Below are 144,179 nucleotides of genomic sequence, written 5' to 3' on the forward strand. Positions count from 1 at the left end.
TGGACATTAATTAAACCACAATCATTAACTTTGCAATTGAATCAAAACAATTAGTAAACTTTGAAAATCAGGAGTACTTTATTCATCCATTTTTAACAAGCAAACTGCATTTTTGAAATTTCTCCAAACAAACTTCATGGATTAATTTGCAAAACACTGAGTGCTGGAGGAACTCAGCAGGACAGGAGCATCTGTGGTGGGAATGGACAGGTGACGTTTCGGATCGGGACCCTGCCTTCAGGCTGAGTGGAGTAGGGTGGAGAATGGCGGGAAATAGAGGTGGGACAAAGCCTGGCAAATGATAGGTGATGGCAGGTGAAAGGTGTGTGTGGGGGGGGTGACTGGCAGGTGGGAGGAGTAAGTGACAACGGCTAGAGGTGAAAAGGAGTGAAAGTGTGTCAGATAAGGAGAGAAAAGGAGGGGAGAATGTAAAGCCCAAAGTAGCGGTACAGGAGGGAGTGGAAGTGGGGGGGGGGGAGTGATGAGTTACTCCAGCACTTTGTGTCTTTTTTCACGGTTCAAATGTCTTTCGAAAGTTATAATTGTATACATTTCTACAGCTTCCTCTGGCAACTCATTCCAGATACGGTCTACCCTCTGGATGAAGAAGTTGCCCCGGAGCCAGTACTAATACAATAGTGATAACAAAGATATCATCTCATCAATGAAATAATGTTCAATCAAATGATTTCTAACATAACTCATTAACATCACCCCTGGGAACCAGCATTAACAAAACATAAGATTTACGAGGGATGTTGCCAGGACTGGAGGGTGTGAGCTATAGGGAGAGGTTGAATAGCAGGGACTCTATTCCCTGGAGCACAGGAGGATGAGGGTGACCTTATAGAGGTGTGTCAAAATCATGAGAGGAATAGATCGGGTAGATGCACAGAGTCACAGAGTAGGTGAATCGAGGACCAGAGGACACATGTTCAAGATGAAGTGGAAAAGATTTAGTAAGAATCTGAGAGATAACATTTTCACACAGAGGGTGGTGGGTGTATGGAACAAGCTGCCAGAGGAGGTAGTTGAGGAAGGGACTATCCCAACGTTTAAGAAACAGTTAGACAAGTACATGGATAGGACAGGTTTGGAGGGATATGGAACAAACGCAGGCAGGTGGGACTAGTGTAGCTGGGACATGTTGGCCAGTGTGGGCAAGTTGGGCCGAAGGGCCTGTTTCCACACTGTATCACTGTGTGACTATCAGCTTGTAAAAAGGGATGAGGTTGAAACAGCTGACTCTGTTTGGATGTAAATTGGGAAACTAAGATCTGTGGAATGGTTTAGTGGGCTGTGAGTGGCCACCACACGTGAATCATTGCTGCAACATTGCATGAAAGTAAATGTTGGAAGTATTTGACAGTTGTGTGATTTCTTGCGGAGATGAAAAGGCTTGAGTTTGTGTTGAGTGTCGTGTCTGAAGAGTTTTGTATAATTAATCTGAAATAACCTTAGAGAGAAGGTTGGCAGAATTTGATTTGAAATGCCTTTTCCTGTTCACAAGATTGAATATTGAGGACTGCTGAAGAATGCACAGCAATGCCTAAATATTTCCACATCAATGAACAAGGATTTGTCAGAGGTTGCTTGCCGTATCACTAATCTTTACATTCAGCAATGGTGTATGCCCGATAGTGGACATTCAGAGACTGGCCTGGCTTACTGTAAATCAATAGATGGACACATGTCCAGAGCACTTGAACAAGAAGACAATCCTTAATTAAATTTAGAGAAAAAGCAGTTGTTTAGAAACATTGAAGTTGTTGAGTCCGTAAAGCTCATAAACTGAGATGAAAGAAACCCTTCTCTTTCATCGGATGAATCACAGTTAAATTGGTTGTCAGTTCAGAAATGAAACTGATGAATGCCAGGAGACTTTTTTCTTATTAAACTCCTTAATTGTTATTCAGCATTTTGAATAAACATGGAGGGAGGCGAAAATAGGGAGTGAATCCTGATGAGAAATATGACAAGGGATTTTCAAGTCAAGTCAACTTTATTTGTCACATACACATACAAGATGTACAGTGAAATGAAAGTGGCAATGCCTGCGGGATTGTGCAAAACAACACAACAGAACAGAAACCAGTATTTTTACATTAAAAAAAAGACACAACAGTAAATTGGTCCCTGATCAAAAGCAGGCGAATGGGACCAGTCCTAATGCCAATGGTCGACATGGACAAAGTGGGCCGAAGGGCCAGTGTCGGTGCTATACTGGCTGTGGAGGGGGGAGTTGTAGAGGTCAAGGAGCATTCCTACATTTTTACATTGGCTATTTGCCCACTTTCAACTCGAGCTCCAATGTCACAACTTGTTAATTTTAAGCACGTGAAAAGATAGATATTCACTTAAATGTGCTAAACTTCTTGGGACTTTGGTTATTGATTTGTATTGATGATTTCCGTGATTGGGAAGATCAGGTGGGAAAGTATGAGAGTCATCATTAAACCTAAACAGCCCGGAAACATGCTCTTCAGCCCATCTTGCCCCATCTTGCCCATGCTCCAGCCCATCTTGCCCATGCTCCAGCCCATCTTGCCCATGCTCCAGCCCATCTTGTCCATGCTCCAGCCCATCTTGTCCATGCTCCAGCCCATCTTGTCCATGCTCCAGCCCATCTTGCCCATGCTCCAGCCCATCTTGCCCATGCTCCAGCCCATCTTGTCCATGCTCCAGCCCATCTTGCCCATGCTCCAGCCCATCTTGCCCATGCTCCAGCCCATCTTGTCCATGCTCCAGCCCATCTTGTCCATGCTCCAGCCCATCTTGTCCATGCTCCAGCCCATCTTGTCCATGCTCCAGCCCATCTTGTCCATGCTCCAGCCCATCTTGTCCATGCTCCAGCCCATCTTGTCCATGCTCCAGCCCATCTTGTCCATGCTCCAGCCCATCTTGACCATGATGACCAGCTTGGTCTACCGAGCTACTCCATTGCCTACAGCATTAAAACCAAATTCACCTTGTTTTACCAGTGTAAATTGAACAATTACACTATTCATTGATTCATATATTTGCATAACACAGTCCGCCCAGCACTCAGTGAAGGCTGAGTTTTTCTAACAAAATAGCAAGTGAATTTTAACACTGAATAAATTAATACTGTTCACCTGCTGAGTTTCTCCAGCTTTTTGTCTACCTTTGATTTTTCCGGCATCTGCAGTTCTTTCTTAAACATTATTATTCACAGACGTCCCGGCATCTTTGTGTTTTCATGCCTAATTAACTTGGTGCGCAATTAAGTCAAATCACGAGATTAGGAAAAAAATTAATTTGTTCAAAATCGTACCACCAGAATTGAATAGGAAATCACTTATTCAGCATCGCTGAAGCTTAAATGTAACAGCACAGGAAGAGACTGTTCAGCTGGGATTAGCTGTTTTGAAGTACTGTCGTGATGTACTCCCCCCCCACCTCCTCCATCTCTGATATTCTCGCTCCTTGAGCTGCCAGTCCTACCTGCCCCTCAGTCATGTTTCTGTAATCATCACACCAGCCAATCCATCCTTGAGTGTGTTTTCTGCATCAATTGTTGTTCTCTTGTCGTCTGTGTCCCTGCATTATATCGTTCACTGCACTTCAGAGTTTGGTATCTGGATCATACGTAACTTAAGGTGAGAGAGGCAAAGTTTAAAGGAGGTGGGCATGGCATGCTCCTTACACAGAGGGTGGTGGGTGCCTGGAACACGCTGCCAGGGGCGGTGGTGGAGCAGATACGATAGTGGTGTTTGTGAGGCTTTTAGACAGGCACATGGATATGCAGGGAATGGAGGGATATGCATCACGTGCAGGCAGAGGAGATTAGTTTAAGTTGGCATCATATTGGTTGTGGGCCGAAGGGCCTGTTCTTGTGCTTCATTGCTCGATGTTCTATGTTCCGTCTATACCCAGGTCCAGATATTAATATGCAACAACAAAATGCCAAGGCCCTTCTACTGAGTTCTGGGGAATATTACTGAATACTTCTCTGCCTTCTCAATGTCAACCGTTCACTGTTGTTCTCCTCTGAGCCAGTGTTCATGTTGTCCCTTTATTCCCAAGCCTTGCAGACAAGTCATCTAAGCTATCTCTTGTAACATCTCAATGCTTGGCCTGGGTCCAAGGTTTATTCAATGCATGGATGTGGAGCAACCCTGGACAGTTTTCTAGGTTAAAATTGCAAGATGACAGCAGGTTATTTCTGAACATGCTGTACCACCCACGGGCTATTGATGGAAACATATTCCGTGTTCTAATGCATGATCAGACTATTTCACAAACCTGTACCCAGTAAGAAAGAATGCAAATAATCTTTCATTTTTTGTCTCCTTAAGCTCTTTTTGGTCTAACTAAAGTAGGATAAGTTCCTGAACACCTCTATGTAACCATAGCTTACAATCATTTCAGTGATTTTTTTTTCTTTACATATCTCTAAAGACCCTGCTTATATATCTGGCACAAAAAGGCATTTAAACCCTGAGAAAAGGGTTGTGAGTGTCTACCCTATCTACGCCTCTCATCATTTTATTTACTTTTATATATTTAAGCGTCTACGACTCTTAAGAGAAAACAATCCAAGTCAGTCCAAACTCTCCTTATAGCAAATACCCTGTAATACAGGCAGCATTTTAGCAAACCTCTTTAATTTTTTTATTTTTTTAATCAAAATGTGCAGGTGTAGGCCATTCAGCCCTTCGAGCCAGCACCACCATTCAATGTGATCATGGATGATCATCCCCTATCAGTACCCCGTTCCTGCTTTCTCCCCATATACCCCGACTCCGCTATCTTTAAGAGCCCTACCTAGCTCTCTCTTGAAAGTATCCACATAACCGGCCTCTACCACCCTCTGAGGTAGAGAATTCCACAGACTCACCACTCTCTGTGAGAAAAAGTGTTTCCTCGTCTCCGTTCTAAGTGGCTTACCCCTTATTCTTAAACTGTGGCCCCTGGTTCTGGACTCCCCCAAAATCGGGAACATGTTTCCTGCCTCTAGCATGTCCAAACCCTTAATAATCTTGTATGTTTCAATAAGATCTCCTCTCATCCTTCTAAACTCCATAGTGTACAAGCCCAGCTGCTCCATTCTCTCAGCATATGACAGTCCCGCCATCCCGGGAATCAACCTTGTAAACCTACGCTGCACTCCCTCAATAGCAAGAATGTCCTTCCTCAAATTAGGGGACCAAAACTGCACACAATACTCCAGGTGTGGTCTCACTAGGGCCCTGTACAACTGCAGAAGGATCTCTTTGTTCCTATACTCAACTCCTCGTGTTATAAAGGGCAACATACCATTCACTTTCTTCACTGCCTGCTGTACCTGCTGCTTACTTTCATTACTCTTCTGCACTCTCTCCAAAGCCCCCATATTTCCTGTAAAAGCATGCTAAAAAATGTATGTTTGGCAGAGTACTAAACTGCTTTTTCTCACACATTATGTTTCACGTTTCTATACAAAGATATTCAGCCGGTTTATAATCAATGGCTACAAGGAAAGTGCCTCTGTTGATTAGTTTATTTTTCTGTACATCTGCAGTTGTTCAGCTGATGAGTTTGGTGATGCAGGAGCTCGTTAATACTGTGCATGACAAACAATTAGTTGTTATTGATCTTGTTTCACTCCACAATACTCACAGCATGTATCTTATTTGCAGCAAATTACCAGAATGCTTGTAAGCTTCACTGTCTGCTTGGTCTAGTAAATATTCCAACTGACTGATGTATTGCTTTGGACCTCTGAGAGTTAGTCAATGTAATAGCATCATACTTGCTTATATAAATAATGTTTATGCAGAGTGAGAATGCCCAGGGGTTTCCCCATGATGGACACTTACCTACAATTATCCATGTTATTGCCAGTATTGGTGATGTCTCAAGAGACCTTCATCTTCAAGGTGATCCATCAGAAGTATTGATGCTCAGCTATGATCTGTGCTTTGAAGTGACCCATAAAATGGCACTAATAGCAGATTAGAGCCCATATAATGAGTTGTGTTGTGGTAGACCTCCTATGAGTTAGATGGAGCTCTCAGGGATAGCGGTGTTAAGGGATATGGAGAGACGGCAGGAACGGGGTACTGATTGTGGATGATCAGACATGATCACATTGAATGGCGGTGCTGACTCAAAGGGCCGAATGGCCTACTCCTGCACCCATTGTCTATCGTGCCATTGCTCACCAGATGCCCAGGCGATGGTGTTTGAAATGTTCTCTCAAACCACGACAGGACATGACATGGCAATGCATTCATTACAGATCACAGACCTTTACTGCAGGTAAATAGGCCCTTCGGCCCACCTCATCCATGCTGAACAAGTTGGCAAGTTTGTCCTATTTGCCTGCATTTGGACCATATCCCTCTAAACCATTCCAATCCATATAGCTGTCTGAATGTCTGATAAAAGTTGTAATTATATGGGGTTCTATATCTTATTTTAGCAGCTTGTACCAGATGTGGACCATACTGTCAGTGGAAAAAGTTGCCCCTGAGTTCCCTCGTCAGCCTCAAGATCAGTCTAACAAGGTTGTAAAAGCTAGAACCCGTTTCACCGCAACAGAGAGGTTGGTGTTGGGAGGGGTACCGAAAATGGCTGACAGTGGGTTTGGAGGAATAGTCTGGCCGTAGGCTCTGCTTATCAAGTCGAAAGCACTCCTCCAAAAGGCTGCTAGCTTAGGGCAAGACCAAAACATATGGCTATGGTTGGCAGGAGATTGATTACATCTGTTGCCGGTGTCCCTAACAGCGGGGTAAATTCTAGATAATCTTGCATTTGTGTAGTGGACTTTGTGAAGGACTTTGCATTGGATTAGGCCATGACGGGCACATATGGAGGAAGAATGGGTCAAGTCCAAGGCAGTCCCATTGCTGGTCTGTTAGTTTCGTATTCAACTCACCGTCCCACGCAGCTTTTAATAAGGTATGAGGTTTCAATATAACCGACCCTAACAAGTTATACAAAACAGAGATGCATTTCTTCCGGTTGGGATCTAGAGCTAAGATGGTATCGGTCATGGTTTCAGGGGGGCGATTTGGGAAATGGGGGAATGTCTTCTTCACAAAATCCCTAATCTGGAAAAAACGAAAAAGCTGGGCGTTCGGGAGGAGACAGCATCTATGGAGCGAAGAAATAGGTGACGTTTCGGGTCGAGACCCTTCTTGAGACTGATGGGAACCCGGCCCCCACCCCCCCACCCCCACATCAGTCTGAAGAAGGGTCTCGACCCGAAACGTCTCCTATTCCTTCGCTCCATAGATGCTGTCTCACCCGCTGAGTTTCTCCAGCATTTTTGTCCACCTTCGATTTTTGCAGCATCTGCAGTTCCTTCTTAAACAGGGTATAACGATATGTCATTGAAGCACTTTGGCCATTGATATTTCTAACAACAATTTGGGACTTTTACCTTTATGTAAATGTTGACATAATGACAAGCTGAAAACAGGAACAAATAAACATCAGGGCCAGTTTTGAATTTAATGAACAATTAAATGTGTTAAATTCTATACATGTTGATGTACGATTGTGGCCGCAGGCATCTCATTTATACTTGAAGACTCTTGGGTTATGTTTTGCTTATTCAAGGACTTTGAATGCTGAAAGCCCTGAGCTTTTCTTATCACACTAAGCAGCTGTCACTTTCCAAATGGTTCAGCCATTAACTGATAAGCACTTAATAAATCTAAATTTGTTTAATATTCCCAGCTATTTAGACAAGGTTTGACTTACAGAAGTGTGTAATTAAAGGATTTAACTTTCAGCCTTAGTGGCCTGGCATCCCCCTGCAACTGGACAACCCGGTAGGCCATCCATATCAGCTCTTGTCCGGACCCTTCTCTTGTTGATGATCACTAGAGCCAGGATTTTACCATAAATGCCATGTGTCTTTTCCTGCCTTTTGTGATGATTTCACCAGGATAATGCCTCTTTCGCGATGGAGTGCCTAAATCAGCCTTTGTTTGCCGTTTTGCTAAAAGGTGGTGCTATTTTCTCTAGTTGTACCGTGATTACAATGACGTTTTCTATGTTAACACGTTCATATTAATGTTATTATTAACGTGTTAACATTGTATAAATTACAAGAACATTTCCACCACCGGGGCGAAACCGTAGCTGCCCGCTGGTTCAGTTTCTCCAAAATCTATTTATCGCTTCTGATTTTGCAAACTTCCCACAAGCCCTTCCCTTCTCACTTCCCTTGAGAAACGTGGCAAAACATTAGTGAATAACTTGCAGTTTTCAACAAAGTAACTGACGATATTTGTAAAGTTCCTGGCGATGTAGGTAAAGATATACAAGGAAAATGTGAGAGAGTGATTTTAGCGAACAAAGATCTTGAAGAAATACAAAACATAGCTAAAGTTCTCAAAGGTAGTTGTAATGCACAAGATATCGACATGAATATAGAGTCTGTAGCTTGTTTCAGGTATGCACCGGTGACCTCAGCTGGGGTAGAAAGATGTTTTTCACAACTGAAGCATATTCTGTCTGACAGACAGCATAGTTTAACACCAGGTAATTTGAAAAAATGCTGGTAGTTATGTGCAACCCCGCAACTTTGGCCATTTAATGTAATATACCTGTGTATTATCATTTGTAACCATGTGTTGGTGGTGGAAATACGTGCCTTTCATGTCTTTTTTTGTCAATTAATGCCTTTTTTGTGCCTTTTTTGTAATTTTACTATGCCTCGTTGCCTGCCTATTTCAGAGTTTTTTGGTGCGTAAACATCCTGGCTCTAATGATCACAGTAAGATTATTTAGTAGGCCTGCAGGTAATGACACTTGGCTACTTGCTAATAGAACAAGCTGATACTGGTGCACCGAGACACAGGGAACTGCAGATGCTGGAATCTTGCGTAGAACACGAAATGCTGGAGTAATGCAGAGCTGAAGCAGCATCTGTGGAGGACATGGATAAGTGATGTTGTGGGTCGGGACCCTTCTTTGTGAATTTGAGACCAGCAGCAAAAGCTGATGTCCACTCCCTTCAGTAATCTCATTGAAGGATCGTGCAATACATAACGTAACGGCAGAGAAAGAGTAACATTTTAATTGTTTAATTCAGTCACTTTATGTGAATGTTAATTAACATAGGCGGGACAGTGGAGCAGCGGGTAGGGCAGCTGCCAGAGACTGTCCTCAGGTGCTGTCTGTGTGGAGTTTGCACATTCTCCCTGTGGCCACATGGCTTTCCTCTGGGTCTCGACCTGATATGTCGCCTGCCCATGGTCTCCAGAGTTGCTGCACGACCCACTGAGTTACTGCAGCGCTTTGTGTCCTTTTGTGTATTAGCCAACAGCCACCGTTCTCTGTTACTCGATCATTTTGCATCAGACAGGAGGCTGATGCTGCAGCAAACATTGGTGAAAGATTGGAGTGGGAAATCATGTAGCTCATAGGGATAATCACCAAGGGAAGCATGTTAAATAAACATATTTTTCATCTTCAAAAAGCTTCATCTTTGCACATAACCGCTGCGCTGCGATCACATGGCAGCTGGAACTTGAGTGTGTTGTTATGGTGATGGGAGGCAAGGGATTTATTCAGCTGCTGCTGGGGGAGGGGATTTGAAGAGGGTTAGAAGCCCCGATGGCTCCTTAAGCACGTGCACCTCAGGTGATGTTACGAGACTATGATGGCTGGGAAATAGTATCAGTTCAAGGCTAATCTCCCTGCTGCATGGCTTCACACGCAGCTCGTGACCTCGAAGCCATTCACCTTCAAATATCTCAATTACAGTTTTTGTTCAAATTCTATTAAAGCTTTGAGATGAGTTGCTACTGTTGACTTCTCAAATCGAGCCACGTCATTTTCCATTCCCCCCCCCACTGCCCAATTCTGTCTTTCACCGTGGCAACATAAAACTGATGTTTTCAACATTTTAAGTCAGGATAAGGCATTAGACTTGCCCACTTCCCCATCAGTGTGAGGATGTTACCATGGTGATGGATTGAGCATGTGATATTATTTGGCAAGTATAGGGCAGCGATTTATCTGCAGAATTTAAAATGAATTAAAAACACAAAGGCAACTTATCATTTTACACCCTGTTTGAGACTGAGGGTGTTCCATTAGAATGTTGATATGTTGCATTAATCATGCTTCAAAATATCACTAGCAAATGTGTGAAACTATTACACCAGGAAACTCAAATTGGAACATGATAAATGAAGAATTTGGCAATAATTTATACAATTATGCCAACATTGTGGGATAAGTGCAGAATTGTGATTAATAGCTAGTCGTATTTTTTTAAGATGTTCGGTTACTCTGATCAAATTTGTTAGAATACACAACAACATTGAAGAAACATTTAGACAGGTACATTGGTAGAATAGGTTTAGACGGATATGGGCCAAATGCAGGCAAGTAGGACTAGTGTAGATGGGACATATATAGGTCAGTGTGGGTTCTATCTAGGGATCAAGGGAATATGGGGAGAAGGCAGTGGCTGTATCAGACACACTCATGCAGCGGCTGTATCAGACACACTCATGCAGCGGCTGTATCAGACACACTCATGCAGCAGTTGTATCAGACACACTCATGCAGCAGCTGTATCAGACACACTCATGCAGCGGCTGTATCAGACACACTCATGCAGCGGCTGTATCGGACACACCCATGCAGCGGCTGTCCAGCAATGCCAACAAATAATTAACCGCATCGCATCCAGAGTTAATATTAACACTTAACCCACTGCTTAACATTAATCTGCAGGTCAGACAAGCAAGCTCGTTAATTTTATTAATACCTAATCTGTATTAAAGAGCTTTGCTGCACAGATGTCCAATGTCTCACAGAGAGATGGGTGAATGCGTGTGGGATGAGGGACAGAACTAAAGGGCTTTCAACAATCCTCACTCTATTTAATGAATAGATCAGATTTAGAGCATTCTTCACTCTGTTGAAGAATAGGACCATCACTGCTCATGTCTGCAATGCCAAGGCAGGCTGGTTAATTGGACCTGTGGCAAGCATCTTCATCTTAAAATTCCACCTGTGAATGATCAATGTTGGCACAAGGAACTGCAAGTGCTGGTTTACCAAAAAAGACACAAAGTGCTGGAGTAACTCAGCGGGTCAGGCAGCATCCCTGGACAACATGGATTGGCAACATTGCGGGTCGGGACCTTTCTTCAGAATGAAAAAAGGTCCTGATTCTGCCAGACTCGCTGAGTTACTCCAGCACTTTGTGTAATCAATGTTTGAATCACATTTAGTTGGCCCCTGTCTGGTTAATGAACCATTCCAACCAGGTGTGCATTCATTTCTATGCTCTGCCTTTGTGTAAAATGTGCATAGTTACATATTTAATACTTGATTTAAAAATATTCTGCCACTACACTTGATACTGCCTTGGGAAAGCAGCCAATATAATCAAGGACCTTTTTCACCCGATCATTCCCTCCTCCCCTTTCACGTAAGAAAACCCACGCAGGTCACGGTGGCGCAGCGGTAGAGTTGCTGCCTTACAGCGCTTGCAGCGCCGGAGACCCGGGTACGATCCCAATTACGGGTGCTGTCTATACGGAGTTTGTACGTTCTCCCCGTGACCTGCGTGGGTTTTCTCTGAGACCTTCGGTTTCCTCCTACATTCCAAAGATGTGCAGGTTTGTGGGTTAAAAGGCTTGGTAAATGTAAACATTGTCCCTAGTGGGTGTAGGATGGTGTTAATGTGCGGGGATTGCTGGTCGGCGCAAACACAGTGGGCCGAAGGGCCTATTTCGCTGCTGTATCTCTTATCTAAAGCCTGAAAGCACATGCCATGAAATTCATGAGCTGCTTCTTGCCCAAGGTTATCAGACCACTGAAAGGTCTTCCTATAAGCTAGTGTGTAGTCCTGATCTTCCGACCTACCTTATTGTGGATTTTGCACTTTTCTCTAACTATAACACTATACGTTGCACTCTGGTCTTTTTCTCATTGTATTACTTGTTGTTCTTGAGTACGGCTTGAATCGACTCGTGTAGCATGATTTGTTTTGGCTAGATAGCACGCAAACAAAAGCTTTTCACTGTATCACATGACAATAATGAACCAATACCAATAAACACTTTCTATTATTTAGTATATCATTAGGATTTGCAAAATCTTCTTCTTTTCGTGTCCATTTTGTTACAAATGTTGACCTCGCTGTCATCGTCCGTCCTGAAAAGGACGCAAGCTTCCGGCGACAACCAGTGGGAGCCATCACTTGTCGCAGTAGATGATGGTGGTAGCAGGATTAGCTCAGGATACTTCCAGTTTCCAGCCCCACGACGTGGACGCTTCTGCTATGGGGCCTGTTGCTAAATTAGATCAACATTATTAACTCCACCACAGAGCTCATTTTGCAGCATCGTGGGCAGTTCGCTGATGGTATTTATTGTGTTTTGTGTCTTGGGGACACTTCCAGTAAGTCGGGCACATTCCATATAGATTTAGCCATTGACTGGACTGCACAGAATTGTATAAAGTATTTAATTATAAGCTGCAATAGGAGTGGTTATCGGTAACTCATGTTCCTGATTATGTTGTGTAAAAGGCAGGGATGGATCTGATTACCATCTAAGAGTGTCAGGACTTGAGTGAAGCTGGCTCACAAAATAAAAGTGAATCCTGCAATCAGAGGAATTATAATGAAAATGGCCATAAAGCTGCAAAAGGCTGATGTAAGAACAGCACCTTTGTCATAATGGCTCAAGCTCAGTGTGGGGACTTTACAGTCTGATCCTGCGTAAAGCTTTTGTTATTTGCTGGGCAAAGCAGGGGCAGCTAGCTGAAGTACAATGCTGTTCACAATGTGGATTACTAGGCAACCAATTGTCCCACACTTTGAGGAGTAAAACACAGATTAATTACAACATGTTTAAGAAGGAAAATGCAGATGCTGGGAAAATCGAAGGTAGACAAAAATGCTGGAGAAACTCAGAGGGTGAGGCAGCATCTATGGAGCGAAGGAATGGGTGACGTTTTGGGTTGAGATGTTTTGGTCTACCTTTAATTACAACATGGTTGCTCTGCCAAGAGCATCAAAGTATAAATTCATAAAGATCATAAGACATGGAAACAGAATTAGGCCATTCAGCCCATCGAGTCTGCTCCACCATTTGATCATGGCTGATCTAATTCTCTCTCAACATTCTTCCGCCTTCTCCCCATAACCTTTGATGACATTACTATTCAACTACGAAACTCGACCGGGTCACATTTAAAAATGTCAATAGTGCTAATTTGGGAGATTTGCGACAATTTCAGAGCTCAAAGCTGAGAACTTTATTCTGCACTCTGTACCTTCCCCTTTGCTCCACATATTGTACATTCGTTTGACTTGATTGCTTTTATGTCCAGTATTATCTGATCTGTTTGTACAGCATGTCAAACAGCTCTTCACTGTACCTTGATACATGTGATAATAATAAACCTGAACCTAAACCAAGGGCAGCTCAGAATGAAGCACAGTCTGAATCTTCGCAAATGCTTATCTGTGCAGGGCCGACAGGTTACTGCAACAATTACTACTGTCCCTGATTTACTTAATTCCAGATCATTAAGTAATTTAATTTAAAGTTCCCATCTGCCATGGTGGGACTTGAATTCCGATCACTGGATCACTCAACCGCACTCCTGTAACGCAAGTGTTGGAAAGAACTGCAGATGCTGGTTTAAATTCAAAATGCAGGAGTAACTCAGCGGGACAGGCAGCATCTCCGAAGAAGGGTCTCGACCTGAAACGTCACCCATTCCTTCTCTCCAGAGATGCTGCCTGTCCCGCTGAGTTACTCCAGCATTTTGTGTCTAGCTTGGATTAAAACCAACATTTGCAGTTCTTTCCTACACGAGATGTTTCTTAATATACATTAACAAATATTTTCCACTTGAGAACTTAACAGATGCTCCTCAGCATAGTGATCAGTGAAAATGTCAAAAGCCATTAATCATATTTGTATGATTCATAATTGATGGCTGAATAGAACTGCAGTCCCGGGCCAGTGGGGAGTTGTGGCATTATAAAGAATAAAACCATTTATTTGTTGAGCTGCTGTAGAGACCGCCAGGACTATTGACACCAGCTATCTACATCAGTTGTATCGCAGGTTCCATCTCGTCTGCAGCTGTTATTCACACATTTTCATTATCTTTACTTTGAATAATAGATTTTTTAATACAATTTTGTGTTTCACCTTTCTAAATATTTCCTTTGGCAATATTAGCAGATGCACACTCAACATGGAACTACGCATGTCTCAAATCTGAAATGAAACACAATGTTTGGAGACATTTGTTGGCCAGGCAACGTCTCATAGAATCACACAACACGGAAACAGGCCCTTTGGCCCAATTTTTCACACAGAGCGTAGTGTGTCTGTGGAATTCTCTGCCTCAGAGGGCGGTAGAGGCTGGTTCTCTGGATAATTTCAAGAGAGCTAGATAGGGCTCTTAAAGATAGCGGAGACAGGGGATATGGGGAGAAGGCAGGAACAGGGGTACTGATTGGGGATGATCAGCCATGATCACATTTAATGACGGTGCTGGCTCGAAGGGCCAAATGGCCTACTCCTGCACCTATTGTCTATAACTCATCCATGCTGACTGAGACGGCCGCTCTAAGCTGGCCCCACTTGCCTGTGTTTGGTCCATATCCTTCCAAGGGTTCCTGACATGAAAGATTGCCTGATGATGTCCTCCAGTCTGCCTGATCCACTACGCTGCCTTCTGCGCAAGACTCCAGCATCTGCTGTTCATTGTGTCTCCCTCAAAAGCTTTCCTATCCTATCTGTGGAAAGGGAAACAATTAAGATTTCAAGTCTGGGACCCTTGGTCGGAACTCCTGATGCACTGATGAGGAGCAGTGAATGTGTTCATTTGGTAGTTTGTGCGACTATTTTGAAGAGTTTTGTCAAAGTGACAGCCTGCCCCCAATTAAAATGTACTGAACATTACTCTGTTGCTTCCTCCAGCTGGTCTTACAGAGTAAGGAGCCTTCAAGTATCCATCCAATTCTCCCAGACCTTTACCACCTTGTAAGTCTCCGCAGCCCCTTGCGTAACTGGTACAGGAGCCTGAAAACTGTAACGTCCAGGTTCAGGAACAGCTTCTTCCTTACAGCCATTTGGCTGTTAAACACGACAACCTCAAATAAGCTCTGAACTACAGACTATTATTTTTATTATTGCACTATCATTGATTTTGTGTGTGTGTGTGTGTATATATATATATATATGTGATCTATATATGTGAGTGTGTGTGTCTATACACACACACTGAACCTTTTTTCTCTCGTTTTTCATATTGTTTACAGTGTATTATGATTACACATTCTGTTGTGCTGCTTCAAGTAAGAATTTCATTGTTCTATCTGGGACACATGACAAAAAACACTTGACTCAGTATCTTCTGCATGGTCGTGAAACCATTACTGCTCGAGATTCTGCCTCCAGGCAAAAAACAAAGTGCAGGTCAAGCAGGGAATGTGGAATGAAAAGGTGATGTTTTGGGTCGGGGACTTCTTCAGATGAAATCAGTGCGGGATTAATGTAAATGGGGATTTAATGGTGGACAAAGGGTCTGTTTCTGCGCTGTGTGACTATGTTCAGTATTCTGGTTTAATGTAGATATTCTCATGAGCCATTGGTTGGAATTACCATATTGCTGTATTTCCTTTAGATAATGCACATTCTTTATGCATAATGGGTTACCATAATATCCAATAAAAACTGCTGCATAAATGTAATTGGGAAAACATGATCCATGAACTAGTTTGATCCGATTTAACGAGTAACCACAATTCTTATAATCATAACTGTGAGCTTCATGACTGTTCTTAAAATGTCCCCATCAGTGCAAAAGGCAAAAAGACTTGCGGGTTTGTAGTTTAAGTGCCCCTCGTGTGTAGGGAGTGGATGAGAAAGTGGGGTCAAGAACTAGTGTGAACAGGTGATCATTGGTTGGCTGAAGGGCCTGTTTCTATGCTGTATCTTTCAAACAATTAATCAATACAGATAAAATGAATCAATTTCAAGAAAGTCAGGGATGTTTAATTTCCATTTGTACCAGCACCAGAACAGTGAGATTCTTACTTGCTGCAGCTTTACTGGGCATTAATGTAACATCACACAAATAAATAGAAACAGCAATACAGTAAATTAATAACTAATACTAGGTAACCATACCAGGTTCACTGAACCAAATTACAAAACTTAGACCCAAGATTGTAGATAATCAACAGTAATTCAGTCTCTGTGTTGAAGAGGCGTTTTTCAAATGCGTGCACTGTGCGTGCTGTGTCTCCTATTTCTTCCCGCCACCTCCCCCCCGTTGCAGTGCAGTTCATTAGCAGGCGGCACTGCGGTGGGATGGCTTCATCTCCAGGGAGCTCAAGTGTGACAAAGCCACGAGTAAACTTTGACACATTCTCCAACACTTTGCTGAACATTGCAAATTTAATTTTGCCAAGCAAATGGATTTTGTTCTCATTTTCTTTTTGCCTAGAGCAGTTTTATTGCAAATGTCAGGTGAGGGAGTGATTTGTTTCAGCAACATTTCTGTGCAAATCTTTTAATGTCTGCGTTAATTTATGGCCGGGGGCGATGGTCACGAAACAGCAACGGCTTTGTGACTCTTGTTTGCGTTGGGACACAAGGAACTGTAGAAAAAAGACACAAAGTGCTGGAGTAACTCAGCAGGGCAGGCAGCATCTCATGGATAGGTGACCTTTTGGATGTGGACTTGCATCTAATTTAGTGGCCAAAGAATCACAGTGGTTTGGACAGTGAGTGGTCAACCTCCATTGGAAAGGGTATTGGTGACCGAGACACTATGGCCACCCATCACATGCAGGGTCAACATTACCACATGTAGTGTAATGACAATAGACAATAGGTGCAGGAGTCAGCACCACCATTCAATGTGATCATGGCTGATCATCCACAATCAGTACCCCGTTCCTGCCTTCTGCCAGGTTTGGTGATGATGGAATGGAGGGACATCGTTCCCAATGGAGCAGGGTTGAGGCCGTGAATAATCTTTTCTTGCTTATGAAACATTGCCACTGGTCTTGGAAAGAATCTTGTGTTGCCAATTTCCAATGCTTAGGCATTTGAAATCTATCCCAAAATAAACTTCAGATTCACAACGCCCTGTTACTGTTCTGTGTCATAAAACCGTCCTGGATACTTGCCCGTCTTTAAATTCTGGTTGGATTATTTGGATGTGGTTGCTGTTACTATGTATGTTTGACTCAGTTATTCAGCTACAGTTGTTCCAGAACTATACTCCATATTCAGGAGTGCAGCTGTGGAATAACCAGACACAGGCACTGAGTCTTTTCACAGAATATCTTGTTCTGTGGTGACTTTGAGTGAAGCAAATCTCAATGCTGTTTTTATAGAGACACAAGTTTAAAATGCAGCTGAGCAAACTGGTCAAACTGTGAGATTTCTATCACGATGCTTTATTAGTGTTCAAACAATCTTGTAATTCCCCTCCAGTCTCCTTCTATCCCTCGCCCACACCACAATCCCGGTTCGCCGATACACACCATTGCTCCCACCACACTTTTCACCCCTACACACTCGTCTTCCATCCTGAATCCCATCTTCTATCCCGCTCCACCCACATCCTTCCTGCTGGCTTTACATTTCACTCCACTCTCTTTTGTCTCCTTTTCACCTCTAACCTTTGTCACCCATCCCCTCCACTGTATCCACTGTCACTTGCCAAGCTTTGTTCCAACCCCATCTCTCTTTTCCAGCTTTCTCTCCCCAACTCCATCAGTCTGAAGAAGGATGCTGACCCTAAATTCCTTCCACAGATGCTGCCTGACCTGCTATGTTCCTCCAGCACTTTGCTTTTTGCTCAGCATCCAGCATCTCGTTAAATATTTCAAACTGAGGTCTTTCACAGCTGATATTCCTTTAAAGACGAAGGATAAAGGTCGACACAAAAAGCTGGAGTAACTCAGGACAGGCAGCATCTCTGGAGCGAAGGAATGGGTGACATTTCGGGTCGAGACCCAACTTCAGACCCGAAACGTCACCCATTCCTTCTCTCCAGAGATACTGCCTGCCCTAAGTTACTCCAGCTTTTAGTGTCTATCTTTGGTTTAAACCAGCACCTGCAGTTCCTTCTTACATGAAGGATAAAGGTCAGTCAAAAAGAGGTATTTTTAAGAAATTGCAAATCTGAGTCTGACAATGGCTTAATTCAGCATTTCATCCCAACTTAAAATGATTCTGTTATTAAGAGGTTAATACATTTTGAATGTGCTTCGTATGATCCCAAAACAACAGGAAGGAAGTGCAGACTGTTTAGAAGAGGCAGTTTGTGGGTTACTGGAGTGACCTCATCTGGATGAGTTCATTTCCTGAGGAGTCAGCTGTAGCTCTGCCTTCGTTTCACTCTCTGTTGAAGGACACTTTGGCCCCTTTACAGAAATGTGCTGAAGCCCTCTCTTTGTTGAGGGAGCTGCATGAAATAATCCCTTTGTTGGGAAAGTCCCACTCCAACGGCAGCAGAGATTTCATCATCCTCAACACACTAGCAAGCTTCATGTTCAAGAATGTGCTTTTATTTGAATTCTGAAAGCTGTCCAGTTGAATGGCTCTCTCCGTTGCAGTTTACCGGATCCATTTACACAGCAACCCGTGACAAATTCTTATTTCATCATTGCAGAATCGACCAGGTTTTATGGTCTCACTCCACATTATTGGATGGATGCAGAGTGGTTGTCTAAAGCTTGACAAAACAAGCAATCAATTTTTATTGAAGAATGTTCACTTTTTATTAACTTACCTGAGAAAATCTCTAACTGGTTGTAAATTACAAGGAAAAGAATCAGAATTAGGGTAATGTGACAGACTGCGTACTTTCCTTTAAGTGCAGGCTTGTTCACACTGATATCAATGTTACATTTTCCGGCTGTACCAACAGGTTGTGTTTGGTAGTGTGAAAGATACCAGCTTGGATATAAAGCCTCCAGCCAAGATAGACCTGACACTGGCTGTAAAATGTTTATATTTTCAGAGGGGAATTACTAGTGTCTTAGTCATTAATGTAACTTTATATTTACCATGTCCAAGACTTAATGGAGTAGTTATCAATAAAGAGATGGCATTACATTTTTGTATTATTGAGATTAGAAATTAAATGAAAAGTGAAACAAGGAATGTTCAAAACTTGTGATCGTCCACCAACTAATCCAAAGAATCATTTAAAAACACGACTTTACAACAGGAATAATTTTATTAAGAAAACACATTACATCAGTATAAGTTTTGCACTGTGAACTCCTTGACTTCTGCATCCTCTTGTGACCAGAGTTTTCCGTGACTACAAAGCAATCATTCTTAATTCTGTTCCAAAATATGTGGGTTAAAAGGTTTCTTTTATTTTTAAAGAATGCTTCTTTGATGTTTTTTTCTCCCGAGACATCAAAATAACATTAAGCACAAATTTCACAGAGAATACAACAACTAATATATAACAATGATTAAGAGTTGTTTAAGAAGGAACTGCAGATGCTGGAAAAATCGAAGGTAGACAACAATGCTGGAGAAACTCAGTGGGTGAGGCAGCATCTCTGGAGTGAAGGGTGAAACATTACCTATTCCTTCGCTCCATAGATGCTGCCTCACCCGCTGAATTTCTCCAGCATTTTTGAATACACAACAATGAAGTGTTATGTCAGAGTTTTTTTTAAATGACACCATTGTTAAATTAGTTTAAACTTGTTTCTGCAAACAAGTCCCTTTCTGTTCAATAATTGACCACAAATGGACAGATTTTGGAAGTCACTTGGTAACAACAGCTCTGGATGATCCACATTGTTTTTTTCAAGGAGATGACAGGGTTTAGGTATTGTGGACATCTCGCAAGCAAACACATGCAGGTGAAATGTTATGCCATCGTACAAAGGCATAAAACACTGGCAAGCCAAAGTGACCTTTGAGTCATCTTTCATGAATTACACCGGAAAGTGAATCAAGATTTGTTCAGTATTACCTTTGACCAATGATTCCTCGGCATCTATAGCCAATGCCACTTGGGATAAATGCTATTACAGCAAAAATGTTCCTACAAACCTTTACTCTTCACTTCAAGATTTACAAAGATATTAAGTTCTTAAAACAGTTTGTTTGCATATTAAAAGTCAGTTTGTACTATACAGTTTCAAAAAATACAGAATTGTATACAGAATGTAAACTCAAAAATGTATAGAAAAGAGCATTTCATATTTCCCAAACAAATGCTACATAAAATAATAATTGGTACAGATCTCAATACGTTTTTCAATGGTGTAAGGTTTGAAGACTCCACCCAAGAATCATTCTGGCTGTGCCAGCATTGTATTCATTTCCTTCCCTGCGTTGAACAATGGATATACAAAGTACAAATACCTAGATATGGTTTCTTTCAAATATTATACACAATTTATTTTCCTATGAACAGTATAAATAATTAAAAGGCATTTTTTACAAACATATGCTGAACTTTTTATATTAAAAGATCACCTAAAAACAAATATTTAAAAATCTAGTCTTACATTACAAAAAATAAAAATTAATGTTAAAAAAACCTTAAATACATCAAGGATTGAAAATGACAATCTGGAGTTTAAATAGCTTTCATATGTACACATGACAAAGATTTAGAAAACAATGAAGCTTATAAAACTGATATACATTAATAACCTTTTATCAAGTAAGTAAAGAATGGTATGAGCAGGTAACAATGTCTTACTGCTTTAAGAGCATCGTATTTGCACTCTTCCTACAATCGCTTAAATCACAGCTCAATAATCCAACAATATTCCTGAAATAATACACTGTATGATGTTACATTTACAACAAATGGGCAGTAAATTTGTAATCACTCAAATTGATTAGTAAATGATGTTGGATTACGAACTCTGATTTATTGAGGTGAAATTGTCTTAAATTGCAGCGGTTGTCAAAATTAACTGCTCTTTTATGTTAAACTTTGAACACATGGCCTTAAGTAATCCAATACTCTAAAACAAAGTCTCACTATCAACACATTCACTGTGTGAGGTGTTGAAGAACAACTTTCAGTTGGATGATTAGCATCTAACCAAAAGAAACAACCTTTCATTAGTGAACATACTTATGAATAATGGTATAAATGTCCATGCTAGTATTATGTACGATATTTTTAATACTTAACTGTATCTAAATTTCACAGTGACAAGTATCATTGTTGAAAATTATAATCTTAAAGTGAGTTAATTATGTAGTGAACCAACAATGTAGCATTTATCACTGGCTAGGTTAATATTAGATTACAATTAAAGGGAAAATTGAAGGGAATAACTTTATGTGGAGATTACTTACATTGACAGCTGGAAGACAGATAGTGGAGATGGCCAGTGGCCATGGGAGAAGAACAGACGCATTTTCAAACATTAAGCGTAAAGGAAACCAAGCGGGGAAAGCGAGGTGGAGAAGGGTAGCAAAGACAGCAAGAGTGTTGATGGGCAAACTAGAGGTGAAAGGAACTGAGAAAGGGAGAGAATCAGAATGATTAACATTAATATTGGGAGGATCAACATTAAGAATGGAGAGAAGAGTGAGAGGGAATTTGGGAAGAAGGAAGGGCTGTTACTATTTTGGACAAGAGACAAGCAGACAGAATTGATGCAAGTGGGGAGATTTTGTGGAAGCAGCAATTAGCGGGACCACAGGAACTTAATACCAAAGGGCAGCAAAAACAAAAAGTCTGACAAACAGCCTAGTTGTGATGAAGAGTGTGGAAACCAGCAGAGGACATGCCATACAGTACTGGTAAGTGACGCTAGATTTGTGAAGGAAAGGCAACTAGAAACAAGATAGACACAAAAGTAATTGCTGGGATCTAGAGCAGAAATCAAAGTGTTTGCGATCCCAGCGGGTCAGGCAGCACCTGTGGAGGGAGTGGACCATAACTATCCACGGAAGCTGCCTGACCTGCTGAGTTCTTCAGCACTTTGATTTCTGCTCTAGAAACTGTAGAGTACTGTAGAGTGGAAGCAGAAGGGAGAGCGAGAAGAGGAAAGGATAATAGTGAGGGTTGAGATTAGGTGAGGAGGAGGAAGGAAGACCAGCAAAGAGAGAGAGTGGAGAGGGAACAACAAAGCAAGCAAGAAATCAGACATAGAAATAAAAGGGAACTAGAATGGAAGCAGTCACGCGCGCGGTTAGCATCGTGACAACTCGAGTGAGGAGACCAAATAAAGTCCATCACAAGAGGAAATCAACCAGTGGGCAATGTGATCAGTCAGCTGCTGACAATACTGGTGGCCGCAATGTTGTAAATACAAAAGTAATAGATGGTTGATGTTTGGGTGTTGGTGGATGGAGGGGTAGTAGTGGAGAAAGATATACATCTTCAAACAGCCAACAATGGGGATGAAATGGGAGAATATTGTGAAGAGTAGCCAAGCTCAGGGAAGCCAAAGTGGAATAATCTGGCACTAAAGAGGTGGTATCACAGGGAAGGGGGTTGCCCAAAATGACAGCAGGTTTTTCATCAGCTGAGCAAGTGAGCTGAAGAATGGCTAAGGGAGCTGAGATAAGTGTGAGGTGTATGTTGTGGGAAGTCAAACCAGGGCTGAACCTTCACAATGGGGCCCATGGGCGCGATGTACAGCAGAGGGATCTAGGAGTTCCCTGAGAGTGGCATCACGGGCTGATAGGGTGGTCAAGAAGCCTTTTGCTACAGTGGCCTTTAGCAGTAAGCATACCGAGTATAGAAGTTGGAACGCTATGTTACAGGTATACAAGACATTGGTGAGGCTGCATTTGGAATACTGCGTTCAGGTTTGGTCACACTGTTATAGGCAAGTGTGTAGAGAAGAATGACGAGGATGTTGCCTGGACTTGAGGGCCTGAGCTATGGGGGGGGGGGGGGGAGAGTTGGAGCACACAAGCTAAAGGGTGATATTATACAAGTGTATAAAATCATGAGGCTGAATCAGTCTTTTATTCAGAGTAGGGGAATGAAGAACCAGAGGACATAGGTTTAAGCTGAGAGGGGAAAGATTTAATACAAACCAGAGGCAACATTTTCACTCAGATGGTTATAGGTATATGGAATGAACAGCCAGAGGTAGATGAGGCAGGAACAGCAACAACATTTAAAAGACTCTCGGATATGTACGTAGAAAGGAAAGGTTCAGAGGGATGACCATATGCGGGCAAATGAGACTAACTTAGATGGGGCATCTTGGCTGGCATGGATGAGTTGGGCGAGGGAAGCACAGAGAGCTCTTCCAGCTTTTGTTCGGATTCCCAGGTTGTATGTTTCCTAGCTCTGGTTCCTCCAACAATCCTCATTCTGCTCCCTCTGGTTAGACAGATTAGCTGCCCTGAGTCTCCAACCTGCTCTCGATGCTGAGACCAGTCTCCATCAAACCACAGACATTCTCTTTGTTCTCTCCATCATTCCCCCTATCTGCATCTTACAAACAGGCATATTTGATCATTTTACCATATTTTGACAGGGTGATGAAAGCAACGCCGTTTACTGGGACAGCGGAGAGGGGATGGAGTGGGCAAAGGCACGGCAGTGGTGGAGACAAGGAAGTGGGAAAGAACAAAGAACATCTGTGAGGCAAATTAAAACCTTTCTGGCCCATCTAAAGACCAAAGAAGAATCTTTGGAGAGAAAAGTACAATGGGTTTACAAACCAGACTCGGAGTCGACAATAAGGAATGATAGATCAGGGAATTAATTGGAAAAGAGGAACTAAAACGAAACACAAAAGGAAGGTTATGTCAATCCAAAGGGGAATTTCATTGGAATGAATATTAAATTTGAACAGCTACACTGAGAAATGTATTTGCATAAAACAGTACAAATGTTGTGATTTATGTAGGTTATTATTATTTCCAATGGTGAGACACTCTTGTGATCCCACTTTGACTGATGCTTTGGGGCTACATGAGATGACGTCTCATACTTCTTGGCTTGGGAACTGCTGGGGAACTTGGACCACGATGACCTGCACATGCTACTCTTTGGGCAAAATGGTCTTACTCCGACAGTAACCTGGTGACAGGTAAACCCTTGCCCAAATGATTGGAACCTGCTGGCCACCCCACCCCACCTCCAAGATAGTCGGAAGGGTCCACACCCACAACATCACCTGTCCATGCTCTCCAGAGATGCTGCCTGACCTCCCCTGAGTTACTCCAGCACTTTGTGTCTTTTCTCTATGATATACAGCTGATCCATTGAGCATTAGCACACCCAACACAATGCATAGCCATTCCCCACCCACCCAATGTAGTGCTAGTCCACACAACAATCCCCATCTACAGCTGGTCCACTGCACCCCCCACCCACAGAAACGTTCAGACACTCTGCTGAAACTATCCCCCACTCTTGCAACAAGGTGCAGTTGGTCCAGTCTTGTCTCCAATGGGAAACCATATCTCCAGAGACCTTTCCAGAAGCCGCCCATACAATTTAAATGTAGGGTTTGGGGTTAGGTTTTGTAATAAAGTCAATAAAGTGTTTTAAAAACTACAGCGAACCACAAGGAACTGCAGATGCTGGAATCTTGCGTAAAACAAAGTGCTGGAGGAATGTAGCGTGTCAGGCAGCTTCTGTGGAGGCAATGAATGGACAGATGACGTTTCGGGAGCTTTCTGCAGACTGACGAGACTAATGTAGTAGGGGGAGGACAAAGATGGCAAGTGATAGGTGGATGCGATGTAAGTGGAGGTGGGAGATGTGGCAGAGGGGTGGACTAAGGCTAAAGATGAAAAGGAGACAAGGAGAGGAGAGAAATGTAAAGCCAGAGGGAGTGATATAGATGGAAGTGGACAGGCAGAGTCGGGAGGGAGAAGAGGGTGGGATAGTGGGAGACATGGGTGCACACAGGGTGGGGGGGGGAGGGGCAGGAAAGGGAGAGGGGGAAGTGGGTTATTACTTAAAATTGGAGAATACAAATGTTTCTACTGTTGGCAAACTTACTGCGGTGGTTACAGTCGGCAGTGGTTTCTGTAAGAGCACAATACACACCTGGTTTTCCATAACAGAGCTGGGCCAATGCTGTTCAGGGTAACCCAGTCATGCAAGGCAGCCCCAAAAAGCATTAGTGAGGACACCTAATTTGAACATGCAAGGAATCTAACCTTTCTTTCCCAAAATGAGTTGTAACTCACGTCTGGCTCCCAGTGAACACATTGCAGGGTTGGAGGCCAAGTTAAATGAGGGGCACCTGCAGGAACAATAATGAATGGTCGTTCCTGCTCGAGTACCAAACACTTCAGTAAAACTAACGTGACGATTGATCCCTTCAACACAAGTGTTCTAGCTGGTTGTGATTCACTGCTTTGTTCCAGAACCAAACAATCTGAAAATGTGAGAGAAAGCTAACTAATAATTGGACCCTGCAATTTACAAGTTCTTTCCATTGTGACCAATGACTGCACTCTGTCTTTAATTAACATTTAAAAGTCGATGATTAATTTATCGAAACACTGTAGGGTAAAATATGTTCAGCACTGGGCCAAATCCAGTGGTATCAAACCAGCTGCTTATTATACATTGACTGCACAATCTTCAGAAGCACGAACTTCAATAAATAGCACATATAACAGTAGGCCCTTGCCCCACTGCGCCTGCTTTGTTTTCTCATCTAATTCATCTTCGTTAGGCCAAAAATAAAACCAAATTGCACTAATGTCCGAGCTGACTTGTGGAGGGAATGGTCAATCTGGAGATGCTTCAGCAACAGTTAATGTCTCCCTGGTCAAGTATATTTGTGGACTGGTGCAACAGTGATTGCTGTTCCAACCACCTCTTGATCCATACACATCAACTGGTCACTAAAGGGAATCATACAACAGCAATACAGATGAAAGAAATGTAGTAAATACTGTTCTCATAACCCGATTAAACCATTGTGGAAATGATTCAACCATCTCAGCAGTGTAACCCAGGTCCCTCAAGAGTTTTGTGATTATAAATCAACAGTTTGCTTCTCCACCAGTTTACATTTTGCAATCTACAGTGAACTCGACAATAAAACCTGAAAATCTCTTCTGAACATCTCAAATTACACTTGGGCTGCCAGGTGAAGCGCAATATGCAAGGATTACTTTAGAAGGCAGAGCCACGTCACCTCCCAGCTACGAGGCACAGTTCAGTACTCAGCCTGATTTTTCATCCGAGGCATTTGGATCTGAAGGCAAAGAGCGTGATTTACACTGGGATAACGAGTGGCGAGCTGATGATCTGGACGGAAAGCACGAGGTGAGGGACTGAGATGTACAGTCACAGGAGGCCTCCTGCACAAGAACAACAATGAGATTCAATGTCAATATTAAACAGTGCAACATTTCACCCAACAAGCATTCAGAATCACGATATTCTACACAATTAGTTTATCTGTGCTTGCTAACGTAGATAACTAACTATTGCATTTGGAGTTAGTTATTGCCCAATAGCGGAAGTGTGTAGAAGAAGATAGACACAAAATGCTGGAGTAACTCAGCGGGATAGGCAGCATCTCTGGGGAGAAGGAATGGGCGATGTTTCAGGTCGAGACCCTTCTTCAGACTCTTTACGTCATCCATTCCTTCTGCCTGTCCCGCTGAGTTACTCAAGCATTTTGTATCTACCTTTGATTTAAACCAGCAGTTCTTTCCTACAGTATGTATAAGCAGTATAGATACTACTTGAGGCTTGGTTTCCTTGGTTTGAGCATTGATCCTGGTGTTATAGCACAAGTATTTTGTGTTTTAATAGTAATTTAAATGTTAATTCAAAATCTAGGCTGAGAAACAATTGCTTTTACCAAGCTAAGGAGATGATTCTAGGAGATTGTTCAGAGGTATCATCCATGTAAAATAAATATACCGCTTCTTCAAATGGAAAAAAAATGGCAGTAGCAAAGTGACAGCAATTTCATTTTCAGGATAACATGCAGTGTTAATAGGCTGGGGAATAGTTTAGCTGTTTGTCGTTACAGTCACAAGTGACATTTGGCACCCACTCCTCACCAACATTCACCACCCTGTATTAAACAATATGCACCTGGTTTATAACTGGAAAATATACTGATTCTACAATAATCTGGCAGTCAGTTTATTGGGGGTGTCAGAATGCCTGATTTTCTGGACTACATAGAACAGTGCAGCCCAGGAACAGGCCATTCGGCCCACAATGTCTGTGCTGAACATGATGCCATTGTATGCTATTTAAAAGATAATCATATCCTAGTTAGGAAATGTTAAATATAAAAGCTCCTGGTGAAATATGTGGCTTTAAGAGATGACATTTTAAATGAGATAGAAGAGCAAATAAGAACTTTACCTCCAGCAGACCAGACGTGCCGGCATCCCGTGCATCGCGTGGTCTTTAGGTCCCTGGCCTGGAGTGGGCGTTGGTGGTTTTTGGTCCTCCTTGTTTGGTTGCTTGGAAAGCCTTTTGTTAACGATACGGGAGACACTCTCGACTTGTGTTTGAGCCACTGGAGTGGTCACATCTGTTTTCCTGACACTTTCATCAGAGATGGGTACTTTTATTGGCTTGTCACCTCCATTCGCTGGACTCTGGGATCTACCACACACGTTCCTGAAGAACTCCTGGACAATCCCATATCTTGATGTGTCCCCTTTTGTTTTTGCTTCATGCTGGCTTGATTTCCAAATGGAGTCAACACTTCCCGAAGCATGCTCGACGACATTAAACAAGCTGGAGAGGCCGTCGTTGATTGAACTCAGCACGGGACTATCCCTGGTAGTCGTGGACCTAGCCCAGGCCGACTCATTCTGCCCCCTCTGGGACATGGCCCAAGGACTTCGCTCCCTTGTGTGATCTATTTTTGATGAGCTTCTCCGCTGCAGTTTGGGCGATCCGTACTTTGGCGAACAGCAGGGACGTTCGAATTTTGTCGGCAGCTTCTCCAAGGACGACGAGAGTTGCTTGCTGCGGGAACTCTGGGTTGGCATCAGCAAGGAGCCTCGTGAAGCCCAGGATCGGTGAAGACTGCTGGAGAGTGACCTGGGACTCTCAGTCTGCAGGCCGACGCTGATACTGCGGGTTGTCTGGGTACCGATGCTGACAACCCCGACCGTCTGGCTGGCTGTATCATTGACCACCCTCTCCAGCGGGTTGGTGCAGATCACATTCCTCACACAGTTGGCCACCTCCTTCATGTCATCGCTCATATTGCCCGATATCTGTAGATCACGCAGGGCAGATGTAAACCCCGAGGCAGCGGCGGTGGGAACGGAAACGGGACGATCTCCGCTTCCACTCTTCAACAGCTCCTGATGCTTGGACAGATTATTGAACCACCTGCTGCACACGTTCTCTGAACGCTCTGAATCGCCCGTTTGTTTGGGTCTCGCCATGGTGAACAGGAAACCGGGTTCAATCACAACCTTGCCGTCATTGCTGTGGACCAAAGAGCCATCCAGCCTGCGCATGACCGGAGGGCTGTAGTAAATGCGGATTCCCGTTCTGTCTGGGGCGGTGTAGCTCCTCTGCATCTGCTTCTTGTTCAGTTGGGGATTAACCAGATTTGCGGTCATGGTGAAGTCCCAGGATGAGATTACAGGCACTTCCGTCGTTGATTGCTTGATCAGCCTGTCCTCTGATTTCTCATACAAGGAATCATCATCGTGAGGTGCGTGTTTCCGATTCTTTATGTTCAGCTCCTCAAGGTTTTTGAAGCTTTTTGATGCCGGTCCAGTTGTGGGTGGTAAATATGGAGATGTATCCAACAAGCTCTCAAACTCTGACATTGAAGAAACCGACTTGGCTCTAGAAATAATGCATTTGAAAATGGATTATTTATTTTACCCTTTGTGCAATAAAAGAATGGACTAAGAAATAAATTATGGTGCCAAGCTGACCTTACATTGGCAAAGTTAGTTACAAGCGGAATTCAGAGCTTTACAACTGAAATGCTAGTTACGTATCACATATCTGTTATCTCCAAGTGCCATGTAAGGGTTGACTTCCCATATCATTAAAGACAGGGTCTAAATGACTGAGAGTGTATGTACATGGAGAATAGCCAGCAAACTCAGGGTGATACTAATCTCATGCGCAGATAGCAAGGATAACCTACATAGAAATCTGTTATGGTTCTGACGATGTTAAACGTTCTATTGTGGCGGCACCCAGCGGTTAGGCCACTTGCTATGCAAACCCTCGGGGGTAGGGTCACATGACTGGGCAATGGTGGGAAGGAGTTGTCACGGGGTATAGGGGTGTGCCCTAGTTTATAACAAACCCCGGGTCAACCTTCTCTCTCTCTTCCCCTTCTCTCTTCGCGTGAGTGACCTGCCACCTCAGCAAGAGCCTGGCTCGAGCCCACGAGGCAACGGCCTCGCAGCAGCAACAATGACTTGTGTCTGTGACTTTAGTCCTCTGACTAAACGTGGATGTATATCTAACCTATAATGCCTGAATAAAGAAACCGTTTATTCACGGCGTTTGGTGTCTCTACACTATCGATAGCTCTGTCATAGTTATACAGTGTGGAAACTGGCCCTTTCGCCCAACTTGTCCACGTGAGCTAGTCAACCTTAACATCACTCCTACATCCATTGCAGTTACTGACTCAGTGTTTAGTTTACACAAAATGGGACTATTATCATTCCTGTAAAATGTTAAACATTGATGCAACTGTTATTATTAAAACAATTAAATAATTCCATTAGGTGGTGGAACAGAAACAAATTCATCTGTTGGAGCAATGTGTAAGAACAATCTTTAAACAAAAAATCACAATTAGGTCAGTGGGCTTTCACCCGAGAGAATGTGTGCAACGCTGTGTCAATTGAAAACTTCAAATCAGAATCTGCCAGGTTCTAAAGGTAAATGCAGCAATGGGAATAAATGAAGCTGACCAGCAGAACCTACAGGAGAGGCTGCATGATCTACTTATGGATCTTTTCCCTCCACTCCTCTGTATCAAACATTTTAAACTTCAGCTCAATGCAAAGCAAATGCAACTAAAAGTTAGCTAATTTGGATGTGGTCAAGTATCAAACTTGTGAATGAAGCCGGCAGTAATTGTCGAACTGTTTCTACACTTGCAATCTAATTGTTGTTTTACAATATTTACCGTTGTAGATTAGTCCCCTTTGCCTCCAATTCATCACAAGTTTCCATTATGTTGTTTCTGTGCTGCAGCATCTGAAAAAAAAATACAAACATGTAATGTGACTTGGAACTAATGAAGTAACTGCCCTCAGGCTCTGGTGAATCTGTTTGAATTTCCTCAGGCTATATCTGGTCAGTTATCATCTGGAAAAGCCACCACATCCCTGGGCCAGCAGGACAATATAATGCTCGAGTGCCACTGCCACTAAACCTCTGCAGCTCTCTGATCTATCTTCACCCAGCAATTTGTCCCGGTCATTCCCCAGGGTTAAGGATACACTTCACTGCAACAACACCACACAGCAGAATGGTGTGGGTGGGGACGATTCCCTTCAGATGCAGTCTAATTTTCAAATGCTGGCTAAACCCATTTGGAAACTGCAGAAGGAATTTTCTACCCTAAAGTTTTTTTAAAGATGCAAGTATTTGACTTTGATTTAAGAGTATCTTGATCTGATTCAGAAAGGAAAAGAGCATGATGTGCTGTCCTTTGAGCTGCAATGTGGTTTGGTAGGGTGCTGGATTACTTCCACTTTAAACAAGCCAAACCTGTTTGTATTTAGTTGAGTTTATTGTCACGTATACTGAGGTACTGTGAAAAGCTTTTGTTGCATGCTAACCAGTCAGCAGAAAGGAAGTACAGGTGCACAACCTTTTATCCGAAATTCCAAATAACGAAAAGCTCCGAATAGCGCCCTTGCCCCCTCCCTCTGCAACTGCAAACAACCCCACTCTCCTGCTCAACTGCAAGGGCGGTACAGTTCCCAGTCTCAGCTCCTGTACAGGGGGGGTGGCCAGAGACGTCAGGACCACCAGAAGCCGCTCACCGATGGGCCGCTACGGCGACAAGTGGCAGTTCGCCCACAGCCCGAGCTGCGCCCCCTCATCGGGACACCGACCCCCAGGCCCACTGCAAGCACGGAGATCCCTGATCAGCAACTCCAGCCCAGCCCGCTCCAACTCCAGAGGAACACGCTCCCCGTAGGGGCAGAAGCTGATGGTGTGCAAGGTACGTCTTGTTCTTGGGGTGGCGCAGCTCGGGCTGTGGGCGAACTGCCACTTGTCGCCGTAGCGGCCCATCGGGGAGCGGATTCCTCTGGAGTTGGAGGGTGAGGGGGGTATTGTGCTGTTTGATCGCCCCCTGCTATCCCAGGGACAGGGAGACACAGCGGCTTTTGAGAATGGTGGGCAATCACTTCCAAAGTTCTGCCCACACAGTCAGTACACCTCTCCTACACTTGTCTCCTGAACTAAGATCATCTCGCAGAGAATGATCCCAGCCTAACCCTCCCTATTCTCTCCTATTCTGCAAGAAAAAACTACATTGAAGACTCAAACTCGCGATCGAGTAACTGCCGGGATCGAGGCGCAAACTCGTGACCTCGCGGATATGAGCCGAGCACTCTACCACTGAGCCAGCCGTTAAAATCTACGCTAAAAATCTTCCATTCCGAAAGCCGAAAAATTCCGAATTACGAAAAGTGTCTGGTCCCAAGGCTTTCGGATAAAAGGTTGTGCACTTGTACATGATTACAATCGAGCCATTAACAGTGTAGACACATGATAAAGGGAATTATGTGGATAACATTTAGTATCTTTAACACTTGATATTTGTAGTGGACTTTGTTTCCTCCTTCAGGTAAGAGATTTTCCTTTCTGTAATTTTATTGCAATACTCAACTCACAGGCGAAGAGGAGACAGGGGCAGCACCAGATTTCTACTGCACTCCACTGGGCTCTCTGTGCTGTGCTAGAGACAGGGCGTGATGTGACAAGGTGCCTGGACAAGGGGCAGGCTCAGCACATCTGTAACTGAAGGCAGGTGGAATCCTGCAGTCTCCCATCCAACTGCTAACGCCGTAGGAGGTAGGATCACTCTCCTGAGGCAACCTCGGTGCGGGAGCAGATTCAAAGTTGAAAAGTAAACTCTGGTTGCTGATGTTGCCTCCCTGATGAACTTTTAAATATTCCAGCCTATGTGAACGTCGATTCCCGGAGCAGTTGGAGGGAATGATTCCACTGGCCAGCAACAACAGGTATATTCCTGATCTCACATCTCCTGCATTCTGTGTGTATTCACATGCATTAGGACACTGAGTGTACAATCACACAGAGTATGCAGGGTTTGCTTACACAGTGGCAACATACATCAGGCCTTAATATTGGCTGACAGAAGTTCATTCTACATGCACACATACTTGGTAGAGGCATTTAAATGGGAAAAAAAGGCAGTTTTTTGTTTTGTTTTTGCACTGATACAGCTCCTATCAACAAGCAATAGTAAAATGACAGTCGCCGTGGCTTTTTTTAGATTGAATAATTATAAATAAGCATGCCGCATGATGTTGCAAGTGGAATGAGATGAGTCCAACCATTTTGTGATGTGTGAATGCAGTCAGCTTAATATAACATGTGATTTGGCTGCAGGATCTTGCAGTTGGCTGCTCATTTAATGGCGTTATGGGCCTGTCCCACAGGCCATTTTTCAGGCGACTGTCAAATCACTTGCCCGTTATGCAGGCGGGGGACAGGGCAAGCTGTCTGAGTGAAATTCACACGGTACAAAGCCACTGTGATACGGATACACACCGCGATGAACATAAAGGTTGCCGCTGTAATTAAGACGGCTAAAGCACAGTGTACGGTAAATCCTTTAAAAGAGGGGGGGAGAGGGGAGGGATGGGGGGCGGAGGAGGAGTGGAGACAACTTTTAAGAAGTCAAGAGTTACACGGCTGTGAAGCTCGGCGGATATTTAACATTACCGGCCGGTTATCTTTGGTTCTGAAAACTACTGCTTACGTTTTTTCCCCACAATGAGCCAATTAAATTCACTGGTCAGCACTGGCTGCAACCCACGAGAACCTTCGACCTCCTGGCGACCCACCTATGGCACGAGAATTCTCGCTACTCTCCATGGCGGCTTCATTCTAGTCACCACTAATGTTTCAATGTGTTGAAAAATTTGCGGCGACCTTAATGAGGCCGCGACTAGTTCCCAGAATGCGGGAACTCCTCACAACCATGAAGGCGACTCCCCGGCAACCACCCGCGAACATGTGGCGACCGCATAGTCTCCTGCAGTCGCCCAAGTGGGACAGGCCCATTAGACTTTCAGAGGTTCTGTTTGCTGAAAATCTGGCATCCAAATCATTGCATCTACTGCCGAGGTGAATCAGTAATCCCTTATGCCTCCAACAGATCCTCCTGAAGACATGGCAAGCAAGCTCCACTTGTGCATTCCAGCACACTCTGCCTTTTCTTAAACCATACGTACACTTGTTGCAACAACATTTGCCCAGGCATTCTGCAGCATCCTAATTCTATTTCAATATTAGTATAACTGTCCCAACATTCATAATTTAGTACTGTTTGTGCCATCAAAACTGCTACCTCCCCAGAGAGCAGAGCTTAGTGATGCAAACAGCGTGGAGGATGGTAAATGAGTTTCTTTATAACCGATGGGTCTTGGACAGCTTCACACAGCAGCAATGCATTCACATTGCAGCAATGCATTCACATTGCAGCAATGCATTCACATTGCAGCAATGCATTCACACTGCAATTGCCTTCCATATTGCCTTTCATTAACTCTAAGAGACGAAACCTTGCAGATCACAATATCTTTTCTGGTTTCTATTCCCTTTGTAAGGTCCTGTCAGAAGCACAAATCTACAAAGTCCATTCATGGCAACTGCAGGAATATATTAAAAAACTAAATTCAAATAGAGTCATCCTGCACAGGATCAGACCCCTTCGGCCAACTTGTTCATGCTATCTAAGCTAGGCCCATTGCCCATATTCGGTCCACATCCCTCTAAACCGTAAGGACATAAAGAGCTGGAATAACAGCTAGTCAGGCAACATCTCAGAGAACATGGACAGGTGATGTTTCAGGTTGGGACCCTTCTAAACCTTTCATATCCCTGTATTGTTGTTAGTGTACCTGCCTCAACTACTACTTCTGGCAGCACATTCCATACACCCACCTCCCTACATGAAGAACATTGGTAGACCTGTGATACAACCTCTGGCCTAACAATTCCAGAAAATCAGTGAATGCTCATTATCTACCGTCTAAAATTGAACTGAGATCATGGTGTCATGCAGAGTGGATTGTGTAAGGAACACATAATCTCTGTGGGAACCAGCCAGTAATGGCCAGCTCATTATTGCAATATCTGATATTTCCTTTGAAGCTCCATCTCTTGGGCAGTAAGCAAGCAGAGCTCCATGATGCAATAGTGAAAGATGAAATGAGTGGGGAGCTTCTATGTTTTGATGTTTCTCTTGTGAATGTAGATAACGTTGAATATATTCAATTTGTGGAATTAACGTAAATCATTGACTCAAGGAGGGAATAACAATGAAAACCTTTGCCAATAAAGTTACCAACTGGACCATGGACCAGACAGGCATTACTTTCAGTGGAAATGGCAATGCTGCTTCCATCAACATCTTAACTCTAGTAATGGGTTGCCACCGTGCCTACTGCTGGGTAATGTTCCCACAATACAGTAAGCACAGGTTTAGACTTAATTCCAATGCCAGGACCATTATTGTTGGCCCATGCTAGGAGGGAATGACAATAAATACAGTTTGAAGCAATACTGGGATATAAGGGCCTAAATATTTGCCTAAAAATATTTTAGTTTTTGTTCAGTCTGTGAATGTGCAGTGGACACCGGCAGGGTATAAGTGAACAATGTGGATCCGAGGGGAGATTCTTCTTTGATCACCAGCACTACATGCGGTAGTCACCTTCACCCGTTCAGATCTATCAAATGGTGGAGTCAGAGAGAAACAGCGCGCAATCTGGACCTTCAGTCCGCTAGGCCCAATGCTGACCATCAACCACCCATTTACAGGTAGCTTTACCCAAGGTGGACAATCCAAGACACTTGGTAAATGATGGGGATTGCGAGTTTCCCAGGAAAGCTGCTGTAAGAGCCAGCAACCTCCAATACCACAGATTTAGAAATACTTTGGAAGCAGTATGGTTCCTAAGACATGAAGAAGCTCTTTTGTACTTACCTGGTTGATCTTGTGTTGCATTTCCTTCAGTCGTTGCTCGCTGAGGCTCCGCTCGTTGTTAAATCGGTCCAGTAACTCTAGCTTCTCTTGACTCCAGTTCTTCTCGCTGATTTGAAGCTGCTGCGTTAGGTCCATGACTGCACCGTAAGACTCTGCCAGGAGCTGCTGATGTTCTTCCCTCTCCCATTTCAAGGCCGTCTTCAGATCTCCGGCAGCTTTGTCACAAGCCAGTTTCCCAGCCCTACCTTCCAGCTGTTTGGGACAGTTAAACATTCAGTTCCTTACTCTGAATCCTCAGCAACTTAGCAATCTTTTTTTTGTCTCCTGATTCCTACCCTTTAATAATAAAACGACATGCAAACAATTTAGTTCATGTAATTTGATGGAAAATGGTCCATCCCAGGTGAATTCCACTGCTTATGTAAAATGTATAACAAAAACCCTTTCATCACATTACATTACAAACACTTTCTGGAATGCAGATCATTCTCACTTGTCTGATTATACATATGTTGCTTCAGAAACTGAGGAGGTAACTCTGACGCCATTAACCGCAGTGAAGTGGAGGGACCGCCGCGACACATTGCTCTGCTCCTTCCACAACCTCAATGTTCTTCACCTTGTGTTTGGCTTTGCTCTGGGTTCTCCGGTTTACTCCCATAACCCAAAAGGTGGTCGGCTCTATGGTCGTTGTAAATTGCCCCACGTGTGTAGGCGAGTGGAGGAATTTAACACAGAGTTGATGGAAGGAGAGAATAAAATAGCATTAGTGTAAATGGGCGCTTGATGGTCAGCATGGTCTCAGTGGGGCTAAGTACCTGTTTCCGTGCTCTATGACTCTATGGTAAATACAGCTTCTCCGATGAATTCCAGAATTGGATCACCCTATTCTAAAGGAGACAATAAAATATTAACCTTTCAGTGCCGAGTCCCTGTTTTCGTAAGTGGGTCCCGTGATGCATGAACTAATTCTATTATCCACTAACAACAAAATATCATCCAACTTCAGAATATTACCTTAAAAGCAAATTATTAGGCTCCGAACAAATAACTTACTAGATTAAATGGATAATATCTGAAATATGCCCTCGAATTTTTCAGAACGAAACTGAGGAGTGTGCTCACAGCTGAGGGATTCTCTACATAACCCCTACCATAGACGAGAGAGGAAGTTCTCAACTGATGCGGCAAGCACAGGGGCCAGAAGGGTTTCTACAACCAATACTGCAAACCTGGATTAACTGAAGAGGAATGCATCTCCCTTTCACGCCTCATTCTGCTTCATCACTTACACTGGGAATTATCAGAGAGGCTGCCCCCAAGATTGCATGCTTTATCCATTGTGAACTATGAGCATGTCTTGGATGACATTTGTTTCCTTCTGACTCAGGAGTTATTACAATAAACAGGGTCATCAGTGAGATGATGCGGTTCTGACTCTTAAAGAGAGGAAGTCAGACAGATTTGTGCAATGCCTTCCATGACTTCAGAACATCCCAAAAATCCTTGACATGCACTGAAATATATTTGATGCGTGGTCATCATGATCATTTTCTTATACAGTCCCTCAGGATGAAAGATTCTACTCTGGTTTTGTATGCTGTGTAAGGCCTGGTTTAGAGTAGTTTCTGAATGCTCCACCGACACAGCGCTTCTTTGTGCTCCTGATACATGGACCTCTGTATCAGCCCAAATATTCCTTCTCCATTTGCACTGATCGTGGGCCACGCATTTCCAAGGGTCAGTGGGCAAGGATTTGAACATATCTTTTTCTCTGCTTTCCTTGTAATCTCATGCAGAACCGAACTTGGGACAGAACATTTGTTTCAAGTCATGACAATCAATTTGCTTATAACAAGCTTTCATGAGCAACTGTGTAATAATGAGTAAATGTAGTAATTTTGCAATATAGATTGAGGGCTAAATTTTGGAGATAGTTCCTTTCTTCTTCTGTACAACAGTGAGATGGGGTCGTTCAAGACCCGAGATATTTGATGGGTCTATCTCATCTGAAAGGTGGCAACTCTAATTGGACTTTGTTAATCCTGCTCGAGAGTTTTTACCTAGATTTGTGACATCGGTACTTGAACCCAGAATTTTTAATACTGAGCCAAGAGCCGATACCTATAACCATGTAGTGCTCATGAAATATCACAATTGATAATTGGTTAATTCAGATTAAAACTTTCATGATGCAAGTGACGTGAACCAAGGAGAAAGTGCAGTCTGTGATGATTTGGAGTATACAGGCTAACATTTGCATCACAATCTGGACCAAGAAAGGCCCATTATGAATGCCATTGTTCTTTTCCCATTACTCCAGCATTTTGTGTCTTTTTTTGTAACCAGCATCTGCAGTTCCTTATTACTACATAAATACCATGGCGCACCGATAGATCAGAGGCTGTGTTTCCTGCGGGGACTGATCCGCACCTATAACAGAAGAAGGGTCTCGACCCAAAACGTCACCTCTTCCTTCACTTCATAGATGCTGCCTCACCCGCTGATGTTTCTCCAGCATTTTTATCTACCTGTGCCTATAACCAAATCACATCGAGTTTGTTTTAAACAATACTCACAGGCTGGAAAAGCAATCCAGTCAGTTGATATAAACATGATATAAATGCCGCCTGTCCCGCTGAGATACTTCAGCTTTTTGTGTCTATCTTCGGTTGAAACCAGCATCTGCAGTTCCTTCCTACACATCTGCTATATCCTTTGACTGAACCCAAACAGATTGGTGGCAGTGGCGATACAGTACACAATCCAACACCTCACGCACATGCAGTGACAACGTTATAACAAGGAGTTTGTGTGATGCAAACATCATATCAATGCTCTAAAATTATCCCAACACAGTACCATTGAAGCTCACTCCAATGCAAAACAACAAAAGGAATTAATTGTTAACACATTAATGCAATTCTACATCACTTGGTTGTCCTGGTAGCTGAGAATAAAATTACATATCATTCGGCCTCTGATAATTGCATTTTACTGCAGTGCCATTAAATGACTGCGTGGATAATGAGGACAGGTTTTGGTGTCAGGTGACAGAGACTAGTGGGACTCATTCATTTGCGTCAAATGGTAGGAGAGCCACAAATGTGGGTAGATCTAGATTAGTGGAGATTGTGAAAAGCTGATGCCCCGATCTCCCACGGTACTGCTTGCCTCTTGAGATACAACGCGTGATCAGAACGTGCTGTGTTTGTGTGCTGTAGAATCCTATGCTCTACCTACTGTACTGGAGTTTGAATTGATTGTATATCTGATTGAATAGCATGCAAGGCAATGTTTTTCACTGTACAATAATAAACCTAAGCAATCCCATGCAGTAAGATGTCTGTCTTATATGTCTGTCTCCTTTTAACTTTCATTTGGTGATTATTTTACTTCATTATGTTCCCACTATCACAATTAACTCGGGTCTTAATTATCGCAAGTTTAGAAATGTCATTTGTATCTATTATCTTTCAATGGACGATTTCTTTCCCTCTCCAATTTTTTTCTTCAAGATATGAAACTGTTCTACTTTACATTTCCTTCTGAACTCACATGCAGTTAATTTTACAACTCCTCATCTCAACAATAGACAATAGGTGCAGGAGCAGGCCCTTCGAGCCAGCACCGTCATTCAATGTGATCATGGCTGATCATCCCCAATCAGTACTCCGTTCCTGCCTTCTCCCCATATCCACTGACTCCGCTATTTTTAAGAGCCCTATCTAGCTCTCTCTTGAAAGCATCCAGAGAACCGGCCTCAAAGTGTTGTAGAAATACAGAGTGCAGCAAGGAAATTCAGATGCTGGTTTATACCCAAGATGCTGGAGTAACTCAGCGGGACAGGCAGCATGTCTGGAGAAAAGGAATAGGTGACGTTTTGGGTGGGAACCCCTCTTCAGATTCTGCCTGTCAGACTGCAGTCTGACTCGATGAGCTACTGCATCATGTTGTGTCTGTGAGGGACTATGTTCACCTGGTGCCAGGTGCAGTGCTTTCTTAGCTGCATACACAAAGTTGCCACAGCGTTACATCCAGCTAACCTGTAAGTGCCATTCCATGCGCTACAGCTCCACAGACAGACATCATGTGGACTAGATTAGTGTTTCTAGCGCATCTGCTTGCTGGAGGTTCTTTGCTAATGGAAAGAGAAGCAATGACAAGTTCTGATGATGTACGACTTTATTCCGTTTTTTAATATTTCCACCAAATTTTTGGCTGAAAATTCCCAAATGGATTGTATTTCTGCAACAAAAAAAAAACTGTCTCCAGGGATAGATTTCTCACAAGGCTTGCCAGACAATATTCGGCGTATAAATTTCCATCTGAATCGCAGCATTTCCACCCCCAGAGCTTTACATGCAGCTGTGTCTTTACAACAGACTAATGAAGGAAGCTGTGGTCTACCGAAATAAACTCTGGTAATATCATGGTTTAGTTATGTCAGCCAACACACATACGTCATCTTGAAAATCAGCGCAGCTAGTCAGAGGAAAATGAATGAGGGAGATGATTCCAGGAGCAAGATGCCAGAAAAGCCCACCATTTCACTTCAAGACAGTAGTTTGAATAGACACAGAAGTTCTTTGTCATTTTTAATTTAAACTTGCCTCAAAATCACAACACGCCATAAATAAGATATGATTTGTTCAGGGGGTCCCTGGGTTATGAATGACTTAACTTATGGAAATCCCAGTGAGTGTGAACGACCCTGTACGTTTTTAAATGTTTCATGGTATTCATTAATCACTGAATTCTGGATTTATTTTAATTACGGGAAGTGTTAGGGTGACTATTCTATGAAATGAAATTATAGCAGGTGTTTGTAGAGCAATTGGATACAGAGATATTGGCTTATGGACACTTCTCAGGAATAGAACCCTTACATAACTGGGGAACTGCCTGTGTTGTGATACGGTCATTACTCAAGGTAAGTACAAGTTAAGTTTAAGCAAAATTATGACAAACTGAAAAAAAAGTGGAGCAAGAATTTTTTGTCACCTAGGGAGGTGACATTAAGTTGGCAAAATAGTAAAGCATCTGCCTGGTGAAACATTGCCAGGCACACTACTACCCTAGATGTGCCGTGCTGCCTTTAACAAAACCGGCATATCATCTTACTGCCTCATAAATACTTCAACAATGTACAGTTGACACAATTGACCAGTAAACATAAACTAAACTCCCTCCTCATGATGTGAATAAGTATTAATTACTCTCAATTAGAGTCATAGAGTGATACAGTGTGGAGACAGGTCCTTCGGCCCAACTCGCCCACACTGGCCACCAATATCACAGCTACCCTAGTCCCAATTAATCTACCTTGCACTGGAAACTACTTATTACTTGTCCAGATAGTAATTTGGTGAAGTAAAAATGACAAATAGAAACCTCTTCTTTTACTCTCTCAGAATCTATTCTTTCCTCTCGTTTCTCGTCCAACACTTGATTTGTCATTGAAGTTAACCATTTGCAACCAGAACGCCATAGGAGATCCTTTCTCCCTGTGGCTATCATACTGTACAACTCCTTCCCCTTCGGTTGTGGGGTAGACTGACTCCCCCCTCCTTCTCCCCCCCCCCCCCCCCTCCCCCCCCCAATTTTTGCACATCCCCAATCCTGGACTTTCCACTCGTCACTTTAATTTCATGTACCATCTTGCGTTTGATGACTGTTGGCCGACCAATTTCCCTCCTGGGATAAATGAAGTTCTACCGTAATCGGCACTACAAGTGCAGCCTTCACAATCCTTCAATCCGATCGCGTAAGGACGTGACGATAGCTAGTTTGAAGAAGGGTCCCGACTCAAAAAGTCACCTGTTCATTCCTTCCACAGATGCTGCCTGACCCGCTAAGTTCCTCCAACCCTTTTACAAAACACATTTACTGATGCCCCTGCTGAATTTGATCATTAACAAAGCAGAGACTGGACAAGTGCCATAAATCTTTGGACCATAAACTGATATCATAAATAACAATCTCAGCACAATATTGTGGACAGGCTATTTTAACAAGCACAATCTAAGCAGCTCTTCAAGAGGTTAAAGAGCTGGAAACCTCCTTGCCTTGAGGAACTCGAGGAATGGCCTAGAAATTTGACTGACGTACTGGAATCATACAGCTTTGTTCACTCAGTTACGCCAGTAAAAACCTGTCACACAGTTGTCATTTTAATACACACTGCTATGTGAAACACATTCTTCATGTATGAAAGACTCGGTTACAGTTCACGCAAAACACTTCAGATTTACGGAACACCGCTAGTTCACTTCTTGCACCACTAAAGACTTTTGTTTTCTTTTCTAATCATATTTTTGCACTAAAGTCTTGGTTTTCTTTTTCAGAGTCTTTCTTTCAGAATGTTTTGTACACTATGTATAATTTGTGTCTGTCTGAGTTTATGTGCCTGTGAGATTTTTCATTGCACCTTTACCTCACCATGTTTCTGCACACAAATTCTTTGCTGAATAGATCAGTATGAACAATGGCTTGGCTCACCTCCAAAATGCATTCTGGTTATTCATATGTGTGGGGCTATCATGCACAAGGGCTGCTTTTTAAGATGATCTCAAACCTCTTTTTACTATCCCAACTCCTACTTACAAGCCACTTTTAAATAAATTATGGGACCTGTCAATTACCCAAATTCTTGATATTTAGAATATGTGAATTCTTGCTCAATCAAGATATTTTACTTCTCTTTCGCACCACGCTAATTTCCCATTTGCATAATAAGTGAAGTAGAAAATGGATGGGTTTAAATCAAACAAAAGCAAGGACAGATGATCCTTAATTTGCATAATAGGAAAATAGAGCGCAGTCACCTTAGGACTGTTGGTTTTAAGTACGTCTGATTGTGGCTTGCTCACATCACAGGACAAGTAGCTGAAGGCATGTCCCCAGCTTTGCTTACCTGTGCAACACAACTTTTAAGTTCCACCTTTTCAATTTCCCAGGCTGATTTGGCGTTTGCAAATTGTAGCTGAAGCTCGTTTGTTCTCCTTCTTTCCTCTTTTAATTCTGTGCACAGGTCCTTTAAAATCATCTTGATGTCTCCCACAACTCGACTGAATTCGTTTGACTGGAAAATATGAAATCAGTCCAAAGTGAACACGCACAGCCTTACTACAATGTACGCCATCATTACAATCGACAATGGTCAGCCTTATAACCATTCTGTTTGTCAGGTTAACAAATGTTAATATTACTATCAGGAATAGTGGCTGCCTTTACCATGCTTAATAACAATATAAGCATATTCTATGTTAGGAAAAATAGCTTCAGAAGCCCGAAATTGTGGAGGGATGTTGTCATTTTTTAATCAAAACCTTACCGGCAAAATACTGACATTTCCCATTCTTTTGGGCTTTCTGAAAACTTTCATTTTATGCATCAAAAGGAGTTGCAATAAGACAAGATACCAAAAGGCAGGGAGAAAATATCTGCACTTACTGACTGTTACAACAGAAGCTAAATAAAAACCAGAAACTGACCAAATCCAAACTTAACAAAAGCCACTTATTTCGGCTTACTTCTGAAACATAGCATGGGTGAATGGACACTCACAGGAATGTCCCTTGCTCTTCATAAACCTTGCAAATTCATAAGCTTGATTCTTAAGCTTATATTATCGCCTCCAATGCATTCAGAACTCTGCAGCCCGGATCATCACCCGCACCAGATCATCGCACCACATCACACCCATCCTCACTCAGCTCCACTGGCTCCCTGTGCACCACCGGATTAACTACAAGATTTTACTGCTGACCTTCAAAGCCCTACACCACCTTGCTCCCCAATACCTCTCTGACCTGCTGCTACCATACACTCCTTCCCGGTCACTTCGTTCCTCCTCAGCTGCAATTTTAACTGTCCCCACATTTAGACTCAGCACCATGGGTGCCAGAGCCTTCAGTTGCTCTGCCCCACGTCTCTGGAACACTCTCCCACCTCCCATCCGTCACCTGGACACTATCGATCAATTCAAATCACAACTCAAAACACACCTGTTTAGATTAGCATACCCAACATAACTTCCACCATGTTCACCCTGACTTTAATGACTTAAAATGGTTTGTGTATTTTTTTTTGTGTTTGTTTTTTGTTTTTGATCAACTTGATTTTAATATTGATAAATGTATTGTGATTTTATGTCCTGTAAAGTGTCCTTGGGTGTCCAAAAAGGCACCAGCAAATAAAATGCATTATTATTATTATTATTATTGTAAACTTAATAATACACATCAATACATAGTGTATTAATATTAACAATTAATATCAATACATTAATAGTTATGTAATTAATAATAATATAATAGTAATGTATCATAAAGGGGCTGTCCCACTGGGGCGACCTAATCCGCGAGTTCAGAAGCGTTTGCCCTCGACTTACACTCGCAGCATGGTCGACACGAGGTCCTAGGTGGTCTTTGTAACTCTCCTTCATGCTCGAGAGTAGTCCCTGCGTTCAAAATGCTTTAAAGCAATTCACTATGAATGGAGACACAAGGAATTACAGATGCTGTTTTTATTTTAAAATATACAAAGTGCTGGAGTAACTCAGCAGGTCAGGCAACATCTCTGGAGAACATGGATAGGTCATATTTTAGTGATATTTCTTCAGACAAAAACCATTCTCCATGAATGTTTTTTATTACATTCTCACATGGTAACAACCTACAATTGCAACACCAGTCAAACAACAACTGCAGGTCAAACCCATTTTGATTTATATTGAGACGTCCAGTATTTCACAGAAAGGAGAGCATTAATTTTGATTGGAGTGCTCTAGACCAACTATTGCTTTGCACCATCGCTGACTGACTGTTGCTGGCGTACCTGCTTTGGACGTGATGCAAGGAAGGGTTTCTCTGCAGGAAGTGTCAGGGCTTCCTCCAGGGTTTTCTGAGACTGCTCTTCTGCCGTCACCATCCTGTTGTCCACTAGGCGAGGGCTCAGCTCCTCTTCTTCAATCAGCAAGTATAAATCTTTCACACTGTTCACCTGCCAAACACATTGAAGCACAACCATTGTTCGACAGAACTGCAGTGAAGGACATGAAGGCACTGCAACACATTGACAATTGCAGTTCATCTTTTGCCATGATATACAACTAACAATTAATTTTTAAATGAATGGAGCACACAACTTAAAGAGGGCAACTTCTGACTTGCTGCTCTTCAGTGGTAAGATTCACTTGCCAAAAGTAATCCAGAGCTTTAACGTGCAAAATTATTTACTCATTTTGATCAGAAATCAGATCATTGTGCACACAAGACTTTACACATACAGTCTCCCCGAGTAAGATTCTTAATGGGAGCAATCCATTTAGCTATTGTTCTTTATTCGATTTGCTACGATGCTGTCTGTACAATGAATATTTGTGTTATTCTTATAATACACTGGGATATATTTTTATACCCATTTATTTTGCTGATAACTAGATTCATTGAAGTAACTGTATATGGATGTGATGTTATATTTGTATTAATTGCATGTGTTTTATAGGATTGATGCTGCTTTGAGATTTTGAAACAGATTATTGGTTTTTTAGACGTCTCAGGCAAATGGGCCGAGCTTAGATGGGGCATGTTGGAGGGCAGGGACGAGTTGGACTAAAGGACCCGTTTCTGTGCTGTATGACTTCACGATTCTCTAACTATTTCAAGTAATGCACCTCTAGTAAATCATCCCCGTCGTTATCCATCTTCTTGCCACATTTCCAGTGTTTCAGGAACCACTTCAGCTTCATGTAAAGCAGGAAGAGGTTTTGCTTGAACTGATCAGCTTCCTTCACAAACAAGTTTTTCTCCTGGTTCCAGAATTTCTGCTCAAGCTTGGTTTGTAGATTCAGGCTCTGCAGCTCAAAGTCCCGGCGCACAAGTGCCTTCTGCTGCTCCTCCTTAAGCTGCGGAAAGAACAGAAGAGCTTTAGTCAGATTAGTAGTGCAAGAGACATCTAGGTGTTTACTCTCAGCAACTCGCACTGTTCCCCAATGGTCCACCGCACTCCTGTGTGGCAATTTGAGCAGGCTCAATGCTGACACAAAGAAATACAGATGCTGAAATCCTGGGCAAAACACAAAGTGCTGGAGGACCTCAGGAGCTCAGGTGGCATATGTGGAGGGAATGGCAAATAACATTTCAAGTTGGGACGCTTCTTTACACTGATTGGAGTAGGGGAAGAAAGCTGGAAAAGAGAGGTGGGAGAGGGACAAAGCCTGCCAAATGATTGGTGAATCCAAGTGTCCCCTAACACCCATATCTACAGTGCATTCAGAAAGTATTCAGACCCCTTCACTTTTTCCACATCTTGTTACGTTACTCGGACTTCAACCTGTTCGAACATCTCTGGAGGGACCTGAAAATAGCTGTGCATCGACGCTCCCCATCCAACCGGACAGAGCCTGAGAGGATCTGCATAGAAGAACGGGAGAAATTACCCAAATTCAGGTGTGCCAAGCTTGTGGCATCATACCCAAAGGAAAGTTGTGGCTGTAATCGCTGCCAAAGGTGCCTCAACAAAGTACTGAGTAAAGGGTCTGAATACTTATGTAAATGTGATACTTCAATTATTTCTTTTTAATTACTATGCAAAACATTTCTAAACACCTGTTTTCGCTTTTTTATTATGGGGTATTGTGTGTAGATTGGTGATTAAAAAAATGAATGTCATCCATTTTAGAAAAAGGCTGTAACGTAACAAAATGTTGAAAAAGTGAATGGGTCTGAATTCTTTCTGAATGCTCTGTATCCCTCTCTCCAGCTTTACATTTCACTCCTTCCCTCTCTCCTTATCAGGACAACCTTCCATCTCTTTTTCACCTTTCAAGCCTTTGTCACTTACTCCACCCATCCTCCATTCCTCCCCCCCCCCCGTATCCACCTATCACTTGCCAGGCTTTGGCCCACTGCACCTCTCTTTTCCAGCTTTATGCCCCCCGTTCCATCAGCCTGAAGAAATGCCCCGACTCAAAATGTCGTCTGGCCATTCCCTCCAGAGCTTTAAATGCTGACATGCTCCATTAGTCATTCCTAAATTAAGTTCAAAAATAAAACAAAATTATAAATATGTCTTTCCTGCCCCACATTTTGGATCTCTATATGACAGCAATCAGTCCAAACCTCTTTCATGGACAGAATGAACATGGACTGAATGGTTCTAGGCAAAAATGCTGGAGAAACTCAGCGGGTGCAGCAGCATCTATGGAGCGAAGGAAATAGGCAACGTTTCGGGTTGGATACTGAGTGGAACTAAAGCTAAATGAGGTATTAAGACATGACAACAGGGCAAAAGAATATAGATACAAACTGATAGACAACTAAACTGCATTGGAAGCATTTGATTATACAAAACCACCTTATATTTGGAACAGACACAGGGCCATGTCAAAGGAAACAAGTCAACATATACATGTGCAACTGGAAATGATGGTCAGAAATATTTTTAAGTAATGCAAGCCAGATTTATGAGTTTTACATTACTGTAGCATTGAACATCACATATTAACTCTTTTCCAGACCACAAGCAGAATAAAGGTAGAGTTTTCCTATGCTTTCTAGACAAAATGCTGAATATAAACAGATCTGATTTGACGCAGAGATCTCCTGACTGCTCAATGCTCAAGGTTACTCCACATTACCTCACTGGCCATCTGTGCCTCAGGCTCCATTTGGTGGAAAGTATTACTGACATCAAGGCTCTGTAACAGTCCTTACCTCACCACATATCACAAGAAACCAAAACTTGAAACTGTGACTTTGTCTTAATCAAACTTTAAGCACTGCTTTTAAAGCCACAAGGTTCGAGCAGCACCACGGTGTGTATCATAAATGAAACCATTTCTGGTGAACACAGCCGTATTTCTACCAACCATCAGGAGGTAGAAAGAATGAAACAGGCAGAGAGAGAGTACAGTGACAAAGAGTAGGAAGGTCCATGAGTTCGGTCCCAAATAGAAAATGGGAGACAATAGGACATTATCTGCATTCAGATGTAGGACACATCATGCATGGATTTTGCACAGAGCTGGCTGACTGGTCGACATTTTGGGTAAAGTGGTCGCCATAATTTTTTTTTCACCTTGAATTATACAGCTAGACTCCCGACTAAATGTGTTTGGAATAGGGAATGAAAACAAAAACAGGAAATGATTCCATTATTTCCTCTCGTGACTTCTTGTGAGATCGGCATTGCATTGAGAAGTTTCAATAATTTTCAACTATTATGACAATTTCCTTGAACAAGTTGTGATACCAGTTTGTTTCCATGAAAGGTAATTTGTTAAAATGAATTACTAAAGACTTCTAGAACTTAAAATGCTGTAATAAATGGCAACAAGATCTTCAATCTTTTATGCATTGCACCTCCTTACATTGAGCAATTGAGAGTGCTTCTTAAACCAACCTGTGACATTTTCTGCTGGAATCTCTCTGAGTCCTCACTCCGCAGCTCCCTTTCCTGAGCAAGCTGCTCCTGAAGTCCTCGAATTGTTTCCTTTGCTTCAGATAAATCAAGTTGCAGTTCCTTGACCTAGTTAAGGATGAAAGCAAGGATTGTGAGCGAGTGTGAAGCTGTGAGGAAATTATTTTAGAATAGTCCTCCTTCATCTCTGCAAATTTTCTCACACTTTACCACTCTTAGCAGAGTAGACTGGCTAATGTTCGCTGCAATAATTGCAGCTGTCACTGCTTTGGGGTTCTTAGAGATTATTAGAGGACATTCTTTTAGGAAGGAGATGAGGAGGAATTTCCTTAGTCAGAGGGTGGTGAATCTGTGGAATTCTTTGCCACAGATGGCTGTGGAGGCAAAGTCAGTGGATATATTTAAGGCAGAGATAGAAAGATTCTTGATTAGTATGGGTGTCAGGTTATGGGAGAAGGCAGGACAATGGGGTTAGGAGGGAGAGGCAGATCAGTCATGATTGAATGGCTGAGTATACTTGATGAGCCAAATGGCTTAATTTTACCAATGGAGAATAATTATATCTGAACAATTCCATGTGAGAGATCATAGAAATCACACTTGGGTTATTTTGATTGACACAAGGGTGAACAGCATGCTCAGAGACTGAAACCAGCTGTGTCACCAAGGCGACAATAGATGAGAATTCAATAAGCAGTGCTTTTTTATAAACTGCTGGATGTTATTGAAAAAAACCTCTTCATTCTTTTCTCAGGTAGACAAAAATGCTGGAGAAACTCAGCGGGTGAGGTAGCATCTATGGAGCGAAGGAATATGTGAAGTTTTGGGTCGAGCATTCTTTTCTCGTTTGCCGTAGTGGGCAAAACTGACCATTAAAATCAGCAATTCTATTGAAACAGAGAGCAGTCATTGGAAGTGCTTTAAATGAATGTACAAATTATGGAACACCACCAGATATTATGCCATTTACCAAAGTCAATCTTCTGGTATTCTCACTAAAATTCAAAATAATGAGAATATGCATCAACATGCAAGTAGAAAAATGAAAATGGAACTATAGATCAAAAACGTGGTGATTTCCAGGTCAGCATCATTGTTGATACCCGTTTGGAACACACGAGTGGAGGCTGCAAAGTGGTTCATATTGTGGCACGTACTCCATACTGATTGATTCACATGACAGTGCAACAATGCCCTGGTACAAAGTAAATAAGATAGGAATTTATAATTCTCTTAAATTATTACAATGTATACAAACTGCTTTAAGGTGTAATGTTTGTAAAAGTCAGTGTGTAATGCGACACGTGCTTTGGATTAAACATCTTACTTCTTAAGAAACGTTCGTGTATCTCGTGCTGCAAGTCACTGTAATATTTTCTTGACATGAAAACCTATTTTCATTCTGCTCTAGGAAAGAATACAAAAGGAGCTACTCTTTTACTTTGACCCATTTCTTTGAGGTCCAGTCCTGAGATCATAATTCATATCTCTCGGTTTCCTTCCTGACAGTATCTGTTAGTGGAGTGAGCTGAGGATTTATGGACAGACCAGGGCAGGTGAATACAATACTGCCCACCTTCCTGGAGTCCAGTGTAACACAGCTAGAAGCTCACAAAAAGATGGAGTACCTCAGCGGGCAGGCAGCATCTCTGGACAAGAACGGTCTCGATCCGAAATATCACCCATTCCTTCTCTCCAGAGATGCTGCCTGTCCACTGAGTTACTCCTGCTTTTTGTGTCTATCTTCGGCTGAAACCAGCATCTGCAGTTCCTTCTTACGCAGATAGAAGCTCGACAGGATCTGAAATGGTGACCCTTGCCTCCTGTAGAAAATTGGTTCCACAGCCTTAGCCTGCAGGCAGATAATGCTGTTCAGATACAGAGGTTTAACATGACTAATCGTGAGTGCTGAGTACTGATGCTATCTGCAATGCCAAGCATCCCGTTCATGGCTTTTCCCCATTCACAGGAGAGCAGCACCAAGGCACAGCTGTGTGGTGTGGAGGTTGCATATTCTCTGTGGCAGTGGGTATTTCCCAAAGGTGCATTGTAAATTGCCCCTAGTGTGTAGATGTGGGGTAAAATCTGGCAGAGTTGATGAGAATAAAAAGTGGCATTGGTGTAACTGGGTGTGTCAGGGTCTTGGTGAGCTAAGGGCTTGTTTCCGTGCTGTACATCTCTACAGCAAACAACTAATATGCATGGTATGGCTACCACTTGCCGGAAGCTTGCTTCAGGACCAGCGTTCTATAAATACAAGATTAATTATGCTCCAGTTTTCACAATGGCATTTGCAAAATTTGCCTCCTGTGCATACAAGAAATAACTGGGATTATTGCAATGTTTTGCATGCAGCCTTGGTCAAACAGTGACATGCCGACAAGTTCGTTGTTTCATGCACAATGCTCATGTGGCATCCACACTTCTCCCTAATGCTGTCCAACATCAATCTCACTTGCTCCGTTTATGTGGATGTTTAGACATATTCTCCTCTCTTTGCAAAAAAATATCCAAAAAAATGATCCAGTGCTTCTCTCTCTTTTTCACAGTGAAATTGCACAAAATGCCAAGATTTGCTGTAACTGACTTTGTAGCTGCCAAGATTAAAATAATATACCCTTTAAATGGCAACAACAACCTTTAAAAACACCTGGCAGGCAGGAAGACCTGCCAAGTCCAGGCTTATATCTAGTGGGAACTATGTGTGCTTAATTTTAAAAAGCCTCTGCAAGGTGTAAAATCAGCTGTTTTTACCAGCAGGCAAGCTCAAACATAAAGCGGGTTCCAACAGGCCAAAGGCACAGAATTAAAAATCTGTCCTCATAGATAGCGTGTGCAACCATCATGTGTCACAGCTTCTTAAAGGTAGATGGGGAGTGTTCAATGGTCACTGACCTTCATTCAACAATGAGTAGAGCCCCGCTGGGAGAGACTGCATGTTAATAAGCAAGTGAGAGCTTTATATGTTTCTCCTGGGGCAGTTGGCTAGTCATAAACTTCCTTGGACAGTAGATGCAACAAGATACAAGTCTGAACAGCACAGACACTAACAATCCCAAGAGCTGAAGAGCATTCCGTACATTCTCATTATAACCAAAGTATAATCGCCTAATATAGGAGGAAGAACGTTGATGCTACAGTATTTACGAGTGATTCAAAATCGTGCAATTGTTACTCCCCCCCCCCCCCCCCCCCCCCCCCCCCCCCCCCCCCCCCCTGGAGTCATTTGCTTAACTAATATCCATCAGACGATGGACTACATTGCTGTTTTACGAGCCGGAATGCTTTTATGGATGTAGAGGTATAAGCCATGAAGTAAGGACTTTTCCTACCCCGGCTTGTCTGTGTGCATTTATCCATGACATCTTCACCGCTCACACCTTATGAAACACTATACACAGGAAAATACAGTCTAACGTGGGTAAATTTATTGTAGTAAAACCGAGACACGAGGAATTGCAGATGCTGATATCTTGAGCAAGAAAAAACAAAACAATTTGCTGGAAGAACTCAGCGGGTCAGGCAGCATCTGTGGAGGGAACAGACAGACGGTGTTTCTGGTCGGAACCAAAACGTTGTCTGTCTGTTCCCTCCACAGATGCTGGCTGACCTACTGAGATTCTCCAGCACTTTGTTTTTTGCTCAAATTTACTGCAGTACTGTTTGGAGTCACTTCTGAACCTTTCACCCTCCAACCTCCGCCACCTGTCCTCACTGAGGTTCATGAGCAACATTTAACCTGGGAGGAACCAGATTAGAATAAATTAAAATCATAAATTAGTTATTCGCATTCTGTTTTCACAAAGTACACCAGGAATTATTGTCCATTGAACTAAACAATACTGGAAAGTGAACACCTGAAGATTTTTAAGAATTTGGGGTAAAAATGAGGTTTTTGGGCAGTGTAGGTTAATTGGCCTGTAAATTGTCTCTATGTGTAGGACAGCACTAGTGGAAGAGTGATTGTTAGTCAACGTGGACCTAGCGAATTAGATCTTTTAAACCTCAAAGCACATATACATACATGGATTTTGAGGAGAACATCGTGCAATATGCAATAATATTCCTTATATGAATATTTAATCTTCTCACCTGGGGATATGAGCATTTTTATGTTTGCAATAAGGATAGTAGATACTTATTGTCCCATGCTTTGCATTATTAACCAGTACCTTTTATTACACTCATACACAATGCTGTAAGTTTACCTCTGTAGCATAGCAGTCACTTTCTTCACGGCTGTAGATGCTGTAATCCTTGGCGCTCTCCCGGTATTCCTTGGCGTTGGTACCACAGATGTCAGGGCTCTGACTCCCATCTTGTTGCCAGTCCCCTTGATTCCTAAATTCAGGTTGCTGCATGCATGGGCAAGTTAATGAAAACAAAACAAAGGATAGGGAGGGAACAAAGAAACAAAAACTGGGTATAGTAAACATTGAAAAAACTACAAGACAAAGAAAAGTATGAAAAGGAAAAACATCTTTATTACAGTGGCATATGAGAGTGTTTTAAACAAAATCAAAAAGACACTGAGTAAAATTATGGTCTGATTTGTTTGAGAAAACAGAGAAAAGAGAAGAAAAAGTGTGCAAACACCGGTTATGGTGCTCATGCAGTGAGTGATGCAGGGATTAAACCAGCAACATGCAAGCAATAGAGCTCTGATTCAAATCAGGAGTGTGCATGCACTTCTAAGCAACATTCTCCCAATCAATAAAATACTGCAAACCCAAGTCAGGAGTAACCTACAAAAGCAGCTGATTGATTAGCAAGGAAGGCCACAATCCCGTTTACCTTCACGCTACTTGTCAGATTATAAGAGAATAAATCTAGTTACTAGTGCTTTCCCCTGTAACCATATTTTGCTCCTATCTAAATAGTAAGGAAAATACTGGAATATATTAAGGAAATATTAAAGGACACATGGAAAATAACAAGATTGAGCAAAGTTAATTTGGATTTATAAACAAATTTATTAATTTAACAAATCAGTTTGAAATTTCTTGTGGAAAAAAGACAAAGTGCTGGAGTAACAGCGGGTCAGTCACAGGGAAGATGGAGAGGGGGGGGAGGAAGGAAGGAAGGGAGGAAGGGTTATATGTAGGTAGTCACCTATAATTGGAGAATTCGGTGTTCTTACCGTTAGGTTGTAATCTACACATGTGCAATATGAGGGTGAGGGACCCATCTATGGCAGCAGGGAAAACCTTGTGTACTAAAGAAAGGGGACATCTCGGATATCCTAGTATGAAAAGCCTAATTGTTGGAGGAGATGTGGTGGAGACAGGTAAATTGGAGTAAGGGGTAGCGTCTTTGCAAGAGGCAGGGTGAGAAGAGGTGTAGTTCCAATAACTGGGAGTCGCTAAGTTTGTAATAGACGGCAGTTGATAAGTCCGCCCCCATGACAGAGACAGGGAGATTGAGAAAGGGAAGAGAGGTGTCAGAGGTGCCTGGAATTTCTTGGGCTTGTAGCTAGAGGGCAGGTCTGGGTCAGCCTATTTATTACGTGCTATATTTGGACTTACAGAAGACCCTCAAAAAGGTCTGTACAAGAGATTATTAAACACATTAAGAGCACAGTGTTGAGAAAATATCCTGATGAGCGGGAATAAATGGGTAATTTTTAAATTTCAGTTGGCCAATGGGATGTAATATGGATCAGTGCTGGGGACCTTATTGTTTATAATCTATATCAATGATCTGGATGATGCCCTTCAAAGTAGTACGTTAATAATACTGAGAAAGTGAGGTGAGTACAGAGATAATTCAAGGGATGATGTATGTTCAGGCTAAATGAACGGGCAAAGATTGGGTAAATGAGGTAGAATGTAGGAAAATGGGAAATTATCCACTCGGCAAACGAAAATGGGATAACTTTTTTAAGTCAAGAAAGGTGGAAATGCATTGGTGGTTAGAGAGGTTTGGGTGTTCTTTTACACAAATCGTTGCAGTGAGCATGTATCAGCAAGTGGTGAAGAAAGGAAACAGTACATTGGTTTTTATTGCAAGATAATTTGATTAGTGTCATGAAGAATAACCCTGATAAGACCGCATTTGGAACATTGTGTACAGGTCTGGTATCCCCGAGGGAAGATATATTTGCATGGGAGGGGGTGCAGCATACGTACGTTCACCAGATCGGTTCCTGGGATGGCGTGTTTGGTATTAGTGTTGTCAAGTGTACCGAGATACAGTGGGCAACTAAGCTACATCCTTAGCTTATAAGAGGTCCGTTCAAGAGTCAGCTGCAGCGGAGTTCGGTGTAGGAGGAGAAATTAGGTAGATTGGGCTGAAGCTCTACAATCTTGGAGAAGGATATTTGACAGGGTAAATGCTGTTTTCCCTGGCTCGGGTTCCTTGAATCAGGGATCAGTCTCAAAACTAAAAAAAGGATTGGCCATTTAGGTCACAGTTGTAATCTTTATGTCTTTAACAAGCTAATGGTTTTTTGGAATGCTCTAGCCAAGAGGGCAGCACCTGTTCACTTGCTGAGTATATTCAGGCAGAGATTGGAAGACATTCTTTGGCATATGGAGGGAATTAAGGGAAACCAAGTCAGCTCTGGAAAGTCACTCAGAGGTTAGCATTATTGCTCGCTTCCGCAGGCACTGAATGACCCACTCCAGCAGCTCATATGTGTTTAAAGCTCCAATGAAATAGATTGTATAAATATGTCAACCATTCAAAAATTTGAATTCAATGACAAAAATAACATGATGGTATTAAAATTAATACTAGGAATTTTTTTAAATCAGATTTGAATCATTACTTGAGAAGGTAAACTACAAATCTTTTTTCCCCCCATGAGCATTAAAAGGAATGTCAGTATTTTCACCCAAAATCTAAAATAGCCATGAAGGAAATGTAACGATAAAGACAGCTTTGTCCTTGGGAATGTTTTGGATGCCAGAATCACCCAGTGAATGCAGGCAGTGACCAGTTCCACTCATTTCTTTCCAAGGTTGTTTCAGTAAAAACAAAAATATTATTTAAAATGCTTTTTATCTCTACCAATTTTCCTCACTGCTCACCTGAAAGTGTCGACTTGAAACAACTCCAATAGTGATGTTTATACTGAACTACCTTCTCCACGTGTCTGACATTCAAACACAGTTCTTGACAATGTTTGGATTACATGAACAAAGAGACGACTATAGACGAGGCCAAGTCCCTCATCATCCAGTAGCCATGAGCACACTATTGACGCAGACCATCTGATTGTGATCAAAGGCATGAATTGGATTGATCATTGATCAAATGTAATTCCTGAAAAATTTGGTTAGCCCATGCAGACCAGGGACTAAAAGCGGAACTATTTATTGTACTCTCAATCGGGAGATGAAGCAGAAACGCTAAGTTTTACTAAAGGGAAATGAGATATTTTACTGAACAAAAAGTGGATATCAAATGTTCAACACGTGCATGGGCAATATTTGTCATGCCGTTAACATGCAGTTAAGGTCCAGTACCATGGGTCTTCACAACGAGGAAGGTCCCTGGTCTGTGCATCTCAATCATGGAGACATCATACGTCACTGAAGCTGGACATTGCCCTTTGAGTGTCGTGGCAGAAGTCCATCCTAACTAGCTTTTGTTCACAAATCATTTCATATCCATGGATTACAACTTAAAAAATGCTCAGTTTCCCTTGATGTTCTAGTTGGTTAATTATGAAAAACTTTCCATTCCGCTATGTATTAAATCTTTGCTTCAACAGAAGCAGTTTATATTATATTAATTGTAACTATAATGTAATAGTGGCTGAACCACAATAACCTGAAGAAAGACAAAAAAACTACATTTGTTTTCAATAATCATAAAAATGTTGATTCATTGAACAAAGATACTTTAAAAAAACAAAACGGTTAATGTTGGAAGCCAATCTTGAACCAATAGGTCTAGCCAATAGGTTTTGAGAAATACAAATAGTTGAATTTGAATGTTTGTGCTTTAATCATGCACTATCTGAAACACTAATGTTAATCCTATGTCACACATCATGCAATGCCTCTTTTCAAAGTCTTATTTTCTAGGCTGATGGAAAAGCTTCAGAGGCCTATTTTAAAAAGCACAAACTTCAATGCAGAATGCAATAGGCATGGAACAAACAGAGTGCACATCAAGGGAAGTCATGCTCTGATGTACAAACAGGGGGTCATTTTGCAATTCTGAGGTCTACTCATAACACGTTGCCTGCTGAGAGCATTGATTGGGAGTTTGGTCACAGGGGCTAATGTGCCCAAATGCCAAGCCTGCAGAAGTCCCCAGCATGAGCACACATTTGTAAAATGACACAAGCACCTTCTACAATCCAGAAACTTACACTGACGTTTACAGCCACGGGTTTCAGGGCACTGACATCAATCCATTTGTAATCAAACTGCTGGTAACTAGAAGAAATGACTGTCTAAAACAAAAGTTCGAATCCACAAAGAATACTTAAATTTTGCAACAGTAGCAACGCACCTCAAATATTATTTTTGCATTCATAGTTACTAAAACTGAAATGGATCATACTGACAATTCCTGGCACTGGAAATATCTATATTCACCATTCATCACCTTCTTGAACCATGCACACCTCATTGGTACAAAGCTCTATGCTCACACAAGGTGTTTGTTACATGCAATGGGTTGTTAGCTTTTTCTGTTAATGTCACCAAAATTGAAAGTAAGAACTAGTGTTAGAAAACTTTTATTATTTGCTCACTACGGCATGTAATATGACAAACCAGGATGCTGATACAGGGGTAAAGAGCAAAGGAAATTTAACATTACCTTTAAATCAGTCGAGTATTCTTTTCCTACAGAGTCCATGGGCAGGTCTTGAGACATTGAAGTCAAAGTGGATAGGAAACTTGCTGATTCTGTCAGATGGGGTAAAGGGGAGTTTTCATCTCTGATGTTTTCACTAAGCTGATCAATTTTCTCAGTAACTGATGTCAATTCGTTTTTTAAGCCAAGGAGCCTTGAGTTAATGCTGCTCATTAAATTAGCGTCACTGACGTTTGCAGCTTCCTCACTGCTTTCACTGAATGACTGTGTTGATAAATCAATGGATGAACAAACCTTGCCGTCAGAAACAAAGCCACTTGTGTCTGAGATTAATAGATCAATGACTTCGCTAACAAGTTCAGCTTGATCTTTAATACCAAACAAAATGTCAAGGTCTTTAGTTCCCAACAAGCGACCAGTGAAGTCATCGTGGTCGGTCACCCTGCTGCTCCCACTGCCAGATGTTCTCTCCTGAGTTTCCTTCAAGTCATTTTCTCCTCCCACTGGTACTTCTCTTCTCGGCTGGGATGAAGAGAGATCTAGAGAGTCGCTAATCTCCGTGTCAAACTCTTTGCAACACTTTTGGCACTGGTAGGATGCTAAGTCGTAGCGCTGAAGGTTTGAAACCAGCACCCGGTTCTCGTATTCCAGTTTCTTGACTTTCCCGTTGAGGTCACTGATTTGGATTCTTGCTGCCATGAGCTCTTCCTGCGACGGCTCGTTCAACGACGGACAACTATCCGACCACGTTGACTCCTGATTACACTCACTCTTGTATCGATTTAGTTCATTCATCAGGTGCTTATTTTGGTCTTCCAACTCAATCAAGGATCGCCTTAAGAGCTCGGCCTCCTCTTCCACAAACTGAAGCTGACGCCTAAGCTCTCCAATATTCTCCCCAAACTCGCTGTAGCTTGTGCTGGTCATTCCCAGTCTCACATCCTGGCCCAACGACTCTTTCTCACAGTGACCTTTCAGCTCGTCCATTTCAGCTTTGAGACCGCGGTTTTCCACCTCCAGTTCGACTGTCCTTCGGCTCAAAATGTTGGCTTCCTCCTCCACCAACTTTAGATGCAGTTTCAGCTCTGCTTCTCTCACGTGAGGAGACTCTCCAAAGGCCCCAACAGACACGACGTTGTCCAGGTCACCGTAGAGAGAGCTGTATTTCACCAGATCCTCTTTCATGCTTTCATTCTCCTTCACTAACTTGGTCAGTTTTTTGCACATCACGGCCGCTTCCTCTTTCGCAAAATGGAGCTGGCACTTCAGGTCGGCGCTATCCTCCTATTTCAAATTATAAAGAGTAAATGCATATATTCGCAAGGACCAGTAAGTAATGCCTAGTAGTTCAGAACATATTGTCATTCCCGATAGCTTTTAAACCATCAAACCATTAGCCTGCTACATCTTCTTCTTGCGTATGGCGTGCACAGCCTAAAGTTATAGGACAACTTGTTCTATTTGATCTTATTTGATTGTGCACGCCGGGTTGATTGCATTCATCGAAACAGGGCGGACCACGTGAAGGTTGCAATCTCCCAGCCAAGCCTGCTACATGAAAGCTGCCATTGAGCAGGAAAAGGTGCAGGAAAGATTTACGAGGATGCTGCTATGAGTCGAGGGCCTGAACTATAGAGAGAGGTTGCACAGACTAGGACCTTATTCCTTGGATGCGTAGTAGGCTGCAGAGTGACCATATAAAGCTTTATAAAATAATGGGGGAATAGAGAGGGTGAACGCACACAATCTTGCCCAGGGTAGGGGAATCAAGAACTAGAGGGCACAGATCGAAGGCGAAAGGGTAGGGGAGTCAAGAACTAGAGGGCATAGATCGAAGGTGAGAGGGGAAACATTTATTAGAAATCTTGAGGGGCAGATAGTGGTGGCTATGGGGGACGTGCTGCCAGAGGGAGCATTTGAGGGAGATAAAATAAAATATTTTAAAAGGACAGGTACATGTAATGAAACGGTTTTAGGAAGATAGGTAATAATAATCTTATTTAATAGCACATTTTCAGTAGCATACCCCAAAGTGCTTCATATAATTACATTACATTACACACAGGGGTGAAGTGTCTTGCCCCAAGGACACAACGACAGTATGCACTCCAAGCATTCGAACCGGCTACCTTCCGGTCGCCAGCCGAACACTTAGCCCATTGTGCCATCTGTCGTCCCAGATATGGAGCAAATGTGGGCAAATGGGTCTAGCTTAGATGGGCATGATGGAGGAGTTGGGCCGAAGGAACTGTTTCCGTGCTGTATATCTCTAAGTTGACGGTACATAAGGGTAAGAACATGTCACAAACTTTGTATCACTGCCTCATTTTAAGTTTGCTATCATGGAGAAACAGATGCAGGCTAACTACTTTCTGACTGACAGCTGGCGAGAGGGGAATAACTCAGAGAATGGATCATTCCTCAGAAACCATTACACATCTGCCTTCAAACTGACTTTGGTTAAATATCTCGAAGAAATGGAACAGGGAAAAAAACATGACAATCCCCAGTCATCCTCAGATCCAAAACATGAAAGGCATGTAACGCAAAGCCTTAACTGTAGCATTGTTGACAAGAATTGAAATACAAAATCAGCATTTTATATGCAAACTACAGAAGACTAAGAGTTTTAGTTTAGTTTAGAGATACAGCGCAGAAACAGGCCCTTTGGCTCACTGAGGCCGGACCCACCAGCGATCCCCGTACACTAGCACTATCCTACACATTAGGGACAATTTACAATTCTTACCAAAGCCAATTGCCCATCAAACTTGTACGTGTTTGAAGTGTCAGAGGAAAACAGTGTTTAGTTTTGGTTTAGTTTAGAGATACAGCACAGAAACAGGCCCTTTGGCTGACCGGGTCCGCACTGACCAGCGATCTCCACACATTAACATCACCCTACAACCACTAAGGACAATTTTTACATTTACCAAGCCAATTAACCTACCAACTTGTACGTCTTTGGAGTGCGGGAGGAAACCGAAGATCTCGGAGAAAACCCACGCAGGTCACGGGGAGAACGTACAAACTCCATACAGACAGCATCTATAGTCATAATCAAACCCAGATCTCTGGGGCTGTAAGGCAGCCACTCTACCGCTGTGCCACCCCAGACCATTGTCTTAACCCGCTAACTCTAACAAAGGAGGATACAAGTACTGCTAGTGAGTGACAGACAGCCCATCTCCAATAACACTAATTTCTAATGTGAGGAATGACTCCTTTGGAAAATTGGAAGCCATGATCCTTTCAGTGAAAGCTCCCAGGAATTGTATGGGCTCCTAACACCAACCATCAATTCTCATCGTTCAGATGAATAGAATTCTCATGGAACTACCAAAGCTGTCCTGTTTTGGAGAATCTTATCAAACAGCAGAACTGTTGTTAAAGGCACACGGTTGTATTTTAAGGAAGATTTTAAGCAGCTTGTTCAGATCCTCTGAGCCATCTGACCAGCGACCGTCAATTCTGAACTCAGGCAGCAGCTGTAGAACTGGCAGGGAAAACCTTTGTAATGTGGTATGTGCAAGAATATTTCCATATCTGGACACGAGTGTCACACTTCATCACATCTGTCCATTTCAGTTTGAAAACAGTCAAACAGCTAGGTTAACGTGGCAGAGATCTGCACAAAACCTTACACTGTAGCTAAAGACAATCCCTCGGTTAACCCTTCTAATTCTCCGTCTGTTAAGTTATTTTTATCTTAGTTTGCTCTGCTAATATACTTGTATAATACATAATATATTAACAAATAAATTCAACAGCTATGCTAACCAGCTTGTACACATACAGTCATTGTTGCTGTCTGGTCTACTAAGTGGGTGAAGATTCTCACGTTAGAATAGAGAACAGTACAGCACAGGAACAGGCCCTTCGGCCTGCAATGTCTGTGCTGAACACGATGCCAAGATAAACTAATCTCATCTGCCTGTACATGATTCATATCTCTCCCTTCTCTGCACTTCCGTGCATCTATCCACAAGCATCTTAAATGCCACTATCGAATCTGCCTCCACCACCATCCCAGGCAGTGTGTTCTAGGCAATCACCACCCTCTGTGTAAAAATAAAATAAAAAATTCCCCCCACATCTCGTTTAAACTATGCCCTTCTCACCTTAAAGTTATGCCCTCTAGTATTTGACATTTCCATCCTGGGAAATAGACTCTGACTATCCACCCTTATCTATGCCTTTCATCATTTTATATACTTCTCTCAGGCCTCCCCTCAACCTCCGATGTTCCAGAGAAAACAATCCAAGTTCATACACCGAGTCCATTCAATCAGGCACAATGTGCAAAAAGCCATTCCCCTCCCCGAAACTGAACGGATTCTATACCTGTGGCAAGGGTTTCTTTTCTTGCTTTGTGGTGACACGACTATTTCTCTTCTTCAGGGAACTCTGGAAAGAAAATAAACATATTGTTTTATTACATTTGTAGCTGTTCAACTCCACAGTATATAATCTGTCCCAAAAGGCACTGAACCAGTGGGTAACTGCTCACTCTCCACAAATCCTGTTCCCTATTTTTATTACAACACTGCAACAGTCAGGCAAGATCACTTGATTAGGGATAGTCAGATACCATCCACATTCTTTATGCTGACTGAACATGGTAGACATAGAAAGACTGAACGGATAACTAGTAATTCAGCTGGTTCAAGGAGAGAATGAGAATCTCCAGCATGCATCTCTGGTTAAAGGTTATTTAACTTTCTGACTGGCCACGGGCGCCTGAGAGAATGCAGAGAGCACAAAATCCCGATTGAAGTTGAGTCAATGAGCACTTAACTTTGGGTGAACCACAATCTTTGATCTTGATCATAAATTGATCTGAATTGTCATCTCTCACTGAAATCCACAGTGAAGTTGAGCAATACCAGCTGCTCGAGTTTTTCAGTAGAAATACAGGGACTAAACCACTAATCTTCATAATTTGAATCTTACAAGGTGGTGACTTTATATCCAAAAAGGTAAGACAATGAGATTATGTAAAAAAAAACAGTACAGTAAAACTCCAGCAATCTGTTGCCCTGTTTTGTGAAACTCAATGGCTAGATATTTGGTTTAGTTTCTCCCGTTTCCTTTAAACTCCCATTACCTGCCTCTTTTAATCTTACAGGGTTTTATTTCCCTTTAAACTCACTGGAAAATGTAACTATACCATTGTACATCTAAAAAGAAAGTAAATTAAAAGTGTGTCGGTGTGTTAATAGGTGCAACATCAAATAGTCTGGAAAGTCCCCCGTTCACATGTTATCCGAGTTTTAATGTATTTAGTTCTGAAAGCACTTTCTAATCATCCCCTCATGGTTTATTACCTTTATCTACTCACATTTTACTGAGTTATAATGGAAGAAATATTTTCATTACATAAATACTCCTTCCATTTATTTCAAATCTGTTGTAGACAACATCTATTCATGCATTTAATTCTAGACTAATAAAGGGATTCATTAAAAACAATCGTCAAACTCGAGTACAATAGGTGGAGCAAAGGGGAAGCTACAGAATACAGAATATAGTCCTCAGCATTGTAACGCATCCAGAGACCAAGTCCAATGTCCACAATGGGGTAGAGGTGAATTAGTACCCTGGCTTATGGAAGAACCATTCAGAAGCCCGATAACAGGGGGGAAAGAAGCTGTTCTTAAGCCTGGTGGTGCACTTTCAAACTTCTGTATCTTTTGTCTGACTGCTGATCGATGGTCAGCGTAGACTCAGTGGTTAAGTCTTTCAATTAACTAATCAAACCAAGCTATCAGATTTCTGGTATAATTTTACAGTTTTAATGGCAACAAAATGAAACTAAACAAAACACTTAGGATCTTAAAAGCCATAAAAATCTGCACGTTTAAGAAATTCATGATGAAAATCTTGAACAATCTGTAATATACAACATTGGTGCATCTTGCCATATGTTAAACGAGGTTTTCATCTCCCTAGTGACATGGTAATATTTTTGAGATGTCAGCCTGGCTCAGATCCCAGAACATTGCTTGATGTTCTCCACACATTCTTATGCAATGATGTTAGAATAATGCAGACCTAAAGTTAAAGCTGAAACCTACTTGTTTGGTCATTAGGAGACTCATTTAGAAAGTAGCCCTGAAGATGGGAAATTCCAAATGAACTCATGCAGACTTATTTTCAAAATATCAGCCACCGCCAAATCCTGTGTAAGTCTTAATGCATTTATTTGAGTTGCATCAGATATAACTCAACTAAATGGGTTATCCAGTTTAAAAAAATATTAGTGACTGCACTGTCACGAGACACTCTCAAAAATAGTCATGACTGGCTCCTTGTTCAAAGATACACTCATTTTAACACTTTACATTTATTTTAAGATACACCAAGGTTAGAGAATTGTATCCAGTTATTTGACAGCAGGTCTATTGATCAGCAATAAACAAATGCATCATTTACAGAAGTCTATTGGAGAAGTAACAATCTCGGAGAGCAGGCAATTCAACTTCATTTGAATATAATCAAATTTCATTTGTTAAAACACCACAAAGATTACCAGACTCCAGAGAGTCTGCTGTGGACGCTCTCTCCACAGAAGTCAATAACAATGTTCATGTAATCTGCGTATTGCAATTACTTGCTGTAACTTATACCCAATAGTATCACAATAACCCACAGGTCTCAACATCAAAATGGCATTGGATAAAGTCATACAGTAGCTGCAAGGCATAGCTGAAGTTTACTTTTATTTACATATTAGCTCACAGTTCATAGCTTGCAGTTCAGTTTGCAAATTCAATGTATATTTGGTATCGAGATCCTCAGGCTGAATTTTTCTTCTTACATTCGGACTCATGGAAAGTGGCTTTATAACACGATACCTTATTGATCACTGGTTACCCATAAACCACTGCTTTCTTATTTGTGCCACTTTTTCTAAATATGGCCAAGTATCTCGACCACAATGCACATAATCCTTATTTCAATAATTAAGTAACAATTCAAATATTTGGTCCTTTCTACGAAGATGGTGGGCAACATCTGTGGAAGGACAGATTTAAAATCCAAGCTACTTCCCACAGCTACAAATTAGCAAAATACTTTAATTGTACATAGTTCTGGTATTTTTAAACATGTTTGAAGAGAGAAATCCTACTGTACTGGTAGCTCCAATCAACCTCCTCAGTTTAGCGTGGCAAAGTTACACAGCAGTAGAGTTGCTGCCTTACAGCGCTACTCGGGTTTGATCCTGACTACGGGGGCTGTCTGTATGGAGTTTGCACGTTCTCCCTGTGACCGTATGGGTTTACTCCAGGTGCTCCAGTTTTCTCCAGTAACACTCCAGAGATGTACAGGATTGTAGATTGGCTTCTGTAAATTGTTCCTAGTGTGCAGGATAGTGTTAGTGTACGGCATGATCACTGTTCTGTGTAGATTCAGTGGGCTGAAGGACTGTTTCTACGCTGATTCTCTAAAGTCTAACGGCAGTCCAACCCTTTGCCTGCCTGGTGGTGCCACAGGGCTTGTGGTTGTCCTGGCAATTCTTGGGAACGGCGTGGCGGGTAACCAGAAAGAGGCGAGTAAAATTGGAGCTGTGATTAGAAATATTCCTTACAAAGTCATACAATGAGTCTCAAAGTGAGTACAACTCCACTTTCCCCGTCTTGTATATCTTGCTGTAAAATTTAACAAGGCTTATGAGCTGAGTTATATCATCATTCCTCTCTGCATTACAGCAGAACATGAAGCAAATGATTTAAGAAGGATAATGCATTAACATATTCTGCTGTATTTTACTACACAGCAATTTACTTCATATTTTGTGCTCTAGAATGTACAGGTGAGGATTTGCTATTTTAGAGATGTCAATTTTCCCTTTCATATTTTTACAATAAACCACTGTGTTCCAAAGTTTTAGCTTAAAGTTTTTTAAAAATCACCACCTTGAAATCCAGATTTTTGGTTCACTTAAGGAGATCTCTAGCACTGAGATTGGAAGTGGATTGTGCCCTTGTGATCAGGTTGTTTAAAAGAACATGAATCACTGCTGCAATCTTGAAAATGTTATGGGAACTGCAGCCAATTTAAATCTACAGCTTGCACATTGGTGCATGCACGGAATTAATAGGAGTCAATGAGGGATGCCTTGAATGTCACACATGCCCTCTCGCCCAATGTTAGTGAATGCTGTACTTAAATTAAATGTCAAGTGGTTGGATTGTATGCCAAAGGCAGGATCTTTTCATGACATAGCAGAGATTCTCAGAGGAATAGACACAATATGCAATATTCTTCCTCAGACAATTTGTTTTTAGTTTAGTTTAGAGATACAGTGCGGAAACAGGCCCTTCGGCCCACCGGCTCCGTGCCGACCAGCGATCCACACCCTAATTCTAGTTTTTTAAAAAAGGTGTAAAATATATCTGTTTTTTCTTGATACTGTACATGAGCGAACTATCACTAGTACTTAACGAGGTTTTATCGAAAGATACCAATACTAATGGTGTTGTGTTCTCTAATTCAGAAACACAATATCAGCTTTTACCACTTTCATCAGAATTCAAACTCAGACCCTGAAAATAGCAGCGGAACCTAGGGTTCAACCAAATATTCTTCATTTTCTCCCCAATCTATTGTCTTAACATTAGGAATATTGTTATAAATGCGTCACACCAACTTATGTAACATTAAGTAGTTCAATTCATTATTATCACATGCACCAAGATACAGTGAAAAGCTTAATCTGTGTTCAGTCAAATACACAAACAAAGGAGCGGTGATGGCAGTTTTGGAATGGCCCACCGTGGAGCAACAAACACAATGAATCTAGGCAGATCATCTCTAAACTAGGGTGCTTCATTAATCTCATTACTACCATTTCTTCAACAGTTCAACATCTGGTTTCCAACCTATGGAATCAAACATCGTCAGTTCCCTGGTGAACTGAAAATATTATTCCTTTAGCGTTTGAGACTATCTGTGGTAAGGGCTACAAATTATTCACTCTTGTTCGCCAGAGATGCAGCTGACCAGCTGAGTTCCTCCAGCACTTTGGGTCCTTTTCTGTGAACCTGCAGTTCCTTGTTTCTACAACAGTTCCTGTGTTTCATGTGCAGCATGCTTGCTTGATGTATGCAATAGTAAAATGGGTGCTTTTCATAGATGTGATAGACATTCCTACTGCAAGATCAAATATGATGGAGCGCATCATGCCACTCAGTTCATCCATGGCATCCAGAGTGCATTGAGGAAATGCAAACTTAACTGGTCTTATGGTCAATAACTCAATACAAGCTGAGCTCTGAGAGGCCTTGCCCATTCCATTAAACACATCTATTCTGGCAAATCTATTACAATTAATGCATGCTCCTGTATTTCTGGCACAAACACAATATATAACAAGCAGTATTTATAATTTTCTTTATAGGAGATTGCAAAAAAAATTAAAGAATGTAAATTTAAAAAAATGAAGGTCAGGATATCCACTTCTTAAACATGTTGTTCTCTGTGCAAAAGCCACAGGCTTTTGCTGAATGTTTAAGAAGGAACTGCAGATGCTGGAAAATCGAAGGTGGACAAAAATGCTGGAGAAACTCAGCGGGCGAGGCAGCATCCATGGAGCAAAGGAAATAGGCGACGTTTCGGGTCGAGATCCTTCTTCAGACAGATGTGGGAGTGGGGGGGGGGGGGGCGGCGCGGGAAGAAGAAAGGAATAGGCGGAGACAGTGGGCTGTGGGAGAGCTGGGAAGGGGGAGGGGAAAGAAGGAGAAAGCAAGGACTACCTGAAATTGGAGATCAATGTTCATACCGCTGGGGTGTAAACTACCCAAGTGAAATGTGAGGTGCTGCTCCTCCAATTTATGGTGGGCCTCACTCTGGCCATGGAGGAGGCCCAGGACAGAAAGGTTGGATTCGGAATGGGAGGGGGAATTGAAGTGCTGAGCCACCGGGAGATCGGGTTGGTTCGGGTTGGGCGAAGCGATCACCAAGCCTACGCTTGGTCAGCTGTTGCAGAATTTTCATTTAATAATCTAACGATACGTCCCTCCGAAAGACCATGGTCAATGTTTCTATTGATCAAATGTTAAGACTTTGCCAAGCCTCGGTTACATCAGTGAAGCAGGAAAATAAATCTCTTAAACATAAAAAAGTCTAAAGAAGATGTAAATGAGAAAGTTTGTGAAAGCTTTTAGAAAATCTCCTTAAAAAAGTTTGGTTAAATCATCAAAATTGCCCCGAATTAAGCCAGGAAATGGTGTTAAACAAGCAAGCTTTATTAAAGTAGAGCAGCGAGCCAGAATGCGCATTGGGCTGGAAAGTTGGAGGAAGTTCCATTGACTTGCAGCCTGCATATTAAACGCAGGTTTCCTTAAACTGAAGTGGTAATTTCCTGCCCCTAAAAAAACACTAAGTGTCACTGTGACTTAAACACTGTTGCTCCGGTGACAACTATATAACTTTAAAAAAAAATGAGGTTCACTACAGCCATCAGGCTATTAAACACTACAACTTCAAATAAGCTCTGAACTACAATAGACTATTATTATTATTGCACAACTATTGTTTTTTTTTAGTATATTTGCGGGTGTGTGTGTGTGTGCGGTGTGTGTGTGTATGTATATATATGATATATATATATCATATATATAATGTGTATACTTGTGGCTATGTATATATACACACTAAACTTTTTTTCTCCTCTGTCGTTTATCATATTGTTTACAGTGTACTATGTGTACATATTCTGTTGTGCTGCAGCAAGTAAGAATTTAATTGTTCATATGACATTAAAGCTCTTGACTATTATAAACATCCTCTTGTGGAAAACTCTGATTTACTACATTAGTAATAACCATGATCTCTCAGTTGCTACCTTGTGTGGAGAAAATCATCCTACAAGTTAATTCAAATCTTTGCCCAAAACAGCAATATGGTGAATATTTTGCATACGTATTCTGATGATACTATTTGATGAGGCATTGTGACAACTTTCCTTTTCGTATGGAAGGGAGCTGTTCAGAGAAGCATAATGAAAGTGAGTACAAAGACATCATTAGATTGGCAGGGAGAGGTTTTTTAAGTCAAGAACAATGAAAATAGAAACACTAGCATGAAACCTGTCTGCATTTTGTTAGAATTGGATGACTGGAGACCACTAATAGGGGAAAGATTATCAGCATAAAATATATAATTAGAAAAACAGTCCCTTATTCAATTTTACATTTTCCTCTTGCCATAGCACCTATCACTGCATTATAGGAACATGCCGATATAAAGTGTCTGACTTTTACATAAGAAAAAGTATAAAGGACCCTGGTTATGAATTTGAACAGATATAGGGATGGGAATGATTTAGACAGCTATGGGACAAATGTGCTAAGTTAGCCCAGTATGCTAACTTAACCAGCGCGGACAAGACGAGCTTAAAGGCCTTTTTCAGTGCTGTACAGCGGACTCTAGCAGCAAGGTGCAATGTGCAATGTTAGGTTTGCTGTACACTACAAAAGGTTTCAAAAAAAAGTTTTGCTGGAGGGAAGTTGAATACAAGCCAATCAACCAAAACATAAGAAACATAACAATTGGCAGAAGACGATAGAAAGTGCTGGAGTAACTCAGCGGGTCAGACAGCATCTCTGGAGAACATGGATCAGTGATATTTCAGGACGGGACACTTCTTCAGCATCTGTAGTTCCTTGTTCCTACATATCAATTAGCAGTCTGTAAAGGTACCAACATGTATAGAGTATTAAACAGAGGATGTTTGGTTTGAGAGTAATGCTTCCTGTCTCACGATTGAATTGAAAAAAGAAAGCCATAGGTAATAATTAGTGAAGAACTGCTTACATTTGTGCTACAGCTTGGAATTTCACAGACTTAAGTTTGTCATCAAGGTGACATGATGTAGCATTAAATCATTCCTAAACTTCTCACACTCTCTTGAATTGCCAAAGTCACGAAGTTGCCTGTGTTTTTACAAGCCTTCCAGAACAGGCATCATGCATTGTTGTAAAAGGGAAAGGGTGGGGGAAAAAATGCAGATAGCAGTGTTGTGTTGGATCATATTCATGAATCTACAGCTAAATAGCCAAAAGTAACATTGATGATGGGTGGGGATTTGGCAATCTGTCGAGCCTGTTTCTATAAGAACAGCAAACAACGGGAAGCCAATGGAAGGGCAATACTGGTGTTGGGGCAGGGACCGGGGGGAGGGGGGGGATGGAGGGATGCTTTGCATTTGGGTAGATGACCAAACGTGGTTAATGACCCCTGTCATTTATTGCTCCCTTTTCTGGGAACGTATTTAAAGCATTAATCAAGATTTCCTGCATAATTCAATTGTAGAAAAAATGATATAAAATGATAATGGCAAAGTGTTGGAAAACAAACTACATGCGAGGTTCATCTGTTTAACTGAGGCATAATACAGTAGGAGCATTTTGAGAATTTTACTTTTAAGAAGAATTAAATCAGATTCAAGCAGTTTGATTTGCTAATACATACAGAACATTGCTACAAACTCAGCAAGTCCGACAGCATGTGTGGAAAGAGCAAGGCACGGCTTGCCTGGACAATGGGTTCAGACAGACGGTCTCCGATCTGAAACATTAACTTTCTTTCGCTTTCCACAGATGCTGTCTGACTTGCTGAGTTTTTCCAGCATATTTTTCCCCTGGAATTCCAGTATCTGCCGGTCTTTTTTAGATTTTTACTTCGATTTATAAAACCGAATCTCTCAGCACATTGTAAAATTTGGTCTAACCAATGCTCAATATGCAGTGCTTGACGTTCACAGTTTATATTCTACAACTGCCTCCTGTATTTAGACTCAATTTCTACTTTTGGCATCAAATTTATTTTATGTTTATGGCTTTGTTGAAACACTAAGCATAGAGCTTGTGCATAACTACAATTATATTCACATTCAAACTCCAAGCACAGGACATATTTCTTAAACCTTGGCACTTGACATCCATGAATACCTGATCATTATTGTCTAGACTGAATTGCTGAATGCCTAATTACAAGGATTTTAAAGAAGGCTTTGTAATTGGCTATATTTACCCTAGTTGATGCACAGAACTAGGCTGCAAACTAATTGAGAGTTTATTAGAATCTGATTGCACTTCCAATGCTTGTTTCTGCATTCACTTTGTACGTATAACGGTGAATGGAAGTATGTCAGGAAGCCATGAAACATTTACATACAATGGGTATCTCGAACAATAATCCTTCAGTGTATGGGTAGCTTACAACCCAACAGTATGAATATCGAGTTCTCTAACTTTAAGTAATTCCTGCATCCGCCCCCACCCTAGTTGTTGTACTAGTTTCACTGTTGTCCTGTGAGTTTCATCATCTGTAACTCCTTTTCATCTAGCCCAGTTAACTATGGCCTGTTTCCTCTTTACTTTTTTGCATATCTTTCATTCATTTGTTCTATATCTTTCTATATTGTCTATAGCTCTCGTTTCCCTTTCCCCTGACTCTCAGTCTGAAGAAGAGTCCCGACCTGAAACATCACCTCTTCCTTTTCTCCAGAGATGCTGTCTGACCTGCTGAGTTACTCCAGCATTTTGTGTTTATCTTCGGTATAAACCAGCATCTGCAGTTCCTTCCTATACATCCTTCAGTGTATGTAGCTTTTACTGGTAGACAGACAGAGCCCAGTGCCACAAAGACAGAAGTTGAAAAAGGCTAAATATATCAGACTGGGGCATATTAAACAATTTCAATTTCTGCAAGCCTGTTTGGTGTCAGTAAAAAATGTAACTCTGTGGAACATCAGTGTGGCACAGCACTGCGCTGCTTAAGGTCCACTCCGTTTGATTTAAAAACAATGGAATCAGGCTGGTTTGTAAATGGGCTCAGGTCACTCCTGCTGGAGGAGCTATGAAGGATAAGGAGAAGGAATGATGTGACTGTAACCAATGCCAAAAATAGCTCTGCAGCACACAGCTGGGCACTGTGTGGATTATCACTGTAACTCGGTCACTGAAATTTACTCAAAAAGTAGACGTGACATCCTGTACAAAAACTCCAATGAAATAAAATAGTGGACAGCAAAATCTTTGATGTGGAATGTTGGTTTAAAAAAGCCTATTTGCAACATTTGCTTGAAATAGTTTACACAGAGTAATATAGAATTATGTATGAAGACAGACACAAAAAGCTGGAGTAACTCAGGGGGACAGGCAGTAACTCCGGAGAGAAGGAATGGGTGACATTTCGGGTTGAGACCCATCCTCAATTATGTATGTGCTGTTTATCAAACTAAGGCATAAAGTTGTGGATGGAATCCAATGCATAGGATGAGTTCCCCCGACGCAGGCCTCCGAGAGGACTCTGACGGCACCGGAACGGTCCGTCTACACTGTGGGGAAATCTAAGATACTGGCCAGTAAAGTTGGCCTTGGATGTCGGCTATGGGTGGAGATCTGCCAACGTTCCCGGGGGACGGAGTACCAGAGCCCCTGGCCGCTATTGAAAATTTAAACTGCGTATCGGAAGTCTGGCCGCAGAAGTATCGATAAGGTGGGGTTCTGCCGCCTCACCCAGACTAGGCATCACATTTTCAGGGAGGCTTCCGGGAGGGGATTTTAAGTACGCTCTCTTAATTTTGTCTGGATTAAAGGAGGTGGCATAAAATCGGTGGTGGACCTGCACTAATGAAAACCCTAGACTTACACATGCCAGAGTGGGGAAAATCAGGAGAGAAATGTTGCCTTGGCAAGTTTACTTGACAAGTCTTTATTCAGTGGGTTTCATCAAGAACTCACAGATACAAAGAATAAACAGCTCGTCAAACTACCCCTTTGTCACATTTTGGGGGCATGTTAAAATGCCAGACTATTATTGCATTTAGCCACAGCTCCAATTCTACCACACAACAGGAATTAACGTTAAATGTATCTGGAATCAAAAACCCTGCTATGAGTAATAGTGACAAATAAAGCATATGATTGTCATAAAAACATTCAATTCATTCATGACCTTCGGGGAAGATAATCTCTCACTTTCTTGTCTGGCTTCAGAATCATAGTTGATCATCCACCACAGGAACCCTAAGAAATCGATGAACTAGCCACTTAGTTCAAGGGAATTACGGATGGGTAATAAATGCCAGCTAAGACCACATCCCACGTAACAATTCAAAGAAAATCAATCCAGCATATCCAGAATATCCCCCGATATTTACGAAGTGTCACTGTAATGCCACTGAATCTTTGGGATAAGTGCCTTCGATTTATAAAAAGTGTGCTATCCTGAAATATCCGAAAAAAATATTTTATCCAGTCATCTCAATTTACAACATTTTGCAAAATAAAACATTATTCTAAATCAAGCAACACCTTTTCCTTTAAGCATTACAACTCAAGAGCTGAAAAATGATAAAAAAAACAGTTGCTCATTTATCTAATCTTGTCGATGGGCTAGAGAATGATAAGATTTTCACAAATGAAAGTTAAGGGTATAATTAAATCCAATGGATTATAAATAAGAATGTATATCATTAACTAGTCCAATTAGCTTATGCTTTCTTGAGCCCCAGCAGCCCTTGCTATAATGCTTGTCTCTGGGTGGCTAGTATTTTATTTATAGCTGGATTATAAAGTAGCTTCAGTCAACAATGGGAAACATCAACCCTTGATGCATCTCATGCAAGAAGGAACTACAGATGCTGGTTTACACTGAAGAAAGGCACAAAAAGCTGGAGTAACTCAGCGGGTCATGCAGCATCTCTGGAAAAAAGGAACAGGTGACATTTTGTGTTGAAAGAAGGGTCTCGACCTGAAACGTCACCTATTCCCCGTCTCCAGAGATGCTGCCTGACCTGCTGAGTTATTCCATCTTTTTGTGTCTATCCTTGATGTATCTCAATGAGTTTGTACTTTTTAAGACATAGGATTACATCAGGTATAGGAACAAGTGATTTGGTCTAAATGGTCCTTGTTGGTATGTACATTCTACTCCAGCTTCTTTCCACATATCCTCAACTATAGGGATAACTTTGTGCTCCTATCTCATATTTATTTGATGTACATTTGCATGCATCTAATTCTGACAACTACATTTCAATGCAAAATGAGGCTCTTCGAGCAGCTTGTTCACCCCCTGGATAGAAGATATTGGAGTAAAGGTCATGGTGAATGCTCCTGTGACTTCTCAATAGATGTTCCCAGTGGGTAAGAGGCCAATCTGCAGCGACTGAAATAAAACCTGCCCTTCAGCCTATGTGATAACCAAGTTAAAATAGCAGGAGTAAACAAAGAGTAACATTACCTCTTTCATTTTGTCCATTTCACTCTGCAACACCTGCTTGGAAATGTCCATTTCAATTAGTTTCTGTTGAAGATCTTCATTTTCCACTTCCAGCTTTATTCTTTTCTTCCCAATAGCTTCCAGTTCATTGTGAAGCCTTACAGACACGTCCTTTGAAACCTGCACACAGAAAGTACAGTACTCAGAACACGTACTGGCAGGCTGCCTTTTTATTTAATAATGCCTCATAAAGCCCCACTTGTCTACTGCAAACCAATTAGTCATAAATTCTGTTCGAACCCTAACTGAACTTCATTAGACCCAGTCAGGGCACGCATTTTGAATTTTGCACACGCAAACTATTCCAAAGGGATTTTTTAATTCCACAGCCAGAAATTGGGAAACAATGACCAATCTTGTTTGAAAGGTGTGAAGTTACTTTAAACACCGCATATACTATAAAGATGTGTACTGAAAAACTGATTTCATTGACGTACCAGGGACCCGTGGAATCTGTGCCGGTTTAAAATCATTCCAACTCCATCATTTGACAAAGTGGAGAGACAACATTGGCGTATAAAAAAAAGTTGAGATTGTGCTATTCTGATCTTTCACATTTCTATCCCAAAGCATTGCGGACAAGCCAACACCGAAGCCAACACTTGCACCATTCAGAGTCATTAACTAAACCCTTCTGCCACCCAAACACATGTTTTACTCAGCTATATTGGAATGAACATTCTTCAGTCAAAAGAATGTATCTGCAAAGGCAGAAGGCACGGCATATTTCATCTTAATTTTTGGTGGAGAATAAATACAACTGTCACAGAGAAATTTAGACTGAACAAGCGTAACGTTCCATTAGAATGGTTTGAGATGGGGGTGGACAATGCAGACAATCAGAAAAATTCAAGTACTAGTAAAACAGGAAGATACCAAATCAATCTTCTAATCAGACATTAAAATGTAAAAAAAGTAAGTGAGGTTCAAAGGGACTTTAATGCTAATGCTCTTTAAATTAGGAATAAATTCAAACTCATTTGGGCTTCCTCACAGTGAATTTTAATCTGCAAGACTACGGCTGTTGCATTCCAAATTAAATTATCAGAACTGCTGATAACATCTAATATTTCTAATGTCCAGGTGTTGGACAGCAAATTATAATTAATAGAAGGTCAACCAGTTCACAACTTGAGTTAAAACAATGTTGTGAAGAGAACCACACTTATTTTGGGTTCTTTTTTGCCAACACATCTAATACAAACAGACCACTCAACCAAATTAAACCTAATTAAGTTACAATCTGGAGTAACATGGCCGCCAAAGGGAAAGCAGCAGGTTATGGACACAACAGAGCATTCCCAGAATCACTGGGTCAGATCAAAGCCTTGCTGTTGCGAATGGTGGACGACAATTAAGCAACTGGCAGGAAACATCATGAACATCTTCGGTAATGTTGCACGGGGAAAGACAAACCCAAATTAAATGTTTACATCCTTCTGCAGACAGAAATGGTAAGTAGACAAACCATCTAAGTCAGCTTCCAACATCCCACTATCACAGAAGCTAAACTTCAAACAGTCTCATTCATTCAGGGCTGTCAAGAAACACCAAATAACAACTCACTGTAACACAGAAGACTCCACACTTCTAGGATAGCACGGTGATGCTGGCAGAGCTGCTTTGTCATAGCTTCTTCGGCCTGGGTTAAAAGTTGACATCTGGGGCTATCTGTGTGGAGTTTGCATGCTCTCCCTGTGATCACGTGGATCTCCTCAGGGTGCACTGGTTACATTCCACCTGCCCTGGGTTAGGGTAGGGATTAGTGTAAAAAATAGGGGTTTGATAGTCCGCACGGACTCAGTGGGCCGAGGCACCTTTCTGTGTTGTATCTCTCTAGGATTCTATGACTAGATACAGGTGCACAACCTTTTATCCGGTGTTCCGGAAACCGAAAAACTCCGAAAACCGGCCATTTTTTCCAGGATGTCGTCTGCACACCAAAGCTCGCGTTTGGCGCCAAACTTGACCCGAAACGACCCACGGTCAACCCAGGTCTGTACTACTGTAGCGGCTGCCTCCTCCCCGGAGACCGTAGAGACACTTAAACATCTGTAAATAATTGCTTAAATGTTAGTCAGTTAGTTTGGAGGGCTTTTATGTGAAGGGGGGGTTGAAGGGGTAAACTTTAATTCTTAGTCCCCTACCTGGTCGGAGAGGCGGGGAGCGGTCAATGCCTTACCGGGTCGCCGTGCAGTAAGCTCCGCAGCGCTGTGGCCGGTGGGGCTGCGGGCGGCGCCGGTTGTAGCTCCGACCCCGGCAACTCTACCCCTGGCTGCGAGGCGCTCCAAATCCAGCGCCGCCCGCGGCCGGACGCCCCCCACCCCAGCTCCGCAAATGTTGGGAGTCGGCGGCGTCGCAGCGCTGGGATACCAGCGGGAAGCGAGCAATGCCTTACCGGGTCGCTGTGCGGTAAGCTCCAGGGCGCGGAGGCCGCCTTCTCCCAACATTCGCGGAGCTGGGGTGGGGGGCGTCCGACCGCGGGCGGCGCTGGATTTGGAGCGCCTCGCAGCCAGGGGTAGAGTTGCCGGGGTCGGAGCTCCAACCGGCGCCGCCCGCGGCCGGACAGAGCCCCCAGCTCCGCGATGTTGGGAGTCGCCGACCAGGTAGGGGACTAAGAATTAAAGTTTCCCCCTTCACCCACCCACCCCACCACCACCACATAAAATCCCTCCAAACTAACTGACTAACATTTATGCAATGATTTACAATGATTCCCCGGTCTCCGGGGAGGAGGCAGCCGCTCCAGACTTTTCAAGCCGCCCGCGCTACCTACCTAATCTACGCTAAAAATCTTCCATTAGGAAATCCGAAAATGTCCGAAATCCGACAAGTGTCTGGTCCCAAGGCTTTCGGATAAAAGGTTGTGCACCTGTAACTCATACTTCAGAACCAGCTGCAAAGTTTTTCCAAGCTCTTCCAGTACGAGTGGTTTCACCATCGGCAGAATAGTTACCAAAAGACCAACTGCCTTTGTGGGAAATTGGCATTTGAAGTGTTACATAAAGCAGTTCTAACACATGGGAATCAGAAGGAAAACACACCACTAATTAGAATGAACACAAGAGGACTGGATTGGGAGGTCAATTCCAAAGCATGACTAACAGTTTTTTATGAAGCCTTCAAAAGATAACATCAATGATGCATCAGAAGATAAATAGGGACAGGGTTCATTGATGCTGCAACTCCATTCTCATGGTCTCAGATTACCAATGTCTATGACCATAAAACATTCAGGCTTGGGCAGACAAGTGGCAGATAACATTTGTAGGTTAATTGGCCATTGTAAATATTATCCCTAGTGTGTAGATTAGATGAGGAAGTGGGGTAACAAAGAACTAGCATGAACGGATGATCAATGGTTGGCGTGGATTCAGTGGGCCAAAGGGCCTGTTTCTATGCTGTATCTCTAAACTAAACACAGTGATGCCAATGCACTTTGGGCAAGGGAGATGAACAACCTCTCCTTAACATTCAACACCATTATAAATTCCAAAATGTCTCCAATTTCCTGGAAGGCAACCAGATGACCAGATGTCTATGCAGACAAAAGCAACAGTTATGAAGCTGGGTATTCCCTGTAGAGTGCCCTACCTCACTTACTTTCCAAACCCTTCCCACAAGTTACCAGTCATGATTACTGTGGAAAACTCTCCATCTGCCTGGACGAGCACAATTCCAACATTCAAACAAACCTCTACGCCATCAGCAACAAAGCAAGCCAACTGGTAGGCACCTCATCCATCATCCTAAACATCCACTGATAAACTGCCACCACAACATGCACATAGAAACTACAAGGTACCCTGTAATTAAACTGCCCAAGGTTCTTCACAAGAACCGTCCAGAATTACAGTCTTTAACTCCGAGGACGCAGACAGCAAGCATAAGGAAACACACGTGAGCTCTTGTCCATATGACACATCACCTCAATCTGGAAATATATTGCAACTCCACTGTGATTGTGTTAAAATACTAGAAATCTTGTGTTAACAGTGTTAAAAGAGTCTTCAAAACCAAGATTAAGGTAGCAGCACAAGAAAGTAGCAATCATCTCTTCAGGCACACCTGGATGACCAATTAGTGCTGGCCTTCCTAGTGATGCCCACAACTCAGGAAAGATTTTGCACCAATAACTGAATTGCTCACTTTCTAACACCAGATATTCTACACACACACACACACACACACACACGCACACGCAAACACTTAAAACAGCCGTTCTCAGGGCCAAATTGTTCTGGATTTAATTGCACCACACCACCACAAAATAGCCAACCTCAGGACTTTGGTTAAAACTTTAAACGTATGCTATGCAACTGTTTCAAGTTTGAATTCCGTCTGGAGATCCAGATTGCAAATACATGTCATCAGTCTCCAAAACTGCATGACCAGGCTTTCTGAACCAATGTATATTTGTCTTCCTCCTTGCTTCACTCTGGAATTCCGTCTTTGTACTATGTGCAAGTCTTACCATGACACAACGTAATTACTTTTGTTGAAAAATGCACAAGACTTTACAAAGGCAAAGATATTCCCCAAACATCATCATCTGTTCGTTAAAGAAAAGTAACACACTGAAGAGAAGGATTTTGGTCTGGTGCAAATTTAAATTATACATTCTGTTAATGCAAATACATGCATACTTGCTTCATGCTTTGAGCTGGCATGGTTCAAATTAAACCTCATTCTTACCTCAATGATAATCACCTAATCTAAACTCAATTATTTCCAGAAAAAGTGTCATTAGAATGGATATAATTTGTTCATTAGAAAGCTATTTAATTCAATTAATTAAATTTAGAATAAATTTGAATTAACTAGAAAAATGAATCACTCCAAGTTTTTAAATCCATCCCAGTGTTAACAAAAGTGAAACTGGTATACAGCATCCTTAATAATTAATCTTCAATCATTAATTAATTATTAATTATTGACATATTTTTGCTTTATCTTTAACATGCCCAGTTAAAATGTGCAAGTTTCAGTGAATACCACACAGTAAATGGCAATGAAATTAATGTGTTCCTCAATCTTCAAGCTTAAACATTTTGGGACTTCAAATTTTACTTTTATTTTCTGGAATCTAAACAAGCAAGCATACAAAGTTCAAAAACATATCAGTACACTTCAGATTGGAAGCAACAGTGCTGACATATTTGTTGGTACTTATTACCAATCTAAAGTACAGGATAAATTATCCTTTGAAATTTTACAGGAATTGTTGTCATAGTCGCTGTACGTGAAGAGAATTTGTGCACAATTGCTTCAAAACCTAATAACTGCCAATTCCCTTGATGGTTTGCAGCGGTTCCAAGACTTGACCAACTATTAGTGCAACCAAGAGGTCCGAGCAGGAATACAATTCATTCTCTGGCCTTGAGTATTTAGCTGGTTTCAGGTGGCTATAGAGGTCACAACTTGTCAAACAGGGAATAAACAACTTGGTGCCATGCCCAATTGTTCATTGAAACATTCAGGGAAAACACGCATGATAAATGACTGGATAGGGCATGATGAGGCAAATTATGGTACGAGAACATATGAGCTCCACCCCCCCTCCCCCCTCTGGTGCAAGAACATACGAGCTCGCTCCCCCACCCCCACAGGAAGGGACATTTGGTGAATGACTCAATTTATAATTTGTTTGCAGTTGTTAAACGGATTAAATAGCTCACAATATGTCACCGATTTGTACAGGACGTGGCCAAGACTCAGGGTACCTCATAGCCACAGCTTTTAAAGTTGCCACGATTTAATGGATGCTAAAGGCGTGATTTCCAAGTAATTGGTTTCCAAGAGGAAGGCAAACTTTACAGCTTCCAAAATTGTGCAAGTAATAACTAGTTTTTAGGTTGTCATAACAAGATTTTTGAAAGTACCCCTAAATACTTCATCGCAGAGTTAACATTCACACCTAGTTAACATAGAAAATAGGTGCAGGAGTAGGCCATTCAGCCATTCGAGCCAGCACCGCCATTCAACATGATCATGGCTGATCATCCAAAATCAGTACCCCGTTCCTGCTTTCTCCCCATATCCCTCGATTCCGTTAGACCAAAGAGCTAAACCTTCCAGCAAGTTTACTTAACACAATAACATTTCCTGAAAAACACATCCAGCCATAATTCTGGTAATAAACACTGGACAAAAAAACATAGAAAGATTTTTTTTTGACATAATGGGAGATGATAGCTAAATAAAGATAAATAAAAAAAAACATATAGAGGGAACATAATTTTCCCTTTTGATATAATCCAATCAAGTTTCTGGGAAAAGTATTTATAATTACCTTTACATCTTGTTCTAAATTTCGGATGAGTTCTCCATCAACGTGACCTGTCTGTGCTGCTCTGAGGCTTCTTCGCTCTGTCTTTCGCAGTCGGTATTGAAGGATGCGGCAGGTTTTGTTTGCTCTGTCTAGTTCTTGACGCAGTTCCTGTAGCTGATACACGTCTTCTTCCAAGTAGATGTCCCGCATTTCCAACATCTCAGCTCGAAGTTCTTCAATTTCATCCTAAGGAAACATCAGTGCATTTTGTTTTAAAAAAAAATCTAAAACAAGTCAGAAAATGGGGCAAACTAAATTTCGCAATGATCAACGTAACAGTGAGCTTGCACACAAATCCAGTATTATTATCATGTAATATTATTTTACATGGTGTTTTAATCCTCAAAGGGTGTTGAAAATTATTATGAAATAGAGAAAAAAGATTACAATTGTAATATTCAATTCATTTGTAAATTAAATAACTGTGAGTACACTTAATGTTCTTCAACATTTGTATTTGCGTAAAATGGAGAAATAAACTGGTCCAGATGTTCAAAATATGAGTTGAAGATTCAATTAATTTTACTTGACTTGATATTTCATTCAATTTCTCCACAATATCCAGTCATGTAAAATTCAGTGAGGGGATTGAATCAGAAGCTTGTGGGATTCATCGATGCATTCAGCCTCCTTCTCCTTCACTGCACGTGATCTCACTGGTATTGTTTTGTTATTTATTCATCCAGAGAACGCGAGTGTCACAAGGAATACCAGAATTTGTCATTCATTCCGAACTATCCCTGAACTGTGGAGGACGTTAAGAGTCACCATATTGGTGGATCTGGAGTCACATATTAGGTCACACGTGGCAAGGCTTTGAAGGACAATGCTGAACCAAATAGGTTTTTAATGACAAAATTCTAGTTTTATTTCTACTATACCTGCAACTATTTATCACTCCAGATGTATTTGATTAATTGAATATAAATTGCCCAGCTGCCTGGAACTTGCATCTTTGGATCAATAGTCCAGAACTCCGGCTGCTGTGCTGAATGCTGACTAAACCACTGTACACACCACCACAATGATCCAAACAAGAACAGCCAATGTACAATGATTTGAAGATCATCCAGTATCTCTTAGAAAGGATTGATTGTACAGTACCCAAAATAAATATTTATGCTTGGAAAACATTTACAGTGCCCTCCATGTTTGGTACAAAGACCCATCATTTATTTATTTGCCTCTGTACTCCACAATTTGAGATTAGTAATAGAAAATAAATAGACAAGAGACAATAGGTGCAGGAGTAGGCCATTCGGCCCTTCAAGCCATTCAATGTGATCATGGCTGATCATCCCCAATTTGTACCCCGTTCCTGCCTTCTCCCCATATCCCCTGACTCCGCTATCTTTAAGAGCCCTATCTAGCTCTCTCTTGAAAGTATCCAGAGAACCTGCCTCCACCGCCCTCTGAGGCATAGAATTCCACATACTCACAACTCTCTGTCAGAAAAAGTGTTTCCTCGTGGCCGTTCCAAATGGCTTACCCTTATTCTTAAAACTGCGGCCCCTGGTTCTGGACACTCCCAACATCGGGAACAGGTTTCCTGCCTCTAGCGTGTCCAAACCCTTAATAATCTTATATATTTCAATAATATCCCCTCTCATTATTCTAATCTCCAGAGTATACAAGCCCAGCTGCTCCATTCTCTCAGCATATGACAGTCCTGCCATCCCGAGAATTAACCTTGTAAACCTACGCTGCACTCCCTCAATAGCAAGAATGTCTTTCCTCAAATTAGGGGACCAAAACTGCATATAATACTCCAGGTGTGGTCTCACTGGGGCCCTGTACTCTTTGCTCCTATACTCAACTCCTCTTGTTATGAAAACCAACATGCCATTCGCTTTCTTCACTGCCTGTTGAACCTGCATGCTTACTTTCATTGACTGATGAACAAGGACCCCCAGATCCCGTTGTACTTCCCCTTTTCCTAACTTGGCACCATTTAGATAGTAATCTGCCTTCCTGTTTTTCACATGTGGTTAAAGCGCACTGTCAGATTTTATTAAAGGGTATTTTTATACATTTTGGTTTCACCATGTAGAAATTACAGCTGTGTTTATACATAGTCCCCCATTTCTGGGCACCATAATGTTTGGGACACATGGCTTCACAGATGTTTGTAATTGCTCTGGCGTGTTTAATTGCCTCCTTAATGCAGGTATAAAAGAGCTCTCAGCACCTAGTCTTTCCTCCGGTCTTTCCATCACCTTTGGAAAGTTTTATTGCTGTTTATAAACACGAGGACCGAAGTTGTGCCAATGAAAGTCAAAGAAGCCATTATGAGACTGAGAAACAAGAATAAAACCAGAGACATCAGCCAAATATTCGGCTTACCAAAATCAACTGTTTGGAACATCATTAAGAAGAAAGAGAGCACTGGTGAGCTTACTAATTGCAAAGGGACTTGCAGGCCATGGAAGACCTCCACACTTGATAACAGAAGAATTCTCTCCATAATAAAGAAAAATCCCCGAACACCTGTCCGACAGATCAGAAACACTCTTCACGAGTCAGGTGTGGATTTGTCAATGACCACTGTCTGCAGAAGACATCATGAACAAAAATACAGAGGCTACACTGCAAGATGTAAACCACTGGTTAGCCACAAGAATAGGATGGCCAGATTACAATTTGCCAAGAAGTACTTAAAAAGAGCAACCACAATTCTGGGAAAAGGTCTTGTGGACAGATGAGACGAAGATTAATTTATATCAGAGTGATGGAAAGAGCAAAGTATGGAGGAGAGAAGGAACTGCCCAAGATCCAAAGCATACCACCTCATCTGTGAAACACGGTGGTGGAGGTGTTATGGCCTGGGCATGTGTGGCTGCTGAAAGTACTGTCTCACTTATCTTCATTGATGATACAACTGCTGATGGTAGTAGCATAATGAATTCTGAAGTGTATAGACACATCCAATCTGCTCTTTCAAACAAATACTTCAAAACTCATTGGCCGGCAGTTCATTCTACAGCAAGACAAAGATCCCAAACATACTGCTAAAGCAACAAAGGAGTTTTTCAAAGCTAAAAAAATGGTCAATTCTTGAGTGGCCAAGTCAATCACCCGATTTGAACCCAATTGAGCATGCCTTTAATATGCTGAAGAGAAAACTGAAGGGGACTAGCCTCCAAAACAAGCATAAGCTAAAGATGGCTGTAATACAGGTCTGGCAGAGCATCACCAGAGAAGACACCCAGCAACAGGTGGTGTCCATGAATCGCAGACTTCAAGCAGTCATTGCATGCAAAGGATATGTAACAAATTACTAAACGTGACTTTCAGTCACATGACATTGATGTGTCCCAAACATTATGGTGCCCTGACATGGGGGAAGGGGGGTGGCACTATGTATAAACACTGCTGTAATTTCTAAATGGTGAAACCAAAATGTATAAAAATGGCCTTTTTTCAGATTCAATTTAAATTGTCATTGTCAGTGTACAGTACAGAGACAACGAAATGCATTTAGCATCTCCCTTGAAGAGCGACATAGCAAACGATTTGAATAAAAAAAATAATAAGTGTCCGGGGGGGGGGGGGGGGGGGGGGGGGGGGGGGGGGTGGTGATTGGCAGTCACCGAGTTACGTTGTTGAGTAGAGTGACAGCCGCTGGAAAGAAGCTGTTCCTCGACCTGCTGGTTCGGCAACGGAGATTTCTATTACAAATCTCAAAATTGTGGAGTACAGAGGCAAATAAATAAATGATGGGTCTTTGTCTCAAACATTATGGAGGGCACTATAGAATGATTTATCGCATTGAGATCTCAAAGAAGCGTCTCGATGTGAAACGTCACTTATTTATTTTCTCCAGAGATGCTGTCTGACCCACTGAGTTACTCCAGCTTTTTGTATCTATCTTCGGTTTAAACCACCATCAGCAGTTCCTTCCTACACAGAATGATTTAGCTACTGGTTGATCTTGGAAAGTTTCCCCAGAATGGATGGATAGATGAATAACAATATTATCCAGAAGTAATAAAGCATGCTGATAAACTTGCAGTATTCTCGCTGTTTGAAAGGCAATTAAACTATCATGCAAGGCGTTTCCTTTATGCAGTATCATTAATGCACTGCTGGGCAAAAGCATCACAAAATAGGAGCATCACACCTTCAACGTCCCACTGAGATGTGGGACTGGATGTGAACAGACGTCATAGCTTCCTGTGATTTTCCCAGCTGTACTCAGCAAGTCAAAATGTTTTCTATTTTACAATAACAAAGCAGATATTATTAGAAAATAAATTATATCCAAACCACTCACTCGTTAACTGAAAATAAATTAAATCACAATCTGACCATGGCTACAACACTTGTGCTCGTGAAATTTACTGGTTTTGAAATAAATTCTCGAGAGCAACAAAGCATTAAGCAACAAATTCTTCCCAGGGAGAGCAATTCAGTTTGTGCAAACAGGCCCAAGTTTAAATAGAAAATCCTTGAGGAATTCAGCGAGACAGGCAGCATCTGTGGTCAGACTGCATTTTGGGTTAGGAGCCTTCTTCTGATGGGAGAAAGCTGGAGAAAGGGAGCTGAGGGAGGGACAAAGCCTGGCATATGAGAGGTGGATATGCAGGTGATGTGAGGGTGATTGGCAAATAAGAGGAGTAAATGACAAAGGCAAGAGGTGAAAAGGTGACAAAAGGGTGTCAAATAAGGAAAGAAGAGGTGTGAAATGCCTAGCCCATGGGAGAGTTGTGAGCAGAAGGGGAGGAGAAAGAGCGAGGGGATAAAAGGGAAAAATGGGTGGGAGAGGAGGGGAAAGAGTGGGTGTGTTCATGGTGGGATATTACTTGAAATTCATAGTTCAGAGTGTAGGTTTCCTTGATGCTTGGCAAGACCAGCTGCATATACATTAGGGCTTTGCGTTTGAGCAGGCAGAATTTAAATGATCACAGGCAGAATGATCAAAGGACTGAACACACCACTTCCTGTGAACACAAGGTGGAATTTCAATGTCAAGTGTGGGGTTAATGGATGAGGGCTGTCCTACACCAGGCTGTACGTTGGCAAGGGGAGATTCCATGGGAATAGTGGTATAGTTAGGACCAATTCTTCAGTTTTAAGGAGATTAAGACAATGTCGTTTTTTTATAAACTGTGTGCATGGCAGAAGTTACATTTACGAGAGAAAATTAAAATGTTCAGTCTGAAGAAGGGTCTCGACCAAAAATGTTGCCCATTCCTTCTCTCCATAGATGCTGCCTCACCTGCTGAGTTTACCCAGCATTTTTGTCTACCTTCGATTTTTCCAGCATCTGCAGTTCATTCTTAAACAAAATTAAAATTGCGGGTTATTTTACAAACATGCGTAAAAATATTGAACTATGTTAAAAAAAATAATGCACCAATGTGAATCAAATTTTCAAAGCTCATGATTGCACAGCTTTTGAACTCTCTCAGGATACAGGCAATGCTGCAAACGGCATTCATTACTCATCAGTGTTGCTCATAGGTGGCAGGGTGTGTTCTGTTGGGCCGCTTCATACATGAAGCAATATTTTCCACTGCTGAAGGGAGAATAAATAATACAGGCCAGAAATATTGAAATTTCATTTTCAGGATCCCTTATTTTGTCTCGAATGCCTGACAACCAGTCTTACTGCTATGTCAGCTGTGACCCAGCTGGTAGCACTCTAGGCTGCGTCACAAGGGGTGTAGATTCAATCCCATCCCAGAAATGTGAGTGCATTATGTGTGGGGTAAGATTCCAGTGTAGGAATGAGCCCAGGGCACTACTTTACTTTAAATAGCACAGGTTATTCCTGGTGTCCAGGAAAATATTTATGCAACTGGAATCACTAAAACAGCTTATCTGGTCATTATCACCTTGCTCCTTAAGGAAGCTGGCAGTGCTCAGTTTGCAGTCACGTTTCCTACTTCACACTTGTGACCAAAGATCCTACAGGATCTTTGCTTGTGACCACACTTCGATAGTTCTTTAATTGGCAGTTAAAGGACTTTGGGATGGCCAGCGATCATGAAAGGCTCTGCATAAATAAGAGTTTTTATGTTTTACTCAAGTGTCAGATTAACCAAAGTCGGTATTGAGATTCACAGTAAATGTAGAGAAGCAAGAACCTATAAGAAATATGAACAACTCCGCATGGGGTGCCTGAACATTTTAAGTTAGTTTGTCAGGACACTAGGCTCATGTAACGTTGGGGAAGGAGATAGGGTTGAAGGACTGGACATTTTCTTATAATAATAATAATAATAATAATCTTATTTATATAGCACATTTTTAGTCAACTTGCATTGACCCCAAAGTGCTTCACATAATTACATTACATTTACACACAGGCAAAGGTGGGTGAAGTGTCTTGCCCCAAGGACACAACGACAGTATGCACTCCAAGCGGGATTCGAACTGGCTACCTTCCGGTCGCCAGCCGAACACTTAGCCCATTGTGCCATTGTCGTTCTTATTAGACCCAATATCCTCTACTCCCGGGCTCCAGACCTATAGTGGGATGGATTGTCTGAAGGGATATCTGCAATTTGAAGTGTGCATGTGCATGGCCCCGTAACCACCAGCGAGCCTGCCAGCTCTCGACCAAGTTCAACAGGCACTTATTGCTGCTGGTTGGTTATCAGCATCTGGGGAGGAAGCATCAGAGCCACCCTTCAAACTAAACAACATAGCCAAGTAATGCCCACAAGCTTTACTACTGGAGGAATTACAATCGAAAAGCAGAATTATCCCTGCAGCTTTCTTTACATCCCATCAATATTCACCTCAGCACTAGTTCAGCAATCCTTCCATGACCCCACCACCCATCTGCCAATTCAGCCCTTGAACTTTGTCCCCTCAGAATCACACCCCTTCCCCAAAAACCTTTTGCCATTTTGCAATTCCTAACCCATCCAGCGACAAAACATTCTGAAGAAGGGTTTCGGCCTGAAACGTTGCCTATTTCCTTCGCTCCATAGATGCTGCCGCACCCGCTGAGTTTCTCCAGCACTTTTGTCTACCTTCGATTTTCCAGCATCTGCAGTTCTTTCTGAAACATAGATACTTTTTCAAATGTGATTGGATATTACCACTCAGTCTTGGAGGCTGCTAACACTGGGCATTTTTCTCCTCCAGTTTCTACAATATGATACGATAGAATGTTATTTATGTCAGGAGGGAAATTGGTCTGTCAACAATCATAAAAACACAAGAGGATACATGAAACATGAAATTAAAATGACAAGTGGAAAGTCCAGGATTGGGATTTGCAAAGATTGGGGGAAGGGGAAGGGCACGGCAGAAGAGGAAGGAGTTGTACAGTTGAGGAGGAGTTGTCCAATTCTTCCCAAAGAATTAAATTTGTAGCTCCAGTTTAACACCTTTTCAATTTTAAAATTTTGACGTGAGCTACAAGAACGAACAAATTACTTTCATAAAAATCGTTACGTCATTTTATCTGACTATATACACATGTTGTCACTAATGTTGCAGTGTGTCTTTCTAATCAAACATCTGGAATTTTCTGCAGACGTCACTCTCTTTGCTTGATCATGCTGCTGCTTTCTATTAAGTTATTAAATTAAATTGAGGGCTATACGCTAAAACATACATTGAAAGGAACGCTTTTTAAAAAAAAACCTGAATTTTATATTTTTAATGATAAAATTAATCAATTTTTGAAAAGTACTATTTTATCATTCCACACTGTACATTCAGATTATTCAAATTGACACACAAACAGTAAGAATCTTGAATAATTAATTTAAAAAATAATAATAATGTGAGACAACTTCTCACACACCGTCTAATATGTTTTCCGGCATGAAGCAGATAGTCATAGGAGGATCATTCATATCATGAAAGGAAATGAAACGTAGTTTTTTAAAATCAGCATACTATTTTAAGAATATTAGCTCTGCAACGTTGTTGTTTGCAGCAAGTCATATGATATGGTTATGGGGTAAGAGAACTGTTATACAAAGTGCTATTCAGTTTGGATTCTTTTAGTTGTTAAATGAACACAAGACAGACTGACAGAAGCTAATTGGTTTTGTGTTAAAGAGATGTTTTAGATTGGGATGCACTTTTAGGCTACTTAGCCTAGTCTGATGGGAGCATAAGATATTAGAAAAATATATACAAGTCCACATGGACATAAGTGGGTGAGACTTTTATAATTTAAACATTACTTTTGAAAATCCATTTCTCTATTTTTCTTGTGTAAGAAGGAACTGTAAATGCTGGTTTAAACTGAAGAAAGACACAAAAAGTTGGAGTAACTCAGTTGGTCAGGCAGCATCTCCAGAGAAAAGGAATAGGTGATGTTTTGGGGCATGACCCTTCCCCAGACCCTTCTCGACCAGAAATGTCAACTATTCCTTTTTTCCAGATGCTGCCTGACCTGTTTCTGACCTGAGTTACTGCAGCATTTTGTGTCTATATTTTTCTTATTTTGTGCAAAAAATGCAATGATTTGCTTTATTAAAATATATAGCAGTTACACCATTGAACATATTCACCTCAGGTTAAAGGCCGAATCAAATCCAGGACTGGCCCACGAGTGTTGCACCGACCATTGTCCAGCCACCCATTGCTGCCATCCACTCACACTGCGATTTGCATGTATTATATAAACCCTCCTGCCATATCACACACTCATGCATGTGACCGCCAATTCTACTCTTGATGCCATGATGACACCTCAGGCATCTGCTGACCTGTGGCTATGAGGAGCGGTAATTCACTGGCTCAAAGCCAAGATGGGGGCTCAAAGTGGTCCAAAATTATTAACATTTGAACCCTAAAGCCAAGGGAGAACAGTCCTAACAACTACCCTTTGTCACAGCAACCAATGTCATATGTCCCATTGCCTTTCATTTTTTTCTAAACACCAGGCATTTCTTCATTGCATAGATACTGGTATGTATTTTTAAATCTCACACCTGGTCCATTATTACAATTTAAGTTTGCCCATCTGTACTCTGTGCCTCCACAGTTGCAACTTTTGCAATATGACACTTGCATTAGCTGTAGTAACCAGTGATACACATTTGCTGGCTCTGCGCCATAAAGACTTCCTGGGCACAGCCTGGCTTCCCAATTCGGGCTCGATCATTCACTTAGGCTTGAAGCTGCCTATGGTTAGCTCAGGTTTTAATATTAAACGCGTGACAAACTCTAATATACTAGATAATTGCAGCTTTAAAACAGCATTTTTGGATAGTATTTGTGACAAAGTATCTTGTAGGATTGAGCTGCTCATTTTAAAGATACTTTCCACTGTGAAATAAAATTAGAAACACTGCAGAATCCTACTGCTGGCATCTCAAATTTCAAGACTGAAAGTTGTGACAGAACACCACCCTGACCCAGGTTAGTTTCTTTCACTTGTGTTACAACCGTTCCCCTCTCCCTCAATTCCTCTTCTCATCTTTAATCCCAACAGGCTCCACATTTGATGATCATTTTCAAACATTTCTGCATGATGCTACCACAGTGCACCTTATTGTGATACCATGTTTTATTCATCCAGGAGAGTTGTTCTCATCAGTGACACACTGCACGATCAATATCAGTATCTCCTGCTCATCCCTGGGCACTTTCCTGTGCCAGTGTAGTTTACGCAAAATTTTATTTTTTACCTCTTCCTTTCTACCCAGTACTCCAAATATTTGCTCTAGGCAAAAAAGTATTTAACGCGCTTAGTCAGAGTCATACAGTACGGAAACAAGCCCTTCGCCCAACTTGCCCATGCCGACCAAGATACCCTATCTATCTAAGATAGTCCTATTTGCTACATCTGCCTTATATCCCTTTAAACCTTCCTATCCATGTACCTGCCACAAGTCTTAAGAAGGGTCTCAACGGAGACGAGGAAACACTTTTTCTCACAGAAAGTTGTGAGTCTGTGGAATTCTCTGCACCCAAAACGTCACCTATTCCTTTTCTCCAGACATGCTGCCTGTCCCGCTGAGTTACTCCAGCATCTTGGGTATAAACCAGCATTTGAATTTCCTTGCTGCACTCTGTATTTCTACAACACTTTGAGGCCGGTTCTCTGGATGCTTTCAAGAGAGAGCTAGATAGGGCTCTTAAAGATAGCAGAGTCAGGGGATATGGGGAAAAAACAGGAACAGGGTACTGATTGGGGATGATCAGCCATGATCACATTGAATGGCAGTGCTGGCTCGAAGGGCCGAATGGCCTATTCCTGCACCTATTGTCTATTGTCAACCTGAAATTCACCCATTCCTTCTCTCCAGAGATGCTGCCTGTCACGCTAATTTACTCTGGCATTTTGTGTTCATCTTCGGTTTAAACCAGCATCTGCAATTCTTTCTTACACAAGTCTTTTAAATGCTGTAATAGTACCTGCTTCTACTACCTCCTCTGGCAGCTCAATCCATATACCCACCACCCTCTGTGAAAAAGTTGCCCTCAGGCTTGTATTAAATCTTGTCCCTTTCACCTTAAACATATGTCCTTTTGGTTTTGATTCCCCTCCCCTGGGTAAAAGACTGTGCATTCACCCCATCTATTCCCCTCATGATTGTACAGACGTCCATAAGAAGGTAACCCACAAGAATGTAATTGTTACAAGTATGTAACCCACGACAAATTATCTGGTAATTGGAAAAACATCCCAAAGCATATTTGGGTGTTGTTGAAACTATGGGTAAATATTTCAACAGACTGAACGTATATGACTAAAGTTTAGCATTTTACATACTTTGACAGAATACCAATAGAAATACATTTCACCTGTCCGCCCACATCCCACCACCACCCCCCATTCCTCCGTCAGTACAATTATTTTTGCAAAGGTATCAAGAACAATGACTCATTCATAATTTCAACAAACGGCAGCGCTGTGCATCAAGATTGGCACGGGTAACACGTGTAGACTTAACCTAGTTTCTATAAATATTGGAATCGAGCCATGATTGTGCAAAGACTCAAAAAGAATAAAAATTCAGTCTCACTATCTTCAGAAATCAAGAAATTAGCGTTTCCTTGAACCTTCTGAAAATTTGGGAAAACCATTCCCAGTTGGCTTCCACCAACAGAGGAAGTTCCAGAACAAGAATCATGTCTGGAACAATAACAAGGGTGCACAGTAGTACTGTGGTGCTGAAACAGTCCCTCATTCTGATAACAGCAAGATGTATTCATCATTCATTTGGACCTGGGCAGTTGCTAGGATGTGGAAACAACAAGATCAAACCCAAAAGGGATCTCAGCTGTTAGCCAGGTCATACTTCAGCACTGTGATGCACTTGCAAGCAGCATGAAACCTATCCAGTGTATTAAATTTCCAAGGTAGACACAAAATGCTGGAGTAACTCAGCGGGACAGGCAGAATCTCTGGAGAGAAGGAATGGGTGACGTTTCGGGTTGAGACCCTTCTTCAGACTGATGTCAGAGTAGTGGGTGGGACAGAGATAGAATGTAGTCGGAGACAGTAAGACTGAACTGATCATCCATCACTCTCAATCCACAGCAGCCTTTATTACCGGACACAAAAGACCATTACCCCCTCCCCAACCGACCGTCATCCCTAAACCCAAGGTTGGGGAAAAGGGGTGGTTTTGGGGATCAAAGATCCATCAACGTCAACCAATCATCTCCCCCAACCACAACCCATCACCCCCTGCCCCGACCATCACCTCACCGACAGCTGAGTATCATTCCCAAACCTAATCAACCATCTCTTCCCCCAACCTCAACCATCAGCTCCAAGCCAACAAACCAGCACCTTCATCTCCAGAGCATCAACCCCCAACCATCTCACTCCACTCTCAACCAGCCATCACCTTCACCCGACCAACCATGACACTCAGCACCAACTCCAACCATCTCACGCCACCATCACCCCAACCTTAACCATCAGCTCCAACCCAACACCTTCACCGCCAGAGCATCAACCCCATCTCACCCCACCCTAACCATCCATCACCCCCATTGCCAACCAACCATCACCTCCCCAATAGAAACTCCAACCATCTCACTCCACCCTCAATCACCCATACCACATCCAACCATGACACTCATCTACAACTGAGCATCAGCCCCAACTCAACCACCATAACCATCAGCTCCAACTCATCGGACCACCACCTTCACCTCCAAAGCATCAACCCCAACCATCACCCTCACCCCAACCAACCTTGACACTCATCTACAACTGAGCATCAGCCCCAACTCCAACCATCTCACCCCCTCCCCAACCACCTATCACCCCCATTCCCAACTATCCATCACCTCTACCCCTCAAACAGAACATCAGCCCCAATTCCAACCACCATAACCATCAGCTCCAACTCATCAGACCACCACCTTCACCTCCAAAGCATCAACCCCAACCAACCTTGACACTCATCACCAATTGAGCATCAGCCCCAAACCCAACCACCATCACCACAACTTCAACCATCAGCTCCAACCCCATGAGCTTCACCTCCAGATCACCAACCCCAACCATCCATCACCACCGGCCCGGCCCGGCCCCACCCACACACCTTCAGGTAGTCGTTATCAGAGCGCAGCTCCTCCATCTCCTTGACCATCTCCTCCTCCTCCTCATGGCCACCGCCGCCGTCGGGCAGCTGCTCTTCGCTGAAGTCGGAGAATCCGAGCGAGTTGCTGAGGTGGAGGCGGCTGTCGGACTGGCCGCTGCCCGGGGAGCCGGAGCCGGGTCCGGGGAGGGTGAGGGCGAGGGCCGGGGCCTCGCTGTCGCTGGTGTGGGCCGACAGGTCGGAGCTGCTGTCGGTGGCTCCAGCTGCCCAGCGCCGGCCGGGGCCCGGGTTGAGGCCGTGGATGTGGGCCTGGGCCCGCGGGCTCTTCCAACGGGCAACCGCTTTCTTCTTCTTCCCGCCCGCGGCGCTCGCGGCTGCTGCCGGCGCCTTCTTACCCCTGAGCTCAGCCCGCGCTCCCTCCGCCCCGGGCCCGGCACTGGCCGCCTTGCCGCTCGCGCCCGGCCGTGTATCCTTGAGCCCCGGGCTGTGTCCGTGTCCGTGTCCGTGTCTGGACAGGCGGCATTGCCCCTTCACCCGGCCCACTGACCAACCCCGCACCCCAGCCTTGGGTCTGGCCGGCGACGGCTCACGATGCACCTTCTTCTTCTCGCCCGGCATCTTCTTCTGCTGCTGCTGTTGCTGCTGATTGCTGTCTGCAGTCCCGTTCACCGCCTCCATCCCTCACCCACCCACCCAGCCCCCGGCCGATGCGATTCACTTAATGCAACGAACCAACACCGATGGGATCCTTGTCTCGTCTCATCTCATCCCATCCCCGCGTCCTGGCCGGCTTAAAGCAAATGCAAAGCTCGGTCCAGTTGCAGATGCAAGGCTCGGTGCAAAGACACAGATGCAAACCCCCGGGGTCCAAATTCAGATGTAACGCTCGGATCCAAATTCAGATGCAAAGGTCGGGTCCAAAGACACAAATGCAGAACTCGGTCCAATTGCAAATGCAAACCTCGGTCCAAAGACACAAATTCAAAGCTCGGTGCAAAGACAAATGCAAGCCCCGGTCCAAAGGCAAAAACCTCAGTCCAAATGACAAATCTCAATCCACAAGCAGTCGGTCCCCTTTGGCTCAGATGTCCAACAACAGTTTCCTTTGTGTCCTTTTATTTTTATTGGAGTGCTGGTGCGATCTATCTATTTCTTGCGATCTCTCTGTTTTCACTGAAACACGCTGGCTGTCTAATGCACCACTCCGCTCCTGGGAAATAACATAATACTCCGCCCAAGCTGCTGATCCAGTGACGCAGTGATCCTGAGCCACCGAGAGTTAACTTGCTCCCCCCCTCTCCCTTGCATCAGACGTCCTTGCCTGGAACTGCTCCCGAGAAGGCGAGCTAGCTGCAAGTCCAAAACCCACACACATCCACTGACAGTCACTGCATTTTACTACACCATTCCTCCTTATCCTCATCGATTCCATTCGGACCAGGCTGTTACATAAGCGAGAAACAGTACACATTGAGAAAAACAAATGACGCAAAATGGAAATTTAAACATTAAGTGGGTGCAAAGCCAAGGACGGTTTGGAAGTGGGAGGATCTGAATCTCTGTACATTGGTCCATTGTTTTGTTTTAAATTCGTCTGCTGTGTGAATTCCCAACATTTTCTGCCCTTTGTTTGTCTCTGAGATTTTTTAATCAGTTAAACAGACATCTCTAATATGCAATAATATGTGATGTTAGAACAAACCACCACCTTACTTACTCCAGAATTGTATGCATTTTTTTAAATGACAGAGACGAAACGAATCTAGACTTTAGTTTTAATCCCGGCCATTTTTCGTGCGACTCAGTAATTTACGAAATCGGATGCAACCAGTAGACCACGTATCAATGATGCAGGTAGAAAAAAAACAACACGAAGTGCTGGGGGAACTCAGCGGGTCAGGCAGCATCTGTGGAGGAAATGGACAAACGACGTTTCAGATCGGGACCCTCAACGTTGCCTGTCGACTTCACAATATTTCCCTCCACAGATGCTACCTGACCCACTGAAATTCCTCCAGCACTTTGTGTTTTGATAAAGATTTTGTTGCCTAACATCTAGTCTCTTGTGGTTCAACGTTCCCGGTGACTCGGTCAAAGTAACGCGTTGAAACACGAAAACCTGGAGTAACTCACTCAGCATCTCTGAAGAAAGGGAATAGGTGAAATTTCGGGTCGAGACCTTTCAAAGTCCCAGAGATGCTGCCTGGCCCGCTGAGTTACTCCAGCTATTTGTGTCTTTATCTTCGGTGTAAGCCAGCATCTGCAGTTCCTTCCTACACGTGTTGAAACACGATCTGTGTCGAGGTATATGGATGGACATTGGAGATGAGAGAAAAATACAGGAAATGCTGGATATACCCAACGAGTCATGGAGCATGTACTGAGCGTGAAAATAAATGTACCGTATCACGTCAACGATCCTTGGTCTGAACTGTTCGTCTATTGTAACAAAGAATGATTCAGTCGTGCCATAAGATTGTGCAAGCTTCCTATACAGCATGGTCCTATTCCAGACTCAAGCATGTAAGCACAGGTATTGCCACCATTTCAATCCTAACAATGCATCCGCAGATTCTACCAGTGGTGGTTTTTATGCTGTAGGTGATGTGAACACGTTACTTAGAGGAGGGTATAACAGACACTGTGCCAATTCTGATCACCAATTAGCTTCCAAACTGTCAGGAATTCAATGGAAAAATGTATGGTTGTCACATAGGATGTGGAATTCTGATTGGGTCTTTGATGATGGAACAAATAACAGTAAGAAAGAGATATTGATTCTCACATATCTTCATCGTCACGATATTTTCACATCTTTATCAGCTAAACAGAGCTGCCCCCCACTGGATTTGTTCATTTATCATCTTTCCCTTTCTGTGGAAGAGTATAACGAGTCATACCGCATGAAAACAGGCCCTTCGGCCCAACTCATCCATGCCGACAGGGACGCCCCATCCAAGCTAATCCCATCTGCCCAAATTTGGCCGACATCTCTCTAAACTTTTCCTATCTATGTACCCATCTGAACGACTTTTAAATATTGTGTTGTACCTGCCTTAACTCCTTCCTCTGACAGCCCATTCCATAAACCCTCCACCCTCTGTGTGAAAAGTTGCCTCTCAATTTCCTATTAAATCTTTTCCGTCGCACCTTAAACCCATGTCCTCTGGTTCTTGATTCCCATACTCTGGTAAAAGACTCTGTTAAACAGCCTTCCCCTCAGTGATTGTGTGCACCTCTACAAGAATATATCTCAGCCTCCTGCACTCCAGGAATCTTGAAAGCTTAAATCCTCCTTCAAGTGAGAACTCTTGATCATCAATGTATGCTAAACATATGTTGCAGTATATCCATGGATTACAGCATCTTCGAATTTAATAACTGCCCTTTCATATCATAGTTAAATTATACTTATGCATTATACTTCTATTCAGCAACATTCCAGCCAATTAATCTGATGTTTAGATATTATACCCTTCCCCGGATTATATAAAATTGAACATTTCTCCACGGTAATCTGCATCATTTGTCCTCCAAGAAATGCTGATAAGATCCATCATGCAAGTTGATGTACCAGACATGAATCATTTGTTTGTAATCAATAATTTATGTAGCCTCCAGACCAATTAGTTAGTGCCATCTTAAATATGAAGTGTTCATGAGCTGAGTGTCATTCCAATCGTCATCATTCTTTTGTTCTACAGATCAAACAGAGGAAGGCAAAACAACTTTGATGCCAAGACATGTTACTGCTTGGATTGTTCAATGCATTGCCGATTGGAGAGGCTTCTGGGTGCTACAATGTATTAATACCAGGCGATATGTGTTGCTTTTTATTTCTATATATTAGACAATAGACAATAGGTGCAGGAGTAGGCCATTCAGCCCTTCGAGCCAGCACCTCCATTCAATGTGATCATGGCTTTTTCTTCTTAAGCCCTTTGCTCTTCTAGGGAGCATAGGCCATTGACAAATGTCATCCACCTCACTCGGTTGTTGGCAGTTCTTTCTCCCCAGTTGAGCCCACTAATCATCCACAATCAGTACCCCGTTCCTGCCTTCTCTGCATATCCCCTGACTCCGCTATCTTTAAGAGCTTTATCTAACTTTCTCTTGAAAGCCTCCAGAGAATTGGCCTCCACTGCCTTCTGAGGCAGTAGTTTGTTCTCATCAAATATCACCTCAAGAAAGTTACCGTTGTACTGAATAACCACTGGTACTTTCTATTCTATGCAAGATTCCAACATATCTGCAGTTCCTTGTGTCTGCATTAAAAATACTTCGGTACTTTGGAGCAAAAAGTCAGGATATATCAAACAATTTAGCTTGAACGACAATGAGGTTGTGCCTCATGTTCCAATCTCTCTAATCTTGTTAAGCATCCTGAGAAGCCTCCTCCCTGGATCATATTTACACTATGTCTTCCTCAGCCACCACCATTGCACGATAGCCAGGAATTTACAGTCGGCAGCAAGGTACTTCTTGCTAACCCACAGAGATAGATGTTCCCTCAAAGATCAAGCTAATACTTTAGCAAGAACTTTCACTGTCACCTGGTGTAATTGGGGGTCTGTTCAATTGGATTTTAACTGTCACAACAACTATGCTAACGCCATAATAGCTGGGAAAACAATTCTCCCAGACGGAATGTCTAGGAAGGAACTGTAGATTCTGATTTAAACCGAAGGTAGACACAAAATGCTGGAGTAACTCAGCGGAACAGGCAGCATCTCTGGAGAGAAGGAATGGGTGATGTTTCGGGTTGAAACCCTTCTTCAGACTGATGTCTGAAGATGGGTCTCAACTCGAAACGTCACCCAAAATGTGAAGGAAGAATGCGAGATGTCCAAAGTGCTGGGTTAAAACTGAGGGGTTGTACAAGGATTAGGCAGGCTAGATGCAGGAAAAATGTTCCCCATGTTGAGGGAGTCCAGAACCAGGGGTCACAGTTTAAGAATAAGGGGTAGGCCATTTAGGACTGAGATGAGGAAAAACCTTTTCACCCAGTGAGTTGTGAATCTGTGGAATTCTCTGCCACAGAAGGCAGTGGAGGCCAAGTCACTGGATGTTTTCAAGAGAGAATTAGACTTAGTTCGTAGGTGTAAAGGAATCAGGGGATACAAGATACAAGATACATTACTTGTCACATAGGGATATGGGGAAAAAGCAGCAACGGGGTACTGATTTTAGATGATTATATTGAATGGTGGTGTTGGCTCAAAGGGCCGAATGCTCCTGCACCTATGTTTCTATGTTTCTAGTCGTATCCAATGTGAAACTAGATGAAGGCTTTTTCCCCAAAGCAACGTTTCCCTCCACAGATGTTGTTCCTCCACAGATGTTGATTCGCTGCTCTCCTATTCGAGCCATCCTTTTAATCAGCACACTCTGGCGATCACGGCAGAAGCCTCCTTGTGGCGATCCCCAGAAACGACGACACGATGCATTTTGTGATGCGTCGGGGACCAATTCTGCCAACATGTTGGACGACGACGGAAGCCAACAGTGAGCTACGCGCCGTCTGACACACGAGTGAACGAAGCACACTCTGATTCCAATTTAGATATATCGGTAACTTTTCTTTACAGCTTGGACGCCTTCTATAAGAGTCAAGAGTCAATGGAATCCAGAGTCAAGAGAGTTTCATTGTCATGTGTCCCAGATAGAACAATGAAATTCTTTCTTGCAGCAGCACAACAGAATATGTAAGGTAGACAAAAATGCTGGAGAAACTCAGCGGGTGCATCAGCATCTATGGAGCGAAGGAAATAGGCAATGTTTCGGGCCGAAACCCAAAGGAAATAGGCAACGTTTCGGGTCGAAACCCGAAGGGTTTCGGGCCGAAACGTTGCCTATTTCGTTCGCTCCATAGATGCTGCTGCACCCACTGAGTTTCTCCAGCACTTTTGTCTACCTTCGATTTTCCAGCATCTGCAGTTCCTTCTTAAACAGAATATGTAAACATGGTGCATTGCAAACAGTATAATTAACAAGAAAAAAGTTCAGTGTGTGTATATATACACACACACATATACACCGATCATATATATATATATATATATATACACATATACGCACACATATGTACACATATAAACAAACAAACAATAATAACTATAATAGTCTATGTAGTTCAGAGCTTATTTGAGCTCTTATTTAAATATATCTTTCATACAGAATTTACCTTTAGGCTTTTATCAAAAGCCTCTTTCGATAACATCCTTGCATTTTTGCAGGTTTGGAGATGAAGCTTTAAAAGTATACTAGCAGCACTGATAAAATAAGGCAAGAAAATGATGCATTCAATAAAGCATATAAATATTTTTAATATTGTATTTAGGAAGCTGTTCTGTACTCGAGAACTTTATGTTATCTGGGCATAGTCTGTCTAGACATCTTTGATGCTAGTTTATTTCCATTTGGAAACCCCTAACAAAACCAACAAACAGATTGGTTTATTCCCATGCTAGATTTGTTCATGCATGGCCGTGCATTTGAAAACTTGTTCTCAGCGTGCTTGTATACTTTTTAAACTGCATCTGGTTTGATGCAAATGGACAATTTGTGATGATTGTATCTTCACAGAACTACAGGGTAACGCAGTGACACAGCGGGTAGAGTTGCTGCCTCACAGTGCTACAGATCTGAATTCCATCCTGACCACAGGTGCTGTCTGTGTGGAGTTTGTACGTTCTTCCTGTGACTGTGTGGGTTTTCTCCAGGTGCTCCAGTTTCCCTCCCCCACTCTCCAAAGACTGGTGTCCAAGATTATCAAAGCTTAATCCTTGGCTGTACAATGAAATCTTAAATAATGTGTTACCTTCCTCCAGTGGCAATAGACAATAGGTGCAGGAGTAGGCCATTCAGCCCTTCGAGCCAGCACCACCATTCAGTGTGATCATGGCTGATCATCCACAATCAGTTCCCCGTCCCTGCCTTCTCTCCATATCCCTTAACTCCGCTATCCCTGAGAGCTCTATCTAACTCTCTCTCGAAAGATTCCTCCTGGGATGGCAGGACTTTCATATGAAGAAAGACTGGATAGACTCAGCTTGTACGGTAATTGAGGCCAGTTCATTGGCTATATTTAAGAGGGAGTTAGATGTGGCCCTTGTGGCTAAAGGGATCAGGGGGTATGGAGAGAAGGCAGGAACAGGATACTGAGTTGGATGATCAGCCATGATCATATTGAATGGCAGTGCAGGCTCGAAGGGCCGAATGGCCTACTCCTGCACCTATGTTCTATGTTTCTATGAAAGCATCCAGAGAACCAGCCTCCACCGCCCTCTGAGGCAGAGAGTTCCACACACTCACAACTCTGTGAAAATGCACCTATTTTCTCAGGTCATTTCAAACGTCATTTGAAAACGTCCCCCTCCTTTTTCATCTGTGCATGAATTGCCTCATATTGTGTTTTGAATTGTATTCTGTCTTTACTTTGTGTACTAGTCATGTCTCTACTATTTATTTCATTCCCCTTACATGTTTTCCCTCTACCTGCTATATTTTTGTAAGGTGTCCTTGAGACTCTTGAAAGGCGCCCATAAATAAAATGTATTATTATTATCATTAGATCTGTTATGGGAAGGACAAGTAAAGAGAAGGCATGAGAGCAAGAAGCTGCAGCATTGGCCATTAAGTCTAGTTTCAGTGCTTTAAAATGAGGCAGCAGTATTATTACTGCGGGTCTGTCATGTGTTGTATCATGTAGTTTAATGTGTGCGTTAGTCTTGCTGTGTTTGTGCGTTCCAATGGCTTCAACTGCCCCATGGCTAACAGTTTGTTAATTATTTAATGTGCAATATTTGCATTGTTGTTCACACTCTCATTCTATTGATACATATTTATTTACATTCCTTTAAGAGCTAATTACACCACTTTGGTGGTCAGACTAATTCTGATTGATTAGTCAACTGTTTTCTGTTTAGAGATGCAGCGTGGAAACACGCCTTTCGGCCCACTGAGTCCACGGCGATCATCGATGACCCGTTCACACTAGGTCTATGTTATCCCACTTGCTCATCCACTCTCCACACACTTTTAGAGGCCAATTAACCTTCAAACCCGCGTGTCTTTGGGATGAGGGAGGAAACCGGAGCACCAGGAGGAAACCCACGCGGTCACATGGGGAAGGTGTAAACATCGCACAGACAGCACCCGAGGTCAGGATCAAATCTAGGTCTCATGCTCCGTGTGGCAACAGCTCTACCAGCTGTGCCACTGAGCCACATTCACTGATTGGAATCATGGCATTACAACTTTGTCCAAGTCTCAGTGCTGCAGTATCGTGGGTTCCTACACACCCAGTGCATGGTCACAAGATTTCTGATCATGCAAACTGTCTGAACCTATCAATGGCACTCTGTAATGGCTCAGCAGAGGCAAAGAACACAGTGCAACAGGAGGCATCAAAGCGATCTACAGGATCTTTGGTAGGCATGCCTGTCAAATGTCAATATTTGCCAGAAAAATTCCACAGTTTTTTGGGGCTTTAATTTAAATGGGAGCGCATTGTTCACAGTGGAGACTTTGTGCTTTTTTTTTTTAAATAGCTTTTTGTGGTAGAAACTCCGTATTCTATCATTTTGTTGGTTCACATGCTTGATCAATGGTGTTTTATCATTAATGTTTTATTATTATTAATGTTTAGTGTTTTCTGAGTCATTCATAACTGTCACTGTATGTCATGTTACTTGTGGGTGGAGCACCAAGGCAAATTCCTTGTATGTGAATACTTGGCCAATAAACTTACATACTTACTTAAATAATCAATAGCAATGAACATGTGCAATGTAAATTTATCATAAGAATGCCAATGAAGACTTCAGTGGATAACATGGGCCCTGTTCTATATGGAGATCATTGGTGAGTGTGGTTTGGTTACATCTGGAATCTCGACTTTGTTCAGCAACAGTAAGGAATAAAAATACACAGACACAAAGTGCTGGAGTAACTTAGCGGGACAGGCGGCGTCTCTGGAGAGAAGGAATGTGTGATGTTTTGGGTCGAAGACAGTCTTCTTCAGTCTGAAGAAGGGTCTCGACCGGAAACGTCACCCATTCCTTCTCTTCAGAGATGCTGCCTGTCCCGCTGAGTTACTCCAGCTTTTTGCGTCTATCTTTGGTTTAAACCAACATCTGCAGTTTCCTCCCACACAGTAAGGAATGAAAATTGGATTTGTGGTGCAGCTGTGTGTCTCCAGTGTCTGGCTAACATTGTAACCAGGATCAGGTTTCAATCGAGTAAGACATCCAAATGTTTTTAGGACCAGAAGGGTTATCACTAAGCTCCCAGCCAGATTGTTTCCCCTCACTCGGTCTTGTAAAGAGAAGTATAAAAGTGATTTATTGCACTATAACCATACATTAGCTTTGGGAAGTATTGGAATGGAATGACACAGACTGCATTCGGGGACTGCTCCAAGAAGGACACTGTGATGTCACACAATATTAAAACCTAAAGTTTCTGGAGTTTTTAAACAAAACTAAGATGAGATATGTATTGGAAACATCACTCTCTCTCTACATGGTCTACTGACGAATGACACTTATTCTTGCTTTTGTTTCAATCATTTCACAAACTTGATGTTGATGGCTCCAGGTGGGATAGTGTGGATTGGGGCAAGGTTGACCAGAAGGGCAACAATTCACGATTCCTTAATGGTGACCAGAGCTGGAAGTTTATGTCAATGAAGAGAGGGGGAGAGGGGGAGGGGGGGGAGAGGGGGAGAGGGGGAGAGGGGGAGAGGGGAGAGGGGGGAGAGGGGGAGGGGGAGAGGAGAGAGGGGGAGAGGGGGAGGGGGAGAGGGAGAGAGAGGAGAGAGATGGAGAGAGGGAGAGAGGGAGAGAGATGGAGAGAGAGGGGGAGAGAGAGGGGGAGAGAGAGGAGAGAGAGAGAGAGAGGAGAGAGAGAGAAGGAGAGAGAAGGAGAGAGAAGAGAGAGAGAGAGAGAAGGAGAGAGAAGGAGAGAGAAGGAGAGAGAAGGAGAGAGAGGAGAGAGAGAGAGAGAGAGAGAGAGAGAGAGAGAAGGAGAGAGAGAAGAGAGAAGGAGAGAGAAGGAGGAAGAGAGAGAGAAGAGAGAGAGAAGGAGAGAGAAGGAGAGAGGAACTGCAAGTGCTGGAATCTTGAGCAAAACACAAAGTGCTGGAGTAACTCAGTGGGTCAGGCAGCATCTCGGGAGGGAGTGGGTAGCTGATGTTTTGGGACGACTGGAGTCTGACGAAGGGTCGTGACCTGAAACATTGTCTGTCTATATTCTCCAGAGATGCTGCCTGACCCACTGAGTTACTCAAGCACTCTGTGTTCAGCAGAGTTCTCCCCGCCTTGTCCCACATGTGAGGAATGACAGAGAAAATACCTCATTGCTCTGTGTAAAAACAGAATGCTGAACTAAATACCCAAGAAGCAATTCAGTCTGGCCACAAGTTCAGGATGATATGTCTGAAAGGCACTCTGTGTGGTTGGTGTCTGTTGACACAGTGCAATTGGCCGCTGAGGTTTTCACCAAGTTATTTATGCCGGTCTTCTTGCAGGCCGATCAGATAATCAGCTGCCATCACAACCGTCCACGAGTCAGGCCAATAGCCCAGGGATCCCAATGTAACAGCAGCAATGATCCATCCACAGAGGCATTGGGCTGAACGATCTAAAGTCTCATCAAACAAAGACACAAAGTGCTGGAGTAACTCCCGCTCAAATCACACACGTTAGTTGTGTGTACCGACCTGTATTTGTCAGGCCTGAACCACAGAAGAAAGACCACTGGGATTTAGAAGGTAGACAATAATGCTGGAGAAACCCAGCGGGTGAGGCAGCATCTAGGGAGCGAAGGAGTAGGTGACGTTTCGAGTCGAGACCCTTCTTCCCATATTGGAGGGAAAGGGGAATCACAGAGGGGGGGGGCAGTGAGAGAGGAGGTTGCTAAAACTGTCTTCGGAGAGAGGAGGAGAATTTCTTCAAAGTAGACATACCTTGAGGAGGTTCCGCAGTGGAGTAGACGAAATGTTTATGAAAGAACTGCAGATGCTGGAAAAATCAAAGGTAGACAAAAAATGCTGGAGAAACTCAGCGGGTGAGGCAGCTTCGTAGAGTTGGAGGGAAGAGGGATTTAGATGGCATCTGTGCAAGGCAAGAACCAGATTGTTGTTATCACATTTGATAAACCAAATGGTCGGCAGCTGGTCTGGTAGATGAGCAACGCTGCAAAGACCATTGGTGTGCTGGAGAAGGGGAACTGTTGCTGCTTTTTTCATGGGTGATGGTGGTTGGGTCATCTGATTGTGCCCAGTGTCCAACACCCATTACATCAGTCTGAAGAAGGATCCCGACCCAAAATATACTGTCCATTTTGCTCCACAGATGCTGCTTGACACTGAAGTCTGAAGAAGGGTCTCGACCCGAAATGTTCCCCACTCCTTCTCTCCAGAGATGCTGCCTGTCCTGCTGAGTTACTCCAGCATTTTGTGTCTATCTGCTGTCTGACCTGTTGAGTCTCTCCAGCACTTTGTTTCCTACCCATTATATTGACTGACCCAACACGAGTAGACTCTACGTGAAAAAGATACAGAATGCTTGGATCATGTGTAGTGGGCTGCTAAATCTCACACGTATGAAAAGTTATCTCCACTTCAATTACAAATGTTGAATTGTTTTGGCATCTTGCCATATGGACTGAATTCCGTACATAATTACACCGGACCAATTTAAAACCACAAGATTATATCCAAGGTTTTTGCTAAATTCAAGATAATTATTAAAAATTTGAAATATTTCCAGCACGTGCAGAAAACTAAATGCAAATGACAATTCAATTCATGCATCTGGCAACACCTTTAAGAGGCTGTCCCACTTACGTGATTTTTTTCGGCGACTTGCCAGCACCAGTCATAGTCGCAGCAGGTCGCCGAACATGTCTCGGGGTGAAGCCTGTATGGTCGTGAGTAGTCGCCCAAAGAGTCGTACCTTGTTCTGGTCGCCGCTGGATTTTCGACATGTTGGAATTTTTCGGTGACCTGCTGCGACTATGACGGGTGCCGGCAAGTGGCTGAAAAAATTGCATAAGTGGGACAGGCCCTTAGAGGTATTGGCAGATCTATGAACTGAATTGTCATATGCATTTAGTTTTCTGCACGTGCTGGAAATGAATTGAGTTCTAGTTGTCTAGCAACCCAAAGCATCATCTGTCCATTCTCTCCACAGATGCTGACTGACCCGCTGAGATCCTCCAGATTCCAGATTTCTCCAATTTCAGGTAGTCCCTGCTTTCTCCCTCCTTCCCAGCTCTCTCATAGCCCACTGTCTCCGCCCCTTGCTTTCTTCTTCCTGCCCCCCCCCCCCCCAGCCCCACAATAGTCTGAAGAAGGATCTCGACCCGAAGAAGTCTCGACCCGAAACGTCACCTTCGCTCCATAGATGCTGCCTCAACCGCTGAGTTTCTCCAACATTTTTGTCCACCTTCGATTTTTCCAGCATCTGCAGTTCCTTCTTAAACACCAACATCTTCTGTGTTGATTTGTAGTTGTGGTTGGTTATTAATGTACCAGTAACGTATCTTTAAATGTTGCAATAAATCTGATGTAATGCTCTTATGGTTTCAATTAATATTTCATTGTCTACGATGAGAGCAAAGGATGACATTTATATATTTTTAATTTCACACACGTAGATTTCCTTTACATGGAAATGGATTCCTACACTAAAGAGAGGAATGGTATTTTTTGATTTTTTTTCTCTTTTGATATGCAATTGCAAATTTGACGCTGTTTACTGGCTGGCTTTGTCTGAAATACCTGGGATGAGAGAGGGCTCGAACAGCATTGTGAGAATTCCTTCATCACACAGACAGCACTGACTCAGGCAAGGTGACCACTGCCACCTCGTGGAGAACTGAGGATGAACATTAGATGTGTGGGTAGGAACTGCAGATGCTGGCTTAAAGATCATTCCAAGAGTTCTCCCGAGTTTGCCCTGATTAGAACTCGGAGATTTACGGTAATGGCCACTCGTCGGTACTCGGGGCTCTCGTGGACATTTTTCAACATGGTGAAAATTTTCACGAGTCTTACCTGCCGTTAGTGAGTCTTCCCGAGTACTTGCCGTTAGCGTTACGAGCTGCTAAGAGACATCCCCGAGCTCCAACGTACCCGCTACGTTCATTCTCCGTGCTAACCACGAGTTTGATTTTTTTTAAAACTCGGGAGGGCGCTTGAAATGAACTCGTACCGTGGGACAGGGCTATTAAACCAACGATAGACACAAAATGCTGGAGAAACTCAGCGGGTGAGGCAGCATCTATGGAGAGAAGGAATGAGTGACGTTTCGGGTCGAGGTCCTTCTTCAGACTAATGTGAGGGTGGCGGGGGGAGTGCGGGGGGGGGGGGGGGGGGGGGGGGGGGGAAGAAGAAAGGAAGAGGTGGAGCCAGAGAGCTGAGGGAGAGCTGAGAAGGGGAGGAGATAGGAAGAACTACCTGAAATTAGAGAAGGAATGGGTGATGTTTTGGGTTGAGAATCTTCTTCAGGCATTAGATGTTGGCTTCACCACCAATATCCTGAAGATGAATACAAGAGAACAGGTGGTAGACAAAAATGCTGGAGAAACTCAGCGGGTGAGGCAGCATCTATGGAGCGAAGGAATGAGTGATGCTTCGGGTTGAGACGACCCGAAACATTACCTTTTCCTTCGCTCCATAGATGCTGCCTCACCCGCTGAGTTTCTCCAGCATTTTGTCTACCTTCGATTTTTCCAGCATCTGCAGTTCTTTCTTAAACAAGAGAACAGGTGAATAAGTTCTCCAAATAGGTCTAGTATAGGACATAACTGATTAACATGGACCTACATCTTTACAGAAGATGCCAAGGTAAGAAACAAGAAACGTCAATGGACAAGGTTGACATTCCAATATTTTCTTCAGGGGATAGAGTCATAGAATCATCCAGCACAGAAACAGGCCCCCTTGTGCCAACTTGTCCATGCCAACTGAGGTACTCCATCTACTCCGGTCCCACCTGCCAGTATTTACTCCATATCCCACCATGCTTTGTACCAATGCCTCATCTCTCTTCCAGCTTTCTCCCTCCTCCACAATGAGTCTGAAGAAGGGTCCCAATAGACAATAGACAATAGGTGCAGGAGTAGGCCATTTGGCCCTTTGAGCAAGAACCGCCATTCAATATGATCATGGCTGATCATCCCCAATCAGTACCCCGTTCCTGCCTTTTCCCCATATCCCCTGACTCTGCAATTTTTAAGAGCCCTATCCAGCTCTCTCTTAAAAGCATCCAGAGAACTGGCCTCCACCGCCCTCCGAGGCAGAGAATTTCACAGACTCACCACTCTCTGTGAGAAAAAGTGTTTCCTCATCTCCGTCCCGTCCCAAAACATCATCTATCCACGTTCGCCAGGGATGCTGCCTGACCCGCTGAGTTACTCCGGCACTCTGCATCTTTTTCTGTAAACCAGCACCTGTAGTTCCTCGTGTCTACAACAGCAGAAAGTTTGACTCTGTTACACTTCAGGGGCGACTGGTTTATCTGCTCAGTCACCATCTTGTTCAAAATAAATAATTTGGTATTTCATAAAAAAGACTTAATTGTGTAATTCCAACTACATTATCTTCCCAAAATCTTATATCTAATAACAACACAAGAATAAATCATATCTAAAAGTAGAGACACAAGAAACTGCAGATGCTGGAATTTTTAATTAAAAACAAACAGTCTGAAGAAGGGTCCCGACCTGAAACATCACCTGTCCATTCCCTCCACAGACATTGTCTGACCTGCCGAGTTCCTCCAGCACCTTGTGTGGGCAGGAACTGCAGATGCTGGTTTACCGCAGGTAGACCCAAACTGCTGGAGTAACTCAGCGGGCCAGGCAGCATCATTGGAGAAAAAGAATAGGTCACAGACGTATCGGGTCGAGACCCTTCTTCAGACTGATGTCTGGAGTCTGAAGAAAGGTCTTGACCCAAAACTTCACATATTTCTTTCCTCCAGAGATGCTGCCTGACCCGCTGAGTTACTCCAGCATTTTGTTTTTTTGCCCACAAGATATTGTGCAGAGCAAAGCATTTGCAGGGTGTAACGCAGGTTAGGTTGTTAAGCCTTTGGGAAATAATTGCAAATTACCGCAAATTACATTTGAATATAATTATAATTTCCCTTCTGAATGTGAAGGCACTCCTCCCTACCTACATTTTTTGGTTTTCAGAACATTTTCATTGGATTTATTTTCCATTTAATGAACTCTTGTTTGTTCATTGTTTTATCCATGACTGTGTATGTTTGCAGCAAAAATCGACACACAGTGCTGGAGCTACTCAGCGGGTCAGGCAGCATCTCCGGAGAGAAAGATCAGGTGATGTTTTGGGGTCAGAAACCTTCTTCAGGCTGTGCGGGCAGGCCTGTGGTAAGACCTGCAGGACCAGATGCTGCAAGTGAGACCTTCAATGTCCTGTTGATGACAATTAAACCTGTAACGCCACATAGAGCTCTCAGCTGATGTTGCTGTGGCTCTGAAATCCCCTGTCACAATCGCATTCCCACCAGCACCAGTCATTATTTGACTTCACTGGCATTGTTCATTGATCTGATGCACTTATGGGTGGGCAGGAGAGGAGCGAGGGCGAGGGCGGGGAGGGGGGGGGGGGGGGGGGGGGGGGGGGGGGAGGGGGGGGGGGAGGGGGGGAGGGGAGAGACGGTGGACATGGCTTCCTGAATTTTTACACAATCAGTGGACTGTTTTCTTCTCCCCGTTGGATTGCAACCTTGTCGTGGCCAGGGACCTTGTGTGTCTCAGTGACCCCTAGAGCTATGCCACCGGGGGATTAGTCTCCTGTTAGGGTCTCCCATGCTGGACAGGTCGAAGGGTAGAGGCAAGACGAAGAGCGATCCACTGGTCCTCCAGGTTACAGGTTGAGCACAGGGCCAACAACCCTCTCTCGTGAAACAAATATGTGTCATTGAAACATATAAGATTATTAAGGGTTTGGACACACTAGAGGCAGGAAACATGTTCCCGATGTTGGGGAAGACCAGAACCAGGGGCCACACCATTTAAGAATAAGGAGTAAGCCATTTAGAACGGAGACGAGGAAACACTTTTTCCTCACAGAGAGTTGTGAGTCTGTGGAATTCTCTGCCTCAGAGGACGGTGGAGTCCGGTTCTCTGGATGCTTTCAAGAGAGAGCTCTTAAAAATAGCGGAGTCAGGGGATATGGGGAGAAGGCAGGAATGGGGTACTGATTGGGGATGATCAGCCATGATCACATTGAATGGCGGTGCTGGCTCGAAGGGCCAAATGGCCTACTCCTGCACCTATTGTCTATTGAAACAGCAACTGAAGGAATCGACACTACTGGGGCCTGATGGACTTCCATGGCTGTCGACAGATGCTAGGATGAAGAGAACCAGACAGCATCCCAAGAATATTCCTGCACTGGACACCGGAAGGGAAAAGGAAAAGAGGGAGACCCAAAACCACCTGGCGTCGAACTGTAGAGCAGGAAATGAAAACATTGGAGCTGACCTGGGGTTGTGTCCGGCTAGCCCGGAACAGACAGGAGTGGAGGACCTTCGTTGCTGCCCTACATGCCAGGAGGCTTCATAGGCAGTAAGTAAGTAAGTAAGTAAGTGGACTGTTTGGTTTAGGAGGGAACTGCTGAAGCTGGTTTAAACCGAAGATAGACACAAAATGCTGGAGTAACTAAGGCAGCATCTCTGGAGAGAAGGAATGGATGACGTTTCGGATGGAGACCCTTCTTCGGACTAGGCTGAAGATCAGAGGAGGTTTACAAGAATGATTCCAGGAATGAGTGGGTTAGCGTACGATGAGCGTTTGACAGCCCTGGGCCTGTACTCGCTGGAGTTTCAAAGGTTAAGGGGGGGGACCTCATTAAAACTTACAGAATAATGAAAGGCACAGATAAGAGTGGATGTGGAGAGGATGTTTCCACTGGTGGGAGAGACTAGGACCAGAGGTCATCGGCTCAGAATTAAAGGGCGCTCTTTTAGAAAGGATGCGAGGAGGAACTTTTTTAGTCAGAGGGTGGTGAATCTGTGGAACACATTGCCACAGGGGCTGTGGAGGCCAAGTCAGTGGATATTATTTAAGGCAGAGATAGACAGGTTTTTGATTAGAACGGGTGTCAAGGGTTATGGGGAGAAGGTAGGAAAATGGGATTAGGTGGCAGAGATCAGCGATGATTGAATAGTGGAGTAGATTCGATGGCTGAATGACCCATCATGTAACTAATCCTATAACCAATAAATTGTGAAGAAGGGTCTCCACCCGAAACGTCAACCGTTCCTCCTCTCCAGAGATGCTGCCCATCCCGCTGAGCTACACCAGTATTTTGTGTCTAGTAACTATTAGTTTAGTTTAGTTTAGATACAGAAACAGGCCCTTCGGCCCACTGAATCCATGCTGACCAGCGATCCCCATCCACCAAAGATATCCTACACACGAGGGAGAATTTACAATCTTTATCAAAGCTAATTAACCTACAAACCCGTACAGCTTTGGAGTGTGGGAGGAAACTGGAGCACCCGGAGAAAACCCACGCAGTCATAGGGAGAACGTACAAACTCCGTACAGACAGCATCCGTAGCCAGAATCGAACCCAGGCCTCTGGCGCTGTGAGGCAGCAGCCCTACGCTGCCACCATGGCGCCCCTGGTTGTGGGCATAAGGCGAGTGATTTTTTTTTGGAGGACAAGCACACCAACAAGGTGAACACACAGCGTATTTTACTCTGGGGATTCAAGAACCGGAGGACATAGGTTTAAGGTGAGAGGGGAAAGAATTAATAGGAACCTGAGGAGCAACTTTTTCAAACAGAGGGTGTAAGGTACATGGAACGAGCTGTCAGAATATGTAGTTGAGGCAGGTACAATAACACAATTATAAGAGGCTTGGACAGGTACATGGATTGGAAAAGTATAGGGGTGTATGGACCAAACACGGGCAGATTGGACTAGCTGATTGGCATCTTGGTCGGAGTGGACATGTTGGGCCAAAGGGCCTGTTTCCATGCTGTTTATCACGCTGCAACTCATTCACCTTTTGATTCAGTTGATAATTGGTCATCAGTCAGTCCATAGCTACACCTCGTATTTGGAGGAAATGGGAGGAGTCAAATGAAAAGTTATTAAAGGTAAGGACCAGCTCCGCTAGGCAGAGGAGAGTATCAGTAGACGGGGATTGGTTGGTTCTGCGGTCGAGGAAGAAACGGAGGGCTTTGAGACCCTCCTGGTGTGGGATGGAGGTGTAGAGTGACTGGACACCCATGGTGAAGATAAGGGAATGGGGGCCTAGAGTAGATGAAGAGCTTGAACATAGATAGTGAAGGATTTGACCATTTGACCAGTCTGAAGAAATGTTTTGACCCGAAACGTTGCCTATTTCCTCCAATCCATAGATGCTGCCTCGCCCGCTGAGTTTCTCCAGCATTTTTGTCTACCTTAATTACCAGGATGGGTGGGTATTTATTGGAGCTGTTATTATCTTTATAAGCTGTTAATTATATCTTCCGTATTGAATTTCCATGACGTTCAAGATGAAGGCTCGGAGCGCACATTAGTTGAGGCTCATGAATCTCACCAGTAAAACTTGGGCGTGGTTGTGTTTAGAGAGACCACGTGGACTGAGGCCCTTCAGCCCACCCATTCCCTCCACAGATGCTGCCCCACCCGCAGAGTTCCTCCAGTAACAGCAAAGCTCTGGAGTTTGTGCAGTGCCAGAGTTAGTGAATGAGTCCGCCTGTGTTTATATCTTTGCTGCTCATTTGAATAGCCCTCTCTCCACCAAGACACCATCACTCAGCGAGGAGTTCTGCTAAAGAGTTAACACCTTTGAGACAGTTTTCGCTCAGCATACAGAATAAAATAAAAAAGTGTTAACATGTTTTCTGCAGAGAAGTGGCCCAAACTCTCACAAGTACCTGACATTTTTTAATATCTTTCCTTCTGAGTTATTCCATTTTAAATGAGTTTACAGACTTGTACTGTCGCCCTGTGGCGAAGGATACTACGTTCTAACGGATATTTTTCAAAAGTCCTTTTTAATCTCTATTTAAATGCATAAATGTTCCATGAAGGCAGAGCTGCTTAAACTGGAATTGCTTCCCCTGTCCACAGTTCGAAGTGAAATGATTATGATTGTTTCTGCTATTGGCACTTTGGCTCTGACTCCTATTGCTGTAATAGACCAATGGACCAGCCTGCCGCTCCCTTCCCCATTTCCAAGCTGAATGGTGGTTGCAATTTCTTTCAACATGACCATCAGATGTTCATCAGCAGGCAATACGCTTACACATTAAGCAAATGTATTCAGTCTGAACAGACTTCACAATGCCTTTGTTGTACCTCTATGGAATGAAATCGCCAGGCACTTGCTAGCTGGTCAGACATAAAGTCTAAAATATGGACACAAGAGAGGGCAGATGATGGAATCTGGAGCAAAACATCAACACAAATAATTTATTGATCAGTGGGGGAGAAGACTTGATGGGCCGAATGGCCTAATTCTGCTCCTGTGTCTTATGGCCTTATGGACTGCAGCAGGAAAGTATAATGTTGACAGGGCCGCAGTGGATAATCAGAGGGCTGGGTGCTTTGCAGGGACTCTCCAAACTAGATGCCTGAAACAGTTGTTTAAAGCCAGCAGGTGGCAGCAGACAGCACGGAATGGAACAATGTAATTGAAAATCAACCTGAAGCAAGGAGGCACAAGGAACTGCAGGTGCTGGCTAACAAAAAAAAAGTCACGACGTGCTGGAGTAACTCAACCCAGAGATGGAGAGGAGAAGTGGAGAAGGTATAGATAATGGTAAATGCAGTCTTTCACCCAATTATTTGTAATTATCTACTGTATATCGTGTATTTACTTGCGAGCAAAGCACCAAGGCAAATACCTTGTATGTGTACATACTTGGCTAACAAAATGTAGTCATTCATTCAAAATGGAGGAAAGATACAAGGTGAGGAGGGAAAGATTTATTAAGAATATGAGCGGCAACTTTTTCACACAAAGATGGTGAATGTATGGAATGAGCTGTTGGAGGAGGAGGTTGGGGGCAATGCTTAAAATACATTTGGACGGGTACGTGGATAGGATAGGTTTACAGGGATCAGTCTGAAGAAGGGTCTCAACCAGAAATGTCACCCATTCCTTCTCTCCAGAGATGCTGCCTGTCCCGCTGAGTTACTACAGCATTGTGTCTACCTTAGGTTTAGAGGGGTATAGGCCAAACACAGGCAGGTGGGACTATGGGACATGTTGGTTGGTGTGGGCAAGTTGGGCTGAAGGGCCTGTTTCCATGCTGTATGACTCTATGACTCTGTCAGGCAGCATCTCTGGATATCATGGGCAGGTGACGTATGGGATGAGACTTATGCTTCCCGCATGGGTGATGCCTGGTCGGTCAGTCATGGCTCCGAGCCGGGATTCAATACTGTAGCCCTCCTAATCAAGGACTAAAAGCCCCTGAGTGAGGCTGAAATATCTGAGACATGAATGCTGAGTCTCCCGGTAAACAAGCAACGTGTTTCTGCAGAAACGCCATTCCTCACTGTAGCTACTCATATCAATACTGTGTCAAGTCATGGGTGCTGCCCGCAGCCTGATCGCTGCAATTTCACTGAGAGCGGTTGACATGGTCTCTTAAAACTGACGGCAGTCAGCAGAAACAGAAGATCGATTACAGCTGCCTCCATGCCCTCCGGTATTTTATATGAAATGTACTGAATGCACTTTCCATTTTATTGCTGATATCACATTTACTTCCGTCTCTTTGCAGTTGTTGTCAAAATAGTAGCTGTTAGCTCCACCAGGCCACTCAGCCGACTCAAGAGTCAGGAGAGTTTAATTGCCATGTGTACTGAGAAGGGAAGAATGAAATTCTTACATGCAGCACGGCACAACAGGCACAACGCAATAAACAAACAAAAAATGTTCAATAAATTAAAATAATCCAATACTAGTATCCAACATTAAGGGCGGCATGGTGGTGCAGCGGTAGAGTTGCTGCCTTACAGCGCCAGAGACCCGGGTTCGATCCTGACTATGGGTGCTGTCTGTACGCAATTTGTATGTTCTCCCCGTGACCTGTGTGGATTTTCTCCAGTTTCCTCCCACACACCAGGTTTCAGTAAAGATTGTAAATTGTCCCTAGTATGCAGTGTAGTGCTGGTGATCGCTGGTTGGTGCAGACTCGGTGGGCCAAAGGGCCTATTACCAAGCAGTATCTCTAAACTAAACTAAACTAGTGCAAAAAAAGCCAGTTTAGTTGGTGTTTCTTCAATTCCTGAGGATTGGAGGGTAGCTAATGTTATCCCACTTTTTAAGAAAGGCGGGGGAGAGAAAACAGGGAATTATAGACCAGTTAGCCTGACATCGGTGGTGGGGAAGATGCTGGAGTCAATTATAAAAGATGAAATAGCGGCATTTGCAAAGCAGTAACATGATCGGTCCGAGTCAGCATGGATTTACGAAGGGGAAATCATGCTTGACTAATCTTCTGGAATTTTTTTGAGGATGTAACTAGGAAAATGGACAAGGGAGAGCCAGTGGATGTAGTGTACCTGGACTTTCAGAAAGCATTTGATAAGGTCCCACATAGGAGATTAGTGGGCAAAATTAGAGCACATGGTATTGGGGGTAGAGTGCTGACATGGATAGAGAAGTGGTTAGCAGACAGAAAACAAAGAGTAGGGATTAACTGGTCCCTTTCAGAATGGCAGGCAGTGACTGGTGGGACACTGCAAGGCTCGGTGCTGGGACCATAGCTATTTACAATATACATCAATGATGTAGATGAAGGGATTCAAAGTAACATTAGCAAATTTGCAGATGATGCAAAGCTGGGTGGTAGTGTAAACTGTGAGGTTGATGCTATGAGGATGCAGGGTGACTTGGACAGGTTGGGTGAGTGGGCAGATGCATGGCAGATGAAGTTTAATGTGGATAAATGTGAGGTTATCCACTTTGGTAGCAAAAACAGGAAGACAAATTATTATCTGAATGGCGTCAAGTTTGAAAAAGCGGATGTACAACGGTATCTGGGGTTCCTTGTTCATCAGTCAATGAAATTAGCATGCAGGTACAACAGGCAGTGAAGAAAGCTAATGGCAAATTGGCCTTTATAACAAGAGGAGTCGAGTGTAGGAGCAAAGAGGTCCACTTGCAGTTGTACAGGGCCCTAGTGAGACCACACCTGGAGTATTATATGCAGTTTTGGTCCCCTAATTTGAGGAAGGACATTCTTGCTATTGTGGGAGTGCAGCGTAGGTTCACGAGGTTAATTCCCGGGATGGCGGGACTGTCATAGGCTGAGAGAATGGAGCAGCTGGGCTTGAACACTCTGGAATTTAGAAGGATGAGAGGGTATCTTATTGAAAAATATAAGATTATTAAGGGATTGGACACGCTAGAGGCAGGAAACATGTTCCCGATGTTGGGGGAGTCCAGAACCAGGGGCCACAGTTTAAGAATAAAGAGCGAAGATGGGAGAAGATTTTGAACAAAGATGGGGAAAAAACGTTTTCACCCTGAGAGTTGTGAGTCTGTGGAATTCTCTGCCTCAGAAGGCAGTGCAAGCCAATTCTCTGGATGCTTTCAAGAGAGAGTTAGATAGAGCTCTTAAAGATAGCGGAGTCAGGGGATATGAGGAGAAGGCAGGAACGGGGTACTGATTGGGGATGATCAGCCATGATCACAATGAATGGTGGTGCTGGTTCGAAGGGCCGAATGGCCTCTACTCCTGCACCTATTGTCTATTGTTGTTCAATATCCTGATGGTTGTGGAATTCTGCTGAAACTCTGGACAAGTCAGCATTTTACGGAGCGGCTTAATTCCCAGTGGTTGACTGGGAAGCGTTAGCTCGGATGTAAAGCCGCAACTGTGAAGCTGGTGCACAGGAACCCAGCCAATTCCGGATGTGTCGAGCTCTGTGGAATGCTTTGTTACCAGTCATTCATATTTAAATTGATACGGACTATATGAAAGACTCTCGTTGTGAGCAGTGCACCTCATTACAAAGCTACAGCTGGACATGAAAGAGCCGATTATCATCGAGGGGCTGTACTTCATCCAATTAAATACAGTGTAATAATGGAGCTTAATGGCAATCCCAATACATTATTCTATCTTCCTGGCAAATGAATTGCAAGGTTAAAGCAATTGAATACATTTGCAAAACAGTCATGCTGAAAGATTTTGGAAAAACATTCCCATCCTCGTTTATTAATGTTTACTGACAGATATCGTGTTGCGGATGGATTTGAACGTGATCTTCTTGTGATTCTTTTCTCCAGCGACTCACTTTATCCCAGAATGTGGGAAACAGGACCTTCGGCCCATCTTGCCCATGCCAACATTTGACTAGTCGTCCCATTTGCCTGCATTTTCCCCATTACCCTCCCAAACTTTTCTTTTCCCTGCATCTGTCCAAATGTCTTTTGAAAGTTGAAATTACATCCACTCCTGCAGTTGTACAGGATCCTGGTGAGACTGCACCTGGAGTATTGTGTGCAGTTTTGGTCTCCTAATTTGATGAAGGACATCATTGCTATTGAGGGAGTGCAGTGTAGGTTCATCAGGTTATAGATTGACTGCCGATGTATTCACTGGAATTTAGAAGGATGAGTTAATGATTTAAAAATAAATTGGATAGGCATATGGATGAGAAGGGAATGGAGGGTTATGGTATGAGTGCAGGCAGGTGGGACTAAGGGGAAAAAAAGTTGTTCGGCACGGACTTGTAGGGCCGAGATGGCCTGTTTCCGTGCTGTTATTGTTATATGGTTATATGGAGAGGAGATCTTATAGAACCATATAAGGATTGGACAGGCTAGATGCAGGAAAAATGTTCCTGCTGTTGGGGGAACCAGGGGCAACACACAGTTTAAGAATAAAGGGTAGGCTATTTAGTACTGAGATGAGGAACACCATTTTCACCCAAAGAGTTGTGAATCTGTGGAATTCTCTGCTACAGAAGGCAGTGGAGGCCAATTCACTGGATGTTTTTCAAGAGAGAGTTAGATTTAGCTTTATGGGCTAACGGAATTAAGGGATATGGGGAGAATGCAGGAACGGGGTACTGATTTTGGATGGTGGTACTGGCTTGAAGGGCCGAATGGCCTACTCCTGCACCTATTTTCTATGTTTTCCTCAGGCAGCTCATTCATCTACCGTCTGAGTGAAAAGGATTCCAGCATTGCTACTTACCTGTGTCTCAAACTCATACTTCTTGGATAAATGTCAGGCCCCACCACCACTCTCTGTGTAAAAAAACTTGCCCTGCACATCTCCCTTACACTTTCTCCCCTCACCTTACAGCTACACCCTCGAGGGTTGGACATTTCCACCCTGTGAAGAAGGTTTTCACCATCCACTCTATCTACACCTCTCAGAATGTTATTTACTTCTATCATCTCCCCCCCACCCGACATTCCAATGAAAGAAAACATTCCAGTTCTATCCAACTTCTCCCTGTAACTGAAACCTTCTACTCCGGGCAGCATCTATACCGGTAAACATCCTCAGCACCCTCTCCAAAGCCGCCACATCCTTCCTGCAACTGGGCGACTGCAGGCAATACTCCAAATGCAGCCTGACCCAAGGGCGGCGCAGTGGCTCAGCGGTAGAGTTGCTGCCTTGCAGCACCAGTGACCCGGCTGCCGTCTGTACGGAGTTTGCACGTTCTCCTTGTTGCTGCGTGTTTTTTCTCTGGGTGCTCCGGTTTCCTCCCACGTCACCAAGACGCGCAGGTTTGTAGATTAATTGACATCTGTAAATTGTCCCTGGTGTGTGGGATAGAACTAGTGTACAAATGATTGTTGGTTGGGCCGAAGGCTCTAAACTACACTAACGTCTTATACAGCTGCATCATGACTTCATGACTCTTATATTCAATGCCCCTAGTAATGAAAGACAGCAAGAACACCATTTGCCTTGTCACTTTCGTGCATCTCCTCACAAGTCCCTCTGTTCCTGCACATCATTATGAGCAGTGACAGATTGTCTCTATTGTCTCAACATACAGCAGAAATTAAAATTCAATCCCAGGCATTCCTCTAGCATGGCGGAAAGCACATCTGCAACCTTGCAGTTACTGGGCCTCCTTAACTTGACATGGGCGCTCAATTGTCAGTCGTAAACACTCACAATGGCCCGGTTAATATTCCACACGGAGCACTGGTGCAAAATGCTAAACACCTCTTCGACTGATTGTGAACAGAGAGCCACTTCTGCAGCACAATTAACCATAAAGAGACACGAGGCGCAGAGCGGTTTATATCCATTCGGCAATATGGAAACATCTGTTTCAAAACAGGACCATGGGAATAACAAAGAAAAATAAAGGCCACATTTGGAGATTTGTTTTAAGCACATGGCAGCTCATTCCAAATTTAAACTAACCCCAGGAGTGAAAAGTCTTCCTGAGGTCACTCTTAAATCTAGAAATAAGAAACTGCAGCTGCTGGTTTACACAAAAGGACAGAGTGCTGGAGTAACTCAACGGGTCAGGCAGCATCTTTCAGGTGTCCTTAGTTTCCCCTTTTAGGTCCGGTTAAACTCCATCGCATCCGCATCCGCATCGTCTTTCTTTCAGGTCCGCTTGCGCTCTTGGTTTGCCCTTTCAGGTCCGCTTGGGCCCCGCCTCATCCTCTGTCTTTCAGGTCCGCTTTTACTGCGCCCTACTCGGTCCGCACCTGTTCTCCAGTTCATTGCCCCTTCTCCCCCTCCTCTCCCGCCCACACTTTCACACCCGCTTGCGCCCACCCCACTACACCCACCCAGCCAAGTCCACTGGGAACCATGCCGCGCTGCCTCAGCGCTTCTCCCGCCCGCAACCTTCACCTTTCCGCTCTCTCTGCCTCTTCAGCCAGTTCATGCCCTCCGCTTCGCCAGCCTGCTCCTTTCTCCGGCCCTGCCTCGCCCCGCGGTCGCTCATCGTCGCGCTTCTCCAGTGAGGCGCCTCTTCGCTCCGCCAGTGCCTGGTACTAGTTCACCCTCCACGGTCCGCAAGGCCCTATCACCCTTTCATGTCCGCATATGCTCCATTTGTCATACTCCTTCTAGGTCCGCTTGGATCATGCCCTACATCGATTCTTCCAGGTCCGCTTTAAGCTTGATTTTTCTTTCCTGGTCTGTTTGCATTGTGCCCTGCCTTGCAACAAGGCATGTTCCATCATTGGAAAATTATGGTGGAAGGCTGTTTTTTTTGGACTGGAGGCCTGTGACTAGTGGCGTGCCTCAAGGATTATTTTTAATTGTCTACTGGTGTTACTTGAGAGCAAATAATTTGGCTAATAAAGCATCTGTTGGCATGTGGGCTGAGGAACAGTTAATGGAGTTTAATACAAATAAGTGCTAGGTACAGCATTTTGGGAAGTCAAACTAGGGCAGGAGCTACACTGCAAATGGCAGGGCACTGGGGAATTTCTTGACAGTAGCATCAATAAGGCTTTCGGCTCACTGGCCTTCGTCAGTCAGGTTTATGTTAAGGGTTTTGTGAGGTATGGGTGTGGCCACATTGGGAAAGATGTTGCTATCCTGGAATCAGTGCAGGGAAGGTTTGCTGGGGTGTTGCCAGGAATCAGGGGCCTGAGCTAAAGGGATAGGTTGGGAAGGCTAGGACTTTAATCCTTAGGGCACAGGAGGTTTGGGGGGTGGGGTGGGGGTCTTACAGAGATGTACATTGGGTAAATGCAGAGTCTTTTACCCAGAGTAGGGGAAGCAAGAACAAGAGGACATAAGTTTAAGGTGAAAGGGGAATATTTAATAGGAACCTGAGGGACAACTTTTTTTTTTACACAAAGGGTGGTGAGCTGCCAGAGGAGGTAGTTGAGGCAGGTATTATCAAACGTTTAAAATACATTTGGACATGAATAGGGTAGGTTTAGAAGGATATGGGACAAATGCAGGCAAGTGGGACTAGTGTAGATGGGGCCTGTTAGTCGGTTTGGGCAAGTTGGGCAAAGGACCCGTTTCCACACTTTATGATTCCATAACATGGATAGATGTTGTTTCAGGTCAGGACATTCTTAATCTATTTCCTCTCATGCTCTCTAATTTGAGAATCCTGTGTATTCTGCCTGTTCCTTGCATCCTCCTGAAATGTCTTGCCAATACCTCTGGACCCATGTGGTCCTGTAAGATTGAAATTGCTGACATTGTTGTATTAGACTTACATTGTTGTGCAAGTCTGGCTGTGCTGGGGACAGCTGGTACTCTGGACATCAATTCCACTGGATAAAGTCATTTGAAAGATGACACTACCTTTCCACAGCCCTCTGTGACCATCAGCCTCCGTTATCCACAGGTGGGATGACTGATTCTGCTGCAATTCACCCATGCATGGCTGCACAACAAATGCCACAGGCAATGATGATCCGATTCTATACGGCCATTGTAGAGTCTGTTCTCACCTTCTCCATCATGGTCTGGCTTGGCTCAGCCACCAAGCATGACATCCAGAGGCTGCAGCTAATCATCCGATCAGCTGAGAAGGTTATTGGCTGCAACCTTCCCTCCATTGACAAACTGTACACTGCAAGGGCCAGGAAGCGAGCGGGCAAGATCATCTCTGACCCCTCTCACCCTGGCCACAAACTCTTTGAATCACTTCCGTCTGGAAGGCGACTCCAGACTGTCAAAGCTGCCACAGCCAGACATAAAAACAGCTTTTTTTCCCCACGAGTAGTAGCTTTACTCAATAACCAAAAATCTGTAGCCTCCTTTTGCTCTGGTATTTTATTTAATTCACATGTACAATCAATAATGTTTTATTATTAATGTTTAATGTTTTATGTATCATTCTGTCACTATGTCATGTTTTCACTTGTGGGTGAGTACCAAGGCAAATTCCTTGTATGTGAATACTTGGCCAATAAACTTATTTATAGACATATTCATTCATTCATTCAGTCAGGTTGAAATTATACAGTGACGTAGCGGTAGAGTTGCTTCCTTACAGCACCAGGTTTGTAGGTGTGTGTAGGATAGTGATCGCTGGTCGGCACGGACTCGGTGGGCCGAAGGGCCAGTTTCCGCGCTGTATCTCTACAGTAAAGTACAGCGAAGGTTGCCTCCACTCAAATGCCAATCGCAAAGACTGTACCATTGCTAAACCATAAAGCTTTTCGCTAACTTACAAAAACACTTTTTTTTGTCATGTGAGGAGGAAAAAAAAGACATAAAACTGTGACAATTACAGAGCTATTACGGGCTGGTGCGCCATTTACATGCAATTCTGTTCATTGTCGGCAATGAAACATCTGCTGTTCTGTCCTGGTGTTAATGTACTTAAATAACATAGAGCATAGAACAGTACGAAACATGATGCCAAATTAAACGAATCCCCTCTGCCTGCACGTGGTCCATTCTTTAGACCGAGTGCACTGACTGATGCGCGCCAATGTGCTGAATGCCTTTTTGACACTTTCAATGAATTATGCACGGCTCTGGGGAATGTAGGTGCCTTTACACTGTGCCCTAGTTTCACTTCCCAAAATGCTGCATCTAGCACCACCTGCATTCAACTCCATTAACTGTTCCTCAGACCACCTGCCTAACCGATGAAGGTCTTGCGGCAATTTTAGATAACTATGTTAGCTATCAATAATGTCACCCACTTTTGTGTCAACTGCAGACTTGCTAATCATGCCTTGTACATTCTCATCCAAATTGTTCATATAAACCACAAGCCTACACTAATCCCCGAGGCACTTTACAGACATCAGCCCAAAAAAAAACTACGGTTCACCATCTGCATCCTTCCCATGACGCCAATTCCCTATCCAGTTAAAAAAGCTGGAATAACTCAGCGGGACAGGCGGCATCTCTGGAGAAGGAATGGGTGTCGTTTCTGGTCGAGGCCCCTCTGATGGCAGGGCGTAGTGCATGCGGACCTAAAAGGAACAACGTCGGACACTGCAAGCGGACCTGGAAGGAGTACGGCGAGATGGAGCCCATGCGGACGTGAAAGGATGACAGGGCGCTGCGGACCGCGTAGGGTGAACCAGCAGCAGGCACGGGCGGAGCGGGGAGGCCCCGTCACTGGAGAAGCGCGACGCTCATCGGCCGCTGGGCGAGGCAGGGCCGGCTGCAGGGATGGAGGGAGGCGCAGGCTGGCGAAGCGGCGCAGGCGGGAGCGCATGAACCCGCTGAAGAGGCAGAGAGTGAAGGAGAGGGCGGACTACGGGAGGTAACGGTGAAGGTTGCGGCCCCACCTCTTTGTGTGGGGGGTGGTTTTGGGAACAGCTGCATCCAAGACCGCTAGAAATTGCAGAGAATCGTGGCCACAGGCCAGACCATCACACAAACCAACCTCCCTTCTATTGACTCCATGCTGGCAAGACCAGCAGCATCATCAAGGACCGGTCTCACCCCGGTCACTCCCTCTTCTCTCTCCCCTCTGGCAAAAGGTACAGAAGCACACCTCCAGATTCAGGGCCAGTTGTTATCAGGCAACTGAACCATCCTACAACGAACAACTAGAGAGCAGTCCTGACCTCCCATCTATCCACCTTATTGGAGGCCCTCTGAGTTTAATTGGACTTTACCTTACACTAACACATTATTCACTGTGAATGGCTAGTTTTTCTCGATGCATGTGACAATAAACTAAGCTGACAGGTCCTGCCATGAAACCGCCTGCTGTTCCCATGAGGCTGGGTGCAAGGTGTCACAATGATAACTTAAATTAAAGCATGTTATGCTGCAGAGAAGCATTGACACTTACATACTGCAACCTCGATCAATTCCTCGTCAATTTGGGGCAGAGTAGATTCCAGATCTTCTGAATGCGATTGCCAGAGGCTGAGAGAGACAAGTAATTGAACTGAATATTACACAAAAAAGCTGGAGAAACTCAGCGGGTGCAGCAGCATCTATGGAACGAAGGAAATAGGCGACGTTTCGGGCCGAAACCCTTCTTCAGACAATTGAACTGAATACATTGATTCCCGTATCAGAGTGACTGACCCCACCCACCCCCACAAACAGGTGCAAGAGCCTCGCTGTTGCCAGATGGCAACAATTAACAGATCTAGTGGTCGGCTTGTTAATTAAAAGGAACGCTCTAAATCTTGCAATCATTCAATTAAAGATGCACGTGTAATGTCACAGAGGGAGGGGGGGGATGCAGGTGCATGGTTGGCATTGATACTCGTGCCGCACGGTGGCGCAGCGGTAGAGTTGCTGCCTTAAAGCGCTTGCAGCGTCAGAGACCCGGGTTCGATCCCAACCACCGGTACGTTCTCCCCGTGACCGCGTGGGTTTTCTCCGACATCTTCAGTTTCCTCCCACACTTAATTACCTTGATAGAAATGTAAATTGTCCATCCTGTGCGTAGGATAGTGCGGGGTGCAGGGTCAGTGGGCCGAGATACGTTTGCGCGTTGTATCTCTAAAACATTTGGCCACCAAGCTGTAAAAGTGTCAGCTTGTCCCTGGAGAATGTCTGGATTGATGTAGCAGACCAAGTGCTGGAGTAACTCAGCGGGTCAGGCAGCATCTGTGGAGAACATGGATAGGGTGACGTTTCTATTCTGGACCCTTCTTCAGACGACATTTTCTTGATTGAAATTCACACCATTTTTTTTTTCAGCGTCAAACTCAACATATGCCTTTATCCTGTATCTACACCGCAGACCAAAGATCCTATAGCAAAGGATCTTTGCTGCAGACGGCTCGATTGTCATTGTCTTTCCGCTGACTGGATGGACAACACGCAACAAACGCTTCTCACTGCATGTGACAATAAACTAAACTGAGAACTGGGAACACATTTTGTTTCAACCCTCCCTGCTGCTCCCGGCTTGGTCACAATATCGCTTGGAATATTTTCCATGCATGGCTGAGCAAGTGACTGAGGCAGAGGAGTCCACGATGCCGCGCTCTCTGTCCCAGGACTCCCTCCTCAGTTCATCCACAAACACAGTATTGACTTTGGGAGAATCGTCTCCGTGCTGGGGAAAGGTTATATTTAGAATTTCGTACATTGAAATAAATATTTGCATGCAGTCTAGTACTTCCAGCAATAATCGTCTGTATTAATGATGCCGAGGATCCTGGCCAGAACAGTTTCTTCCCAGCAAGTCAAGAGAGTTTTATTGTCATGTGTCCCAGATAGGACAATGAGATTCTTGCTTGCTGCAGCACAACATAATACAGAACAGATCAGTGTGTCTATACACCATAGACCATATATACACACATACATAAACAGATAAAGTGCAGTAGGCTGTTATAGCAACTAGGACCTCCATTGAAATTTGCACTTTAGAAACATAGAAAATAGGTGCAGGATGAGGCCATTCGGCCCTTCGAGCCAGCACCGCCATTCATTGTGATCATGGCTGATCGTCCCCTATCAATAACTCGTGCCTGCCTTCTCCCCATATCCCTTGACTCCACTAGCCCCTAGAGCTCTATCTAACTCCCTCTTAATTCCATCCAGTGACTTGGCCTCCACTGCCCTCTGTGGCAGAGAATTCCATAAATTCACAACATAAGTTTTTTCTCACCTCAGTCTTAAATGACCTCCCCTTTATTCTACGACTGTGGCCCCTGGTTCTGGACTCGCCCAACGTTGGGAACATTTTTCCTTCATCTAGCTTGTCCAGTCCTTTTATAATTTTATATGTTTCTATTAGATCCCATCTCATCCTTCTAAACTCCAATGAATACAAGCCTAGTCTTTTCAATCTTTCCAGATTTGACAGTCCCGCCATCCCAGGGATCAATCTCGTGAACCTACGCTGCACTGCCTCAATCACAAGAATGTCCTTCCTCAAATTAAGAGACCAAAACTGTACACAATACTCTAGATATGGTCTCACCAGAGCCCTATACACTTTATCTATTTATTTATTCATGTGTGTATATATTTATACAATAGTATATGGACACACTGATCTGTTCTGTATTCATGCCTTCTATATTCAGTTGTGCTGAAGCAAAGCAAGGATTTCATTGTCCGATCTGGGACACAATAAACTCTCTTGAATCTACAGTTCAACGATTCATAATCACAGGAGCCAAATGTGAGTGGTCGCCACCACAGCTGGGGAAACTTGGCTGCCCTTTCTTCCATTCATTTTCCCTCTTCTCATTTGGGCACCGCGATCTCCCAGGCTGTGAGCCTTGTTTCCCTAACGCTTCTCTGTAGAAGTACAGGTCCTGTTGTCAATGTTAGCACAGTCAGTGCCACCTCTTGTCTGTGTTCACAAAACAACACCTAGGAGTTACTTTAAATATCATTTCCTCCTTTGCCTTTAACACGTGCTGCATTGATTAAAAATAGAAAGGTGAGATGAAGCCTTTAAGCTTGCTGCTAGTTTGGAGATACAGAGCGGAAACAGGCCCTTCGGCCCATCGAGTCCAGGCCAACCATCGATCACCTGATCACAATAGTTCTGTCTTATCCCATTTTCACATCCGCTCCCTACACACTAGGGGGCAATTTACAGAGGGCCCATTAACCTACAAATCTGCACATATTTGGAGTGTCGGAGGAAACTGAAGCACCCGGAGGAAACCCACTCGGTCACGGGGAGAACGTGTGCAAACTCCACACAGACAGCACCGAAGATCAGGATGGAATCCGGGTGGCTGGTGCTGTGAAGCAGCAGCTCTACCCGCTGCACCGCTGTACTGGGCATCACTCTCATGGACAATGGGCAGCTACCATGTTTCCTGGAGGCACAAGGAACTGCAGATGCTGGAATGTTGAACAAAACACAAAGTACTGGAGGAACTCAGTTGGTCAGGCAGCATCTGTGGAGGGAATGGACAGGCTACTTTTTAGGTACTTCAGTCCGGAGAAGGGTCTCGACCCGAAATGTCACCCATTCCTTCTCTCCAGATGCTGCCTGTCCTGCTGAGTTACTCCGGCATTTTGTGTCTAACTTTGGTTTAAACCGGCATCTGCAGTTCCTTCCCACACACGTAGACACGACATCACTTAGCTACGACATTCCATCGCCTTATTACCTGATCTGAAATTGCAGCCAAATCTCCAACAATGCCGTGTCTCTGGCTTATTAATCTATGTGATTGCAGATAGAACTCCAAAGTTTGACCGTCATGACATTCCCAAAGGCCCAGGAGTGTCTCACTGCCCCCCTACCATCGTCTACTGGACTGCATCGTGAAGCTAGGCTTGTGTGTATGTGGACCCAGCACAGTCATACACCTCAAACATGCTGGATGCTGGATACAAGACAATGTGGAAGGACAGACAAGAACCAGTACAACACAGTAACAGGCCCTTCGGCCCACCAAGTCCATGCTTGCCATCGATCACCCATTCACACTAGTTCTGATATGTTATCCCACTTTCTCATCCACTCCCTACACACTAGGGATGCTTTACAGAGGGGCCGATCAACCTACATACCCTCACGTCTTTGGGATGTGGGAGGAAACCGGAGCACCCGGAGGAAAACCCACGCAGTCACAAGGAGTGTGTGCAAACTCCACGCAGGCAGCATCCGAGGTCTGGATTGAACCCGGATCTCCAGTGCTGTGAGGCAGCAGCTCTACCCGCTGCGCCACCGAGCCGCTTCTGAAAGTACTCAGTAATGTTTGTGACAATGGCTCTCCAATCTGAACATTGAACAAAGCAACAGGGACAAGCAATCATTCTCAAGTTGCCTCATATAAATAAAAACAAACTATTCTTAATAACCGAGCTGTCAGAAGGAGGGAAACAAGAAAGCAGCAGGATACATTTTAATTGGCAAAGTGAAATTAAAAGGCATTTCAGCAAAGCACCACTTAACGAAGAGATAATTACAGAGCATTTTCATGATCATATACTTGCAATGTGGTTTAGTTCTGTATCCAATACCAGCTCCACTGCCAGAGTGTTGTGTGAGTGTTGTGAGCAGAATTATGGCCCTGTCCCACTGTACGAGGCAATTCAGGAGCTCTCCCGAGTTTAAAAAAAAATCAAACTTGTGGTAAGCATGTAGAATGAACGTAGCGGGTACGTCGGAGCTCGGGGACGTCTCTTAGCGGCTCGTAACACTAACGGCAGGTACTCGGGAAACGCTGTAAGCTCATGAAGACTCGTGAAGATTTTTCAACATGTTGAAAAATGTCCACGAGAGCCCCGAGTACCTACGAGCGGCTATTACCGTAATTCTCTGAGTTTGAATTAGGGCAAACTTGGGAGAACTCTTGAATGAGCTCGCACAGTGGGACAGCCCCTTCACCATGTGCACTGGCAATAGTTTCGAACGAAAGCCAGCGTTTCACCACAGTTTATCTCCATCGGGAGTCTCTCAGCATCGTGGCTTGGTTCGGCAACTTGAACATCCTGGAGCGGAAAAGATTGCAGAAAGTTGTGACCACTGCCCAGTCCATCACCGGCTCTGACCTTCCCACCATCGAAGGGATCTATCGCAGTCGCTGCCTCAAAAAGGCTGCCAACATCATCAAGGACCCACACCATCCTGGCTACACACTCATCTCTCCGTTGCCATCGGGGAAGAAGGTACAGGAGCCTGAAACCTGGAACATCCAGGTTCAGGAGCAGCTTCTTCCCCACAGCCAACAGGCTTTTAAACACAACATCAAACAAACTCTGAACTATTACACCCTATTATTATTATTATTGCACTTTATCTGTTTATTTATTGTGTGTATATGGTCTATGGTCTATAGACACACTGATCTTTTATCTCCTGTTCTGTATTATGTTTACATATTGTGTTGTGCTGCAGCAAGCAAGAATTTCATTGTCCTATCTGGGACACATGACAATAAAACTCTCTTGACTCTTGCATCAAAGATGTCTTGCTTCCTCATCTTGGATAGAACCAGCTGCTGGTGGATGGAACTCAGCGTGTTTGGCAGTGATTGTGGAGGGTGAGCAAGGTTCCCCACCATGGATGCTGCCCGACACACTGAGTTGCATGAGCAGTCTGTCTTTCAGTTTCGTTTAGGCTAGAGATACGGCGCTGAAACAGGCCCTTCGGTCCATCATGTCAATGCTGACAATCGATCACCCGTTCACACTCATTCAATGTTAGACAGAAAAAGCTGGAGTAACTCAGTGGGACAGGCAGCATCTCTGGAGAGAAGGAAGGGGTGTAGTTTTGGGTCTAGAAAGGTCACCCATTCCTTCTCTCCATAGATGCTGCCTGTCCCGCTGAGTTACTCCAAGCTGTCAGAGGTGGTATTTAAGAAGGAACTGCAGATGCTGGAAAATCGAAGGTAGACAAAAGTGCTGGAGAAACTCAGCGGGTGAGGCAGCATCTATGGAGCAAAGGAAATAGGCAACGTTTCGGGCCGAAACCCTTCTTCAGACTGATCAGAGGTGGTAGTTGAGGCACGATCTATAACAACATGAAACAACAAGACACTGAGAGAGGCCATAACATTATAAGAGCATTCGAAAGACTTAGAAGCAGAATTAGGCCATTCAGCCCATCGAGTTTGCTCCGCCATTCAATCATGGCTCATTTATCTCTCCCTCTCAGCCCCATTCTCCTGTCTTCTCCCCGTAACCCCTTGACACTCGTACCATCAATCTCCGCTTTAAAAATACGCAACAATTTGGATTCCACAGACATCTGTGGCAATGAATTCCACAGATTTACCACCCTCTGACTAAAGACATTCTTCCTCATCTCCATTCTAAAGGTACTTCCTTTATTCTGAACAACCTCTGCCTATAATACTGCTGAATAAACATTTAAAAACTATCACAAATAAAATAAACGATTAAAATTGTATAACCCTCTAGAAAGCCAAAAAGAACGAAAATATTTAAGACACTTATAAGTAATTAAATAATTACTCCAAGCATAAATAAGTGAGTGGCATCATAAGTTATAGGAGCAGAATTAGGCCATTCGGCCCATCAAGTCTACTCCACCATTCAATCATGGCTGATCTATCTCCCCCTCACCTAACCCCATTCTCCTGTCTTCTCACCATAACCTCTGATACCCGTACTAATTAGGAATCTTTCTATCCCTGCCTTAAATATATCCACTGACTTGGCCTCCACAGCCATCTGTGGCAAAGGATTCCACAGATTCACCACCCTCTGACTGAAGAAATTCCTCCTCATCTCCTTCCTAAAAGAACGTCCTTTAATTCCGAGGCTGTGACCTCTGGTCCTAGACTCTCCCACTAGTGGAAACATCCTCTCCACATCCACTCTATCCAGGCCTTTCACTATTCTGTACATTTCTATGAGGTCCCCCCTCATTCTTCTAAACTCCAGCGAGTCCCGGCCGAGTGCCGTCAAACGCTCATCATACGTTAACCCTGAGATCATTCTTCTAAACCTCCTCTGGACCCTCTCCAGAGCCCGCACATCCTTCCTCAGATACGGGTCCAAAAATTGCTCACAATATTCCAAACGTGGTCTGACCAGCGCCTTGCAGAGCCCCAGCATTATATATTTTGTATAGTTATCAACAATGTAACCTTACCTTCCTCAGCCCGAAGTTCCCATTGGATTGGATGGGTTTGTGCAAGAGCGGAACTCGCTTTCAAAACATGGAGGGGACGGGGGACACAATTTTTTGGCGGCCTCGTGCGAATGCCCACTCACACGCACGCGCGCGGGGCTTCGGAGGCTCAATCCAGCGCTAAATGCAGCTCAACTGCCTGTCTCACCGGGTTAACCAACATCCCTGTCTGGACTGACGGGATACCAGCACTGCTTCTCCGTGCTGGCCATATTTCCAGCAAGCCCAGGCAGGTTAACCTGGCGGGGATGTCCCCCACCTCTCAAATCATGGGGGGGGGACGTGTCCCCTCTGGCCCCCCCCCCCCCCCCCCCCCCCCCCCCGGTTCATCTCGCTGCTACCATCGGGGAGAAGGTACAGGAGCCTGAAAACCGTGACCTCCAGGTTCAAGAACAGCATCTTCCCAGCAACCATCTGGCTGTTGAACACTGCACAACACTGACCTCCGCAACTGTGGCCTACCATGCACTGTGTCTTTAGTTGCACTACTGACTTGGTTTGTGTTCCATTATAGTCCTGTTACCAAGTAGTACTGATTGTTCATTGATTAAGGTATATATTTTTTGAGTTAATGGGCCAGTAAAGTTGCTGTAAGTCAGAGTTTTATTGTTCCACTGACAACACACATGACAATGAACCACTCTCGACTCTCCATGAGGAAGGCTATTGATTTCATCTTATTTCATGACCGCAGGATAAATCTGACCACGGCTTGTCCGCAGTAACCAGTTTACACTTCCTTAGACCCAAGTCTCCTCACCATCCGTCACAGGATGTACTTCCCAAATGTTCATCTTTAAGTACCTGGCATTTGACACATTGCAGCTGTAGTTCAGGAGGAACAGAATTCATGAAACACGGCCTTGACCCCTCCCTCACCTTCAAGACTTTACGCTGAAGTGAAGAATGAAGTTCAGCTTTATTGTTGTCACCTGTACCAAGGTTCAGTGAAAAGCTTTGCTTTGCATGCTAACCAATCAGATAACACTGTCTATACAATCAAGTCAAATTCAAGTACAATAGGCAGAGCAAAGGGGAAGATACAGAGTGCAGCATATAGTTCTCAGTAGACCTCTCTAGAGGTCTTCTTCTGCTTGAGCATGAAACATAAACCAAAGGAATAGTTAGATCTCAAGCCGGGAGTTGAGCAGCCAGGTTGTTGGCTCTGTTGGCGTCAATGTCTGCCAGGCCCTGACACAGCTCCATTTGGTGGGTGGTAGAGCGGGCACCCAGAGATGACATGATTGGCTGTCTGTTGTTCTGCTCCACATTCACCGGCTGGGCTCTGGCAGAGGGAGTCCCCATCTCCACACGCTGGCATTGAAACGCCATCAAAGGTGAATCGGACAGTACCCTAGCTTATGTAAGGACCGTTCAGAACCTGATGACAGAGGGGAAGAAGCTGTCCCTGAGTCTGGTGGTGCGCGCTTTCAAGCTTCTGTACCTTCTGTCGGACAGGAGCGGGGGCCTTCTAATGACTGGGGCGGGACAAGTCTTTGATTGTGTTGGCTGCATTTCTGAATCAGTGTGAAGTGTAGATGGAGTCAATGGTGAGGAGTCAGCATGGTGGCGCATTAGTTCCAGAGACAAAGTCTAGCAATGTTACAACATTTTGAGATTTTAAAAATCAAGCCCGCAATTTACCCCATCAGATAAAGCACAAAAAGAAGTTTAATTTGACATCTAATTCACTTTCATATCTTCAGTATTAATAAAGTTACGGCCATTTTCATACTCGGAACTTAGCATCTTGTTCCCTTTTGCTTTTCCATTGACTTAACTCAAAAGCTGTGATCAAGGACAGTCAAAGCCCATAACTTTCTTAAAAATTAATTTTCAGTTATTACAGATTGAAGCATTCTGAAACAAATATGAAACAATCTTACTTGGATGACCTGAAATTAAAGCATATAATTAATTAGTTAGTTACCTAATTGTAGCTAATTACAAAATTCAATTACTAGATCTTAACATCTATCCATTTCTTAAGAAAAGGTTAGCATTTTTTAATAGCCTAAGTGTCCAAATAACATTCACACAAGAATTCACAATATAATATGATTATTAAATCTCATTGTCATTAATTTATAGGCCAAATGGAAGGAATTTAGTTTTAATTCCCGTAAATTAATGGCCATTCAAATCATCTTGCGAGTGAGAATTTGTGGAACGAGATCGTTTGGAACGTTGCGATTACAGTGAATTTGAACCCCATATCGGCAAGAAAAATACTGCCGGTTCGTATATTTACATAATCACATTTTCATAACATGAAATTTTGATTAAAGGCATCCTAAGAAGCACGTTTATATGTAAAAATAAACGGTGTACCTTGCTTTGTCCCCTACGTGAGATCCGTCCCGTTGTCGGCGTTGACGGCTTTAGAAGACGATTTTAATTTTACTCCTGCTATTAAATTATCCAGCGCTAATTTTAATAAAATTGGAGCGATTTTTCTTCAGCAACTAAACAGCCTGACAAAGATCGATTTGAACAGGCTGGAGAAAAACGGCATTTTAAACCCGCCCCCCTCTCAAAGGCGCCAAAGTCGAGCACATGGCCAGTGACAGAACTGCAGCGCCGCTGAAGGTAAGTTTTGTAACATACCTACAAAGTCCAATGTCCGCAATGGGGTAGAGGTGAATGGGAGAGTACCCCAGCCTATGGAAGGTTGGTTCAGAAGCCTGATAACAGAGGGGAAGAAGCTGATCCTGAGATAACTGGGGAAGTAGCTCTAGTTTTGGACTCCCCCATATTTTACACGATAATCATACTGGCAGCAGAGGGAATCACACATGCATCACATATTCCATTTATTTTATAATACAAGCGGCTCACAGCCCATGTTACAAACATTTCCTTACAACATACAAGAATAAATTAATCAAATGGTGTAGTAGTTGTAAAAAGGTCACATTACTTTTTATGTACCGTCAAAAATATATTTCATATATTATTTGACTTAACGTAACTGAGCACAATTTATGAAGCTGGAAAAGGAACCTACTACAGAATATCATACACTGAATGTTGCAACATGCATCACCTACGAAACACAGAAACTGATTGTAAAAGGGGACAACACTCACTGATGAGCAGGATGGGGGGGGACATACTGAGGTGAATATTTTCTTGCTGTACATTGTTGTAATATTCTGCTTACACAGAGTTAGTATTTAAACTGGGGAGAGCACACTGAATAGCCTAGCTTGCTTTTCTGCTGAAATGAGTGGACAGAAAGCCGCAGAAAAAATTCAGAGTGAAAGTACACTGCGTGTTGGATTGCATCTCACCGACACAGCATGAAGCTTGCAAGATTATTTATACCAGCCATTGATTTATGGGTCAGTATGGAGTCAATTGTGTCTCATCGTTGGCTGTTCAGGGTGTTGCAGGTTATTACAGTCAAGCCCCATTTTTTTGTTTTGGCACGAATTAGATCCAAGAATATTGCTTTGATCTTTCACAATCAAATTACATGATTTTTATAACTGAATGTCAAGGAATAAAGAAAGAATCAATTGCCTCAACCGGCCACATGGGTGCTAAAAGTTGCCGCAACCATGCACTAACAATGCCACAAACTCGGCAAAGGCCTAACGTTGCAGCACATGTTTGATCTTGGAGTTTACTGGTTGACCATAACTTCACACAGCTGGGACTGACAGGTGAGTATTGGTGTGATATCTCTTTCAGTAATGTCACAGAATGGGAGATAAAATATTCTTATGCCGAACAAAGTTGCACAAATGATCCATAACTCATTCTGTATAAAATAAATTGTAAAGAAAAATGCCAGACAAAGCAAAGTGTTTTACATATATTTCCCAGCGGTATTCTGAGCCACAACCAAACAACCTGATAGAGGTAGAATTTTAAGGTCCCTTGTAAAGTTTCAGGACTTTGTATAACTCAAATTTCACTCTTCTCTTATAAATATGTCTTCATGGCATTCATATTATCTACAAGGATGATAAGTTGATTAAAGTTTAGTAAAAGTATAAGAATGATGTTTTGACAGGACTTCAGTGGAACTGACAAGAGACATACTGTACACAGTTGATACTACACTTTTGTTTTCAGCCAGTAACAAAGAGAGGGATGAATTTGGCTAAATCACACCCAAAGTACAGCCAGTCACCTTTACAAGGCTCTTGGATAACTGCAACCTTCTGACACAGAGCACCTTACCCATGTCTGCATTAATCAGTGGGAACAGGTATGTAATGGCCAGAAACAGAATCTCCTCAACCTTATGGTTAACGCTCTGACTAATCCAATGACGTTAATTTCCATCGAGGTTTAACCTGTTTTTTTTCCATTGCAAGTTAACGAGATTGGAACAGTGGATAAATGAATGAATGGTGAGGCATTCTCCAGAGAAATGAAAACAGGTCACTTGAAATTAACATAGAACTTAGTTGAATGAGCAACATGTTCAAATAACTGTTTAACGCCTTTGATCAAATTATTTATTTCCAAATCCTGATTCGGGATCACATCAGAAAAGTCAAGCCTGTTTTACCCCCAAAAATGGACACAGAGTGCTGGAGTAACTCAGCAGGTCAGGCAGCATCTCTGGAGAACATGGATAGGTGACATTTTGGATCGGGACTTGTCTTCTGTAGAGGGCCCCGACCCAAAACATCATCTATCCATGTTCTCGAGAAATGCTGCCTGGCCCGCTGAGTTACTCCAGCACTTTGTGTGTTATTTTGTGAACCAGCATCTGCAGTTCTTTGTATCACTTTTTTTTTTAACCGCTTTAGTTTGGTACATTTTTAAGAGTTCCTGTTTTTCATTCCAGATTTCCAGTTTCTATGCAATTCAGCTTTTAATCTCATATATAAATCACTGCTCTCTAATGCACCCCCATTTTGCAGTAAATAACCAGTTGATTTTGGAGCTTAAAGCAAACATTTTAACATTGTGCCTTAGTGGTTGATAACAAGTTCACACACCTGGGACTGACAGGTGAGTATTTGTGTGATATCTCTTTCAGTAAAGTCACAGAAAGGGAGATAGAATGCTGAACAAAATTGTACAAATGATCCATAACTCATTCTGTATAAAATAAATTGTAAAGAAAAATGCCAAAGTGTTTTACATATATTTCCCAGAAGTATTCTAAGCTGCAACCACACAAGTTCATGAACACGTTCTGCACTGGACACATCACAGATTATTAAGATGAACCTTCAATTGTCTCAGTCACAAGTGATCAAACAATGGCTTACTCTGTTTATAGGTCAGGTGCCTGAAGAGCAGTTGAAAGTTGTTTGAAAGTTAGAATGACATTTTAGAGGCTTGTTCTCACAAAATAATTGGTTCCCTCCAAACTGTGTCTCTCCAATGTCAACCTGCTGCCTTTGGGAACATCAACATCAACACAACAAACGTCTAACAGGAATATCATTGCCCAGTTTTATTTAGCATTCCCGATACGGGTGACCAGGAAATGCTAAATGATACTTGGCTAATAGTGTCGTTTCAACAGATGTAACACAAGGACAACCAACAAAATGTACAGCTGGCAAAAATCAAAATTCAAACTGAATACGTCAGAACCTCTGGCAAATGTGGAACTCCCATAAAGTCTGGAGTGATCCTTGGCCATTGTGGGTAGTCCTGTGGGCAGGAATGCCGTGTTCACCCTCGTTCCTGCTTCCCCAAGGGTTTGAATGCACAGAGTTATACAAAGGTCTTCTGGACGAGCACTTTTCCACAAGTCAGAGAAGGCTTCTTTGCCCAAAATGTCACTGCGTTACCCTGGCAACTCTTCTCATCGTCAAAATGAACACAAGTAATCCAAGGCCACATCGTAGCAGAATTTGTATTGCTCCTGGAAGGGGAAAAACGGAACATTCCCCATAAAACATGGGACTCTCACTGTGATCAGCAGCTCCGCATACATACATATCCACAATGGATCTATAAAAACCAATCCATGGCAGGAACCAACCCTGGCCACAAGGACGCAGAAGGGCTGAATGGCCTACTCCTGCACCTATTGACAGAGTGCTGGAGTAACCCAGAAGATTAGGCAGCATCTCTGGAGATCATTTGGCTCAGGATCCTTCTTCAGACTGATTCTGTGCGGGTGGGGGAAGAAAGTTGGGAAAGAGGAGAGGATGATAGATGCGATGGTAAACAAAAATGCTGGAGAAACTCAGCGGGTGCAGCAGCATCTATGGAGTGAAGGAAATAGGCAACGTTTCGGGCCGAAACCCAAAGGAAATAGGCAACGTTGCCTATTTCCTTCGCTCCATAGATGCTGCTGCACCCGCTGAGTTTCTCCTGCATTTTTGTCTACCTAAGATTTTCCAGCATCTGCAGCTCCTTCTTAAACAAATGATAGATGCGATGACTGAATGTCAAAGATCTCAGCTCCAGATAATTTCCCCAGGCAACCATCTCCACCCCAATTCCCCGCCGACCATCGATCACCCGTTCACACCGGGCCAATTAACCTACAAACCCGCACGGACTTTGGGATGTGGGAGGAAGCCAGAGCATCCGGAGAAAACCCACACGGGTCACAGGGAGAACGTGCGAACTCCACACAGACAGCACCCGAGGTCAGGATCGAACCCGGGTCTCTGGCGCTGTGAGGCAGCAGCTCTACCCGCTGGGAGGGGGAGGAGAGGGAGAGGGGTGAGGAGAGGGAGTTGAAGAGGGGGAGGAGAGAGGGGTGGGGGAGGGGAGGAGAGAGGGGAGGGAGGGGGAGGAGATGGAGAGGTGAGGAGAGGAAGATGGAGAGAGGTGTGGTTGAGGGAGTAGAGGGGTGAGAGATGGGGCACCACCTCCAGTTTAAATTCCATTTGGAATATTTTGGAGGACCAAGAAACCAAGAACCACTGAAGTGGAATTATTTGCTGAAGCTGTAACTGCCCACGTCTAATATTTGGATGGCTACACGGATAGGAAAGGCTTGGAGAGTTATGGGCCAAGCGTGGGTAGGTGGGACTAGTGTAGTTGGGGCATGTTGGTTGGCGTGAGCAAGTTGGGCCACATTGTCTGAATTTATGACCATGTTACTTTTGTTCCAGTAACAACCAAAACGTAAATGCTATTTTAGCAGCGTGTTCAGTTTAACAGGTTGATGCATGACTATGAACCAAGGTCTATCTTAAAGAGGGTAAAACTTAGTGTGAACAGGGGTCTCAACCCGGAAGGCCACCCATTCCCTCTCTACAGAGATGCTGCCTGTCCCAATAGACAATAGGTGCAGGAGTAGGCCATTCGGCCCTTCGAGCCAGGACCACCATTTAATGTGATCATGGCTGATCATCCCCAATCAGTACCCTGTTTCTGCCTTCTCCCCATATCCCCTGACTCCGCTATCTTTAACACACCCGCTAAGTTGCTCCAGCAGTTCTTTCCTGCACGGGTTATTTCAGCACTTTGTCTTTTAAATCTAATAACGTCACTTGTAATTCCAGATCTAAAAACCTTTCTGGAAACGTGACAAGATTAGCAGGGCACGCAGTGAGTATCCGGCCTTACCAGCGTGTCCACCATGTTGGATTTGTTGTTCCGTAATGTTTTAACGGTGTGAAAAACATCTATTATATTCTGTTGATGAATCATCTCACAGATACTGCGGACAACACAGAGTGTTCCACTGCGCCCACCACCGTTACTGAAAGACAAAAGCACCAGCATCTTCAACAACCACACACAACACACGGCTTTAAGGTGAGAGGGCTGAGATTTAATAGGGGCCTGAGTGGTTCAATGTTCACACCGCTGGGGTGTAAACTACCCAAGCGAAATATGAGGTGCTGCTCCTCCAATTTACGGTGGGTCTCACTCTGGCCTTGGAGGAGCCCAGGACAGAAAGGTCGGATTGGGAATGGGAGGGAGAGTTGAAGTGCTGGGCCACCGGGAGATCAGGTTGGTTATTGCGAACTGTGCGGAGGTGTTGGGCGAAGTGATCACCAAGCCTACACTTGGTCTCACCGATGTAGATATATGGGCGATAGTTTCTTCCCAGGAAAATGAACCATCTTCTAGAGTGCGGTCCTGACCTCCCATTTACCTCATTGGAGACCCTTGGGCTATCTTTGATCAGAATTTACTGGACTTTATCTTGCACTAAACGTTATTCACGTCTGTGCGCTGTGGATGGTCATATAATTGTGTAGTCATGTATTGTATCGTCTTTTCATTGGCTGGTTAGCAACAAGAGCTTTTCACTGTACCTCGGTACATGTGACAATAAACTAAAACAAACTCAAACTCAAATCGCAGGCAGGTGGGTCTAACGGGCCTGTCCCACTTACGCAACTTTTTCGGCGACTGCCGGCACCCGTCATAGTTGTTGCAGGTCGCCGAAAATGTTCAACATGTTGACAATCCAGCGGCAACCTGAAATAACGCTACGATTCTTTGGGCGACCGAGGAGACGACTCACGACCGTACAGGCGACACCCTGGTGACATGTCGCCGAGAGTCGTACCTTGTTCTGGTCGCTGCTAGATTTTCAACATGTTGAGCATTTTCGGCAACCTGCAACAACCTATGACGGGTGCCGGCAGTCGCTGGAAAAGCCACGTAAGTGGGACAGACCCGTTAGTGTAATTAGGGGATCTTGGTTGGCATGGGCGAGTTGGGCTGAAGGGCCAGTTTCCGTGACTCTATAGGTAAAGGTGATGACAAGTGTGTGTTGCTGACACTCACAAACAGTGCACCACCGTGCGCCCGTCACCACCGCTGTACTCTTCCTGCCACTTCTCCAAACGTTTGATCAGCTTCAGGAAAGACCGCTTGGACATGGGGATGTCCCTGTAGGAAGGCCAGCCAATGAACTGGAACTGCTGCACGATGCGATAGCCATCCTCAGGCTGCAAGGAAATTGACAGAGAGATCAGCGCCGACACGTGACTGCGTCCGCACTCCCACGCAACAAAATACACGCGTCGCAAACGTTAACATCTGAAGCCAAACGCACAATGACATTTGGCCGTTTCATCGCACGGGGTGAAGGAAAGAGCGTTCACGTTGATCGCGGCCCTGTCTCCACCAATCCTTCCACCACCACGCACCAGCAGCACAAGAAGTGACAAGACAGACACCATTGTGTGCAGATGCCAAGATGTGTGTTCAGCTCTGGCTGAACAACCTCTAATAGACAATAGACAATAGGTGCAGGAGTAGGCCATTCGGCCCTTCGAGCCAGCACCGCCATTCAATGTGGTCATGGCTGATTATCCCCAATCAGTACCCTGTTCCTGCCTTCTCCCCATACCCCCTGACTCCGTTATCTTTAAGAGCCCTATCTAACTCTCTCTTGAAAGTATCCAGAGAACCGGCCTCCACCGCCCTCTGAGAATCTTTTGTGTGGACTCGTTAAGAAGATTTCATCGTACGTTAAATCAAAGATGAGAAACAACACAAAATGTTGGCGACAAGAGAATGCAGATTGGTGGAATCTTGACTTGGAAAACAAAGTGGTGGAGGAACTCAATGGGTCAGGCAGCATCGGTGGAGGGAATGGACAGATCAGTCTGAGTTAAGGTCCAGACCCGAACCATGGTCTATCCATTCCCCCCACAGATGCTGCCTGACCCGCTGAGTTCCCCCAGCACCTTGTTTGTTGCAACAGAAAATATTGTCATCTATTGTGGTTTAACCACAAGGCAGGGGTGAGAACTGATATCCAATGGAGCTGAAGAACCATCATGATGTGTGTCAGAAACTGTCTTGGAGTGGCCGAGTTTTTATTTAATTAAAAGCAAAACTCATTCTGAGGGCTGGGACATTGATCGATTTAGAGATGCTTAATCACTGATTGATTAAAAAGTCATCAAGCAAAATTAATCATCTTTAAAAAAAAACCTAATATGTCCAGTTTTTCTGCAGTGGGCAGACAGCCAATAGTTCTGGGCCTCACTTTATTCCAGTGCGGTGATTTTGTCATCTATGGTTCAACTGATAATCTTTGCAGAAACTTCTGGGTCAATATGTACGGCAACAGGTCACTGAGGCACAGCATGCGGTGGGTAGATACGTTGGTTATTGGTGAGGCAGCACCTGGAGCCTTGGTTCTCTCTACACCATCGTCTAGATCTCCCATGTCCCCATGTTGGGGGAGTCCAGAACCAGGGGCCACAGTTTAAGAATCAAGGGTAAGCCATTTGGAACCGAGATGAGGAAACACTTTTTCACTTGTGAGTGTGGAATTCTCTGCTTCAGAGGGCGGTGGAGGCCGGTTCTCTGGATGCTTTCAAGAGAGAGCTAGATGGGGCTCTTAAAGATAGCGGAGTCAGGGGATATGGAGAGAAGGCAGGAACGGGGTACTGATTGGGGATGATCAACCATGATCACAGTGAATGGCAGTGCTGTCTCGAAGGGCCGAATGGCCTCCTCCTGCACCTATTGTCTATTGTCTATTGTCTATCACTCTCTGTGTGAAAATGTGACCCTCGGGTTTATATTAATCTTTCACCTCCCACCTTAAACCTATATCCTCTGGTTCTTGGTTCCCCTACATTGGGACAAAGACTTTGTGCATTCACTTTGTCTATTCCCCTCATGGTTTTATTCATCTCCACAAGATCGCCCCTCAGCCCCCTGCGCTCCAAGGAATAACCTGCCCAACCTCTCCCTATGGCTCTGGCCATCGAGTTCTGGCAACATCCTCGTAAAACCCTCTCTGCCCACTTTGCTGCTTAGGGGCATCATTCATGTAGCGGGGGGTCACCAAAACTGAACACAACATCCCAGATGTGTAGGAAGTGACTGCAGATACTGGTTTAAACCAAGATAGACACAAAAAAGCTGGAGTAACTCAGCGGGGAAGGCAATCGGTGATGTTTCGGATGGAGACCCTTCTTCAGACTAGTTAGCGATAAGGGAAATAGACAATATACAATAGACAACAGACAATAGGTGCAGGAGTAGGCCATTCGGCCCTTCGAGCCAGCACCTCCTTTCAAGGTGATCATGGCTGATCATCCCCAATCAGTACCCCGTTCCTGCCTTCTCCCCATATCCCCTGACTCCGCTATCTTTAAGAGCCCCATCTAGCTCTCTCTTGAAAGCATCCAGAGAACCGGCCTCCACCGCCCTCTGAAGCAGAGAATTCCACACTCACAAGTGAAAAAGTGTTTCCTCATCTCGGTTCCAAATGGCTTACCCTTGATTCTTAAACTGTGGCCCCTGGTTCTGGACTCCCCCAACATGGGGATATGGGAGATCTAGACGATGGTGTAGAGAGAACCAAGGCTCCAGGTGCTGCCTCACCAATAACCAACGTATCTACCCACCGCATGCTGTGCCTCAGTGACCTGTTGCCGTACATATTGACCCAGAAGTTTCTGCAAAGATTATCAGTTGAACCATAGATGACAAAATCACCGCACTGGAATAAAGTGAGGCCCAGAACTATTGGCTGTCTGCCCACTGCAGAAAAACTGGACATATTAGGTTTTTTTTTAAAGATGATTAATTTTGCTTGATGACTTTTTAATTAATCAGTGATTAAGCATCTCTAAATCGATCAATGTCCCAGCCCTCAGAATGAGTTTTGCTTTTAATTAAATAACAACTCAGTCACTCCAAGACAGTTTCTGACACACATCATGATGGTTCTTAAGCTCCATTGGATATCAGTTCTCACCCCTGCCTTGTGGTTAAACCACAATAGATGACAATATTTTCTGTTGCAACAAACAAGGTGCTGGGGGAACTCAGCGGGTCAGGCAGCATCTGTGGGGGGAATGGATAGACCATGGTTCGGGTCTGGACCTTAACTCAGACTGATCTGTCCATTCCCTCCACCGATGCTGCCTGACCCATTGAGTTCCTCCACCACTTTGTTTTCCAAGTCAAGATTCCACCAATCTGCATCCTCTTGTCTCCAACATTTTGTGTTGTTTCTCATCTTTGATTTAACGTACGATGACATCTGCTTATCAAGTTCACACACGAGATTCTCAGAGGGCGGTGGAGGCCGGTTCTCTGGATCATTTCAAGAGAGAGCTAGGTAGGGCTCTTAAAGATAGCCTCTGGCGTGTCCAAACCCTTAATAATCTTATACGTTTTAATAAGATATCCTCTCATCCTTCTAAACTCCAGAGTATACAAGCCCAGCTGCTCCATTATCTCAGCACATGACAGTCCCGACATCCCGGGAATTAACCTTGTGAATCTACGCTGCACTCCCTCAATAGCAAGAATGTCCTTCCTCGAATTACGGGACCAAAACAGCACTGAATTGAATAGGTACATTGAAGTAAATGCCAGAGGAAGTTGTTGAGGCAGGCACAATAACAACATTTATAGTAAAATACTTTTGGACGAGTATATGAAGGAAATGTTTAGAAAGATAGGGGTCAAATGGGGCTAGCGTAGATGGGGCATCTAGGTCAGGATGGATGAGTGGGCCGAAAGGCCTGTTGCCATGCTCTCTGACCCCACGAATGTTCCAGATCTGAACCCTTACACCAAAATCCTTCACAGAAAAATCTACTTTTCAAAACTCTTCCATGAATTAGTGATAAAAAGCTTGGGGGATATTCTCATGACCCAGCGGGGGGAAGTATTTACTCTTCCACCCATTCTAATAATGCGAACTTCATTAAAAATGCAATAATAAGAGTTGTGGAAAGATTTGCCTTGCCACACAATGCCCTTTCAACATAGAAAATGGGTGGATTTCAGAGCCTGACTGAGTAAAGAGTTGCATTTGTATAAACGCTGTTGATGAATAAACATTTGAACGCTGGTGGATTCTCTTACCCGTGCCATGTTGTAGATCCGAAAGACACGAACAATTATATCCTCTTCAAAGTCTGCGGAGATGAATTCCACTTGAATGGGGCCATAACAACACAAGCTCTTCTCTGGCCAGTATTGAATGCAGAGCTGGTTGAAAAGACACAATCACTTACATAGGCTGACGCGAACACTGAGACACAAAGATTTTTACAAGGACTTTCATTAGAGTCACTGTCAGAATACGGAATTACTGGTGGATCTTAAACTCAACCTACTACAAGTTGGCTAAACACTTATCCTGTTGAGGCGTTCTCTGTCTGCAAGCGGTTTGGTGGAAATAGTTATGGCAGATTGAAAAGGGAAAAGTCTCTACAGACCAATTGGAAGATGATAGATCGGATTCAAATCTGCTGATATTTCACCTGCTGTTGCCATCTCCAAAAAGCAACATCGATGTGCATATTAGAATTAATTTAAGTAAAATCTTCCCACACTCCACATTAAATAGAGGAGCATAGTGGCGCAGCGGGTAGAGCTGCTGCCTCACAGTGTCAGAGACCTGGGTTCGATCCTGACCTCAGGTGCAGTTTGTGTGGAGTTTGCACGTTCTCCCTGTAGGTTTCCTCCCGGTGCTCCGGTTTCCCCCCACATCCCAAAGACCGTGCGGGTTTATACATTAATTGGTCCTCTGTAAATTGTCCCGAGCGTGGGTTAGGGGGTGGATGAGAAAGCGGCTTAACTGAGAATGAGTGTGAATGGGTGGGTGATCGATGGTCGGCGTGGGCTCGGGTGAGGTGAAGGACCTGTTTCTGTGCTGTGTCTCTGAACTAAACTCAAACCTCTACTTCCACAGGTAGCCTCACGTTCTTTACATTTATAACCTTAAACGCTATTTGCTCAGTAATATAAGGTTATGTCATGGAGCCGAGGAGAGTCCGGAGAGGATTTACGAGGATGTTGGTGGTTTGACTAGTACATGTGTCACAGGTTATGGGGAGAATGGGGATATGAGGGAGATAGATGAGCCATGATTGTATGCTGGAGTAGACTTGATGGGCCAAATGGCCTAATTCTACTCCTGTCGCTTATGACCCAATGACCAAGTTATAAGGAAGGGTCGGGCAGGCTAGGAATTTATTGTTTGTAGCACAGTTGGCTGAAGGGAGATCATCTTGAAGTGTATACAATCACGACAGAATAGACATGGTGAATGGTTGCAGGATAGACCACGATAGAGGAATCAAGGACCAGAGGGCAGAGGTTTAAGGTGAGAAGGGAATTATTTAGTTTTGTTTAGTTTAGATTTCGAGATACAGCGCGGAAACAGGCACTTCGGCCCACCGAGTCCACACCGACCAGCGATCCCCGCACATTAACACTATCCTACACACACTCGGGACAATTTACACATACACCAAGCAAATTAACCTACAAACCTGCACGTCTTTGGAGGGTGGGAGGAAACCGAAGATCTCCGAGAAAACCTACGGGGTCACGGGGAGAACGTACAAACTCCGTACAGACAGCACCCGTAGTTGGGATCAAACCTGGGTCTCTGGCGCTGCAAGCACTGTAAGGCAGCAACTCTACCGCTGCACCAGTGTGCCTGAGGGGCAACTTTTTCACACAGAGGATGGAGGGTGTATGGAACGAGCTGCCAGAGGAGGTAGTTGAGGCTGGCACAATAACAACATTTAGATGACACTTGTTTAAGAAAGAACTGCAGATGCAGGAAAAATCAAAGGTAGACAAAAATGCTGGAGAAACTCAGTGGGTGAGGCAGCATAGATACTGCCGTAGATGCTGCCTCACCCGCTGAGTTTCTCCAGCATTATTGTCTACCTTTAAAAGGCACTTGGAATGTTACATGGAAAACTCGAAGGCTTGAAGGGCCGAATGGCCTCCTCCTGCACCTATTTTCTATGTTTCTATGAAGGTTATGTGGAAAGGAAAGGTTTAGAGGGATATGGGGCAAATGCTGGCCAATGGGCCAAACTCAGGTGGGGCATCATGGTTTGCATGGACCATGTTTGTATCGCTCCATGACTATGTTCAATTCTAGGCTGGAAATGAAGCTGTGAGCTGCACCAGTTGGAGACAGTGTGTTAATAATTAGATGAAGGTAAACAAATGGATCATTTAACGCCTCCTTCTCTTCCTCCACGACTCTGAGTAGCGTTTTCCTACAAGCCTGGTCCACAGTAAGACAGGGGGAACGCGGAACAGACAGGAACACGGTAGCGACTGACTCCCCCCCCCACCCCACTCTACCTGTGCGGCGTCGAGTTCATTCAACATGACGATGGCGGAGCAGTGATAATCAAACACTAATCTCCAGAAGTCAGTGACGGTGTTTGGCAACGGGTGCTGGGTGACGATAAAGGCAGCGGGCTGCTTGTGGCTCTGTGGGGACCAGGGAACAACACGTTAGTCAACAGTGTCACACACACACAGGCGATTCATAGAAAGCATAGTGATCCATTTATTTATTTATTTATTTATTATTTTTATTAGAAGCAAATGTGCAAGAATAAAACAATCGGCATATAAAATTATACAGTTATTGTACAGCTTCAATTTTAACCTTTTAGCCTGGAAATAAGGGGAAAGATAAGAGAGAGAACAAGAGAGGGAAGAAGTGTAAAGTGTAAAGATGGAACCCCTAGACTACTAGTCGTGTGGCCATAGAGTGAATAAAGATATAAGAGAGGAAAAGGGAAAAAAAAAAAGTGGAGATATACCTGCCTCTCGTCCCCCACCTCACCCAACCCATAGTTGGATTTAAATCCAAAGTTGTGTTGTGCATACTATCCTTGTAAGAATTCGGTAAAGGCTGTCCATGTCTTGAAAAATTGATCTGGTTTTTCTGCCAAGACAAGCCTAATATTTTCCAAATGTAGTGTCTCAGACATGTTTGTAATCCACATCTTCACAGTAGGGACTGATGTGCATTTCCAAAATTTAAGTATTAGTTTTTTCGCCATTATCAGGCCATGATTAAGGAAACGTCTTTGAAATAATGTTAGGTCAGAACAGGCTTCTGACGTACCATAGGAAGTTTAAATACGGTATTTTAATCTGCACAAATGTGGAGCGTGGAGCGTGGAGCGGGTCAGCACAGGGACAGGCTCTTCAGCCCACAACGTCTGTGCTGAACATGATGCCAAGCTTGACACAAAAATGCTGGAGTAACTCAGCGGGACAGGCAGCATCTCTGGAAAGAAGGAATGGCTGACTTCAGACTGATGCCAGGGGAGTGGGTGGGAGAACTGTATCCCCTCCCCCTTCCCAGTTCTCCCACCAGTCTCACTGTCTCTGACTACATTTTATCTCTGTCCCGCCCACTCCCCTGACATCAGTCTGAAGAAGGGTCTCGACCCGAAAGGTCACCCATTCCTTCTCTCCAGCACTTTGTGTCTACCCAAGCGTTATACACAAACTGATAAAGAGTGGTCTTGTACTTACGTCCATGAGTGCTGCATTGATATAGTTACTGGTTTCTCCATCAACAGAAATGAGGAAGGGCAG

The 144,179-nt window shown here is 43.5% G+C and overlaps 2 protein-coding genes across 5 annotated transcripts in view; both read right to left on the reverse strand.

The window, feature by feature from the left end:
• Positions 1-24,749: 24,749 nt before the first annotated feature.
• LOC129707548 (protein SOGA1-like) lies at positions 24,750-93,234 on the reverse strand. Its single transcript, XM_055652680.1, is given in 15 exon segments — positions 24,750-26,264; positions 27,292-27,330; positions 27,333-28,746; positions 30,059-30,129; positions 35,129-35,380; positions 42,045-42,212; positions 43,970-44,134; positions 44,808-45,038; positions 47,537-47,662; positions 51,763-51,909; positions 56,333-57,613; positions 60,674-60,736; positions 72,587-72,745; positions 78,918-79,142; positions 91,439-93,234. Coding segments are annotated over 15 exon segments (5,154 nt in total). The 5' UTR covers positions 92,114-93,234; the 3' UTR covers positions 24,750-26,126.
• A 36,713-nt stretch (positions 93,235-129,947) lies between these two features.
• Positions 129,948-144,179, reverse strand: part of ptprt (protein tyrosine phosphatase receptor type T) — a 540,461-nt gene continuing 526,229 nt past the window's right edge. For 2 of the 4 annotated variants that reach the window (XM_055652682.1, XM_055652681.1), the window contains 6 exons: positions 144,117-144,179; positions 142,923-143,054; positions 140,673-140,798; positions 136,611-136,774; positions 135,435-135,570; positions 129,948-133,770 (listed from right to left, as the gene is read on the reverse strand). The exon at positions 144,117-144,179 is cut by the window's right edge and continues 111 nt beyond it. In XM_055652682.1, coding sequence (XP_055508657.1) covers positions 133,717-133,770; positions 135,435-135,570; positions 136,611-136,774; positions 140,673-140,798; positions 142,923-143,054; positions 144,117-144,179 — 675 coding nt within the window. In that variant the 3' untranslated portion in view covers positions 129,948-133,716. The remainder of the gene's footprint in view (positions 133,771-135,434; positions 135,571-136,610; positions 136,775-140,672; positions 140,799-142,922; positions 143,055-144,116) is intronic. The other 2 variants (XM_055652684.1, XM_055652683.1) reach the window with 1 other exon arrangement.

The sequence above is a fragment of the Leucoraja erinacea genome, chromosome 21 (genome assembly GCF_028641065.1).
Source record: "Leucoraja erinacea ecotype New England chromosome 21, Leri_hhj_1, whole genome shotgun sequence".
Taxonomy (NCBI): domain Eukaryota; kingdom Metazoa; phylum Chordata; class Chondrichthyes; order Rajiformes; family Rajidae; genus Leucoraja; species Leucoraja erinaceus.